The sequence below is a fragment of the Lacerta agilis genome, chromosome 11 (assembly GCF_009819535.1).
Source record: "Lacerta agilis isolate rLacAgi1 chromosome 11, rLacAgi1.pri, whole genome shotgun sequence".
Taxonomy (NCBI): Eukaryota; Metazoa; Chordata; class Lepidosauria; order Squamata; family Lacertidae; genus Lacerta; species Lacerta agilis.
Genome location: NC_046322.1, coordinates 1,631,937 through 1,775,315, shown reverse-complemented (window position 1 = coordinate 1,775,315; position 143,379 = coordinate 1,631,937). Strand labels below are relative to the sequence as shown.

The 143,379-nt window shown below is 48.6% G+C and overlaps 1 protein-coding gene across 1 annotated transcript; it reads left to right on the top strand.

Annotated features, from left to right (window-relative positions):
• Positions 1–31,961: 31,961 nt before the first annotated feature.
• Positions 31,962–123,126, top strand: LOC117055257 (ciliary neurotrophic factor receptor subunit alpha-like). The gene is made up of 4 exons (XM_033164710.1): positions 31,962–31,981; positions 35,040–35,121; positions 83,607–83,903; positions 122,972–123,126. Exons 2-4 carry the CDS (start codon positions 35,040–35,042, stop codon positions 123,124–123,126), a joined length of 534 nt encoding a protein of 177 aa, XP_033020601.1. The 5' UTR covers positions 31,962–31,981.
• Positions 123,127–143,379: the final 20,253 nt, after the last annotated feature.

Genomic DNA, 143,379 nt, shown 5'->3' with positions numbered 1-143,379 from the left:
GAATGCTGGCTTTGGTGACTTCCATCAAGTCCATGCTTGTTCCCTTTAAGCTTTTGGGATACCATATGGCATGGTTTCTCCAACTCAAGCAGAGATCCGTGTGCTCTCCCCCCTGTTCCAATAGGGATCTTCCAGGAATATTTAGGCAAGTCCACCATTCCATTAGTACACATTGCTAACGGTTAGTGACACAGAACTTTTTAAAAAAGCAAACTAATTAAAAAATATTTAAAAAATAATAATAAATTCCTTCCAGTAGCACCTTAGAGACCAACTAAGTTTGTTGTTGGTATGAGCTTTCGTGTGCATGCACACTTCTTCAGATACACACGAAAGCTCATAGCAAGAACAAACTTAGTTGGTCTCTAAGGTGCTACTGGAAGGAATTTTTTTTATTTTTTATTTTGTTTTGACTATGGCAGACCAACACGGCTACCTACCTGTAACTAAAAAGACCCTTCATCGCCTACAGACAGCCACCCAATCTTAAACAACTCCTTACCCACAATAATACAACATGGACACTGGTACCAGAGCCTGCAATAAACCCTGATGCCAATTTTGCTGCCACATAAACCCAGACAACACCATTACTGGCCCCAACAACATCAAACATACCATCTCAGGACTATTTAATTGCTCATCTTCCAACATTGTGTATGCCATCAAATGCCAACAGTGCCCTTCAGCTCTCTATATTGGACAAACAGGCCAAACCCTACGCCAAAGGATAAATGGACAGAAATCTGATATCAGGAATCACAAGACAGAGAAACCAGTAGGAGAACACTTCAATCTCCCAGGACATTCTATACAATATCTCAAAGTAGCTGTCTTAATACAAAGAAATTTCAGAAATAGACTGGAAAGAGAAGTGGCTGAATTGCAACTAATCACCAAACTTAAAACCATGGAGAAACCTGGTCTGAACAAAGACATTAGATTCTTATCTCATTATATATGACAAAGCTATCTTTAGCCATCTCACCCCTTGCCTTTTCCTGTAAGACCAATTGCAGCCGTTAACAGTTGTCAACAGGTTTTCCACACCTATCAGCTGATCACCCATTCCCACCACCCTCTGAGTAATACCCCTCCCCACTCCCTCACTATATTTAAGGATCTGGTGACTTCCGTTTCAGTGTATCTGAAGAAGTGTGCATGCACATGAAAGCTCATACCAAGAACAAACTTAGTTGGTCTCGATAAGGTGCTACTGGAAGGAATTTTTTGTTTTATTTTGTTTTTAAAAATATATATGTGTGTGAATTATCCCTAAGACTTTGCTGATATCTTATAAAGCAAAGTAGGTGACTAATAACTTGAACATCTTTTTTCCCTTTCCAAACCTGCACTTTCGTTCTCAGGGAGCTGCGGGATCCTTACTTGGAGAACAAACTCCTTGATTTATTACGGTGCATTTGGGGCCAGGCAGATTCCTCGACCTCTACGGCTGAAATGGGCCATGCTTAGGAGAAAACGGTATTCTCTGCAGATGGTAGGAAGACAGATGTGCTCGGGAGCCATCTGAGATGAGATAAACGGCGCAGCTGTAGGAGGGGACCGAGGGAGCTGGCCTGCGTTTGCACCCCCAGCCGCAGCCTCCTGGTTCCCTGACTCAACTGGGTCATTTGGGCCTTTCAGCGTTTCCAGATGCAGTTCAGATAGGGAGGAAGCATCCGGAATCTTTGGGGGCCGTTCACTCCCAGAAAGTTTCCAGACCAGCTTTGCAGATGCTTCAAAGTTGGAACGCGCTGAAAGGAATATTGTGTCTCTTTCCCTCCTCTCCCCTCGCAGGCGAGTCAAGACACACACACACACACACACACAGACAGACACACACTTTCCCCTGCAAAAGTCACACGTCAGTGACTGTGAGCGACACAAGACAGCCAATTTAGCCGCGCATGTTCAGGATGAATCCCTCGTTGCTCATGCCCAGCATGTGGTTAATTGGATCTGATATGTGCAGACTCTGTATTTTGCTGAGGTTATTAGGGGAATGTTGATCTTGCCCTTAATAAACACCAGTAAAGTCTCACCCGCTGCCCTGGGTGCATCGCTGTTTCCGAAGGACATCCCTCCCCCCTCGAACATCTCTCCAATGCGTTAGATCTGAAACAACATACTTTGTGCTCCCCACAAAATTTTGGAAGTGGCAGAAAGTTTTGAACGCCTTGGACGGTCAAAAGAAGCCAGTGTCTGTAATGAAACACAACTGTCCAGCAGATTTGGGGGCAGGAATGCAGAGCTCTGTAAGGTTCCGGGATGAAGCAGTCAATGGGACTAAGTTTTGATAAAGCAATTTAGCAGCGGATTTCACCTACTCGTTCAATTCGCTATTTGAAAGGGCTGCCATACTTCCAGAGTTTCCCAGACAGATCCGGAATTCATCCGTCACAAATAGCATCCTGGTGGAATTTCTGAAGATCGGTAGAAATGTCCGGATAAACCAGGGCATAGGGCAACCCATGTTGGAAGTGTTGATTTTGGGGGGCAAATTTCCTAAAAAATAGTTCAAAAACTTCATATATATTTTTTTGAGATTTTGCAAAAAACGCTCAACAACTTTTGTTTCTGGATTATCACTTTTTGAAATATGACAACCCTACTATTTGATTGCAGGGTCTTCTTTTTGATGTGTAGTTGGCATTTGTAGTTTGTTTGATAATGTGGTTAAGACACCTTAAATGACGGGATGGACTAGTTGACCCTCAGGGGCCCTTCCAACTCTACAATTCCATGATTCTATAACTGAAGGCTAGGCCTGGGCGATAAATCGATATATCGCCCAGGACCGGGGGGAGGGGGCAGACCGCGATGACAGCTTCACTCAGCGGTATATCACTGATGAAACTGTCACTGCTCTTGAGCCGCTCTGCCAAGAAACAAACTTGCTAGAGGCAGAGGGATGGGTATTCCCCCTTCCCAGCTGAGAGAGCCCCAACTCCTGCTTGCACGCAAGTAGGAACGGGATCGGGGCTGCTCAGCTGGGGATCGCGAAACCCACCCTTCCCGACTGAGAGAGCCATGACCCCTCCTGGCTGCCTTCACCCGGCGCCTCGGGCCAAGACAGTTTTTTTCAGCATTGCGGTACAGTCATACCTCGGGTTACGGCCGCTTCAGGTCGCACGAATTCGGGTTGTGCACCGCACCGAACCCAGAAGTAACGGAACACATTGCTTCCGGGTTTTGGCACTCGCGCGTGTGCAGAAGCACTAAATTGCACTTCGTGCATGCGCAGAAGCGCCAAATCTCAACCTGCACGTGCGCAAAAGCAGCGCTGTGGGTTGTGATCGCTGCGGGTTGCGAACGCGCCTCCTGCACGGATCATGTTCGCAACCTGAGCGTCCACTGTATATCGCCAAACCGCAATGTTTGGCTGGCGATCCACTGCAATGTTGAAAACCCAACATTGCCCAGCTCTACTGAGGGCAAAACAAAATATTAAAACAACCTTAATTGATTGCCAAGTATATTATGAATGCAGCGCACATAGCCAGATGGGTGACAATTTCCTTTTTCTTATGGGAGAATCAAGTGCAGCCTTTAGCCAGATCCTGAAAAACTTCCATTTCCAGTTCTGCAATCTTCCCTTGTAATTACTTTTTTCCTTTCCTTCTGGATCGTAGCACCTTAAAGTACTTTGTGTGGAGGCTGGAGTTTCTTGGTCAGGGCACCTGGGAAGGATGCAGCCTTCCTTTGGCTGGCTCATCTGTTTCTTTTCTGCGGGAGATAAAGCTTCGAAGCACTGCTGGAAATGCTGCAAAAACTATTACTAGGATGGCAATTCTGTTAATAATGGGTCTAGCCCACTGGGAACCTCTCTTTCCTGAGTCCCACTGGGAGGAACGAGAGATGCACCAGATATATCAGAGGGAGGCGAGGTTCTTGAGAGATCTGGCGGGTGCAGCTGTTATTAGACTCGAAAAGGAGAATCTTCTCCCTTCCTGTCTTAAAACATGGCTTTGAAAAATGATTTTTGCATTCAGAAATATAAATTATCTAAGCTTAAAATGACTTCAGGAGTGATGGCCATAAACAGATTAGTGTCAGAATTTTTAAAGACGCCGGGAAGAAATTGGTACCCGGATCACGGCATCCTATCAAATAAATAAAAAAAAAAAATCCATTATCTCCGAAACAACAAGAATTGTCAGGCTGGCACTCGCTGTGTGATGCCCTGGGTGCCTTCTGTTTATTTGTGTGTTTTCTTTCTTTCCTGTGTCTAACTTGGAATCTTGAAGCAGGAAACGAAGTGGGTAATAAATAACAACTACGGGGTTTGCAAGGCTTGTCAGAGAATTCACACCTGCATTTAGTTTGGAGATACAGCGAATCTGATAACTCAGGGTTTGTTTTTTACTCTCTTTATTTCCTTCCTTCCTTCCTTCCTCTTTCCTCTTTCTCTGTGTCGAAGCTCTTCACCAGTTTAAGAACCTGCCAAGGACAGATGGAACAGCCTTCATTTTAGCTGGCAGCCCCATTAGACCCCATAGTCTAGGAAATATCTGTAGTCACCTTGAGCCGAGGCTCTTTTAACAGATCTTTACTAAGTCAGATTTCCTGGTGGCTTGAAGTGAGGAGTTTGCCCTTGACTTTGACATTCTGGTTTTCTGTGCCATTCGCAGGAGACCCTCTTTTTTTGGGCGTGTTGGATGATTGCCTTTGCAGTTGGCAAAACTCTTGCCTCCTGGAGCCCTGGTTATGGATAGGAACTGGGAGAAAAATAATTCGTGCCGGAGCCGTTCCTCCACCACCCGCTTGCTGCTCTCTCTGCGCTGTCTGAATGCAAGCGGTATTAATCATCATCCACACAATGTACTTAGAGCAGCTTTCACACTGCTCCAAACAGCAGCAATAACAGAGTCCCACATCAAATCCATCATCGAGCGGAACAACAACTGCAGAGGCTGAGAGCAAGGCAGGAGATTGGAAGGGCCACATCCAGAGGAGTGACCATGGGGTGGGAACATGAGAAGAGCCCTGCAGGATCAGGCCCATGGCCCATCCAGTCCAGCATCCTCTTCTAAACAGATACCCGTGGGAAAGCCACAAGCAGGATTCGAGCGCAAGAGCCATCTCCCCTTCTGCAGATTCTAGAAAATGGGGTTCAGATAGATGGAGAACCTGCAGACTTCCAGATGTTGTTGTTGTTGTTGTTGTTCAGTCGTTCAGTCGTGTCCGACTCTTCGTGACCCATGGACCAGAGCACGCCAGGCACTCCTATCCTTCACTGCCTCTCGCAGTTTGGCCAAACTCATGCCAGTCGCTTCGAGAACACTGTCCAACCATCTCATCCTCTGTCGTCCCCTTCTCCTTGTGCCCTCCATCTTTCCCAACATCAGGGTCTTTTCTAGGGAGTCTTCTCTTCTCATGAGGTGGCCAAAGTATTGGAGCCTCAGCTTCAGGATCTGTCCTTCCAGTGAGCACTCAGGGCTGATTTCTTTGAGAATGGATAGGTTTGATCTTCTTGCAGTCCATGGGACTCTCAAGAGTCTCCTCCAGCACCAGAATTCAAAAGCATCAATTCTTCGGCGATCAGCCTTCTTGATGGTCCAGCTCTCACTTCCGTACATTACTACTGGGAAAACCATAGCTTTAACTATACGGACCTTTGGCAAGGTGATGTCTCTGCTTTTTAAGATGCTGTCTAGGTTTGTCATTGCTTTCCTCCCAAGAAGCAGGCGTCTTCTAATTTCGTGACTGCTGTCACCATCTGCAGTGATCATGGAGCCCAAGAAAGTAAAATCTCTCACTGCCTCCATTTCTTCCCCTTCTATTTGCCAGGAGGTGATGGGACCAGTGGCCATGATCTTAGTTTTTTTGATGTTGAGCTTCAGACCATATTTTGCGCTTTCCTCTTTCACCTTCATTAAAAGGTTCTTTAATTCCTCCTCACTTTCTGCCATCAAGGTAGTATCATCAGCATATCTTAGGTTGTTGATATTTTTTCCGGCAATCTTAATTCCGGTTTGGGATTCATCCAGCCCAGCCTTTCGCATGATGAATTCTGCATATAAGTTAAATAAGCAGGGGTTATTTCAGATGTTGCTACATGCCAACTCCCCTCAGTCAAACACACCAGTTGGTAGTTACCTGGGTCTACTCCCATTTTGATAATGGGGAGAATATTTGCCTGCCTCCAGTCTGCAGGGACCTCCCCTGTTCTCCCTGAATTCTTGACAATTATAGATATGAACCTCTCAGATTACATCCACGAGCTCCTTTAATATCCTTGGGCACAGATCGAGGAGGGACATTTAGTTCATAGGAGTCCCATGATGTGGCAACTTGAGGACGATAGCGACAGACTTTCAGCCGGTTCATGGCTGGCTGAGCCAAGGCACAGAGACCCCGGTCCCCTCCCCAGCCTGCGGAGTCCCTAGATTTCGAGGCGCGAGCTTGAGACGCATCCTCTCTCGTGTTCCCGACCTTGCCTTGAAAATGGTTGAGAGCGCGCCAGAGAGGGAGTCTATTTTTTTTATGTAGTAAATACTTTTTTTTTTTTAACAGAACTGCGGTTTTGATTTATAGGCACCTCGGTGGTGCTCCCAGGAAGACTCGTAGAGGGTTTAACTACATTTTCTCAGCATCACACCAAGCCCAATAAACCGGCGTCCATGTGCGCGGCACACATTCTCACTCCCAATATAAATCGGGTTTTACGAGAGTGGAAGGCCCCTTGGCTCGCCGGAGCAGAGCGTGTTGGTCCAAGCCCCCTGTGTAGTGGACGGACTCTCTCTCTCTCTCTCTCTCTCTCTCTTACCCGCTCTTCCTCTTCAAGTTGTCAGACTTCAGTAACGTTTACAGCTATTTAGCTATCAAACTTTATGTGCGGCTCGGAGAGAAAACGTGTCTCTTAACTACCGCAGTGTCATAAATGGCAGTCTGTTAAACCGCGCCAATTCAACAACTGTTTCGCCAAAGCCGCCAGCGCAATCGGCTGGAGAGGGCGCTGATTACTCAAGAGGAAGATTGCGTGCCAAGGGTTGGCATTCCTTTGCCAGCGCCTCTGGTCCTTTGGCGCTAATCAGTCCTGCTTGGTATTCACGTGGAGAATAAGGGGGTTCACTGCTGAAAATGGTTAGCTGCTCCACCGAGCCATGGGAAGTCCATCAAAAGTGGTTTTCAAACACTTAAAAATTTAATCCTGCAAAGGTTCCTCATATACTCGCAACTGGTAGCAAGGAGAGAGGTTGGGAAATGAAGCGTATAGCAAATGAGAGGCGACACGAGTCAGATATCTGAAGGGCTGTCCCATGGAGGATGGAGCAAGCTCATTTTCTACTGCTCTGGAAGGTAGGACTCGAACCCATGCCTTGGCAGCAAATTCCACTGTCCAACAGCTCTTACTGTCAGGAAGTTCTTCAGGAACGATGAGATGGTTGGACAGTGTTCTCGAAGCGACTGGCATGAGTTTGGCCAAACTGCGGGAGGCCGTTCCATCCTCTGTCGTCCCCTTTTCCTTGTGCCCTCCATCTTTCCCAACATCAGGGTCTTTTCCAGGGAGTCTTCTCTTCTCATGAGGTGGCCAAAGTACTGGAGCCTCAACTTCAGGATCTGTCCTTCCAGTGATCACTCAGGGCTGATTTCTTTAAGGATGGATAAGTTTGATCTTCTTGCAGTCCATGGGACTCTCAAGAGTCTCCTCCAGCACCAATTCTTCGGCGATCAGCCTTCTTTATGGTCCAGCTCTCACTTCCATACATTACTACTGGGAAAACCATAGTGTTAACTATACGGACCTTTGTCAGCAAGGTGGAAATGCAGACATCCAGTCAAACGTAAAAAGACACTATCGGGAAAAGACATTTGGGTTAACGCTCCTCGATGGCATGAGCACTGAGCCACAGGAAACTCGGGAAGATGGCTTGGATGGAAAGAAAAGGTGGTTTGATAGAGACTGGGTATGGGGAAAGTGTCTTTCTTCCCTCCTTGCTCCGACCTGCGCGCTTTAATGCAAGTCACTCTTCCAGGAAGGAGTTGCTTCTGCTAATCACCTGTCACTCGCCTCCAGCGAATCTGTCCTGCCTTTATCCTCCCAGCGGGGCTGACCAAGCTTCTCAGACATGCTCTGCATTCCGGAGATGGGCTTCTGGTCCGTGGTTAATAATTCAGCTGCGCACCAGGCTGGGCCCTGCAGGGACAGGCTTGCTTCTAAGAAGGTTTGGGGTTGGAGCTGTGAGCCAAATTTGCTGGAGTGACAATAGGCGGCTGCAGTCACTCGGAGAGGGGCGTTTGCACTACTCCATCGCTGGTAGAAGAGGTTTTTCTTAAAAAATATGAGATGGTAAGAGCCTGCTGGATGAGGCCAGTGGCCCATCTAGTCCAGCATCCTGTCCTCACAGGGGCCAAGCAGATGCCCAAATGAGAACCCCTGCTGAGTGCAAGAGCCCTCTCTCCTCCTGCAGTTTCCAGCAACTCTGATTGAGAAACATTTCTGCCTCTGACTGTGGAAGCAGAACATAGCCATCATATAGCTCTACCTCTCTTTTAAATCAGAACCAGTGAAGGCGGTGAAGGTCCTGTGTGAGTGCCTGGAGGCTGTTGGAGGATGGATGGCAGCTAACAGATTGAGGTTGAATCCTGACAAGACAGAAGTACTGTTTTTGGGGGGACAGGATGCGGGCGGGTGTGGGGGACTCCCTGGTCCTGAATGGGGTAACTGTGCCCCTGAAAGACCAGGTGCGCAGCCTGGGAGTCATTTTGGACTCACAGCTGTCCATGGAAGCACAGGTTAATTCTGTGTCCAGGGCGGCTGTCTACCAGCTCCATCTGGTACGCAGGCTGAGACCCTCCCGGCCCACAGACTGTCTTGCCAGAGTGGTGCATGCTCTGGTTATCTCCCGCATGGACTACTGCAATGCGCTCTATGTGGGGCTACCTTTGAAGGTGACCCGGAAACTGCAATTAATCCAGAATGCGGCAGCTAGACTGGTGACTGGGAGTGGCCTCCGGGACCACATAACACCGGTCCTGAGAGATCTGCATTGGCTCCCGGTACGTTTCCGAGCACAGTTCAAAGTGTTGGTGCTGACCTTTAAAGCCCTAAACGGCCTCGGTCCTGTATACCTGAAGGAGCGTCTCCACCCCCATCATTCAGCCTGAACACTGAGATCTGGTGGTTCCCTCACTGCGAGAAGCAAAGCTACAGGGAACCAGGCAGAGGGCCTTCTCGGTAGTGGCGCCCGCCCTGTGGAACGCCCTCCCATCAGGGGTCAGAGAGATCAACAACTACCTGTCATTTAGAAAATACCTGAAGGCAGCCCTGTTTAGGGAAGTTTTTAACCTGTGATATTTTAATGTATTTTAATATCTGTTGGAAGCTGCCCAGAGTGGCTGGGGGGACCGAGCCAGATGGGTGGGGTACAAATAATAAATTATTATTATTATTATTATTATTATTATTATTATTATTATTATTATTATTATCATCATCATCATGAGTCTAGCCGCTGATATCCCGCTCCTCCCTCCGTGAATTTGTCAGTGCTCTTTAAAGCCATCCAAGCTGGTGGCCATCACTGCCTCCGGTGGGAGGGAGTTCCATAGACGAAGGATGCACTGCATGAAGAAACCATTGTATCTTATGTGTGCTGGATCTGTTTGTTTGTTTTTAAATTCAGCCTTGGGTAGAATTGGTGGGAGATTCATCCCTCCAGCCATGGATGTAACAAGTCCTCAGAGTGCTTGGTAACAGACACCCAGTGGGGTTGTGAACAAGTCCTACATCCCAAGCAAGGGCAATGAGTTGAGCCTTAGGAAACACGCTGCTTCCTCCTTCAAGGAGTTGCTTCTCTTACTTTCTCACAGCATTCATCCCTAACCTGCTACCCTTTAGGTTTTCTTTTTGGTTTGCAAGCCCTGGGGAGGGAGACAGGCCAGTTCCTACTTGCCCAGAGCATCTAACCTCCACTTCCTCAGTTAGGAAAGTAGAAAGCGTCAGACCCATCAGTATGTCTAGCTCGGTGTTGCCCACATTCTCCAGGGTTTTCAAGCTGACGTCTCTCCTAGCCCTGCCAGAAGATTATAGCATTGTAGTTTTGGAAAGGAACCCAAGGGTCATCTGGTCTAACCCCTTGCAATGCAAGAATCTCAGCTCATCCATGGTTGATTTGACTTCAACTTAAAGGTAAAGGTAAAGGGACCCCTGATCATTAGGTCCAGTTGCGGATGACTCTGGGGTTGCGGCACTCATCTCACTTTACTGGTCAATAGAGCCGGCGTACAGCTTCTGGGTCATGTGGCCAGCATGACTAAGCCGCTTCTGGCAAACCAGAACAGTGCACGGAAACGCCGTTTACCTTCCCGCCGGAGCGGTACCTATTTATCTACTTGCACTTTGACGTGCTTTCGAACTGCTAGGTTGGCAGGAGCAGGGACCGAGCAACGGGAGCTCACTACAGTCGTGGGGATTCGAACCGCCGACCTTCTGATCGGCAAGCCCTAGGCTCTGTGGTTTAACCCACAGCGCCACCCACGATTTGACTTCCACTTAAACAACTCCAATGAAGGAACAAAATAGAAAATTCTTTCCAGTAGCACCTTAGAGACCAACTGAGTTTGTTCTTGGTATGAGCTTTCGTGTGCATGCATGCATGTATCTGAAGAAGTGTGCATGCACACGAAAGCTCATACCAAGAACAAACTCAGTTGGTCTCTAAGGTGCTACTGGAAAGAATTTTCTATTTGTTTCGACTATGGCAGACCAACACGGCTACCCACCTGTAACTGGAACTCCAATGAAGGAGAGTCGACAACCCCCTATCCCCGAGAGACACCGTTTCACTGCCGAACAGCCCTTACTGTCAGAAAGTTCTTCCTGATGTTGACTCCGAATCTCCATTCTTGTGACTTGAAGCCATGGGTCCGGGCCCCACCCGAAAAAACCAAGATTGTTCCCTCTTCCATGTGACATCTTGCTGTGATAGCGCATAATGGCATGCCAAGCTAATGCTCTGCTGCCAAGCCCTTCTCTCCGCGATGCCTGTTCCGCAGCTTTTCTTCTTCCCTGGGAGAGGAGTCTCCCTCTCCGTTCCAGTATTCGGAAGCTGCTTTCCGGCCGGCCGCCATCTTCGTTTCTGTGAGGAGTGTGCCGTTGCCGCGAGAGGCCGGCTTCCTCAGGAAGTCCACCGCTTCCGATCGGCATCTGTGGCAGCTCCGAGTTTTACCCTTTAGCCGCACGCCACATCCCCTTCCCTCCCCAAATGGGGGTCTTTCCTGCGAGCGGAGACGGGAACTTGAATTATTCAGAAAGGTCAGGAGGCAGCCTGCCCATGCCTGGCAGCGTGGCGGTTCTGCCGGCCTTTGTACCGCGTGGTAAACAGGGCTTGGCAGCAAAAACCAAAGCAGGCTCTAAAGCTTCAGAAAATCACAGAGAGGAGAGGTGAATAAAATCCTTCCCCATGAGGAAGGTTTGAAACACTGCATTTTTTTAAAAGGCAGCAAGCTTTGCAAACTGGTTTACATTGCAACACATCTTGATGATTGGCCGTTCCTAGTTCTGGTTTCACGACTTGCCCAGGGAGATCCTGGGCTTCCAGTTCTGGTACAGAGGCAACCTGTTGGTTTCTGTAACAATTGCCTGCCCTGTGTAGTCCTCACAACAAACTGTTGTTAGAATCATGGAGTTGGAAGGAACCCCAAGGGTGATGTCGGCCAACTGCCTGCGATGCAGGAATCACAGCTAAATATCAATGGCAAAGGGCCATCCAGCATCTGGTTAGAAAACCCCAAGGAAGGAGAAACCAGTGCCTTCTGAGGCAGTCTGCCCCACTCTTAGAATAATAGAATCATGGATTTGTAGAGTTGGAAAGGGACCCGAGGGTCATCTAGTCCCAACCCCTGCAACAGAGGAATGCACAACTACCCCATACAGGGATCACACCTGCAACCTTGGTGTTATCAGCACCACGCTCAAACTAACTGCTTAGTTGGAATCTACTTTCTTGTAACTTGAAGCCATGGTTCGAGTCCTACCCTCCAGAACAGGAGGAAAACAAGCTTGCTCCATCTTGCATGTGACAGCCCTTGAGATGTTGGAAGATGGCTCTCCCATCTCCTCTTTCCCAGGCAGAACTTTCCCAGCTCCTTCAACCGTTCCTCATCAGGATTGGTTTCCAGACCCTTGGTCATCTTTGTTGCCCTCCTCTGCACACCTTCCAGCTTGTCAATATCCTTCTTAAATTGTGCTGCCCATAACTGGAGATCGCAAACCACAATGTCGCAGAAGGTGCTGGTGCACAGAGAGTGAAGGGAACGCACAAGGCAAATCTCAGGCAGCCAGCGATGTTCAGAGGCAGGGAGCCCAAAGGAGAGGATTGTTGTGAGAGCTCCACACAATACATTTGTGGGCACGGACTGTTTCCTCCCATTCCAGGGTACTTGTAACTACGGTGACGAACCGTTCTGGCACTAGGAACTAAACTCCCGAAGAAGTGCTGGCAACCCCAGCGATGAGCAGGGCCAGATTTAGGTTTGATGAGGCCCTAAGCTACTGAAGGTAATGGGGCCCCGTTGTATGTCCAGCTGTCATTTGTCAACAACAAATTGTCACTGGTTTTTGTGTTGAATATATGCTATCTGGTCATTTATGGACCTAATAGGTATCTCAAGCCATTTGCCCATGTTGCCATGCCACCAGTCCATGCAGAATGTAGGCACCCTATATATAGAAAGGAGCAAAGCAGTGATATTCTGGAAATGTACACCCAGTTGTTTAATTCATACATAAATCCAGCACTGGCAATGGGGGCATGTGTAATGTGGCTAAGGATGCCGGGCTCACAGGACCTGCAGCTTCTCTTTGCAGGGGGCAGCCCTCCCACTTCCGACAGAAATCCCAGAAATTTGGCCGCGCTTTTGCACAGCTCAGTAAGCAAAGCTGGAAGCTTGGCGGCCAGCTCACAGCTCAGGGCTTTCCCCTAAGAACCACCCTGGGCCTGACATCCGTCATATTGTCATATTCATTCTCTCCTTGCAACGGGACTTCCTCCCCCTCCATCACCCTACTTCTGCCTCTTCTCCTCCTTGTCAGTCTTTCAACCCCCCCCCCCATTCCTTGGCTGGCGGAGGAGCACAGTTACAGTAACTCGCCGTCGTAGGTGATGCGGAGGACTTTGATGGAATATTTCCCCTCCTTTAATTTTGCAGAAGGGCATTAGCGAAAGCTTGCGCCCGGTTTTTAATGGATTGTCTGACTAATGTGGTCTGAAAGGGCCGACCCCGGGGGGAATAGATTCCTAATGGCCCTGTCAAACTCTGAAGTGAGGCAGGAAAGAGGTCAAGCAGAGAGAGGGGGGAAAGGGGCAAGGGGAGAAATCTTCAAAAGTTTATAACTTGCTCCAGAAGCGAACAAAAAAGCCCCACACACTCCAAGACCCCATCTCTCTCTCTCTCTCTTTCTCTCTTTCTCTCTCTCTCTCTCTCTTGCAGGAAGGGGGGAGGCCAGGGAGTCAGGCATGTTTTGGTTGTGAAACTGAAGCTGCCTTTTCTCTCGCTGCCGTCCCAGAGGACGGAGAGTGGGCTCAGCGCCGTTTGGAATGTGGCCCTTTGCAACCTTTCATCCGGAAGGGAGGAAGGCAGATGGGAACGGGAGGGGACAGGAAGCCAGAGGTGGTGGAATGCGCCAAACAGTCTTAGGGTGCCGAATGCTGCAGTGCATGTCAAATCCCACACTTCACCAGCGTTTTTAAGCAGAGTTTGGGGGCCCGTCTGTCAGAGATGCGATTCCTGCATTGCCGGGGGTTGGACTAGATGACCCCGGGGTCCTTTTCCTTCCAACAAGCGCTGCAGCTGACCAGTTGCTGGTCCCTGCTTTTTAGCAGAAAACCCAATTCAGAATCTGTTTCCATGCTCAACCCTTTCTCTAGCAGCCTGCATGGAGAACGTCAGACTTCGCTTATCATAAATGAAGCTTGTTAGGCTTCTGCGCAGCTCGGGTCTGTCTCCAAACATCTGCCTCCTGCCCCTCCCAGCCCATCTGCTGATCCACACAAACAAGATTTCCTCTGGTGCCTTGGAAGTAAACAGAACTCTGCTTCCTTTGGACGTTGGTGAGACCAGGAAGCAGCCAAAAGGCAGCAGGTTGGCAAATCAGCAAATGTAAAACAGATTTAATTAGGGGTGGGTGAATCTTGTCAACTTTGTTTTCTTTAAGTTTCTCATTTTTTTCCAATCTTCACAGGAGAGTTGGAAGGGATCACAGGGGTCATCTAGTCCAAACCCTCTGCAATGCAAGAATCTTCCAATGTAGGACTCGAACCCACAACCCTGAGATTAAGAGTCTTATGCTCTACTGACTGAGCTATCTGTCAGGGTTCCGTCTGCGCATCTTTGTAAAAAGTCTGCATGAACATCTGTACATATTTCTCCCAATACACCTTTTTTTATTGGATTTTACTTAATATATACACTTTTGCAGTCAGTTTCCCCCATTGTGATTCCTTTTTCTATGTTGTTTTAACTAATAACAGATATTGTTATGCACACTTTCCCCATATTTTTATATGCAATTTTGGTTGGAAGACTATGTCAGAAAATTGGAAGGGTCTTCTGCTACAAGGCAGCCTGGCCTCTAGAAAGCTCTCTCGTCTTCCTCACTTTACTGGACGTTATTACCTGGCCTGTGAACACAGCTTTCACTAAGAAAGCCCCACCTTTCCGTCTTCGTGCATTTGTTCATTTATCTCATTTATTTACGCATGGCTTCCTATAAACATCCCAAAGCAATTTAACAATGAAACAGTCTTTTATGCAGATACCAGACAGGGATTATCATTATTTAATTCAACTTAAAAGACTTGTTAAAAAAAGAATGGTTTTAAATAGGCAATAGAGCTGTGCCTGCCTGATATCTAGTGGCAGGGAGTTCCAGAGGGCAGGTGCTGCCTCTCTAAAGGCTCAATTCCTGCATCGTATGGAGCAGACTCTTGGGTATGAATCCTGGTTACATGTTTCCTAATAGCATCTGCTTGGCCTCTGTGGGAACAGGATTATGGACTAGATGGGCCTGATCCAGCAGGCTTTTCCTATTATATTAAAACACGAGGTAAGGAATGCTGAGCACAGGTCCTCCAATCTGGACTTCAGCCTATGTGAACTTGAAATCCTTTCTTTCTCTTTAGATGCATACAGTGGTACCTCGGGTTAAGTACTTAATTCGTTCTGGGGGTCCGTTCTTAACCTGAAGCGCACTTAACCTGAAGCACCACTTTAGCCAATGGGACCTCCTGCTGCCACTGCGCTGCCAGAGCACGATTTCTGTTCTTAAGCGGAGTTCTTAATCTGAAGCGTACTTAACCCGAGGTACCACTGTAATAGGGACCCAGGTGACGCTGTGGGTTAAACCACAGAGTCTAGGGCTTGCTGATCAGAAGGTCAGCGGTTCAAATCCCTGCCACGGGGTGAGCTCCCGTTGCTCGGTCCCAGCTCCTGCCCACCTAGCAGTTCGAAAGCACATCAAAGTGCAAGTAGATAAATAGGGACCGCTCCAGTGGGAAGGTAAATGGTGTTTCCGTGTGCTGCTCTGGTTCGCTAGAAGCGGCTTTGTCATGCTGGCCACATGACCCGGAAGCTGTCTGTGGACAAACACCGGCTCCCTTGGCCTATAGAGCGAGATGAGCATCACAACCCCAGAGTCGTCCGTGACTGGACCTAACAGTCAGGGGTACCTTTACCTTTACCTTTTTTACCACTGCAATGGCTTTCTAGTCTGTTTTCCCCCTGTGTAAGAAGGAAGCCTTCTCTCTGCGCACTTGCATATGTTGCTGTTATGTGGCAGTTGCCAAGGTCACCCAGGAACAGCTATGCTAGCGCTGCCATCTGCACATTCGGTTTGAGCGTCAAGGGCGCATACCTTGCTTATGCTAATCAGCTTGCGTCCCTCGTGTTAAGCCAATTCAGCGGGAGAGGAGCACAGCTCTTGCAAAGTGCCCGCCTTGAGGGAGAAGTCCGACGTGGCAAGGTTTACCTGGCTGGGGGTAGCCACCCTGCGACGATCGTGGGGAGAGATGCGCCTCTAGGTTGTCGCAGGTTTTAAATAGATAAACGGGACCTGCTGAAACAAGGCTCTGGAAACCAAGCCTGATGAGGAGCGGTGGAAGGAGTTGGGGATGTTTAGCCTGGAGAAGAGGAGGCTGAGAGGAGATAGGATGTTGTTGTTGTTTCAGTCGTTCAGTCGTGTCCGACTCTTCATGACCCCATGGACCAGAGCACGCCACGCACCCCTATCCTCCACTGCCTCCCGCAGTTTGGCCAAACTCATGCCAGTCGCTTCGAGAACACTGTCCAACCATCTCGTCCTCTGTCGTCCCCTTCTCCTTGTGCCCTCCTCTTTCCCAACATCAGGGTCTTTTCCAGGGAGTCTTCTCTTCTCATGAGGTGCCAAAGTACTGGAGCTCAACTTCAGGATCTGCCTTCCAGTGAGCACTCAGGGCTGATTTCTTTAAGGATGGATATTTTGATCTTTTGCAGTCCATGGGACTCTCAAGTGTCTCCTCCAGCACCATAATTCAAAAGCATCAATTCTTCGATGGAGATAGGATATCCATCTTCAAATCTCTCAAGGGCTGTCCCATGGAAGAAGGTAAAATGGTAAAGGACCCTGGACAGTTAAGTCCTGTCAAAAGCAACTATGGGGTTGTGGCATTCATCTTGCTTTTCAGGCCAAGGGATTTGGTTTATCCACAGACAGCTTTCCAGGTCCTGTGGCCAGCAGGACTAAACCGCTTCTGGCACAATGGGACACCATGACGGAAACCAGAGCTCACGGAAACGCCATTTACCTTCCGCCAGAGTGGTACCTATTTATCTACTTGCACTGGCATGCTTTCAAACTGCTAGGTTGGCAGGAGCTGGGACGAGCAACGGGAGCTCACTTCGTCGCAGGGATTTGAACCGCTGACCTTCTGGCCAGCAAGCCCAAGAGGCTCAGTGGTCAGAGGTCGAACTGAACCAATGAATTCAAACGGCAAGAAAGGAGATTCCGACTAACCTCAGGAAGAATTTTCTGGTGGCAGAGCTGTTCGACAGTGGGAACGGTCTCCCTTGGGAGTTGGTGGACTCTCCTTCCTTGGAGTTCTTAAGCAGGTTGGGTGGCCATCTGTCCTGGATGCTTTAGTTGAGATTCCTGCATTGCAGGGGGTTGGACTAGATGACCCTTGGGGATATCTCACCCATCTCTACAATTCTATGATTCCTTCCTTCCTTCCTTCCTTCCTTCCTTCCTTCCTTCCTTCCTTCTTCTGAATGTGTGTGTGATGGTGTTGGGGAGACAGCTGTCCTTGGAACAACCTCGACCCCAGGGAGCTGCAGCAAAACAGCTGGACAACAGCAGCAGTGCCTGCGGGAATCTCGCTGTGAGCTCTTGGCCTGTCTCATCCCATGAGCAAGAGCGAAAGTGATGGGGGAGGAGAGCATTCATGGATCAGCATGCAATTTCCACGCGGGGGAATTGGGGGTGAGGGCGGCAGGGCTCGTGAATCCCACTCACGCTACACCCCCAGAAGCAGACGAAACTCCCGGAAATGAGAGCCGACGAGATCCAGGACATGTTTAGATCATCTCGGTCCCTGGACCTAGGAGGCAGACCTCTTTCCAACCCCCTGTTTAGGAATGAACCCTTTGGGTGCCGTTGAGAAATCTTTCCAGTAGCACCTTAGAGACCAACTAAGTTTGTTATTGGTGTGAGCTTCCGTGTGCATGCACACTTCTTCAGATAGAAATCTGTTTCTGTAAAAGGGGACACAGGTGGTCTGCTGCCTGTGAAGGTGGGCAAAATCAGGACTTTTTTGTGAAAAAATCATGTCAACATTGGGCGGGATGGACTTCATGTTGGAACGTTTCTCCATGTGCCTAGTGAACTGTGTGTGCAAGTGTGCAAGCACACTATGAAAGGGGGGAAACAGGACCCTACCAGCCCCCTCAGACTTAATGGGTTAATAATTTGCCGTGGGGAGTCTCTTCTCTTCAATTGCTGAAGCTTCTGTGTAGTTTTGGGTGTTAATTATTTTCCTCCTTCCAGATTTGCCTGTTTAATTTAAATTTATCTGATTTAGGGATCCGACAATGAGTGGTCTGATGTGACAATGCCTTCAGCCTTGGCTGGGTGATTATGCCTGTCACTAAGGCAAGTGATAACCATGGAGAGTAAAGAAAAAGGGGCTCTCTCCATGATAAATTCTCATTTTTGCCTGGGGGGGGGGATGCTGTAAAAGGGAAGTGCTTTTCAGTACCCCTGAAAATATTTCTGAGGAATGAGCAGTAGTTTGGGCTCAACTCGAAAAAAGGGGGGGGGGAATCCAAGGTTGCAATAGTGGGGAAGTCTTGTTGAATTTAGTCAAGATATTTGCAAGTTAATGTGAATGAGATTGGGCTACACATCTAGCATTTTTCCGTTCTGAATTCTGTTGCATTTGAAAAGATTAAAAACCTACAAGTTCCCCCCCCCCACCCCTGGACTGAGGTCATTTCAGGAAGAAAGGTTGCAGAATTTGTGATTTATTTATTTTTTAAAGGCGGTAAGATGCAACATGACAGAAGTTTATACAGTTATGCCTGGCATGGAGAAAATGGAAAGCGAAAGGTTTTCCTTCCTCTTCAAAACACTGGAACTTGTTGACATCCAATGAAACTGCATGTTGTGAGATTCAGGGCAGAATAAAGAAAGTCTTTCTTCATGCCTAGTTAATCTATGGAACTCCCTTCCATAGGAGACACTGATGCTTCTGGATACAGTGGGACCTCCAGTTATGAACTTAATTCGTTCCGGAGGTCCGTTCTTAAGCTGAAACAGTTCTTAACCTGGGCACGCTTTCGCTAATGGTGCCTCTGCTGCCGCCACGCCACGCCACGTCTGCTCACATCCCGGGGCAAAGTTTGCAACAAGGGGTATCTACTTCCGGGTTAGCGGAGCTTGTTACCCGAAGCTTTCGTAAGGACGGCGGTATGTGAAACGGGGTTCCACTGTAACAGTTTCTGGAAACCGCAGGAGGGGAGAGGGCTCTTGTGGTTGAATCGGAGACGGAGCAAGGTGGGTGCGGTCCACCTTGGGTGTCATCCCTGAGGGGGGACATCGCTGCACTGCCCCCCCCAGGACGCTCGGCAGGCAGCGCACCCCTGGAACGCACATACCCCAGGAGCGCACACACACCGGACGCTTGGCACGGGCTCCGCACCCCTGGGATGCTCGACCCGCCCTCCTGGGACGCTCACTTGCACCTGTAGGCGCTAGCCCTGCCCCTGGGTACACGCTCCAGGTACTGCAGCAGCTAGCTCCCCATGGGCCAAATCCTGCTTACGGTTTCCCAGAAGAGGCATCTAGCTGGCCACAGGAGGCTGGACTAAGATCCAACAGAGCTCTTCTGGTGTTCTTGCGTTCCCCTGAACCATAGGAGTCAGACGTCCCCCATGGCGTCACACCAGACCACAGGGATAGAGCACCAGGAATGAGCCCACGGCATGGAGGGTTTCTCCACGAGGTGGTGGGACCTGGGAGAGCTGGGCAGAGGGTTTGCTTTCCCACCTCGGTCAGAGCAAGTAGTTCACTCTTTGACCGGAGCTGGCACCAGAGCAGAACAGGGCTCAAGCTAATTTAGTTTCTGAACTTGGGGTGGGGAACCCTCTGGAAATGCTGATTACAAATAAATAAGTGCGCCGGAGTTTCACCAGTTGCTCACCTCTGGTTGAAACAATTGCAGTAGCATTTTTATTTTGCAAAGGGAATGGTGTGTTCCAGTGCAGAAGCGTCCCTGAGGCCTTCCCCCACCTGGTGGTCTGGGATGGTATCTCCCATCTCCCCCCCCCCCCAGTGCAATAGCCATGCTGGTGGGGGTTGATGGAAGTGGTGGTGCAAAGGCGCCAGAGGGCGCCAGGTTGGGGAAGCTTTCCATGCATGCCATTGGAAGCAGTCCACCTTAGGCATGTCTTTCTCCACCCAACCCAAAATTTAGACGGGCCTTTACACTGGCCAGACTAAATATGTTACCCTCAGCTGTTCTTGAAGGTAGATACCAAAAAATCCATTGAGATCCGCTATGCCCCTGTGGATCCGGCTATGTAGAGACTGTGTCACACGTTCTCTTGTCCTGCCCCCTATATAAAGACCTGAGGGATGAGACCATCACGCCTCCTATCTGCCATCCCGGGCCGCTCTTGTGAAGCCAAATTGTTTCACTTCTAGCCGACCAGAACAGCTCGATAACAGAGAAGGTTGCCAGATTTATCGAGAGAGCAATGAGACTGAGAGCTGCTATCTGAACGACAACAGTGTAGTCATCCGGATTCCCAGCATAGGATTTATTATTATCATTATTATTATCATTTTACTATTTATGCTAAGTTCCAAGGAGCTATTGCCTTGAGTTTTAATAGGTTATAAGGTTTTATTGGTAACCATATTTGTATTTTTGTTGGTGTTTGCTTTTAGATGCTATGGCCAGTCGGCTACGTAAATAAAGTTTGAATTTTTATATAGTAGCTTTCTCCACCCAACTTGAGTCTTGCAGGGAAATGCTCCTTGGAGAGCTGTGTTGGGCTGTGGGCTGGTTGAGGTCACAGTCCATAGAAGCAGATGGTTCTGTGTCCTTGAAAAGAAACTTCCTTTCTGAATCTGAGCAAAAGGCTGTTTGCCTCCTACTCCCCACCCAGCTGCTCCTGGCCAGTTCCTTTATCTCTGTTTTTCCATTTGCCCTAAACATAACACAGTCTTGATGGCTTTGGTCGGGATTTCTTGGCTCGGGCATCTGAAGGGCAGAGCGCAGAAGGCTCGGCCCTTGTCTGTGGCTTGATGGTGACTAAATTGCCTTGTGCGCAAGCAGACAATTGCACACAGTTTCCCCGGTATCCATTCTGAAACGGAAAGCTGTAGCGAAAATCCATTGCATGCTTATTTCAGACCAACATGTTTGCGGTTTGCAAGCAAAAGCAACCCCTGCACGATTTATTGAAACGCCAGTATCCATGTCCAAACGAAACGAACGGATTAGGCAGCCTTTCCTTCCAGCTGTGCTTCCGCTCTCTGCAGAAACTACATCTCCTATCACGCTCTGCTTTGATGAGACCTCAGGCTTGCGCTGCCTGGCATGTTGCAGCGTTTGGGACTTCGTAGTTGAGGGGAAATGTGAGGAAGGCGCAACATGGCGGAAGCTTATAAAACAATGCGCCGCGTGGAGAAAGTGGATAGAGAAGGTGGTTGACTCTCCTTCCTTGGAGGGTGTTATGGCGCCAACAAGTTGGCGTGCTGTAGCGCAGCAGTCAGTCAGATAAGCCAAGGTCGAACAGTCCGGGTCAGAAGCCAGCCGAAGTCAGGTGTCAGTATGGGGTCAGGAGAAGCCGAAGTCAGAACAGTCCAAGTCAGGAACCAGCCAAGTCAGTCAGGGAAAAGCCAGGAACCAGGAACAAACCAAGGGTCAGGAACAAGCTAGGAGTCAGGAACAAGCCGAGGGTCAGGAACAAGCCGAGGACCAGGAACAAGCCAGGAGTCAGGAACAGAACGAGCAAGAGCAACCACGCACTCAGCATGTCAGTTGCAGGTGCTAGTGAAGGGAGGAGCCAGCCTTTCTTAAGTAGCTGGCCTGCAACCACGTCTCTTACGAGATGCAGCTGCCTCTAATTGTTCCCTGCGTCTCTCAGCTCTACGCTCTACAGCTGAGAAGGGAGGGGGAAGGGCTGTTTCTCTCCTCACAAGGGCCTGATTCTGGCTCGACTTCCTCCTCCTCCTGTTCTGGTCTTTCCCCCTCTCCATCTGACTCTTCCTCTTCTGAGGAGTGCCGCCACCAGTCTTCTCCAGGTATGAACTCTCCACTTCCCCAGGTTCTTCCGTGGGTGCAGCCTCACCAGGGGGGGCTTGCCACCACTCCTCCTCATCTGGCTCAACCCTGACAGAGGGTTCTTAGCAGAGTCTGGACAGCCACCGGTCAGGGATTCTGTAGCTGTGATTCCTGCATTGCAGGGGGTTGGACTAGATGACGTCAAGGGGTCCCTTCCAACTCTACAGTGCCATGTGGTTCTATGAATGTGGTGATTCAGAGCCACCTGTCATGCCCCCCAAATTAGACTGACCTTGTGCCCCAGTTGCCAATCCTCCCATCCTTTGCCTTTCTCGCCCCTGGGCTATAAAAGACTGGGCAAGATGTGGTGCTTCTCAGTCGCCTGGCTTTTTGCTCTTTGCTCCTTCAGTTGAAGAGTCCAGGATCTGGGCTTCCCCCTTGTGGGTGCAGAGTTAGGAGTGCTTTGGAGAAAAATATGCATCTTTGATGCCACCCTGGCAGCTACAAGATCCAATTTTTCTTCTTTCTTTCTTTTTTTTCTTTCTTTCTTTCTTTCTTTTTCTTTTTTCTTTCTTTCTTTCTTTTTCATAGAACGTATCCAGTGCTTCAAAACAGTTTATGAAAAAGATAAAACAATAACATTATCAATAAGAAAAATCAACAACAATAATTTAAAACTTTCCAGAAGGTGAAATAACTATAGACTAAAAACAGATTAAAACTCACAACAGCTTACAAAACACCTGGGCTGCCTTATCCAAACAGGAACGTTTTTAGCAGGTGCTGAAAACAGTACAGTCACACCTCTTCTTGCAAATGATTCATGTTGCGTTTTTGGGGGGTTTCGCCGCATGTGCAGAAGCGTTCTGCATGGTTCGCACATGCACAGAAGCGCTCTATCGCGCTTGGGGCATGCGCAAAAGCGCCGCTCTGGTTGCTGACTTTTCGGGTTGCGAACGGCACCCCGGAACAGATCGTGTCCTCAACCAGAGGTACCGCTGTACAGTGAATGTGCCTGCCTGATGCCCATCAATAGGCAGGGAGTTCCGAGGTGTAGGCACTGCCACACGCAAAGGATGGGTTATTATAAACGTGGAATGGGTATTTTGTGACGGCTGTAAAAGTCCCAGTAAGTTTCCTAGGGAGTTTTTCCTCCTCTTGCCCTTAATGTGTTAGGAGAACCAGCCAAGGCCTCCAGCATCCTTGAGCAGCCACTTATGGCATCACAAATGCAACCCTTCATCCGAGGAGGACTTTGGGGGTTGGGGTCATGCCGGCTGTCTAGGCAGGAGCTCTCCCTACCTCTTGTGGCTCGGAAGGGGAACTGCCTTCCTCCGTGTGTGCGCACTCGCAAACACCTGGTTGCAACACACACACACACACACGTTTCTTCAAAGACTTTCTGGGAAGCCTGCAATGCATCCTTGGATGTTGTGGTGGGTCTTCAGGGAGCCACAAGGAAGCACATTTATGATGATAGAGCCAAGGTGTGCCGCTGCGGCTGGGGGCAGAGGTCAGGCGAGGGCAAGAGCGCAAGGCAGGCTCTGGCTGAATTATGTCTCTCTCCCGGCTTTAATGCACGGAGCCTTATGAGCTGAGCGGTGATGCTGTCCAGATGGTGGGGGCAAGAGACACATATGGGGGGTGTTGGCGGCTGAGACTGCAAGGTACTACCGTGAGCACTGGGAGAGGAGAGGAGGGAAGCCTGGGCCGAGAGCATCTGTAGTCGACAAAAGGGAGAGTACTCTTTCCCGACCCCTCTCAAAACTCTCCCTGGCTCATCCTGTTCCAGTTGTGCTGACCTCTGGAAAAGTAGGTGGACAGGTGAACCTCCACCAACATCTGGAAGCAGGGCCGGTTTTAGGTATGATGAGGCCCTAAGCCCTAAGGGTAATGGGGCCCTTTATATGTCCAGCTGTCCTTTGTCAACAAAACAAATAAAATAAAATAAATATTCCTTCCAGTAGCACCTTAGAGACCAACTAAGTTTGTTCTTTGTCAACAACAAATTGTCACTTTTTTATGTTGAATATATGCTATATGGTCATTTATGGACCTCATAGGTATCTCAAGCCATTTGCACATACAGAATGTTGTTGTTGTTCAGTCGTTCAGTCGTGTCCGACTCTTCGTGACCCCATGGACCAGAGCACGCCAGGCATGCCTATCTTTCACTGCCTCCCACAGTTTGGCCAAACTCATGTCAGTCGCTTCGAGAACACTGTCCAACCATCTCGTCCTCGGTCGTCCCCTTCTCCTTGTGCCCTCCATCTTTCCCAACATCAGGGTCTTTTCCAGGGAGCCTTCTCTTCTCATGAGGTGGCCAAAGTACTGGAATCTCAGCTTCAGGATCTGTCCTTCTAGTGAGCACTCAGGGCTGATTTCTTTAAGAATGGATAGGTTTGATCTTCTTGCAGTCCATGGGACTCTCAAGAGTCTCCTCCAGCACCATAATTCAAAAGCATCAGTTCTTCAGTGATCAGTCTTCTTTATGGTCCAGCTCTCACTTCCATACATTACTACTGGGAAAACCATAGCTTTAACTATACGGACCTTTGTCGGCAAGGTGATGTCTCTGCTTTTTAAGATGCTGTCTAGGTTTGTCATTGCTTTTCTCCCAAGAAGCAGGCGTCTTTTAATTTCGTGACTGCTGTCACCATCTGCAGTGATCATGGAGCCCAAGAAAGTAAAATCTCTCACTACCTCCATTTCTTCCCCTTCTGATGGGGACCAGTGGCCATGATCTTAGTTTTTTTGACGTTGAGCTTCAGACCATATTTTGCACTCTCCTCTTTCAGAATGTAGGCACCCTATATATGGAAAGGAGCAAACCAGGGATATTTTAGGGAGCAGGCTAGCAGGGGGGCCCATGACTTACATCAAAGGAGCCTACACAACACAAAAACACTGTTGATGGATGTAGGTTTTTGTCAGAGAACCTTCACGCGAACCTTACAGTTTCATTTCATTTTTTTTTAAAAAAAAATCTTATATTTTGGAGATGTGCATCCAGTTTTTTTTTATTTGGGGGGGGGCCAAGAGAGTGGGGCCCTAAGCTATAGCTTGTTTAGCTTATGTGTAAATCCAACACTGTGGAAGAGTTCAGAACTAAAAAGAACTCTGTACATGCGTGGAGGGGATTCTCGAGCAAATGGTCTTGGGACTTGCAAGTCAACATTGGCGCCAGCTAATTCGAACGTCCTTCTTTTTAGCATTCATTGGCTGGAAACCACAGAAGGGCAGAGGGTTCAAATCCTGCTTGTGGGTTTACCAGAAGGGGCATCTGGTTGGCCCCGGGGAGAACAGGATGCTGGAATAGCTGGGCCTGATCCAGCAAGTTCTACTTGCGTTCTTACATTTTGTTTTAAATTGCCTGTTTTAACGGTTTAAATCCAAGGGTTAATACTTTAAGCTGCTTTCCTTTCCTTTTTAAAAACCCGTTCCTTGAGAGTGACTCTCAGAAGCTGTGCATACCCCCCCCCCAAAAAAAAAACCTGGATTCAGTTTCCAAATTTCACCCAAATGTCAGTTTGCATGGGATATTATTATTGATTTATCCATTTGGTTCACATCCCATCCTTTCTCCCAAGGGAGCCCAAGGCAGCAATATTCCCTCACCAGCTACAGTTTTATTGTTCGGGTCGGTGTAGAAAATGAATTGTATTTCTACACCACCTCTGGTGCCTTCAAGTAGCATGAGATTTTTCAGAAGAAGTATTTTCCAAGCCTGAGATCCAACACAACCTTTTTGTTGCTCCTCAGCAAGCATTGAGTAGAGGTTTTTGAAAGGGCCAGCAATTCCTCATATACCTGAAGGACTGTCAAGTGGAAGGTGGAGCAAACTTGTTTTGGTTGTTCCGGTGGATTCAAATGACAAGGACTGAGATTCTAATTAAACATTAAGAAGTACATTCTTACGTATTCCTGGAAACCGCAGAGTTGACGCAGACTTTTCTGGAAGCTTCTGGCTGTTGTGAAATTGACTAGACAGCTCAATGCAGGAACTCAGCAACTCACTGGATAACTATATACAGTATTTATTGAATGAAGCAACTAGTATCCATGAGTTACTATTTACAGACTTTACAAAATAAAAGAAACAAAACGTAAAATCTTTCCTCTCTCTGTCTCTCTCTCTCATCAACCTAACACCACACCTAACACCTAACCACAAGCTCTCAGACAGAGCACATTCTTTAGGAACTCTCTGACCAATCACAGGTCGTTGCTAAGGGTATGGAGAGAGAGCAGATCTGGGCTTTCTGCCAACTGTTAATTCCTTGAAGATAAGACAGCTGCATTTCTGCACGTAGGCAACTCTGAAATCTCGTAACAGGAATGGACTCCATTGGGAGATGGTGGGCTCTCCTTGGTTGGAGGTTTTTAAGCAGAGGCTGGAGGTCCACCTGTCTTGGATGCTTTAGCTGAGATTCCTGCATTGCAGGGGTTGGACTAGATGACCCCTGGGGTCCCTCCCACCTCCAAAGTCTATGCTTCTGTGATTGATCCCGTCACACATTTGCCTGTTTCTGTTTTACCCATTTGACACCCGCAACTTTCCCGGGCAGGGCGTTCCCAACCCCGCTTGTTTCTTTGGGGAGAGAGGTCCCGTCCTTCATCTCCTCGCCTCCTCCATCAGTTGTCCAACCTGCTTCCTGCGAGCTCTTGTTCCATGAAATAAATTAAATTGCAAAAACCGCTCATTGGTTTTATAGACCACCGTCGCGCTCCCTTCTCCGCTGCCACCCTTCATTTAGGCTTCGCCTTTTCAGTTGTCACTTGGTGGGTTTTAAACAATCAGTTATTTACTCGTTTTGTTTAGCCGGGAAACGGCACATCGGTGTGGCTCTCCCTGCCAGCTGGACAGCCTGTGGCCTTGCGGCTGCCAAGACTCTCTCTCTGCATGGTTGGCAGAGCAAAGGTCAGCTGTGTGGCCCAGGGATCCTTGCCAACTGCCCCCCCCCCCCGGACCCAAAGGTTCTTCTGCACAGCCAGACTTCCTGGAAAAACCGAGGCAGGCTCCCCAGGCGTGAAAGAGCAGCTTCCTTCCTGAATCGGAGCAATCCACGTCCTCTATTGCTCCGAGAAGAGGAACGACTTGCTATTTTTGGACGGATAGTAATCATCTCCATTTTTAAATAACCATTTAATCTCCACTTATTAAACTACTTACAGTTGCAATGTATCTCGAGAGTGTATTCCGGCTGCGTACTGAACTGAGCTGGGGGGGGGAAGTGGGGGCTGTAATCATAAGCAGTTTTCTATGAACATAGAAGAGGCTGCTGGATCAGGCCCATGGCCCATCTAGTCCAGTTTGTCTAAGCCTCTTTTAAAAACCATCTAGGTTGGTCTCCTGTCGGAGCACTGTAGTTTATGCACTGCATGGAAAAGGGATTTTTTTTTTTATCTCTCCTGAACATTCAGCTTCATTTATTACCTTCATTTGGAAGGTAATAAAACCAGCATCTCAAATTAGGTCTGTAAACAGACGGGAAGCCGGTGGAGGAGGTAAAATTATAATGGGAGTCGTGTGCTCCAGGAAACCAGCTCCCATCAACACTTCACCTGTTCCTCTTTACACCGGTTTATAAACCCAGGTCCGGAGTCCAACCCTGGGCATCTCCAGGTGTAGGGCTGCGAAAGACACTCAGCTGAGAGACTTGGGAGAGTCCACTGGCAGTCTGCATGGGCACGACTTCCTGGGCTCATCTGCAAAGCCTTTCCCAAGGCAGCCCCACGTAGCCAACACTCATCCAGATCACGTTTGGTCAGGGGCATAGCAAGGTAAATTGGTACCCAGGGGTAAAGAAAAAATTGTCAAACCCCCCCCCCCCCCAGGCATGGGAAGGTCAGGTGGTACCCCCGGTGTGGAAAATTTATTGTCAACCCCCCCATTAATCCCCCCCCCCCCGCAAAAATGGTTTTAAGTTATTTCATATTTTCTTTAAAAGGAATAATAACAAGTAATAATAATAATAAACTTTTATTTATATCCCGCCCTCCCCGGCCGAAGTCGGGCTCAGGGTGGCTAACACCAGATACATAACACTGGTGTAAAATCAAACAATAATTAAATTACCTCCTAAAAACATCTCAAAATCAAATTAAAGTCTAATTAGATGGCTTTCCACAGGGTTAGGGTTGGGAACAGTAAGTGTTCCACTGAACTGAAATTTCAGCCTTCACGACATAGGAAAACAGCCAAGTGAACAGCTATTTTGGTGGAGGAGGGTCAAGATATTAACCAATATGCATGAAATTTCATATATAGCTATATAATCCCTAGTATAGTAAGATAAGACCTTCGGAGCAGGGATTAAAAAAAAAATTGTTCCTTGATAATTGGTCACCCCCTCCATTATGGAACCCAGGGCGCACCACCCCCCCCCCCTTGCCACGCCCCTGCATTTGTTCTTGTTGAAGGTGACATGGGGAACCCCGATGCATCTCTGGCTTGCGGCAAAAAATGAGAAGCAAAATACAGAGCAAACTCTGTGTTCTTTATGTGTTTTTTAAACGATCCTGTTATTTTCTGGATTTACCTTGTTGCCAACCAGCCTCTGGCCTGTGCAAAGAGTAGCATGTAGATCATCAAAATCAGGGGTTCCCAAAGTGGGTGTTCCTACCTGTGGGGGGGAATTAGCCGGGGGGGGGCACTAAGGATGCAGCAGGGGGTTTCTGAAGGTGTAAATTACTGTGATTCTATGATTACAAAAAAAACCAGTATTTTGTCTCAGTGCAAAAATATAAACATGCATACAAACATCTTATTTAACCCAGAGCAGTGAATCGCAAAGTTCAAAGACGTACAAAATCTGAAGGATCATTATGTTGCAATCTGCATGCAGCCGTATCTTGGTTTTCAAACAGCTTAGTTCTCAAGCATTTTGGCTCCTGAACGCCGCAAACCTGGAAGTGACTGTTCCAGTTCGTGAACTATTTTTGGAAGCTGAACGTCCGACGTGGCTTCCGATTGGCTGCAGGAGCTTCCAGGAACTGACTAGAGCAGCACCCTTCGCCAACCTGGGGCCCTCCAGATGTTTTTGGACAACGACACCTTTCAGCACCAGCCAGGATATCAGTGGAATGTAGCCTGCATCCGTCCTGTTCAGAGTAGACCCTTTGAAACCCGAGAACAGGGTTAACATTGGCCTGTTAATTTCAGCGAGTGTGCTCTGCATGCCACTTAGTTTGACGCCTCCCGACATGATAAGTTTGTCATGGCTCCCAAAGTCCCACTGATTTCAATGGGAGCTGTGCAACTAATTGACAATGCGATCTGATATGTGTCTACTCGGGAGCAAGACTGTATTTAATGGTGCATGCTCCATAGAATTTCAGGCTGGTGTTTGGATCCAACCTTGTATCTTCCTTTACGTTTATAATTCTTGCTTTGCAGGGCATTCGACCCAGTAACCCTTGTGTTCCCTCCCAGCTCTGTGATTCTAAGTGCAACCTGTTGCTCAGACCATTGTCTGGATTTCCCCTTCCTTTGTGGTCTCCTTATTTGTGTGCTGCAACCGTGACGGCCGCCGTTCTCTTTCCACTTTAGCCCTGCTGTGTGTACAATTTCTCTCTCCCCTCACTGTGCCAGCGTGTCGTGACTGCGCTGAAATATCATCAGATTCTGACTTCAGAGAGATGTCAGCGGGGTGGAAATATTTCCTAGATGGATGCTCTGTAATGGATACCGGTACTCGTCTTTTCTCAGCCAGTTTCTTCTCAGGCAACTTCTGCTCTCCTTCCTCCTCTTAAAGCTGACGCTTCCCTCTCCATCCTGGTTCAGTCACAGGGGTGATCCCAGCCAGCCAGCCAGCCAGGGATCCCATAGCATATATTGGGACAGCGACAACGAGGAGCTAGTCAGATCTGTGGTTGCATGAAAAGCCATGTGCAGTTGAAGGCTGTGCAAATGGGAGGCCTTGCATTTCTCATCTGGGAATGCGAGGTATCTTTGAAAACCTGGGAATTGGCTATCAGCAGCTAGGATTTTGGTTGCACAAAAGTGGAAAACATTGAGTGGCTTAAATCTTACATTGCGGTGCAAAATACATGGGCTCTGGCAATTGCTGAAGAAGATAACCCACAATCTGTGCAGGCTTAGAGGTAAAGACCCTATGGAACACTTTTTCTCTTTCTTCCTCTGGCGATCATTTGTAGCCGAGTAAGATTGTCTTCCATAAACACGGTTTTAACAGTGAGTCCATAAGTGACTGTGGAGGCCAATTCTGGATCCACACGTCTTTCCAAAGTGGGGACATTGGTTCCTGGGTGGGAGTTGATCATGTTGTGGATTTGCCAAGCGTGCCTTCCTCTTACCACATTTCTCCATTGCGTCCTGAGTTTGAGTGTCTTCAGAGCCCATGACACCTTTGGTAAAGGCTGTTCTCCAACTGGAGCGCTCGCAGGCCAGTGTTTCCCAGTTGTTGGTGTTTATACTACAATTCTTTAGCTTTGCCTTGAGATCTTTAATCCTCTTTTGTTGACCACCAGCGTTACGCTTTCCATTCTTAAGTTCGGAATAGAGCAGTTGCTTTGGAAGACGATCATCAGGCATCCGCACAACATGACCAGTCCAATGAAGTTGATGCTGAAGAATCATTGCTTCAACAATGGTGATCTTTGCTTCTTCCAGTACACTGGTCTTAGTTCGCCTGTCTTCCCAAGCGATGTGTAAAATTTTCGGAGACACCATTGATGGAATATTTTGAGGAGTTGGACATGGTGTTTACTGTATAAGTGGTCCATGTTTCACAAGCATGCAGGATGGTTGGTAGTGCGATAGGAACACTTTTACGCAATATAGAACGATAGATTTGTAGAGGATTTAACGCAGGAATCACAATCCCTGACAGAGGGCCTTCCAACCTGGAGCCACTTAAAAACCTCCCAACAAAAGAGTCCACCCCCTTCTGCGGGAGATCGTTTCACTGTTGAACAGTCTTACTGTCCAAAAGTTCTCCCTGATGTTGAATTGGAATCTCCTTTCTTGTAACGTGAAGCCATTGGTCCTAGAAGAGGAGAAAACAACCTTGAGATGCCCTTGAGATATTTGAAGGTAGCTATCTCCCCTCAGTCTTCCTCTTCTCCAGGCCAAACATCCCCAACTCCCTCAACCGTTCCTCACAATGCTTGGTTTCCATGTCCGTCATCCTCTTGGCTGCCCTCCTCTGCACCCCTCCCAGCTTGCTGGGTCTCTCTGCCGCGCTCCAGAGCTCCCTCCCCTTGTTGCGCCAAACCAAAATGTCCACCCATCTGAAACTGGCCTTATTTGTTCCGCACCGTCTGCTCATGACTGCCTCCTGCCAGCCTGGTGCCAGCCTCTCCTTCTGCCCCCCTTCCCACCCACCCCACTGCCAGGGCTGCCATTGTTCCTTCCAGTTGGCGGATGTGGCACCCGCTTACCAAGCCGGGCATATTTTCCAGCTGGTTCGCAGTCTGCCAACGGCGCTCCATCATCGCAACCCAACGGCCGTTAACCGTAGACCTTCAGCCAACATAGGGGCTCGCTCTTCCAAATGGATGAGCGGGATTTGGGTGTCTCTGACTTCCCCAGCGGTGCCAACCCTTCCTCCTTGACTATTGTGTCCTCGCACCCTATCCTTTGTGGATTTTTATAAATGTGAAAGAGAGAGAAGAGGGATCTGGCAGGCTTCTCCTTTTTCTTGTAATTGTCTAGATGCTCCGGGCCTTTCCCAGATCCTTCAGTTGACAGGTGGCGCTTAAATCAGATTAAAGGTGCACTTTCAAGTGAGAGCGGGACTGACCCCGCAGGTAAGACTTTTTCTGAAGAGCTTGGCGGCACGGCCTGCTTTTTCTCTGGGGTTCGACGCTGACAAGCTCTCCGCAAGTGCCCTGCGGCTCAAGTCCTATTAAAGGGAGACTTGTTGGGACTCTGGGATGAGGAGAGAACACCAATGGGCTTTTTCATCCTGCCAAAGCCTTTCATCCCTGGATCTGAGGAAAAGGAAATGAGATGATGCAGAGATTGGGGGGGGGGGTGTTTTGTGTTCCCCCAATGCCCCTGGCACCAACACTTCCCCTCCATCAAACACACACACACAAACATAAACCTGCCGCACCTTTCCCTTGCTTAAGGTGTGCTTGCAGGTGAGCCGTGGTGCTTCGCTGTGGATTTGGGGCTCGAGGAAAGGTTGGGAGAGGATTTGCACGGGACGCCTTACACAGGCCAGTTCTCCCTTGGGATTGAGGTAGGCATGGCTCAACCCTTCCTCTTCGCTCTCCCCTTGACCCTCACCCTTCTCCCCACGAAAATACCCCACCATTGTTCAACCTGCTAAGATTATAGTAGCTGAAAATGGGGGGGGGAGTAGGAAGCATATGGGGATGTGTGTGCTGTGGGTTAAACCATAGAGCCTAGGGCTTGTTGATCAGAAGGTCAGCGGTTCGAATCCCCGCGATGGGGTGAGCTTCCATTGCTCAGTCCCAGCTCCTGCCCACCTAGCAGTTCGAAAGCACGTCAAAGTGCAAGTAGATAAATAGGTACCGCTCTGGCGGGAAGGTAAACGGCGTTTCCGTGCGCTGCTCTGGTTCGCCAGAAGCAGCTTTGTCATGCTGGCCACATGACCCGGAAGCTGTATGCCAGCTCCCTCGGCCAGTAAAGCGAGATGAGCACCGCAATCCCAGAGTCGTCCGCGACTGGACCTAATGGTCGGGGGTCCCTTTACCTTTAGGAAGCATATCTCTTGAATGGGTTGTGGAAAAATTGGTCCACAGCAACTGTGATGAAGCGAACTGATTGCAAAAGAATACCTATAAACCAGCCTAAAAGTTTTGTGAAAGAATTGCTAATTTTTGAAATGTTCTCCAACAACAAGATGAACGATGCTGCCCAGCCCTTGCAGCTTTTAACCTGCTGTGACAGTATAACTTTATGCTCTTTCTCTTTGGTTTGTTTTGTTTATTTATGAAATAATATTTATTTGTTTAAACAAACAAAAAACAAAACCCCAACCATCAGAGTAGAGAAAGGGACACTTTAATTTGTCCTGTGGAGTCCGAGAGGGTTTTTTTCCCCTGTCCCACCGCAGGAAAGCCCACTGAATCCCCAGTGAATCAGAACAATCCCCAATTGGGTTTTCAGTGGGTGGACATAGGTTCTGTTTCAGTGGTGAACCAGGGTTTTTCCTAGAGAAAGCGGCTGGACAGAAGAAAAACCTCTCATTCCTGTGCCTAGAAGTCACAGGAGAAATGGATTTGTGGATAATATAATAATAATAATAATTTATTATTTATACCCCGCCCATCTGGCTGGGTTTCCCCAGCCCCTGGGCGGCTTTCAAACTGAATATTAAAAACAATACAGCATCAAAATAGGAAATTCTTTCCAGTAGCACCTTAGAGACCAACTGAGTTTGTTTTGGTATGAGCTTTCGTGTGCATGCACACTTCTTCAGATACGTATCTGAAGAAGTGTGCATGCACACGAAAGCTCATACCAAGAACAAACTCAGTTGGTCTCTAAGGTGCTACTGGAAAGAATTTCCTATTTTGTTTCGACTATGGCAGACCAACACGGCTACCCACCTGTAACTGAAATACAGCATCAGTCATTCAAAACTTGCTTTTGCTACCTGCGACTGGGATAGCTCCGTCAGGGGAGTGTGAGACTCCGAATCTCAGGGTCGTGGGTTCGAGACCTGCGTTGGGGCACAAGGATTCCGGCATTGCAAGGGGTTGTGCTTGGTGACCTTTGTGGTCCCTTCTGTGATTCTGTGCTCCTTATTCTGAGGGTGCCTCTTCCATGCTATCCTGGTGGTGTCTGGGCCACTTCTCCTGCCCACTCCCTGCAATGTGTCGCCCCGGCTGGCATTGGTGCTCCCCTTAGCAGGTCTTGTTGCCTTTCCTAATGCATGCAATCATCATCATTATTTTTAATTAAATTTGTATACTGCCTTTCATCCGTGGGTCTCAGAGCGATTCTGCAATGCAGGAGTCACAGCTACAGAATGCCTCTCTGAGGGCCATCTAAACTCAGCTTATAGACACCTGGTGAAGGTAGTCCATTCTACTGCCTAACAGCTCTCACTAGCAGAAACTTCTTCCTGACGTTTTCTAGTGCAAAGCAGGAAGAGAGCACTAGGTAGGGAAAGACTGGCCTACCAAAAAGGCCAACATAATCTATGAACAATATACAGTGGTACCTTGGTTCTCAAACTTAATCCGTTCCGGAAGTCCGTTCCAAAACCAAAGCGTTCCCAAACCAAGGCGCGCTTTCCCATAGAAAGTAATGTAAAATGGATTAATCCGTTCCAGACTTTTAAAAACAACCCCTAAAACAGCAATTTAACATGAATTTTACTCTCTTAACGAGACCACTGATCCATAAATTGAAAGCGATAATCAATGTGCTGTACTATAGAATAAATAAGACAGTATTGTAGATGATGAAAAATAAAATTATTATTTTTCCCCCTTACCTGCACTGATGACAGTCATTGTTTAGATAGGGAGCTTCTGTCCATTTCCGCAGTCACACAATCCATCAAACAATAGCTGAACTACGTTCCACACAGTCGCAAAAACAAATGAACGGAAAAAGCCTCAAAAAAAAACGCAACATAAATAGCAAAAACAAAAGCGCCAAACTTAATCCATTCCGGAAGTCCTTTTGACTTCCGAAATGCTCGAAAACCAAGGCGCAGCTTCTGCTTGGAAACAATAGCCGACAGCCGCATCAGACGTTCAGATTCCGAAAAACGTTTGGAAACCAGAACACTTACTTCCAGGTTTTTGGCATCTGGGAACCAAGGTGTTTGAGAGCTAAGGTTCACCCCATATTGTAGTTATTGGCATCTTTTGGGGTCTGGGGAGAACACCACGGTTTTGTATTGGTCACACAATGCCCTGCCCTCTAATCTTGCGAAGACCAAGCGTGTATTTCCAGCTGACGCAACGTGTTGGGACATGTGGGTTGCCGAGAGGGACACGTCAAAGGGAATGCAGTCTGATGTGAGCTGCAGCTGAGGCACCTCTGTATCAATTTAAGACCTGGGAGACATGGGTTCGAATCCTGACCATGGCACTGGGCGGTGCCAAGCAGATCTCTCTCCACTGGCCTTCGCCAGCCATGTGAGAAAGAGAACAAGGGTTGAAGCTGTTTTGCCCAGTTCTTGTGATGCTGCAACCATTTGCTGGACTGCCCCTTTCTTATGTGAGCCCCTTTCTCATTGATTATTGCTTCCTTCTTCTCTTCCTCTCAAGTTTTGGCCCCACTGACCCCTTGCTGTTCTGTGTTTGCTCCTGCAGATGGCTTACCCTGTGTCGGCAGCGTGTTACGTGGTGCTAGCTGCGGTGGTGGTCGTTTATGCTCAGAGGCACAGCCAGCAGGGTAAGTAGCTGCTTCTTCTCCATCCCAACCTCAGTGGGAGATTTATGGTTATTTTATTGCTTAGTCTCAAGGCTGCTTACGCACAAATTGAAGCAGCGCAGATCAAAACACAAGTCAACTCTAATAGGATTGAAACAATATAAAAACAAATCTATTAAAACACGACCATAAAAACAGCACGGCACGATTTGAAAGCCCCTGTCTCAAAAGAAACAATCAGTTCCCAAAGGTCCCGTCAGAAGAAAACAGTCTTTGAATGCTGGTGCAAAGACAAGGAGGGAGCCAGTCTGGCTTCTTTAGGAGTCCCAAAGTTGTCGGGGAGCCACCACCAAGAAGGCCCTGTCCTCTGTCCTCACCCAGCATGCCTATGAGGGTGGCGGCACCTAGGAAAGGCCCTCTTCCAAAGATCGCAGGGCCCGGCAGATCTGTCTGGAAGAATTTGGTCCTTCAGATATTCTGGGCCTAAGCCAGAGCAAGAGATTTCTGCAGGACGAACGGCCAAGGCAGTTTCTTGTTTGCCCAGCAAAGACACTCAAAGACAGTTGACTGAATCTGAGCTTCTCTCTGGCACATGGTGAAGCATCCATGTGGCCGCTTGGCCAGGTGTCCAGCTCTTTACCCACATGGCTTGTGTAAAAAGAGTAGAAGTCAATTGCACGGTGCATTACAATGTGTTTTTTGCACCAGCCAATCACCCAGAGAGCTGTCAGCTAAAGAACAGGGTTGCTTCTGTTTAGGGATATGCCACAATTTCCGCTGCCAAGCACTTCACAGCTACTGTGGGGTCTCCGGGGCTGAAGAGGGGAACTTGCTGCAACTCTGGAGTAGCTGAAATCCCTGCGGATGGGGCCCTCCAAGGTCCATCTAGTAGAGAAGCCAAGGACATGCTCTCTCCCTGTTTCGACCAGGCAAAACCAGTTATGGGGCATTCTGGCCACCCAATAAGACATCCCTTAATATGGTTCATACTGGTCACTGCACTGATTTTACTGAGTTTTATTTGTGTATTTCTTTTTTTTTTTAATGAGTTTTTATGTTTTGTTTGTTGAAAAAAATAAAGAGACACAGGCTAGCACACTTTGTTTTGTTTCTGTTTTTGAAAGATGTCTTAGCTATGGGTGACTCGTTCCAAACAGCTTGCATATTACAATATTCCAGGAATACATACGTGCAATTCATAGTCACTGGATGTCCAGAGGGCTCTCCAAATCTGTGACTCTATATCTTTTTCTTTTTAAAAAAGGAAGCATTAGATAACTACATGGAGGATGCAGACTTTTAGCTATGACAGCCTAAAACCCAATCACTGCCTATTGGGTGTGGTTGTCGATGGGTGTGGGCAGATTTTGCCTTGGTGTCCGTGAATCTCTCCAGGGCATCTCATTTAGGGTAGGCAGAACAGAGCGTCATTCACATCCAGGACATCTCCTCTTACGATCTAATGGTGTGGTGTATGGTGTATAGGGACGCGGGTGGCGCTGTGGGTTAAACCACAGAGCCTAGGGCTTGCTGATCAGAAGGTCGTTCGAATCCCGCGACGGGGTGAGCTCCCGTTGCTCGTCCCAGCTCCTGCCCACCTAGCAGTTCGAAAGCACGTCAAAGTGCAAGTAGATAAATAAGTACCGCTTCAGTGGGAAGGTAAACGCGTTTCCGTGCGCTGCTCTGGCTCGCCAGAAGTGGCTTAGTCATGCTGGCCACATGACCCGGAAGCTGTACGCCGGCTCCTCGGCCAGTAAAGCGAGATGAGCGCCGCAACCCCAGAGTCGTCCGCGACTGGACCTAACGGTCAGGGGTCCCTTTACCTTTACCTTATGGTGGTAGCAAAAGCCCTGTAAACACATTTTCTGGTCCAAAAAGAGGGAAATCTAAGAACTATTAGGAGTTCGAATATCTTGGGATTTTGCAAATGTTTTATTGTGGTTTTATAATTTGTTGGAAGCTGGCCAGAGTGGCTGGGGCAACTCAGTCAGATGGGTGACGTATAAATATGAGAATGATGATGATGATGATGATGCAGAAGTTCTGCCCCTTTTAGAGACAGGCTGGGCTCCAACAGAACTTGCCTCGAACCGACCTTCGTGCGCTGTAGGGTTGGGTTTTCTTTGGCTTTTTTCTTTTGAGTCCCTTCTCCGTAATTGAGTCCTCCCTGGGTCTTGCATGCGCCTCTCCTCGCCTCGTGATTTCTCTATTTTTAAACGAGTAATTCTCCATTATTGATCAACACCTTGGCTGAATTAACTCACATTTAAATAATAATTATGTTTTCTCCCCAGAGAACGGAGGCAAGGAGGGAGATAAACACCCTTGGAAATGAATGAGCTTGTTCGGGCTGCATGCCGGGGTTAATATATTGATGGGTGTCCGAGCGGCTGCCATCCCGTAGCTTAGTAACCAGCAATAAGCAATTAGGCTCCGTCATTATTCAACCAGAGGGAGGGTGATTTGACTTTCTGAGCTCCCTCCCGCCCTCCCTCCCTGCTTCCAACTCTGGCGCTAATCTTTGCCAATCAGCTCTGCTGCAGTGCCCCACGGAGAGGCAGAAGCCGGGGGGCTGCAGGTGCCGTGATTGTGCTGCGGGCAGGGGGCATCTCCAAGAGCAAGCGCAATCCTCAGGATGCAAGGCAAGGGGTTCACCTGATGCCCCCCCCCCCGCCCGCCTGCCGACAGCCAGATGCGCCTCTTGCCTTCCCCTTGGCAGCAGTGCTTTCTCCTCTAAAGAAGGAAAACCCGGAGAACTCAGGCCAACTCATAGGGGCTGAGGCAGTCCCCCTCCCCACAATGTCATTTTTGAGGTAGCCAAGCCCCCTCAATATTCAGGGGCATCCGCCTCCGCTCCCTGGCTCCTTGCGACAACCCCACCTGGAGTCCTGTGTCCAGTTCTGGCGCCACAATTTAAGAAGGATGTTGACAAGCTGGAACGGTTGCAGAGGAGGGCAACCGGATGATCAAGGGTTTGGAATCCAGGCCTTATGAGGAATGGTTGCAGGAGCTGGGGATGTTTAGCCTGGGGAAGAGGAGATAGGAGAGCCATCTTCCAACATCTCAAGGGCTGTCACATGGAAGATAGAGCAAGCCTGCTTTCTGCTGCTCCAGAGGGTGAGACCTGAACCTATGCCTTCAAGTGACAAGAAAGGAGATTCTGATTAAACAGCAGAAATAACTTTCTAAGAGCTGTTTGACAGTGGAATGGACTCCCTCAGAAGATGGTGGGTTCTCCTTCCTTGGAGGTTTTTAAGCAGAGGTTGGGTGGCCATCTGAAGGAGCGTCTCCACCCCATCATTCAGCCCGGACACTGAGGTCCAGCGCCGAGGGTCTTCCGGCGGTTCCCTCACTGCAAGAAGCGAGGTTACAGGGAACCAGGCAGAGGGCCTTCTCAGTAGTGGCACCCACCCTGTGGAACGCCCTCCCATCAGATGTCAAGGAAATACACAACTGTCTGACTTTTAGAAGACATCTGAAAGCAGCCCTGTTAGCCCTGTTTGAAGTTTTATTCTGTTTTTAGTGGTCTGCTGGGAGCCACCCAGAGTGGCTGGGGAAACCCATCCAGTTGCGTGGGGTATAAATAATAAATTATTATTATTATTATTATTATTATTAGTCATGGATGTTTTAGCTGAGATTCCTACATTGCAGGGGGCTGCACTAGATAATCCTCAGGGTCCCTTCCAACTCTGCAAATCTCTGAAAATGAGACAAGAATAAGGCAGCCTCAAAAGATGTCAGCACAACCCGCTCTCCAAACGTTGGACCTTGGTAGTCCTTTACGGTCCCGTCTCTTTCTGTTTCCCTGACGTGTCTGCTGCAGAGAGCCAGCCGGCACTCAGGCCCTGCCAGGACGAGAGCTCCCTGCCTTCCCAAGCTGTCACACACACTCTGCTTGCGAGCCTCGGCCGGTACACCTGCCAGCGCGCAAACACACACCCATGTATATTTTAAAGGCAGGAAACAGCCCCCGGGCCGTTTTGTGTCTTGTGTCTCTCTAATACTGAATAATGGAATTCCCTCTTGCGTGTCTTGGCTGGCAGGCTAGAGCCAGAGCGCTGTGGGCTGCCGGACGGAATCGTCTTCCCGCTCTACGTAAAGTCGCTGAGCAGACTGGAAGAGGCACAACTGGGGCACGGGAGGCCACCTGGTGGCCTTCATTGAATGTCAGGTTATCCGGGGCAAGTGCCCAGGCTTGCTGGCCACAAAAGGCACTCCCTCTGAACCTCGTAGCTTCTGAGCCACTGAGTCACTACTTGGGCTTCTTTTAATATGAGGACACGGACAGGGTGGTTGTCTCCTGCTGTGGAGAGAAGGCATTTAATTTATGCCAGTCTCCCCCAAAGTGGTACCCTCCAGATGTTCATAGAGTCACAGAATTGTAGAGTTAGAAGGGGTGCCAAGGGTCATCCATTCCTGCCCCCTACCATGTTATGGGACCCCAGCCCCCAGCCAGCAATCCCAGGGGTCAAGAGCGGTGGGATCTGCCATCCAAGAACATCTGGAGGTCACCACATTGAGGGAGGGCTAGTGTCATTATTGTCAACAACAAGGGTTTTTCACATTTACTCGCAACATGTCATTTTGTTGTTGTTGTTGTTCAGTCATTCAGTCGTGTCCGACTCTTCGTGACCCCATGGACCAGAGCACGCCAGGCACCTTCACTGCCTCTCGCAGTTTGGCCAAGCTCATGTTAGTAGCTTCAAGAACACTGTCCAACCATCTCATCCTCTGTCGTCCCCTTCTCCTTGTGCCCTCCATCCTTCCGAACATCAGGGTCTTTTCCAGGGAGTCTTCTCTTCTCATGAGGTGGCCAAAGTACTGGAGCCTCAACTTCAGGATCTGTCCTTCCAGTGAGCACTCAGGGCTGATTTCGTTAAGGATGGATAAGTTTGATACTGTATCAAGAAGGATACTGACAAGCTGGAACGTGTCCAGAAGAAGGCAACCAAAATGGTCAAAGGCCTGTAAACAATGCCTTATGAGGAACGGCTTAGGGAGCTGGGTATGTTTAGCCTGGAAAGGGAAGGTTAAGGGGTGATATGATAGGCATGTTCAAATATATCAAAGGATGTCATATAGAGGAGGGAGAAAGGTTGTTTTCTGCTGCTCCAGAGAAGCGGACACTGAGCAATGGATTCAAACTACAAGAAAGAAGATTCCACCTAAACATTAGGAAGAACTTCCTGACAGTGAGAGCTGTGGAATTTGCTGCCAAGGAGTGTGGTGGAGTCTCCTTCTTTGGAGGTCTTTAAGCGGAGGCTTGACAGCCATCTGTCAAGAATGCTTTGATGGTGTTTCCTGCTTGGCAGGGGGTTGGACTGGATGGCCCTTGTGGTCTCTTCCAACTCTAGGATTCTATGATTCTATGATCTTCTTGCTGTCCATGGGACTCTCCAGAGTCTCCTCCAGCACCAGAATTCAAAAGCATCAATTCTTCGGCGATCAGCCTTCTTTATGGTCCAGCTCTCACTTCCATACATCGCTACTGGGAAACCATAGCTTTAACTATAGCAACATGTCATAGGACCATAGAATTGTAGAGTTGGAAAGGAACCCCGAAGAGTCATCTAGTCCAGCCACCTGCAGGAATCTCAACTAAAGCATCTATGACAGATGGCAATCCCACCTCTGTTTGAAAACCTCCAGTGGAGAATCCACCACCTTCCAAGCGAGACCGTTCCAGCTGTTACCGCCAGAAAATTCTGTGGTTTCGAACTGGTTTCGACTCCCGAAACGGCTTGAAAATCAAGGCACGGCTTCCAATTGGATGCAGGAGCTTCTTGCACTGAAGCGGAAGCTGCGTCGGACGTTTGGCTTCTGAAAAACATTTGCAAACCGGGACACTTGATTCCGGGTTTGCGGTGCTCAGGAGCCGATTTGTTTGGGCGCCAAGCCATTCGAGTACCAAGGTACCACTGTATTTCATCGGAATCTCCTTTCTTGTGTGTTGAGTCCACTGGTTTGGGTTCCTCCCCTTTGGAGCAACAGAAAACAAGCTTGCTCCATCTTCCATGTGACAGCCCTTCAGGTATTTGAAGACGGCAACTTCATGAGATGCCCAAGAGTTCTAGCATTATGAGAGAGGGAGACCTTTCTCAGTGCATATACGTTATTGTATCAATGTCTATCTTGCTTGCTTTTTCTCTAAACTATAAAGTCCCGATGGCTGCAACCTTTCCTCACGCGGAGTACTGTGCAAGGGACAAATTGGCAATTAATCCAACCGGAAACTTTCAAGGCCCCATCAATACGGGGAACCCATAAGTGATCTTCTGCCATTGCAAGGTCCATAGTCTCAGTCAAGGCTGCACCTTCTGCAAAGAACAAGTCACTTCCAGGCTGTGTCGCATCCGAACACCTTTGTGTCTCTTTGCTCTGCTTTCTGGCTTCTTAGGCAAAGCGCAGCTCCTGGGATGCCTCCGCGTCTGGGAACAAGAAAGGTGCCCCCCCCAACATCTTGCTCTGAACCTTTGCCCTCTTCCTGTCAAGACATGCAGGGTGAATTACAGTTAAACCCCAGAGGCTGACCTCGCGCTGCAGCAGGGCAAGAGGCCTGCGAAGAAATGGGGTCACGTTTCTCTGGCTGCTATTTTGGGAGTCCGCTGTTCCTTGCTGGCGCTCCCTGCGCACTCCTCTGCAACGTTGATCAAGCGGCAGGGGGGCATGGGGGATCATGGCTTCTGGGTGCCTTTTTCCTCCCTCTTGCAAGACGCAAGGGAGTCTGAGTCAGGTGCTCAGTCTGCAGGGGGAAGGGAGATGTGAGGCAGGTGTCGGAAGGCAAGCTCCGTTCTGGCCAGAAGCAGGAAATGGGTTTGCAAATCCCATTTACTGGCACCTCCCCAGCACCATTCATTCATTCATTCATTCCATTTATTTACTGCATTTCCATCCCACCTTTTTCTCCACGGAACTCAAGGTGGTCTACATGGTTCACTCCCACCTCATTTAATCCCCACAACAACCCTGTGAGGTAGGATAGGCTGAGAGGTGGTGACTGGCCCCCAAGGTTAGCCAGTCAGCTTCCTGCCAATGGAGGATTTGAAGTGAGCTTCATGGCCAAGTGGGAATTTGAACCCCGGTCTCCAAGGTCCTAGTCCAGCACCCTAACCTCTACACCACACTGTCAGTATCAACTCACCTAAGCTCTTGGCGTAAAATTTGCTTGCCGAAATTGCTTACCAGTTCAGAGTTTTAGTGGGTGAGCAAAGTGAGAATTCGAACCCTGGTCTCCAAGGTCCTAGTCCGACACCCTAACCACTTCTCCATACTGCTGTTGTGTGTTGTACAGAACTGAGTGGTTCTGGACCAGTATAGCAGGCTGACCTCATGGGTGGTGGTGGAGAGAGAGAGAAAATCAAACCGTTCCTCATTTACAGGACCAAAACCCAGAGGTTTTTTTTTTCTCTGGGCTGCTCTCCTTCGTCTGGAGGGTGGGCAGTACCCACCTCCCCTGATCGCAGGCAACGTGGGACAGATGTCCCTGCATAGCCTGTGTCTCCAAACAACCGACAGAGGGGCTATTATTATGAACAGTTATAAGGGATTATATGTACTTGGCATGCAGTTTGCTCCAAGGAGGATGGGAGAGAGGAGGGAGCCTGTTTGTTCTGCTCTGGTGATGTTGTTCTTGCTGTTTTGATCTGGAGGAGCTGACATTGCAACTCGAAACAAGTTCCCTTAGATGCAAGTTCAATTTGACTTAACTCTCTGGTTAATAGGTCTTTTATGGAGGATACATTATAGGTAACAAATTTAAATTTATTTATAATTAAATGTTTATTTGTTAAAAAATTAGATATTAATAAAAATCATATATATAGAGAGAGACAGACAGACAGACAGACAGACAGACATGGGTGGCTCTGTGAGTTAAACCACAGAGCCTAGGGCTTGCTGATCAGAAGGTCGGCAGTTCGAATCCCCGCGATGGGGTGAGCTCCCGTTGCTCGGTCCCTGCTCCTGCCCACCTAGCAGTTCGAAAGCACGTCAAAAGTGCAAGTAGATAAATAGGTACCGCTCCGGCGGGAAGGTAAATGGCGTTTCCATGCGCTGCTCTGGTTCAGCAGAAGCGGCTTAGTCATGCTGGCCACACGACCCGGAAGCTGTACGCCGGTAACGCGAGATGAGCGCCGCAACCCCAGAGTCGGACACGACTGGACCTAATGGTCAGGGGTCCCTTTACACACGCAAACACACAATTATTATATATATATATATATATATATATATATATATATATATATATATATATATATGTGTGTGTGTGTGTGTGTGTGTGTGTGTGTGTGATGTTTATTAATGTCTAAAAATGGTTATAGTATAATATCTAAAAATGGTTATAGAGGATTCTGCAAAATACAATTATTATCAGACAGGGACTGATTATGATATACATAGTCCATACAAAATTATTGATAGCTGTTGATCTATAATAAAATTAATAAACCACAGGTATGTGAATGCGTGGACTAGAACTATTTATAGCGTAGACTTAATGGCTAAGACAAGGTTACAAAACATGAACCCTGTTATACCAAGAGAAATAAATTCAAGCATTCAAAAGCCCCGACCCCCTGCATCTGCCATATTGGATTATAGGCCAAGGGGATTTTTCGCTGTCTCCCTCCTTGCATACATATTAAATAAATTCAGACCAAACAGGTGCATAATCATCCTTTTCTCTTTGGTCTGTAGGGACTCTCTGCTTATTAGTTCATAGATCTTTAATGCATCATACAGTCGTACCTCGTGTTGCGTTCGCTGCGGGTTGCGAACGGCACAGGTTACAAATGCGGCATAGCCGGAAGTGTTTTCTTCCAGGTTTTGCCATGCGCAGAAACGCTCTGCACGGTCTGCACATGCACAAAAGCGCGATATTGCACTTCTGCACATGCGCGGAATCGCCGCTCGGGATGTGGACTTTTCGGGGTACGAACGGCACCCCGGAACGGATCGTGTCCGCAACCCGAGGTACCACTGTATAGAGACAGAGAGAGAGTTTTATTTTATTTTGGTGCTTAATTGCTTTTTAAATATTGCTGTATTTGTTTTTATCAGTTTCTATTTGATCCGTACCTGCCTTGAGTCCTTGTATGGGAAAAGGTGAATATATATAATGCAGCCTGGACCAGCTGTGCTGTCTGGGGCTGATGGGAGTTGTAGTCCAAAATCTGTGCAAGGGCTGCTCTAGTAATAAACTGAGCTGGAAATTGGGATGCTCCCCTTTCATGCTCTCCTTGGTCTCCCGGAGGAAACCAGATTCTGGCCTTGGTGGGCCTTGGGTCTGGTCCCTGATGGCTGTCTTATGTCCTGGCACAGTGAGGAGCAGAGACTTGAGTACTAAGCACATGACAAGAGCCGCCTGGATAAGGCCAAAGGGAGCCCATCTGGTCCAGTGTCCTGCTCTCACAGATGGGAAACCAGTAAACAGGATTCGATCTCAAGAGCACTCTCTCCTCCTCTGGTATTCAGAAGCATTACTGCCTCCGACCGTGGAGACAGAGCAGAGCCATCGTGGCTAGCAGCCCTGGATAACTCATTCGTTTGTCTCAACCTCTTTTAAAGTCATCTAGGTTGGGGGCCTCTTGGGGAGAGAGTTCCACAGTCTAACTTCAGGGTGTGTGTGTGTGTTTTGGTGGGGGGGGGGGGCTGGCCCTTGGTCTCTGCCACCAGCTGAGCCAGACTTTGTGGTCATAACTGAAGCACAAACCCTTAAGGTCTGTTTCTTTGCTCCATCCCATCCCTTTCTCTTGCTGTGCCACCGAGAGCCGAGTCTGGGGATGAGATGCATTTGCAACAATGCCATAGAAAGGTCTGGGCATGGAATGGCACTGCCACCCTCTTGCAACCAGTACCCCAGGGAGGCTAATCGGAGCATGAGCCGAGCCGAGAGTGCCAGGCGGGAGGTGGCCTCGCACAGCCATCCCGGTGTCTGGGGCCATTGATCCTGCGATGCTGAGCACGTCGCCGGCGTTGCGCTTGCGTTTTTAGCTCAGGTGCAGAAAGTTAATTGCTCTTTTCACTTTGTTTAATGGGGATGCTGCTGTCAGAACTACTCAGGAGGAAATTACTTTGGCAGGATGGTGACATTGCAGAGGGAGGGGGCCAAGGCAGGGTGGGCGATGAACCACTCCGGGCGGGAGTGTGTGTGTGAGAGAGAAGCACAAGGGCGCCACACTGGGAATGTCAAATCCTGCCGGGCAATGGAGCAGGGAGACAGGACTTCCATCCCCTGGAAGTCCAGTGGCCTGATTTGATTTTTTGCAAGCTTTCTATTCTCTTCCTCCTCATCCTCTTTCTTCCTTGGATTCCTACCCTATCTTCTCCTCCAAGGAGTTCAAGGTGGCATGTACGTAGAATCACAGAATCATAGACTTGCAGAGTTGGAAGAGACCCCAAGGGCCATCCAGTCCAACCCCCTGCCAAGCAGGAAACACCATCAAAGCATTCCTGACAGATGACTGTCAAGCCTCCGCTTAAAGACCTCCAAAGAAGGAGACTCCACCACACTCCTTGGTAGGAAATTCCACTGTCGAACAGCTCTCACTGTCAGGAAGTTCTTCCTAATGTTTAGGTGGAATCTTCTTTCTTGTAGTTTGAATCCATTGCCCCGTGTCCGCTTCTCTGGAGCAGCAGAAAACAACCTTTCTCCCTCCTCCATATGACATCCTTTGATATATTTGAACATGGCTATCATATCACCCCTTAACCTTCTCTCTCTCCAGGCTAAACATACCCAGCTCCCTAAGCCGTTCCTCATAAGGCATCGTTTCCAGGCCTTTGACCATTTTGGTTGCCCTCCTCTGGACATGTTCCAGCTTGTCAGTATCCTTCTTGAACTGTGGTGCCCAGAACTGGACACAGTATTCCAGGTGAGGTCTGACCAGAGCGGAATACAGTGGTACTATTACCTCCCTTGAGCTAGACGCTATACTCCTATTGATGCAGCCCAGAATTGCATTGGCTTTTTTAGCTGCTGCATCACATCTCAGCTACAAGCATCCATGCCTGATGGCTATCCAACCTCTGCTTAAAAACCTCCCAAGGAAAGAGAGACCAAAACTCCCAAGGGAGACCGTTCCACTGCCGAACAGCTCCCTCAGCCTGAAAACCGAGATGAGCCCCACACTCCATAGTCACCTTTTCCTTTAAATATGTCCTGCCTGTGTGTGCCATTTTTCCACCACACAAGTGGTTTCAAAGCAGCTGACAGTCCCATTCGTTTTCTAAGGAAGAGAGAGAGAAAGAGAGAGAGATCACACCTCATCCCCCAATAAAATTGTCCAACATCTATAATGAAACAGCAGGTAAGAAGATAGCAGTGGTTATTCTCGATTAAATGAGCCACAGTAAAAGGACCTTGTGGCACTTTTAAAGACTAACAAATGTATTATGGCCTAAACTTTTATGGATGGCATTCACGATGCAGTCCGCAAAAGCTCAACGCCATCATCAATTCATTTGTTTTTAAGGTGCCTCGCAAGGCTCTTTGCCGTTTTTGCTGCCCCTCTGGAATCAGTAAACGGCTGCCGGTTTTGAGTAAGTGCCCCCAGAGGTTTTTGGCTTTTGGATGCAGCAGCGAGGAACTACCGGTATTTCTGAGCCTTCTCCCAATTCCATGGACTGGTTTTTCCCTATGCAGAACTGCAGTGTGTGACTGAGTCTGGCAGATTCCAGCCCATAATTAATTAGCATCGACCGCCCTGCGCTTAGAGCAATAAGGAGGGATCTATAGCAAAATTAGGCAGGGAGTGTGATGGAGTGCTAGTAGATTATATGTGATGGGCACGGCTCAATTCTTTGCTGGAGTTGTCTGGCGGTAGGATAGCAGGCGTGGCGAGGGGGGCCAAAGGAAGCCATTTATATACACCCCAAAGGCAGAAGGAATGATCTGGGTCCTCAAAGGAGGCAGAGGCCGTGGCGCTGTGTAGGGAGAGGGGTGGGGATGAAGGAGTGGGTGATTTGTTCCATTGTATGGTTTCTGCTGGTCCTCCGGCACCTGAGATAGCTTCTTCTTCAGTGTTTGTGAGGTCCTTGGCTTTTGACCTTCCCTGCTGTTTGTGGCTTGGCATACAAACATAAAGAACAGGAGAAGAGTCTTCTGTTGTTGTTGTTGTTCAGTCGTTCAGTCGTGTCTGACTCTTCGTGACCCCATGGACCAGAGCACGCCAGGCACGCCTATCCTTCACTGCCTCCCGCAGTTTGGCCAAACTCATGTTAGTAGCTTCGAGAACACTGTCCAACCATCTCATCCTCTGTTGTCCCCTTCTCCTTGTGCCCTCCATCTTTCCCAACATCAGGGTCTTTTCTAGGGAGTCTTCTCTTCTCATGAATGGCCAAAGTGCTGGAGCCTCAACTTCAGGATCTGTCCTTCCAGTGAGCACTCAGGGCTGATTTCTTTAAGGATGGATAAGTTTGATCTTTTTGCAATCCATGGTGAATGCTATTCTAGGCTGCATCAACAGAAGTATACAGTCCAGTTTAAGGGAAGTAATTGTTGTTCTTTAGTCGTGTCCAACTCTTCGAGACCCCACGGACCAGAGCATGCCAGCACTCCTGTCTTCCACTGCCTCCCGCAGTTTGGTCAGACTCATGTTGGTAGCCTTGAGAACACTGTCCAACCATCTCATCCTCTGTCGTCCCCTTCTCCTTGTGCCCTCCATCTTTCCCAACATCAGGGTCTTTTCTAGGGAGTCTTCTCTTCTCATGAGGTAGCCAAAGTACTGGAGCCTTAACTTCAGGATCTGTCCTTCTAGTGAGCACTCAGGGCTGATTTCTTTAAGAATAGATAGGTTTGATCTTCTTGCAGTCCATGGGACTCTCAAGAGTCTCCTCCAGCACCATAATTCAAAGAGCCTTCTTGATGAGGCCAAATGGGGTCCATCTAATCCAACATCCTGTTCCCACAGTGACCAAGCAGCTGCTTCAGTGGGGAACCCGCAAGCAGGATCCGAGCACAAGAGCCGCTCTCCCCAGCTGTGTTTTCCAGCAACTGGTATTCTGACACATCGCTGCTCCAACTGTGGGGGCAGAACAGAGCCCTCCTGGCTAGTAGCCACCCATAGCCTTCCCTTCCTCCGTGAATTTGCCACATCCAATTTTAAACCCTACTAGTTTGGTGGCCATCACTGCCTCCCAGGTGTGCCAGCTGCCAGGTGTGTCCACCAATGTCCCCAAAGTGCCAAGTTGAGGTGGAGGGCTGAGGGCAGCATGGCTTCTGTGGCCAGCTCCTTCTCCTCCTGCCACGGGGAGGGGGAGAGAAGGAGGGTCCAAGCAGCCGGGTCCCACTGGGTGCAAAATGAAAAGGATGTCTGGAGGGTACCTTGGTCATGAAGAGATTTGTGGGCAGGAGAAAGGCACGGTCCTTTCCTGGGCCGCAGGTCCCTTGCCGTCTCCACTTGGGTGTGAGGTTCCTAATGAAAGTTCACCCACCTTTTAATTGCCAGATGTTCTGCCGCCAGTCTCCTGGATTAGAGAGGCCTTCAATTTGCCGGGTTTTCTCTCCAGGCGGGGAGTTGCTCTCCGCCGTAAAGATGCAACGCTTTGGCAATGGATACGGCGGAGCACGAGAATCTTGGGACGCCTCCCGCTCTCTGCCCACGTTTCCGTTCCTTTCTCCAGGTTTTTGCAATTACGTTTTTGGCAGCTCAACGGAGATGTCCGTTTCGTTGGCGATCCACCCGTGGGATTTCAGCGTCCTCGGGAAACCAGGCTAGGATTAAGATGGCAGGCCTAATCCCGCTGCCCTGTTCACCCTGCCCTAAATCAGAATGTGGGAACGAAGACCAGATGGAGGGAAGAGCTGCACTTACCGTTTGGTGTTTCATTGGCTGGACTGTCTCAGCTATCCCCAAACTGGTGCCCACCAGGTGTTTTGGAATACAGGTTCCTTACCCCCCCCCCAAGATGTTCACAGGGCACCAATATTGTTCTTGGAGCTGAATCGACACGAGCATTTGGGCCCTGTGGTTCCTTCTGTCGAATAGTTTTGGAACATTTTTTGGTACCTCTACTAAGATCATGGCCACTGGTCCCATCACCTCCTGGCAAATAGAAGGGGAAGAATGGAGGCAGTGAGAGATTTCACTTTCTTGGGTTCCATGATCACTGCAGATGGGGACAGCAGTCACGAAATTGAAAGATGCCTGCTTCTTGGGAGAAAAGCAATGACAAACCTAGACAGCATCTTAAAAAGCAAAGACATCACCTTGCCGACAAAGGTCCGTATAGTTAAAGCTATGGTTTTCCCAGTAGTAATGTATGGAAGTGAGAGCTGGACCATCAAGAAGGCTGATCGCCGAAGAATGGATGCTTTTGAATTATGGTGCTGGAGGAGACTCTGGAGAGTCCCATGGACTGCAAGAAGATCAAAGAAGATCCATCCTTAAAGAAATCAGCCCTGAGTGCTCACTGGAAGGACAGATCCTGAAGTTGAGGCTCCAATACTTTGGCCACCTCATGAGAAGAAGACTCCCTGGAAAAAGACCCTGATATTGGGAAAGCTGGAGGGCACAAGGAGAAGGGGACGACAGAGCCAGAGATGGTTGGACAGTGTTCTCGAAGCGACTGGCATGAGTTTGGCCAAACTGCGGGAGGCAGTGGAGGATAGGGGTGCCTGGCGTGCTCTGGTCCATGGGGTCACGAAGAGTCGGACACGACTGAACGACTGAACAACAACAAAATGCTTTTTTTAAAAAAATTAAAAAGCCGGCTAGGTTGGTGGCCATTGCTGCCTCCTGTGGGAGTGAGCTGCATAGTTTGTCATTTCACAAAGCATCCATGTTCTCGGTGTGGGGACTTTTCTTTTGGCCCCTTTGGCGGAGTGAATTCAGAATGTGGTTGCTGGAGTCATTTCGGGTGTGTGTTCCATGAGGACAGCTTGGGAGAGTCATCAGAGGAGCATGTGTGTTTATTTCTGTTTCTGTTTATTGCCTTTATATCCTGCGTTTTCTCCAAGGAGCTCAAGGTGGTGTTTCTTGTTCTCCTCCTTCTTGTTTAATCCCCACAACAAAACCCGTGAGGTAGGATATGCTGAGAGGCAGTGACAGCTCAATATCTTTTTGTTGTTGTTTTAGATTAGTTTGATTATATATATATATATATATATATATATATATATATATATATATATAATGTATTATGAAAAGTTTCAAAAAGAAAATTGGGGGCGGGGGGGGAGGTAAGTCACCCCAAGTGAGTTTCATAGCCAAGTGGGGATTTGAACCCAGGTCTCCCAGCTCCATGTCTGACACTCTGACCACTACACCACACTGTCAGTATCAATTCACTTAGTCGAAATAAATAAATAAAAATTGTCCAGTAGCACCTTAGAGACCAACTAAGTTTGTTCTGGGTATAAGCTTTTGTGTTATATACCCAAACAAACTTAGTTGGTCTCTAAGCTGCTACTGGACAATTTTTTTCATTTTGACTGCGTCATACCAACACTGCTACCTACCTGAATTCACCTACTTGTTTAACATTACAGAGTTTTAATGGATGTGTCCATATTAATTCTTGGGGGTGGGACTTTTTTTTCCCCTTAGAAAAGTTGCGGGGCTGGTGCCGGCAGAATGGAGGCTAACTTTTTGAACTTGAAAAGACCCAAAGGATCTAATGTCCCATGTTCTTCTCTAACAGCGGCCTGCCAGCTGCCTCTGGGGAGCTTTTGAACAGGGCATGAAAAGTCCAGCTCCGACCTCCGTTTTGTTCCCAGCATCTAATAGTCGGGGATACACCTGCCTCAGAATATGGAGGCTCCATTTAGCTACCGTGGCAAAATAGCTCTCCATCACTCCCGCTAATAATAAACTCAGGGGTTGAGTGACAAAGCAGGGCTACCAGGGAACAAAAGAACGATCTTTGTCTTGCTTGGGGGATCCCGAGAAGCACAAGGAATCCTCGGGGGGGGGGGGAGCCTAAGCAGGTAAAGAAGCCCAAGAGAATCCAGTGAGGACTGAACATGCTCAGAGACCTTGAAACCCTGAGGTTTGTTTGCAGGAGGATGGAGCAGATAACTCTTGGGAGAGGAGGGCGTGGCTGGCTGGCAGCAGCGCATGCTGCAACATTTTGTTGCAGTTCCCACTTTGTGGATTGGATTTACTCATAGCCCATAACCCCATCAAAAGGCGTTGTGTAAACTGGCAACTCTTATGGCAATACCTTGTGGCAGTGAGTTCCATGAGTGAATTGTGCCGCAGGTTGCCATTCTCTGTTCTTGCTGCCTTGCTCCCTCGTGATCCCTCTGTTTGTGTGAATGTCGCGCTGTATTTATATAGAAATCACCACAGCTCCACAGAGTCTAGAGCAGGGGTCAGCAACTTTTTCAGACGGGGGGGGGGCGGGTCCACCATCCCTCAGACCTTGTGGTGGGCCGGACTATATTTTGAAGAAAAAAAGAAGAAGAATGAATTCCTATGCCCCACAAATAACCCAGAGATGCATTTTAAATAAAAGGACACATTCTACTCATGTAGAAACAGGCTGATTCCCGGACCGTCCGAGGGCCGGATTGAGAAGGCGATTGGGCCGCATCCGGCCCCCGGGCCTTAGTTTGGGGACCCCTGGTCTAGAGCCTTGCAAGCAAATCTGCCTTTCCCAAAACCATTTCCAATCTAACTCCCATTAAAGCTTGCCTTTTAAAATGATGGGCGTGGAGATATTTTATGACAGATAGCCAATTATTTTAAAATTTTGTCCGAATACCTGCTGTCTGGTTACCAGGTGAGCCCTGTATTATTAACTGAAGCAAGTGCATAAAGTTGAGCCGGTGCGTAGGTTGCCACGGGACTTTGCAGCGTGGCAGAACCTTTTCCCCCCCATTTTCCTTTGTTTTGCTGAACTGGAGGTTTTGTACTCCAGGAAAAGAGGGAGCTGGAGAAAGAGGGAAATTTGGGTCGGGAGCCCCTGGCTGCTTCGGGTTTCGCCAGCCGGCTCTGGAACTCTCATTTGGAACAGGAGGAGAGGAGAGGAGAAAGATGAAAAGTAAGGACGGCACATTTTAAAATTAAACAGCAGGAAGAAAAGGAGTCCAGAGGGAAGAGGGGAGCGAAATCCACTGAACAAATGGAACATTTCACTGTGGAATGGCAACTCAAGCTCCCCTCACGTGGTTGGCTGATCTGCCCTTGTCCCCTTAAAAGAAAGTAATTTTACACACACACACACACACACACACACACACACACACACACAGGGAGACACATTTTTTTTCTAATCTGTGTGTGATTTCAGATGGGAGTTTGAAGGGAGAAATTCTTGGCTTTGGTAATGGGTGGAGGGGGGTGGGTGGGTTGGAACAATAATATATATATATCTTGAAATGAGACTGCTGTGAAAAAGGTCGTTAGAAGCCGGAGAATGAAGATGAAGTAATGAATAATAATAGCGAGGCAAGAAAGCCGAGGGAACAAAACCCAGGCACAAAAGCAGAAACCATCAAGAGAGGAGCCGGTCTGGACACAAAAGTGGGGGCCTGGCAGAGAGAGAGAGAGGGGAGAGACTCCCCCCCCCGCCACCACACCGCCTCTGCTTTCGCATCAATGCAAATCTATGCGCCGCTGCATGGAAATGCACCATCAGAGACAGAGAGAGAGAAATGCCTTTTCGGAGTCCTTCGGTACAAAACATCCTTTCAAATCCAGTCGCCAAAGAGAAAAGCTGCTCTCGCAGGAGGCGAGAGAGTCGGAGATTTTTATGTTTGGTTTTGGTCCTGCAGGAAAAGGAAATGTGGGGGGGTCTTTCCAGGGTGCTTGGGGTGGGGGGGGTGGGGTTTAGACAAGCCTGATCTAGGGTCCCCTCTTAAATTATTATGGGCTCACGGTGGCAGAAATGGACCTGTGACACTCCGCCATGGCTGTCTGCCAAGGTGAGGTCTGAGAAGGCTGGGGGGGGGGGGGCGTTTCATGTGAGAGGGGGCACAGCACAAAGAAGGCAGGAATGGGTGGTGACTCCTACAGGGAGATGCAAAAAGGAGAGAATCAGGCTACCCTCGTCCAGGAATGGCCACAGTTGGCCAACCAGATAAAGCTGGTGGAAGGCACTCCTAGCTGCAGAGAACACATGGGCCTTTGGTGGACCTGGGAGAGAGCCTCTGCCAGCCCGTGTAGAGAATACTCGGCTACATGGGCCAGCAGTCTGACTCTGCATAAGGACAGCTTTTTGTGTCTTGTGTCTCAAAGGAAGGTCAAGGACCCCTGGACAGTTAAATCCAGTCAAGCTGGACTATGGAGTGCGGTGCTCATCTCACTTCAGCTGAGGAAGCTGGCGTTGGTCCGCAGACAGCTTTCTGGATCATGTGGCCCGTAGCTCAGGGATATAGCATCTGTCTTGCGTGGAGAGGGTCTCGGGGTTCAAGAGGCAATTCTGAGCTGGATGAACCAGTGTTTCTTGGCGCAGGGCTTATCCACACTGATCCTGGTCCAGGTCACAGAATCACAAAATCATAGAACTGGAGAGTTGGAAGGGACTCCAAGGGTCATCCAGTCCAACCCCCTGCAATGCGATGTCCTTATGTTCATTTGATGATGTGGTTCAGGCAGCTCAATGTTCCTCAACTGCGGCCCTCCTCTGATGACCTGGTTCTGGGGGAGAACAAGATACAGATGCCCCCCCTTGCCTCACACCACAGGAGGAGAGAGTGTTGTTCTTGTGCTCGGATCCTGCTTGCTGGTTTCCCATTTGGGCATCTGGTGGGCCACAGGATGCTTGACTAGATGGGCCATTGGCCTGATCCAGCCATCCCTTCTCATGTTCTTAAGACGGAAGCTGGTTGAGGATGAGCGAACCAGACATGGGTTTTTCCAGCTCTATGCTGGGCAGAGTCTGTGACTAAGGGAAGACTTGAACCCAGCACTTGCAGGGCCACCCAGTTTAGACCACACACACACACACACACACACACACACACACATCTTTGTCCCCTCTCCTGTTAGCGATCCAAGATTTCTCTTGCTTGTCTAGCAAGGACAGGATGTACGTTCGGTCTTTTTTTTCAACAGGCAACCTCCCCCTGTTTATGCGGGCTGGGATTAATTTCTCCTTTTAAGCAGCTCTTCAAAATAAATATTTTCTTTTCCCAGCCTACTTTCCTACTCCGAGCTTAATTGAGATGTGTGTTGTTTGCTTGTTTAAAAAAATAAAAAATAAAATAAAATAAAAAAGCTGATCTTTAGTAAGTGACAAAACACCAGATGCAAAGCCAGCAAACATCGGAGGCAGCAAATCTACTCAGGGGAGGAATTTTAAAGCAATTAAATGAACAAGGAGAAAGCAGTGCGGGGAGGGGGGTGGAACGTTAATTCTACGTCACGGTCATGATTTCACGCGCCCCAGAGCCGCCAAGCAGAGCGCTCCGCGTCCGCCAGGCAGCCATAATGTGACCCCGCACAGGCGGGAGGGTGTGTAAAACGAGAGCGGAGAATGTCGAGGCAAAATGCACCGCGGGGGCCAATCCTGGCTTGGCCGGGAAGAGTGTGTTTTGGATGGGACCCAGTAGATCTTTTACACTTTCTCTAATGCTGCGGTTCTTTATTTGAGTTCCATTTTAATGTCCTCGTAAAAAAATGATTGCATACGCAGTCCATATCATCCCTGGTGCGATGGAGTGTGTGTGTGTGTGTGTGTGTGTGTGTGTGTGTGTGTGTTGGCCAAGTGTAAGGCTGACCTCCAGGCAGGTTAAAGCGATGTCCGTGCAGAGCAAACCGTCATTCTCGTCAGGTCTCAGATGACTTAGAAGCAGAGTAGCCATATTGATGGGAGAGAGGACTCTCGGTGGCGACCAGCCACAAGGACCATGCTCGGCCTCCATGGATGGAGGTGGATATAGAATCATAGAATCCTAGAGTTGGAAGAGACCCCAAGGGCCATCCAGTCCAACCCCCGCCAAGCAGGAAACACCATCAAAGCATTCCTGACAGATGGCTGTCAAGCCTCTGCTTAAAGACCTCCAAAGAAGGAGACTCCACCACACTCCTTGGCAGCAAATTCCACTGTCCAACAGCTCAGGAAGGTCTTCCTAATGTTTTAGGTGGAATCTTCTTTCTTGTAGTTTGAATCCATTGCCCATGTCCGCTTCTCTGGAGCAGCAGAAAACAACCTTTCACCCTCCTCTATATGACATCCCTTTGATATATTTGAACATGGCTATCATATCACCCCTTAACCTTCTCTTCTCCAGGCTAAACATACCCAGCTCCCTAAGCCGTTCCTCATAAGGCATCGTTTCCAGGCCTTTGACCATTTTGGTTGCCCGCCTCTGGACACATTCCAGCTTGTCAGTATCCTTCTTGAAACTGGGGTGCCCAGAACTGGACACAGTATTCCAGGTGAGGTCTGACCAGAGCGGAATACAGTGGTACTATTACTTCCCTTGATCTAGACGCCTATACTCTTATTGATGCAGCCCAGAATTGCATTGGCTTTTTAGCTGCTGCATCACACTGTTGACTCATGTCAAGTTTATGCTTCTGAATACCCGTTTGCTGTAAACCGCAGGAAGGTGAGAGGCCACTTGTGCTCAGATCTGGTTTGGAACTTCCCTTTGGAGCATCTTGCTGGCCGCTGTGAGATAGGATGCTGGACTAGAGGGGCCATTGGCCAGATCCAGCTGCAGGCTCTCCTTATGGTCTCAGGTTCTTCAGTAGAAACAGCTGAACGCCCAGGGTGAACCCTCCTCCTCTCCATCTGACCTTGTTCTCTTCTCCAGGGCCTGGCGAAGATGCAGGATTCTCTCCTCTCACCCCCCAACATCTGCTCAAGCCCACAGGGCAAGTTAACTTGGAGATTCCAGGCAACTGGAGGCTGTCAAGAATCCCTCCGAGGGACCTGCAATCCAGGGTTTTGGAAGGATCCCTGTCAAATCGTAAAATCCCAGAGCTGGAGAGGGGACCTTGGGGACCCTCCTCTGAGTCCAGACCCCCCCTCCTACTCTCAGTGGAGGAAATCCTGTGCTCAGAGTGTCCTCATCCAAGCAGATGGCCTTGCTTGAAGACCTCCAGGAAGGGAGGGCCCACTTATCCTCTCTCAGAGATAATAATTTGTTGTTGTTCAGTCGTTCGGTCGTGTTCCGACTCTTCGTGACCCCATGGACCAGAGCACGCCAGGCACGCCTATCCTTCACTGCCTCCCGCAGAGATAATAATAATAATAATAATAATAATAATAATAATAATAATAATAATAATAATAATTTATACCCCACTCATTTGGCTGGGCTTCCCCAGCCACTCTGGGCGGCTTCCAACAAAATTTAAAATACAATAATCAATCAACATTAAAAGCTTCCCTAAACAGGGCTGCCTTCAGATGTCTTCTAAAAGACCAGGTAACTGGTTCTGGTCTTGTCGTCAAGACATGTCTCCTCCTGACTAATTGAAATCTGCCTTTTCCCCCCTCTCAATTTGGTCCTGCCGTCTCTCTCTCTTTGACGTCCAAACTCTTAACACAACTCTTAGTCCAGCATCCTGATCTCAGAGTTGCCAACCGGAGGCCCTGCCCAAAACAGGATCTGAGCACCAGAGCCCTCTCTCCCTTCTGTGATCCCAGCAATTCATGCATTGCTGCCTCTAGCTCATAGCTGTCAAGTCTCCCTTCTTTTGCGGGAAACTCCCTTATTCCAAGCCGTTTCCCGCAGCTATCCCTTATTGTTGATATCCCTTGAATTTCCCTTATTTCCGGGAAGGAGAGTTGGAGTCTGGGGACTCCTTGGGTCCCTGCATTTCTCAGCCCTGCCTGCCTGCCTGCCTGCCTCCCTCACAGGACTGTGTGTGGGGATTAAATGAGGACTAGGACCAGGGTGCTCCTTGGAGAAAAAGGTGGAATATAAATACCTAATAACAGACAGACAGACAGACAGACAGATATATAAAGAAGAAGATAAAATAGACGAATGTTCTGGCAACAGGTGCTCAGATTAAGCATTACTGCCCCTCACTGGAGGCAGAGCAGAGCCAACCTGGCCAGAAGCATCAGTGGTCCTCTCCTCCTGCATGAATTTGCCTAATCCTTTCTAAAGCCATCTAAGTTGGTGGCCATCGCTTGCTCCCTGTGGCAGGGAGTTCCAGAGGTTAACCGTGTGCTGCGTGAATAAGTGCTTTCTTTTCTCTGCCCTGATTTCTCTTTCCTGGGAGCTCTTAATTCGTAAATTAATTCGTTGCCTGGGGGGGGGATACCGCGGAGAGGACTGTCCCTGAGAACTGTCCCTGAAGAAGTGTGCATGCACACGAAAGCTCATACCAGGAACAACTCAGTTGGTCTCTAAGGTGCTACTAGAAAGAATTTTCGATTTTGTCCTGAGAACTGTAGACTGTCCCCAGGACAGGTGAGGGTGCTGATCCCTTATTTTCAAATCCAAAACTTGACAGCTATGCTCCAGCTTTAGAGGAAGAACATAGCCCTCAAGGCTACTAGCCATCAGTAGCCCTCTTGTCCATGAATGGGTCATTGCCCTGGCTGAAAAGTAAACTTGTCAACTAAAAGCAGCCAGGGTAAATCAAACCTTTTATCTTTTTTACATGGCGTGGGAACCATTTGTTTCATTTACATACCATGAAGAAGGGACATGGGTGGCGCTGTGGTCTAAAACACAGAGCCTAGGGCTTGCCGATCAGAAGGTCGGCGGTTCAAATCCCTGTGACGGGGGTGAGCTCTCATTGTTCGGTCCCTGCTCCTGTCCACCTAAACAGTTCGAAAGCACATCAAAGTGCAAGTAGATAAATAGGTACACTCCGGCGGAAAGGTAAAAGGCGTTTCCATGCGCTGCTCTGGTTCGCCAGAAGCAGCTTAGTCATGCTGGCCACATGACCCGGAAGCTGTACGCCGGCTCCCTCCGGTCAGTAACACGAGATGAGCGCCGCAACCCCAGAGTCGTCCGCGACTGGACCTAACGGCCAGGGGGTCCCTTTACCTTTACGTACCTGGGAAGACCAAATGAGAAAGCCACCTCAAACTTGTGGAAACTTATGGAGTGATCTACTAGATTAAGGTTTCAGTTTGCCACACCTCCTCTCTTTCGCAAGCCTATGCAGATACCAGGTTGTCTGTTATGATCCTCTTAGCAGAATGAACAATCTGAATCTTGGTGCCATGGTTTATCTCTGTTTTTGTTGTTGCATGTGCTGGTTTTGAGATGTGATGTATTTATTTATTTTAATTGTCTTTTAAACCATCTAGATTGGTCGCCCTCACTGTCTCCTGTGGGAGGGAGTTCCATAGTTTAATTACGCTCTGAATCTTCTAACATTCAGGACGCACACATGCACTCACTGAGCAGATCTGCAAATGTTATGATGTGTGGTTTGCTGAAAGTCGTCTTTGGGTGAACCTCGGAGAAGTCTGGTCCAACTCTCAGCATGCCTGTAGGTCCGCTTGGGGGCTGTGAGCCGGTTCTGTTTCTCTTCCTCATCTGCGAAAGCGGAATGAGCTTGACTGTTTTCATGGGGCGGATGGGAGAGCACACAAAATGACGTTTTAGTGCAGCTTTGTTCCTATGTTTGCAGGCACACATGTCTCATCAGCTTTGTTTTATTTCTTTGGCAAGATGCAGCTTGGGTTACAGCAATTTGTTCTCCAAATGGGTCGCATTTAAGAGAAAAATAAAATGCCCATAAAATCATACAAATCCCAATAAAACCCTCCTAAACGGGGCGTATTGAAATAGAGAGTCAACAATAAAATCATATCTGACCATCAAAGTTCCAGCGATACGATAGCCATCCACAAATATCTTAAGGGCTGTCCCATGGAAGAGGGAGCAAGCTGGTCTTCTCCTACTCTGGAGGGTAGGACTCGAACCAATGGCTTCAAGAAAGGAGATTCCGATTAAACACCAGGAAAAAACTTTATAAGGGGTAAGAGCCCTTTGACAGTGGAACAGACTGTCACAGAAGGTGGTGGAAGAGTAGCATGGTCATCTGCCTTTAGCTGTGATTCCTTCATTGTAGGGGGTTGGACTAGAGGACCTCTGAGGGTACCTTCCATCTCTTAAGATTCTATCATTCCACATAGTGGCAGAGGGAGGGGCAAAAAGTGCCTTTATTTTGTACTGCCAACATGTCAGGCATTGTGTGGAAGAGCTACGGCTCGGGTAGCTCTTTTGAAAAATGTATAAAGCACCAGCAAGGCCAACATTATCCTGCAGCAGAAACACCATCTTCTTCTCTTTTTTTGCAACACTTTCCTGTTTTAATTTCCCAGCTGAAGAGCTGCATTTCCCCACCCAACCCGCATCTCCCACAATGGGTTTTCAGAGAGGGTTTTCTGTTGCCCCTGGAGCAAAGCTACCCCAGGCACCCACCCACACTGCAGCATTGAGCTGAGCTGAAAAGGCTCTTTAGAGAGAGGCTTGCTAATGAAACAAGGCTTCTGGAGAGGCTTGGGGATTGGGGGGGGGGAATGATCTGCTAGAGCTGGTTTTCAATAGAGGATATGTCCTTCCTCAGGCTCAGCACAGCTAAGCCCTCTAGATCCCTTCCCAGCACAATACCTAGCAAGCTGGATCACCCCAATGGCCCAACCAGCCCAGGATCTTCTTTCCTATGGGGCGAAGCAGATTGGGAGCCCATACACAAGGCGTAGGGGGAGCATCCGTACCTCCAAAAAGGATATTGCAGATTGGTATTTTTTTTTAAAAAGACAAATATCTAGGTATATGTCTAATGACAAAGTGTATTAAATAATAATAATAATAATAATAATAATAATAATAATAATAATAATAATAATTTATTTGTACCCCACCCATCTGGCTGAGTTTTCCCAGCCACTCTGGGCGACTCCCAATCGAGTGTTAAAAACAATACAGCATTAAATATTAAGAACTTCCCTAAACAAGTCTGCCTTCAGGTGTGTTTTAAAAATAGGATAGTTGCTTATTTCCTTGACATCTGGTGGGAGGGTGTTCCACAGGGTGGGTGCCACCACCGAGAAGGCCCTCTGCCTGGTTCCCTGTAGCTTTGCTTCTCGCAGTGAGGGAACCGCCAGAAGGCCCTCTGCGCTGGATCTCAGTGTCTGGGCTGAACAATGGGGGTGGAGGCGCTCCTTCAGGTATACTGGACCAAGGCCGTTTAGGACCCTAAAGGTCAGCACCAACACTTTGAATTGTGTTCGGAAACATACTGGGAGCCAATGTAGGTCTTTCAAGACTGGTGTTATGTGGTCTTGGTGGCCGCTCCCAGGACTGGTGTTATGTGGTCTTGGTGGCCGCTCCCAGTCACCAGTCTAGCTGCCGCATTCTGAATTAATTGCAGTTTCCGGGTCACCTTCAAAGGTAGCCCCATGTAGGGCACATTGCAGTAGTCCAAGCAGGAGATAACTAGAGCATGCACTACTCTGGTGAGACAGTCTGCGGGCAGGTAGGGTCTCAGCCTGCGTACTAGATGGAGCTGATAAACAGCCGCCCTGGACACAGAATTGACCTGCGCCTCCATGGACAGCTGTGAGTCCAAAATGACTCCCAGGCTGCGCACCTGGTCCTTCAGGGGCACAGTTACCCCATTCAGGACCAGGGAATCCCCCACATCCTCCCGCCCCTTGTCCCCCCAAAACAGTACTTCTGTCTTGTCAGGATTCAACCTCAATCTGTTAGCCGCCATCCGTCCTCCAACCGCCTCCAGACACTCACACAGGATCTTCACTGCCCTCACTAATTCTGGTTTAAAAGAGAGGTAGAGCTGGTAGAACTTATCAAGACAACTACGTAAGGACATGGAATGAGATAAAGAAGACTTTAGAAACATGGAGTAGACTACACCTGTCCTTTGGGGGAGGAATTTCCACAGTAAAAATGAATGTTTTGCCGAGACTGTTTTTTTGTTTTTTCCCCCCGTTCCAGACCATTCCGGTATTAGGAGGCATGAACTGCCTTAAAGGTTGGCAAAGAGATTTATCACGGTTTAGTTGGAATGGGAAGAGACCTAGAATAAAACATAAATTGATAATTGATTGCAAAGAGAGGGGAGGTTTTGCACTACTGGACCTCCAACTATATCATGATGCAGCATGTTTATCCTGGATCCATGATTGGGTAATGTTACAAAATATGGACTTACTAGACATGGAGGGGTTTGACAGTTGTTATGGTTGGCACGCCAGTTTGGCATATGACAAGGTGAGAGTACATGTTGTTGTTGTTCAGTCGTTCAGTCGTGTCAGACTCTTCGTGACCCCATGGACCAGAGCACGCCAGGCACGCCTATCCTTCACTGCCTCTCGCAGTTTGGCCAAACTCATGCCAGTCGCTTCGAGAACACTGACGCTTTCCCTTCCTCTCACTGCAGACACAACAAGTCTTGTGGCCCCTTCCAGAACTGCATGCTTGTTGTTGACCTGTGCTGCAGTGTGTGGCCTTCTGTACCCAGGAGCGAAAGCTGTCATGTGCGCCGCTGCGGGAGGGGGTCAGCGTCGGTCACAAGCAATTTAGCAAGAGTCGGGACTGTCAGAGAAGGTTTCTCTTAGAGATGCCCACACAGTCAATACGGCAGGTCTGATTTCTGGTGTGGATGCTGTCACTCCGCTGGTGACAAAACACACCTTTGGTCCAAGTACCTTGTTATCTGAGCCACCGTTCCGGGATAATTATCCGTGGAGAGATGTGCAAACTCTTCTGCAGTCCAACAACAGACCCTCCAAGTGTCCGTATTTTCCAGGGACAGACGAAGATTTACAGAAGCCATCCGAGTTTCCGATTTGATCCCAGAATATCCCACTTTTCCTTTGTTGTTGTCGTTCAGTGGTGTCCGACTCTTCGTGACCCCATGGACCAGAGCACGCCAGGCACGCCTATCCTTCACTGCCTCTCGCAGTTTGGCCAAACTCATGCCAGTCGCTTCGAGAACCCTGTCCAACCATCTCATCCTCTGTCGTCCCCTTCTCCTTGTGCCCTCCATCTTTCCCAACATCAGGGTCTTTTCTAGGGAGTCTTCTCTTCTCATGAGGTGGCCAAAGTACTGGAGCCTCAACTTCAGGATCTGTCCTTCTAGTGAGCACTCAGGGCTGATTTCTTTGAGAATGGATAGGTTTGATCTTCTTGCAGTCCATGGGACTCTCAAGAGTCTCCTCCAGCACCATAATTCAAAAGCATCAATTCTTCGGTGATCGGCCTTCTTTATGGTCCAGCTCTCACTTCCGTACATTACTACTGGGAAAACCATAGCTTTAACTATACGGACCTTTGTCGGCAAGGTGATGTCTCTGCTTTTTAAGATGCTGTCTAGGTTTGTCATTGCTTTCCTCCCAAGAAGCAGGCGTCTTCTAATTTCGTGACTGCTGTCACCATCTGCAGTGATCATGGAACCCAAGAAAGTGAAATCTCTCACTGCCTCCATTTCTTCCCCTTCTATTTGCCAGGAGGTGATGGGACCAGTGGCCATGATCTTAGTTTTTTTGATGTTGAGCTTCAGACCATATTTTGTGCTCTCCTCTTTCACCCTCATTAAAAGGTTCTTTAACCTTTTACATAGAGTACATAGAGGTTTTTTAAACCATATGATAAGAAAATTTCTATATGAAGCATGGATGTGAGAGAAGCAACATGAGCAGAACATGGGAGCTGTGATTGCTGCCTCTGACAGTGGAAGGAAAGCAAAGCCATAGTGGACTCAGAGAGCTCTCTCCTCCTCTATGAATTTGTCTAATCCAGGCAAAAATGACCGGAAGAATCAGAAATCAGGAAGACCAAAATTTCAACAAGGAATGGGGAAATTTTATAATTCATCTTAAAAATCATTATAAACAGTTAAAGTCGTTAATAGGATTGGAATAACACTTGTAGTTTAATGGTGAATTTGGGATATAATGGAAATGTAAAAGATTTGGATTATCATAAAAGATGTGGGAGGAAATGACTAACAATAGGACCCACAAAGGGGAGGAAGTCCAGGAGATTCTTTGGAGTCTTGTTTTTATGATGTATGATGGACATGTGATTGTAAAACTTTAATTTAAAAAACCAAATAAATTTATTTTAAAAGGGGGGGGATTTGTCTAATCCAAGTTAGTGCTCATCACTTCCTCTTGTGGGAATGAGTTCCATAGTTTAACTCTGCGCTGCAGGTGCAAGTCCTGTCCTGAACGTTCAGCTTCGCAGGATGTCCACAAGGTCTAATGTCATGAGGAAGAAAAAGGAGGACCTTCTTTCCTGCCCTGAATCTTCCAACAGTCAGCTTCACAGGGTGTCAACGAGTTCTAGCGCTATAGAATCATAGAGTTGGAAGGGACCACCAATGGACATCTAGTCCAACCCCCTGCAATGCAGGAATATTGTGCCCAATATGGGGCTCAAACTCACAGCCTTGAGATTAAGAGTCTCCTGCTCTACCAGCTGAGCTATCCTAGGTCTGCTTAAAACTTCATCGGTTTTCTCTGTGCCATGCATAATTTTTTATAAACTTCTGTCGTGTCTCCTCTTCCTCGCCTTTCCTCTAAACTTAAAATTCCCAAATGTGGCAAGTTTTCTTCATTAGGGAGATGTTGCATCCCAGTGATCATTTGGGCTCCCCTTTTCTGAACCGTTTTCAAATCTACAGTATCCTTTGTGGGGCGAGGCAACCACAGCTTTGTGGCAGAGGCAGGATTCGAACCCGGAGTCTCTCGAGCCCTAGCTTGGGATACTTAACCAGTGCAGCACCCGGCTCCTCCTGCCTCTCCTGGCCTTGCATTTAAGGAGCCCGGCCTGAGCCGCAAAGACAGAGCTGTTCCTGGACGGGGTCCCCTCGCACACGGCCGCTCCCCGAAATGGACGGATTAGGTAATCCTGGGGTCGGTTTCACGGCCATTTCCTACTGGAAACCAGACCCCTCCGAGCGCCGTCCTTCACTCGCAGCCGAGGAATAATTGGACGCTGGGGTCCCTTCAACACGTCCAGAAGCCCAGCCTCTCCGGGGACGGCGTCCCGAGGAACCGGGAAGTGTTTGTGAAGAAAGGCAAAGGAGAGAGGCGGCTCTGGTCGGCTTGACGTTCCTGTGGTTTACGGCTTCCCTTGGCTGGGAAGGGGAAAGGGGCTCCCGGCCTCCCCGAAACGGGGCTCTGGAGGACGGGGGCGCGAGGCAGCTGCCTCCGTCCCGAGTCTGGATGTCCTGCACAGCGTCAAAGGCAGGCAGGCTCTGCCCCAACCTTCCTTCAACGGGGTGGAGCAGAGGGAAGGGAAGAAGGAGACAAAGGGGGGCGATTGCTGGGTTGGAAGGAGAAGGGGTTAAGCCGGTCCAACATGCACCCCCTCAGCCACAGGGATGTCAGTAGAGGCCTGCTGAGCAAGGCCAGAGGCCAAGCAGATGCCCACAAGCTGGTCTTCAAAATGGCACAGAGTGACAGTGCGTGTAGTGGTTAGAGTGCCAGACTAGGATCCAGGAGGTAAAGGTAAAGGGACCCCTGACCATTAGGTCCAGTTGTGTCCAACTCTGGGGTTGCGGCGCTCATCTCGCTTTACTGGCTGAGAGAGCCGGCGTACAGCTTCCGGGTCATGTGGCCAGCATGACTAAGCCGCTTCTGGCGAACCAGAGCAGTGCACGGAAACGCCGTTTACCTTCCCGCCAGAGCGATACCTATTTATCTACTTGCACTTTGGACGTGCTTTCGAACTGCTGGGTGGGCAGGAGCAGGGACCGAGCAACAGGAGCTTACCCCGTTATGGGGATTCGAACCGCCGACCTTCTGATCAGCAGTTTAACCCACAGCGCCACCCGCGTGAGAGCAGGGTTCAAATTCCCAACTTGGCCATCAAGCTCACTGGACTAGTTGCTCTGCCTCTCAACCTTGCCTGCCTCGCAGGGTTGTTGTGAGAATAAAATACGAGGAGGGAAACAGTGTACGCCGTCTCCTTGGGAGAAAGGTTGGGTCTCATGAAACAAAATAATGACCGTGGCTAGATGCTGTGTCTTGGTGGCAGCAGCCCTGATCCTCCCTGAGTTGGCCTGATCCCCCCAAGTTGGTGGCTGCCCCTGCCTCCTGAAATGCCCCTGAGCTGGATGCAGATCCTGGAGAGGAGACAGGATCTCTCTCCCCTCCCCCCCCCAAGAGCAACACCCTCCCCTTTCCAAGCCTTGGAGGGAGACAGCAGCTTCTCCTCCTCGCCTTTAGCAATTCATCTGGAAGAGGCATGGGCATGTTCCGTGAAAGTTAATGCAACATTTGCGGGGGATCTCCTTGACAGGAAGGGACAATTGGGCGACCAGATAAATATGCTGTTGTCACAAGAGATAAGATGCTCAAGAGCCGCCCCCACACGCCTGGCTGGCAGCAGAACGGCGGCGCCAATTAGGAGGGGAGTTTCATAACAGTTCTCCGTGCGGAGAACAACTGTATGTGTGTGTGCAAAGGGAGCCAGGGGTGGGCAGGCCAACCAGGGGAGTCTCGGAGAGTGTGAAAGATGCAATTGAGTTAAGGTGGTGCAGGGCCAGCCTACCGGCTCCCCAGGCTGCAGAGCCAAGAGCTCCTCCTGGCAGATCTGGCCATTGCCAAGGTGCTGCGTCCCTGCCAACCGCCGCTGAATTGCTTGCCAAGGATATCGTCAGAGTCCGAGGCTGCTGGGATGTCTGTGCACCCACCCCAACCTGAGCCAGGAAGCCTTTCTTCCTAATCTCAGCTGTAGGAGGGAGCTGTGGTTACGCGGGTGAGGAAGGCAAGGCACTCTGCACATGCTTAGCGGTGCTCTCTCCTCCTCCTTGTTGCAGACATTCCGAGACTGGCACTGGGAACACGAGTGGTTGCTGAAACAAGACTGCTACTCACACTGTAGTGGTCTTAATATTAGTAGAATCATAGACTCATAGAATGCTGGAGTTGGAAGGGACCACGAGGGTCATCTATTCCAACCCCCTGCGGTGCAGGATTTTTTTGCCCAATGTGGGGCTCAAACCCATGACCCTGAGATTAAGATTCTCACACTCTGCTGCCTGAGCTATCAAAAGCCTTTTAACAACTGGGAACCAATTGACCTGTGAGATTGCCTTACCCCCCATGTGCCCACCAGTCTGTTTTGATCACCACAACTGGACCTGTTACAGGTGGCATATAATATTCTTTCCCCATCTGTAAGAACTTGATATTTTTGCACCTCTGGAACTCCCTGCCGATTGAGATCAGGCAGGCACCATCATTGAACTCTTTCCAGCCTCTTTGTAAACACTTTTGTTTAGACAAGCTGACCTAGACGTTTGGAATGCTAATGCAAGTTTTAATTTTTTTTTTTTTTGGTCTACTGCTATTTGAACTTTTCCAAAGTCTTAAAATATGAGTCCCTCACCTTCCGAGGAAGTCCATAAGAACATAAGAGGAGCCCCTTTGAGTCCCAGGCAGGGGGGAAAGTGGTGTATAAATTAAATAATAATAATAATAATAATAATAATAATAATAATAATAATAATAATAATGCCATGGCTTCTTTTTCTTCTTTGGCGATACCTAGTAGCCGAGTAAGATTGTCTTCCATAAACACAGTTTTAACAATGAGTCCGTAAGTGACTGTGGAGGCCAATTCTGGATCCACACGTTCTTCCACAGTGGGGACATTGGTTTCCGGGCGGGAGTTGATCACGGTGTGGATTTGCCAAGCGTGCCTTCCTCTTAGCACGTTTCTCCCTTTGCGTCCTGAGTTCGAGTGTCTTCAAAGCCCATCACGCCTTTGGGAAAGGCTGTTCTCCAACTGGAGCGCTCGCAGGGAAGTCTTTCCCAATTGTTGGTGTCTATACCACATTTTTTAAGCTTTGCCTTGAGAGAGTCTTTAAACCTCCTTTGTTGACCACCAGCATTACGCTTTCCATTTTCAACTTCGGAATAGAGTAGTTGCTTTGGTAGACGATAATCAGGCACCCGAATCTTTGCTTCAACACTGGTGATCTTTAATGCCATGACAGAGAGAGAGTAAGAGAACTTTTCTCTATGCACTTTCCGCATTTTATAAACGCCTGCCGTGTCTCCTCTAACTCGCCTTTTCTCTAAAACTAAGAAGTCCCAAAGGCTGCAACCTTCCCCCCTAGGGAAGTCATTGCATCGCCTTCACCAGGCTATCCACCAAGACCTCAAGGTTTCATTCCTGGTCTTCCGCTGCCAGTTCAAACCCCCTGACCTTCTATGTAAAGTTAAGAGGTGTTTTTTGCCCAAACATTCATCACTTAAGCTGGTTTACAATGAACTGTTGTTGTTTTTTAACCATTTTAACTTCTCATTCACACCCTTTGGAGAGGTCCTTTTGGAGCTCTTCACAATCTCTTAAACACTGGATGTTTCTGGGATGTCTTAGCAACTCAGAACTGGGCTTGTTTCCTGATGGCCTCTGGCCATCCTAGAAGCAATCTGTGCCTCCACCAAAGAAATAAACATCCAAAAGTGGCCCCCCTGCAAAGACACATTTTATCTCACCTGAGGCTTGCTTTTTCTCCCTGCTACTTTCACATCCCCTTACAGCTGCCCCTCTTGCTGATGTAAAACGCATCATATTGGAATTGTCTGCGATATTTCCTCCGTAACGGATTTCTTCCCGTAGATTTGTGCCACTGAGGGCTTGTCCACATTAAAAATTTAGCACGGTTCAGTGATGGGCTGGAGTTGATTTAATGCCCATCTGGCCCCCAGTGTCTACACTGGAAACATCTGGTGGTAGATGTGGGCTTGGATTTCTATCAGAGAGACCCCCCCCTTGCCCTGCCCTCCTCTGTCCTAGGGACGCAGGGGGAGGAAGTGCCTGTTTTGTCTCAGCCCCACAATTTGCATTATTTTGATTTTCCCACTTGCTTTCTCTTCCTTCCCCGCCTTTGGTGGTTTTAGCTTTCACTTCATTTGCATCTGTAATATATGGGTGTGCTTGCCTTGGCCTACCTGAGAGGCCTGTTAAGAAGGTTTATAAGGTATGTAAAGCACTCTAGGGCAGGATTAAGCTGCGTGGGGAAGGGGGAAACCTTGCTGCAGGCTCTCTTCAGTTTCACTTCCTCACCAGAGCAGGGAAATGAAATGAATAAGACCTTTGCTCAGCAATCCAAATCTATTTGCCATCTATCTACCTATCCGGTTCAAGAAATAAGGTTATGTGAAATCATAGAATTGTAGGGTTGGAAGGGACCCAAGGGTCACCTAGACCAACCCCCCCCCTCAAACCCACAACCCCGAGATTCAGAGTCTCATGCTCTGCCGACTGAGCTGTCATTACTGGAGGGAGGAGAAAAATAGTTTCCCTGACATGGTCTACCTAGTTTCAAGGGTCAGATTGATTGATTGATTGATTGATTGAACTCAAGGTGATGTGCTTGTTTCTCCTCCTTATTTAATCCCCACAATAACCCTGTGAGGTGGGCTTGGCTGAGAGGCAGCTGCTGACCCAAGGTCGCCTAGTGAGCTTCATGGCCAAGTAGAAGAGTTTGGATTTGATATCCCGCTTTATCACTACCCGAAGGAGTCTCAAAGCGGCTAACCTTCTCCTTTTCCCTTCCTCCCCCACACCTCTGTGGGGTGAGTCTCGCCAGAGTGGTGCATGCTCTGCTTATCTCCCGCTTGGACTACTGCAATGTGCTCTATGTGGGGCTACCTTTGAAAGTGACTTGGAAACTGCATTTAATCCAGAATGCGGCAGCTAGACCGGGGACTGGGAGTGGCTGCCGAGACCATATAACACCAGTCCTGAGAGATCTGCATTGGCTCCCAGTATGTTTCTGAGCACAATTCAAAGTGTTGGTGCTGACCTTGAAAGCCCTGAATGGCCCCATATACCTGAAGGAGCATCTTCCCCCCCCCCCAATTGCTCAGCCCAGACACTGAGGTCCTCCTCTGAGGGTCTTCTGCAAGAAGCGAAGTTACAGGGAACCATGCAGAGGGCCTTCTCGGTAGTGGCACCTGCCCTATGGAACGCACTCCCATCAGATGTCAAAGAAATAAACAACTATCTGAGTTTTAGAAGACATCTGCAGGCAGCCCTGTTTAGGGAAGCTTTTAATATTTGTTGAATTACTGTATTTTAATATTTTGCTGGAAGCCGCCCAGACTGGCTAAGGTAACCCAGCCAGATGGACGGGGTATAAATAAATTGTTGTTGTTGTTGTTGTTGTTCGCCTCTTTCCAGAAACTCCTGCAGCCAAGCTGGTGCCAATCATCTTGGTCTGCTTTCCTTGGGACCACATCAGAGGGGTCTCATCACCTGGGCAACCCTGGACCTCCAGACACACTGCCCAGGCTTGTGCCCCAAAGAGGTCCCTCAGGTGCTGCTGGTGCTGCAAAGACAACACAGGAGGCAGCAGTCGCAAACCTTTGCAGCCGCAACCGACTCTGGGATCCTCCAGCCATTTGACTTCCTGCACAGAGACACACTCCATTGTCTCTCGAGACGGACAGATTGCAGCAGCGTAATTTTATATGGTCGGTTCTTAGCCTGTCACATGTGCAGTTCTTCTCCTGCATCCTCAGTGGTGTCTGTAGGAGAGATGCCACTTTAGCAGGGCTTCTCTCCCTCCCTGGAGGCTGAGAAACCTGCAAGGTCATTAGAGGACCTGCCCCGTGTCCCCCTCCCCTTGAAACTCATGCCCAGCCTTCTACCAAAGAAAGACAACCACCGACATGGCCACGGAGGTAAATAGAAATCGAGCTGCTGGCTGTCTCGCAGTGATTAAGTGGAAGTCCGTTAGCACTCATCTGTTATCTCTTAATTAAAGTTCCTTGCTAATTATTTTCCCCTGTCAGGAGAGCAGGGCTGCTGACTCCGGAGATTTCGGCAAACAAACGGAGGCTTTGCTCACCACCATTCTTCATTAATGAGCAAATTAAACCTGGAATGGCTCATATCTCTGGCTGCATTGACACCATTTCATCACACCTGTTTCCCCCTCTAAGAAAAAACGGGTCCTTTTAAATCAAGGCCACAGCAACAGTTGCCGTCTCCACCAGGCCCTGTCTTCTTCCTCTTCCAAAGGGTGGTTTGCAATGCTAAATAATGGACACAGAAGTCGGGAAAAAAATATGAACTGACAAACTAAAATTCCTGATTTTTGAACTTTGGATTTTATTGTTATTCATGCTTCTATACTGTATTTTATCCTGCTTTTATGTTGTATTACAATTAAGTGTTTTAAATTTGTTGTTAGCTGACCTGAGCCCGGGTTTCTGAACCAGGAAGGGCAGGGTATAAATAAAAAATATTATTCATTGCAGAGGGTTGGGCTAGATGACCCTTGGGATCCCTTCCAGCTCTACAATTCTGTGATTTTTTGATAAAAGAATGCAAGACATTCCTTTAGTGTTGCCACATTTCTTCAGGTTGAATTTCCACAAATTCAGAATCTTGCTTTGACAATTCTAATTGGAGCATAAGGACGTAAGCAGAACCTGTGCTGGATCAGGCCAGTGGCCCATCTATTCCAGCCTCCTGTTCTCAGAGTGGCCGACCAGGTACCCCAATGGGAAACCTGCAAGCAGGATCCGAGCACGAGAGAGCCCCCTCTCCTCCTGAGGTTTCCAGCAACTGAGATTCAGAAGCATGAATGTCTCTGACTAGTGTTATCAATTCTGGCAGTGTTCTCAAAACTGGAGGTGCGCTCATTGCATCGGTCACACATTCAACCCCACTTTTTGTTCAAGCCGTGGAAAAAATTCAGCGCGAGTGCTCTGTGTTTTTATGCTTTCAGCGTTAAAACCCACCCGCTTCCTGTGATTGCACCCCCATCACGAACACTTCAAATCTCACGACGCGGCACAAACAAGCCTGGTTAAACAACCCGACATAATAAGGATTCGGCATTTTTTTCTTTTGCATTCTTAAGTCTTTCGGATCCTATATGTATGGGCGACAAAGTATATGGATGCAGTTATGGATTTGTCAAATTGACCGACATTCCAAAGAACCTGTGATCCCTGCTTTTTAATACAGGGTTAATCTGGAACAAATTCCTCTGGAAGAAGCAATTATCAAGAGAGAATTATCATGAAAATGGTTGGAAGGGGAATTATCTATGTGAAACCATCGTTGGTCCAAAGATAAAAGTAAAAAGTGGCAAATTAAGTCTTCTTCTTTTTTGGATTCTGAAATGCAGGACCTCCAAAATCCAGAGCTTTAAAATCTTAGTGAAATGGTTTGGAACTCAAACATGAAACACCAAATGTTCTTTTTCTTACTGAAATCCTGCTTTTTCCTCTTTGTTCTGAAGGGATTTCAAATGCAAAAACATTTTTTGAAAAGATCTGCACAGGACAAAGAAACCGGAAAATCGGTCACTTGCTTTATTACCTGTCGCACAGCTCAGCCTTTTTTGTTTCACAAAGGTGTGTTTTTCTCTCTCCTACTGCCTGTTTCGAAAGACTGCGTTAGCAACACTGATGACAGTATTGTTCCTGTAGCATGTTCTGCATACCTTTCGCAGCTTTAGGGGGCAAAGGAAGAAAAGATGGGAGTCTGCCCCCAGAGGGTTTGCAAATCTAAAATACGGAATTGGAGAGAGAAAGAGAGAAAGCAGAAGGTCCCAGGTTCAGTCCCCACTTGGCAGCATCTCCAGGTCGGGCTGAGTGAGCCCCCCACCCAAAACCCAGGCAAGCTGCTGCCAGCCAGTGTGGGCTAAACTGGGCCAATGGTCTGGCTCAGTGACAAGTGTTTCTGTGTTCCTAGAGGAGAAAGGATGGGCGAGAGAGAAAAGGCTGCAAGGAACAAAACCAAACGCAAAACTTGAGGCTCTTGAGATGAGCTTTAAAGGCCAGACACCTGCAAGAATCACATTTCCAAGCACAACAGCAACAAATTTAAAAGCCGCGGCTCGGTTCGAAGGCCATTGAGCCTCCGAGGATTTGCTTTGTGTGTCCCTTTTGGCAATCAAATAAAAAAATGAATTCTGTGCATGCTTTTGGGTGTCTGAATAAGTGTGCATGCACACAAAAACTTATACCCAGAACAAACTTAGTTGGTCTCTAAGCTGCTACGACAAGGCTGTATATTGTCTCCCTGCTTATTTAACTTTTATGCAGAATTCATCATGCGAAAGGCTGGGCTGGATGAATCCCAAAACGGAATTAAGATTGCCGGAAAAAATATCAACAACCTCAGATATGCTGATGATACTACCTTGATGGCAGAAAGTGAGGAGGAATTAAAGAACCTTTTAATGCGGGTGAAAGAGGAAAGCGCAAAATATGGTCTGAAGCTCAACATCAAAAAAACTAAGATCATGGCCACTGGTCCCACCACCTCCTGGCAAATAGAAGGGGAAGAAATGGAGGCAGTGAGAGATTTTACTTTCTTGGGTTCCATGATCACTGCAGATGGTGACAGCAGTCACGAAATTAGAAGACGCCTGCTTCTTGGGAGAAAAGCAATGACAAACCTAGACAGCAGCTTAAAAAGCAGAGACATCACCTTGCCGACAAAGGTCCGTATAGTTCAAGCTATGGTTTTCCCAGTAGTAATGTACGGAAGTGAGAGCTGGACCATCAAGAAGGCTGATTGCCGAAGAATCGATGCTTTTGAATTATGGTGCTGGAGGAGACTCTTGAGAGTCCCATGGACTGCAAAAAGATCAAACTTATCCATTCTGAAGGAAATCAGCCCTGAGTGTTCACTGGAAAGACAGGTCCTGAAGTTGAGGCTCCAGTACTTTGGCCACCTCATGAGAAGAGAAGACTCCCTGGAAAAGACCCTGATGTTGGGAAAGATGGAGGGCACAAGGAGAAGGGGACGACAGAGGACAAGATGGTTGGACAGTGTTCTCGAAGCTACTAGCATGAGTTTGGCCAAACTGCGGGAGGCAGTGAAGGATAGGCGTGCCTGGCGTGCTCTGGTCCATGGGGTCACGAAGAGTCGGACACGACTAAACACACACACAAGGTGCTACTGGACAATTTTTTAATTTTTTTAAATTTCTACTGTGTCAGACCAACATGGCTACTCACCTGAAACTTTTGGCAACCGTAATCCGGAAGAGTGCCAGTGTTTCCTTACGAAATCAAACCTATCCATTCTCAAGGAAATCGGCCCTGGGTGCTCACTAGAATTTGGAGCAGAGACATTCTGGGTCACAGAGGTGTTGGGGACTCCTGGGGTGCAAGTGGGTGTGCCTCACTCTCCCCCCCCCCATTCTCGCTCTGTCCCCAATAGCTGCTGGGCCCGCGTCGAATGCAGGTGACGTTCGCCGCCGACAACACCTGCCAGTTAAAAGTCTGCGGTTGTGGAATCTGCAAATTCTGCCTGATCAGCCTTTAGAAGCGAGTCGAATCAAAAGCCTTTCATCTCCTGCAGGAACAGCACAAGAGAAGTGACAAAGGACATCACAGCAGACGGGATCAGAGGAATGCCTGATCAAAGAACACCTTGCCTTGGGAGATGTCTGCCACCGTCTCTTGTCATGTTAGGTTGCGTGCAGGCGTGCGTTTTGCCCACCGTTATCTCTTTTTAGGTTTGTTTGTTTTTTTAATCACAGCAAGAAAAATGATCGGCTACATACAAAACTGCAAGCCTTTTCCACAATGGGCTCCGGAAGAGAGCCGGGGATATTTTTTAATATTTTCATTGCAGTTACAGGTGGGTAGCCGTGTTGGTCTGCCATAGTCGAAACAAAATAGAAAATTCTTTCCAGTAGCACCTTAGAGACCAACTGAGTTTGTTCTTGGTATGAGCTTTCGTGTGCATGCACACTTCTTCAGATACACTGAAACGAAGCCGCCCAGAATGGCTGGGGAGACCCAGCCAGATGGGCGGGGTACAAATAAAAAAAGGGTGGTGGGAATGGGTGATCAGCAGATAGGTGTGGAAAACCTGTAGATGACTGTTAACAACTGCAATTTGGTCTTGCAGGGAAAGGCAAGGGGTGAGATGGCTAAAGATAGCTTTGTCATGTATAATGAGATAAGAATCCAATGTCTTTGTTCAGACCAGGTTTCTCCATGGTTTTAAGTTTGGTGATTAGTTGCAATTCAACCACTTCTCTTTCCAGTCTATTTCTGAAATTTCTTTGTATTAAGACAGCTACTTTGAGATCTTGTATAGAATGTCCTGGGAGATTGAAGTGTTCTCCTACTGGTTTCTCTGTCTTGTGATTCCTGATATCAGATTTATGTCCATTTATCCTTTGGCGTAGGGTTTGGCCTGTTTTCATTGCAGTTAAGATAAGCGGCAACTTGTAACGTGTTTGATCCTGGAGTTTCCAAGGGAAGGGTGCAGCCAAGGAGCACACCCGATTATTTTCTGCATCTGCAGTCTTGACTTGGACCTTCTCAGTCTGCAGGGCCTACTGAGATATTCGGGGCGATTCTTTGAATCAGCCCCTGCCACGTTTGTTCATTCCTGGTTATGCTGTGGCTGCTTTGCTGTTTCTGTAATCCAGCTGCCAGCACTCTCCAGGGCAAGAAGGGCTGCCAAGGGAGGTTCTTGGGGCTTGAAATTTGCAGGTTGCGCATGGCCCCCATGCTAGCAACACCCTGGGATGTTGTTGCTAGGAGTGACCCTGGCAGGTCACTGGATCTGCCACCTGGGCACTGGAATCAAAGTTGGATAGACATCACATTCCCCACTCTCGCCATTAGGCAATTGTAGATTTCACAAAAGGGCTGCCTGACTAGGACTTGAGCCCCTGCGCTGATTTATAACTATCTTATAACCCCATGGGAGGAGAGAATGAGGGCCAGGCACTCCTGGTCTCACCCTGAGCCAATCATGAGCTGGTTGGAAATGGTGAAAGAGCATGTGAAGAGTGTCTTTCAGCACTGCATAACCGGAGCTGGCTTCCACACATCTGGAAACAGTGAATCTAAAAATCGTAAAGTCACTAGGGAACCCCAAGGGTCATCTAGTCCAACCCCCTGCAATGCAGGAATCTCAGCTAAACATCCATGACAGTTGCGTTTCTGTAGGGAAAGGATCCTGCTTCACACAACTCAGACTTGATAGCTGCAAGACACGGTGATGGCTGTTGGCAGCTTGAAAAGAGAGCAAGGCAGGTCAACAGAGGAGGAAAACCATGGTGACGACTAATGGAGCCTCCATGATATGAGGCAGTCTATCTCTGAATACCAGATTCCGGCTTGGGGGTGGACACAGCCTTGTTGCCTTTGTTCCCCTCTTGGGGGCTTCCCAGAAGTATCTGGCTCAAGAAGCAGAGCTTTTCTTGAGCTGCCAAGGGATTGGGGGGTTTGGAGAAAACTGCCTTGAGGAGCAGTTGACTGTTCTTGACACCAGACGCTGCTTTGTCTCATAAAAGGACATGGCTCAGTGGCAGAGCAGGGGTAACTGTGCGGCCAGAAGGTCTCTGGGGCAGCATCGCCAGGCAGGGTTGGGTCACATTCTCTGCCCGAAATCCTGGAGAGCAGCTGCCGGTCGATACTGGGCTAGATGGTCTTCCGTGGTCTGTCTCGGGAGAAGGTTTTCTTCCTATTCTGCTAGGCCTTCAGGGGGGCTGGTGTCAAGTCTGAGTCCCTTCCAATTCTTGGCGTCTTGCGAGAGTTAAAATCTAACGAAGGATTCTATTGGCAAACTAGTCAGATAAGTTTCTTTGCGACCTTAGCTGGCCACGTAAATGCCCTCATCAGCATCCCCCAAAAGATGAGTCAGGTTGCAAGAGCTTCAGCTGAGAGATGGGACCCTTCAGACTGAATAAAACCACATATCCTGAAGACTGCCTTCATTCCAAGGAAATTGAACCCTGTGCTCTCTCACCACTTGGAGATGAAGGTGACGGTGCAACACTCGGCTCCTGTCCTTTCCTTGGCCTCCCTGGGGGGGATTTCCACCCCATGCCCAGAGGGGAGGGGGCTTATTTCCCTTGGCATCCTCACATCTTGTTCGTTTTGTAAGCCGCAGGGTTTGTAGCCTGCGCTTTTCATCTGCCTGTCAATCTCTTTGCACACCTGTGACTCTGTAAATACAGCATCCATTATGCATGCTGCAGCAGCGGCGGCAGAAACATGCCAGCGAGATCTAATTAGGCAGCGTGCAGATTATCTGGCGAGTCTTTGCACTCGTACCTTTAGCACCCTCCTGCTCATCCACAACGTGGGCACTTAGGAACGGCAGTTTTTGGTCATAAATTAAGGCAGGAAATTTGTGCGTGAGTGTAATGAACGGCATTCAGTGGACAGGGAAAAGTTTTGCTGCCTCTCTCCTAACACTAGAACTGATAGACATCCCGTGAAGCTGAATGTTGAAAGATTTGGGATGGATAAAAGAAGGCCGTTCTTAATGCATTGCACAGTTAAACTGTGGAACTCCCTGCCACAGGAGGCAGGGATGGTCACCAACCTAGACAGCTTTAAAAGAGGATCAGACAAATTCATGCAGAATGGCTCTGCTCTGCCTCCGAAGTTGGAGGCAGCAATGCTTCTGAGAACCTGCTGCTGGAAACCACAGGAAGGGAGAGTTGCTCTTGTGCTTGGATCCTGCCTGCATGTTTCTCTGTGGGGCATCTGGTCAGCCACTTTAATGAGAACAGGATGCTGGCCTAGATGGGCCGTTGACCTGATCCTGCAGGCTCTTCTCATTTTCTTATCTCTGTCCCTCAAGCCCAGCATGCTTTCCGCTGACTGGCAGCTTCTCTCAAGGGTCTTGGGACCAAGAGGGGTCTTTCCCAGTAACTATTCCATATTTAACTGGAAATGGGAGTGATTTGAACTCAGGACCTTCTGCATCAAAAGAAGGTCCTTGATCAGCAGAGTTGTGGTCCCTCCCCTGTTAGTTGCCTAAATTCGAAGAAATGGGTGCAAGCCATCGTTTCTCCCTTCTGCAGTCTGGTGATCTGGCAAACTTTCAAAATACACACTAAATTAACAAAACAACAACAACAACAACAACAAATTTATTATTTATATCCCGCCCATCTGGCTGGGTTTCCCCAGCCACTCTGGGCGGCTTCCAACAGAACATTAAAATGCAATAATCTATTAAACATTAGGGCTGCCTTCAGATGTCTCCTAAAAGTCTGGTAGTTGGTTTTCTCTTTGACATCTGGTGGGAGGGAGTTCCACAGGGCGGGTGCCACTACCGAAATTTGAGTGTTGACGCTGGTGAAATAGGTGGGTGCTTTAGCTGAGATTCCTACATTGCAGGGGGTTGGGCTGGATGACCCTTAGGGTCCCTCCCAACGCTACAATTCTATGGAGCACATTGCAATGATTGGCGGGTGCAGAAGGGATCCAGCCTCCCTTTCCTGCATTCCCCCTTTATCTCTGTGACGGTGCGGATGAGCCCCTGCGGTTGCCAAGGTCCTCTAGCAGGGAGTGCTGAGTTCAGGTTGAGCTGCACGTCAAGTCAAAAGCCTGTGCCTGTTTGCGCCAGTTCTCCCCTTCTGTTGCAGCCCGGTCCTTTCCTCCCATCTCCCGTCTCTTCAGAGCTCCTCTGGAGTGGAACGGCACTGAGGTTCCCCAGCTGGAGCAAAGAACCTCAAATTGGCAGCAACTCCAGCAAAGGATACAGATTTATTAGTTGTGCAGATAAACACACAGAAATCAGGGCAGAGTCAACACAGCTTTCGTCGAGAGAGAGGTCATGCCTCGCCAGTGCGGAGGAATTTGGTTGCGAGTCCCCAAAAGCACACAGAGAAGGGGTTATTCAGAGGTGATAATCTACATACCCGGACATCTGTGCAGTTTCATAGGACTGGGCGGTTGTAGGGTTGCAAGGGAGACAGTGGTTGATCTGGTCTGTTCCGAAGCAGACCGTCCAGAACCCCAAGTCCAATGACCAGGCTTTAGGTGGGTTTTTTTTTAAGTCCAATGATTGCTTTGCTTGCTTATCCAAGCAGCCTTTAAAGGGGGGAGGGGGGTTAAATGTATGTGCTCCCAGGGATCCTGGCTTAGTGAGTGTCACTTTTAGGCACAAAATCAGGAATGCGCAGAGCTGCCCTGGGAGGGAGAATTTGCACCATGCAGGGCACCGGTGCAACAGTTCCCAGACCCAGGTGGGCAGCATGGCTGTCGACTCTTCCCCTTTTTTAAAGGGAAATTCCCTTATTCCGAATAGGATTCCTTGCAAGAAAAGGGAAAAGTTGACAGCTATGATGGGCAGAACCTTTGCATGCAGGAGGCCCCAGGTTAATAGGGCTGAGGATGCCCCCCACCTCAGAGCCCTAGGGTGCTGACCATACTGAGTTAACTGGGCCAATAGTTGGGCTCCTTATGAGGCACCTTCCCATTTTTCTGTGGCTTAAACGAAAAGCTGTAGATCTGTGTTAGAACATCTGCTTTGCATGCAGAAGGTCGCTCTCCCAGTAGGGCTGGGAATGAGACCCCCCCCCCTGAAAGCTGGAGGGCCACTTCCAGTCAGCACAGGTGACACTGAGGTCCAGCGCCGAGGGCCTTCTGGCGGTTCCCTCGCTGCGAGAAGCCAAGTTACAGGGAACCAGCCTTCTCGGTAGTGGCACCCGCCCTGTGGAACGCCCTCCCATCAGATGTCAAAGAGAAAAACAACTACCAGACTTTTAGGAGACATCTGAAGGCAGCCCTGTTTAGGGAAGCTTTTAATGTTTAATAGATTATTGTATTTTAACACTCTGTTGGAAGCCGCCCAGAGTGGCTGGGGAAACCCAGCCAGATGGGCGGGGTATTAATAATAATAATAATAATAATAATAATAATAATAATAATAATAATAATAATAATAATAATAAAATAAACTAACCGGTAGTCTGACTTGGTATAAGGCAGCTCGTTCCAGTGGCTCCTGCGACTCACTTGGGAATCACTGTTTATAGTCAGGTATTGAATGAGAAAAACTCAGTTCAGATATGTCGCCCCAAGGGTGGTTGATGGATACTAGCCATAATGGCTGCCATCTGTTGTTGTTGTTGTTGTTGTTGTTGTTGTTGTTGTTGTTATACCACTCTTCATCTTGTGGTGGTTCACATAATAAAATGCAGGATAAAAACAAGTAAATAAATAAAAGAAAACAGCAAAATATTAACCCCCAATCCCTACAGACACATTGAAAAGGCTGTAGAATATTAATCAGCCCAAGGCCTGGTTGAAGAGGAACGTTTTTGCCTGGCACCTAAAATATATAATGAAGGCGCCAGGCAAGCCTCCTTGGGGAGAGCGTTCCAGAAAGAGGGAGCCACTACAGAGAAGGCCCGTTCTCCTGTTGCCACCCTCTGGACCTCTCAAGGAGGAGGCGCATGAAGAAGGGTTATGCTTCTTCCCCCACAGTTGGAGGCAGTGATGCTTCCAGTTGCAGGAAACTGCCGGCGAGGAGAGATTTCTTCTGCTCAAATCCTGCTTGTGGGTTTCCCTTGGGGGCACCTGGTTGGCCACTGTGAAGACAGGATGCTGGGCTAGATGGGCTGTTGGCCTGATCCAGCAGGCTCTGCTTATGTTCTTAAGACAAAAAAAATATATGATCGATTGCATCTTTGAACTTGTCCTGCCCCTCTTGTCAGAGCGGGAAAGCTGATCTTTCCTGGCTGGCCGGCAGCTCGAGCAGAGGAAGCCGCTCAGCTGCCCAGGGTGCTCATTTAGCTAATGTTCTCCATCAGCACCGATGGAGGTTTAATGGGGATTTATTGTCCTTCGGAGTGCATGGTAGTTTGTGCATCTATTCACCCCGCCATTCCTGCAGCGCCACAGAGGACGTTTCATCATCTCGTACGGAAGAACTCATGACAGCAGAACTAGTATGCGCAGAGTGAGGCGATGGGGTCAGCAGAGTCTCCGCTGGGACACCCTGGCTTTCAGGCAGGCTCGGGTGTGGTGTTTCCTAGCTGGTAAATATTCCCCATACTGTTTTTTCAACTCGACCAATGCTCCCTCCGAATGGACGCTTTCCCTCCCTCTCACTGCAGACACAACAAGTCTTGTGGCACCTTCCAGACCCGCATGCTTGTTGTTGACTTGTGCTGCAGTGTGTGGCCTTCTGTACCCAGGAGCGAAAGCTGTCATGTGCGCCGCTGCGGGAGGGGGTCAGCGCCGGTCACGAGCAATTTAGCAAGAGTCGGGACTGTCAGAAAAGGTTTCTCTTAGAGATGCCCACACAGTCAATCCGGCAGGTCTGATTTCTGATGTGGATGCTGTCACTCCGCTGGTGACAAAACACACCTTTGGTCCAAGTATCTTGTTATCTGAGCCACCGTTCCGGGATAATTATCCGTGGCGAGATGTGCAAACTCTTCTGCAGTCCAACAACAGAGCCTCCAAGTGTCCATATTTTCCAGGGACAGACGCAGATTTACAGAAGCCATCCGAGTTTCCGATTTGATCCCAGAATATCCCACTTTCCTTTGTTGTTGTTGTTCAGTGGTGTCCGACTCTTCGTGACCCCATGGACCAGAGCACGCCAGGCATGCCTATCCTTCACTGCCTCTCGCAGTTTGGCCAAACTCATGTCAAAGAGAACAACAACTACCAGAATTTTAGGAGACATCTGAAGGCAGTATTATTATTATTGTATTTTAATGTTTCGTTGGAAGCCGCCCAGAGTGGCTGGGGAAGCCTAGCCAGATGTTGTTGTTGTTCAGTCATTCAGTCGTGTCCGGCTCTTCGTGACCCCATGGACCAGAGCACGCCAGGCACCCCTATCCTCCACTGCCTCCCGCAGTTTGGCCAAACTCATGCCAGTCGCTTTGAGAACACTGTCCAACCATCTCATCCTCTGTCCTCTTCTCCTTGTGCCCTCCATCTTTCCCAACATCAGGGTCTTTTCTAGGGAGTCTTCTCTTCTCATGAGGTGGCCAAAGTACTGGAGCCTCAACTTCAGGATCTGTCCTTCTAGTGAGCATTCAGGGCTGATTTCCTTCAGGATGGATAGGTTTGATCTTCTTGCAGTCCATGGGACTCTCAAGAGTCTCCTCCAGCACCAGAATTCAAAAGCATCAATTCTCCGGCGATCAGCCTTCTGGATGGTCCAGCTCTCACTTCCATACATTACTACTGGGAAAACCATAGCTTTAACTATACGGACCTTTGTCGGCAAGGTGATGTCTTTGCTTTTTAAGCTGCTGTCTAGGTTTGTCATTGCTTTTCTCCCAAGAAGCAGGCGTCTTCTAATTTCGTGACTGCTGTCACCATCTGCAGTGATCATGGAACCCAAGAAAGTGAAATCTCTCACTGCCTCCATTTCTTCCCCTTCTATTTGCCTTCTATTTTCCTAAGGATGTCCCTATTTCCATCGGATAAATGTTGGAGGGTATGGAGTTATGCAACCTCCAAGCCAAGTAGTTTTGTAATTATACAACCTTTAGAACACATCTGAAGGCAGAACTTTATAGGAAGTTTCTTAATGTTTAATGTTTTGTTATGACTTTATATGTGTTGGAAGCTGCCAAGAGTGACTGGGGCAAGCACAGTTAGATGGGCAAGGGATAAATAATAAAACTTCTTGTTGAACAGGACATCTCAATTTTCACCGGAGGAATGTTGGAGGGTATGGAACCGGTGGCTTCAGAATGGGCCGGGGGGGGGTGCCATAATGTCATGGACTGGTTGGACACTGAAGAATTGGAGGGGGGCTACAAGCTGGGGAACCCCCAAGGGAAGAAGACTCAGAGCGCAGGGATTTGGGGTGGGACGACGATGAGTGGTCAGAGGAAGAAGAGGGAGAAGACTGGGAAGAGTAGGTGGTGGACGGTGGAGAGGCGAGAGTGAACTGGCAGACTCCAGAGTCAGAATCAGAATGGGATGATGCTAAGATTAGTATTTAAGGATTGAACTAGAAGATAGGTTAGGCTACAGACATGGAAAATAGATAAGATTAAGAAAGATAGAAGTTTGATAAGGAAATTAGATTAAGAATAAGATAAGGTGTTACCAATGATTTACAATGTTAAGAAATTACTAACAATGTTATACAATGAACGCAGAAGGAGAGGATGTGAGGAAGTCAGTTAACAATGTTAAGGAAGGAATAATTAAAGTTATTCTAGTTGTTTTTTGTAGTTATTGTTATTTTTTGTTGTGATTTTTGTATTTCGTATTTTTGTTAATTTTTGTTATAGTGTGTAGTGTAAGTTTTTATGTATGTGTTATATTGTTGAAAATTAAATAAAATTCTATATAAAAAAAAACAGAATCAGAATGGGATGAGGGAGCCCAAAAGACAGAGATGGGTGACAGGTGTCTCTGCTCCTGCTGTGGCAAGCTCTCCTCCCCGTTTGTCTCCCAGAACCAGGAGAGGCATGAAAAGGGAGGAGGAGAGGTTGGCTGCATGCAGGCACAGCCTCCAGTTGCTTGGAGAAAGCCCTGGAGAGGACTTAAGCAGCTGTGGGGACCTTCAGTCTAGCAACTGCTTCATGGGGGGAAGACGACCTATCAGAGATGAGTTGCTGCACATACTTTTGTGTTGAGAGTGTTTTTGCTATTCCAAGTTGCATGGCGTAATTTGCCGCTGGCTTGCTCCTGACAAGTGATCTGCAGGTGACATGTGTCCCCTTCATGCTCACTATTCCTAAAGCAAGATGCTCCGCAAAGATGCTGTGAATTACCCGAGATCATTGAGCAGAAAAAATGCACAGAAATAAAGTGGGAGGGGCTTTGTATGCCCTGAGGTTTCTCTATTTTGAATTTATTCCCTTGGCTGGACAATTTATTTGTATGTTTTTATTTCGTAAAACAATAACATCAATCAGGAAAATTAGCAGCAAGAATTTAAGACTTTTGAAAAGTTAAAGTAACAATAGGCTGAAAACATTTCAAACCCGGCATCTAAACATCTGGGTAGGCTTGTCCAAACAAAAGTGTTTCCAGCAGGCGCCGAGAAGAGTACATTGAAGGCGCCTACCTGATAACAAGTGGCAGGGAGTTCCAAAGGGTAGATGGTGCCACACGAAAAGTTAGATTTCTTACAGATGTGGAACGGGGGTGTTAGGGGGCACCTTCTTATTTGGTGATCACTTGTGACCAAGTTGTCTTCCATGAACATGGTCTTAACAGTGAGTCCGTCGGTGACTGTGGAGGCCAATTCTGGATCCACACGTCCTTCCACCGTGGGGACATTGTTTCCTGGGCGGGAGTTGATCACGGTGTGGATTAGCCAAGCGTGCCTTCCTCTTCGCATGTTTCTCCCTTGCGTCCTGAGTTCGAGTGTCTTCAAAGCCCATGACACCTTTGGTAAAGGCTGTTCTCCAACTGGAGCACTCACAGGCAAGTGTTTGCCAATTGTTGGTGTTTATACTGCATTTTTAAAGTTCGGAATAGAGTAGTTGCTTTGGAAGACGATCATCAGGCATCCGCACAACATGACCAGTCCAACGAAGTTGAGGTTGAAGAATCATTGCTTCAACACTGGTGACCTTTGCTTCTTCCAGTACACTGTTATCAGTTCGCCAGTCTTCCCAAGTGAATGTGTAAAAAAATTCGGAGACCCCGTTGATGAAATATTTTGAGGAGTTGGAAATGGCGTTTATAAGTGGTCCATGTTTCACAAGCATACAGTAGGGTTGGTAGTACAATGGCTTTGTAAACAAGCCTTTTGTTTTCCCTGTGAATGTCCCGGTCCTCAAACACTCTGATTTCTTACAGATGTGGAGCAGGCATTAGGTGGCACCTGTACTAGTGCCAGTTCTGCCGATGGAAGTGACTGAGTGGGAAAGGCAATGTGACAATGTATGAATGAACGTCTTCTCTTCTTTGAATCCCAGAGTCCCACATTCACTACGCACAGTTGGGGACGGACGTAGCGCTACAGTGTGGGTCTGTGGACAGGGACGCCGCGGTCACTTGGACGGCCAACAGTACCGACTTGGATGCATCCCATCTCAACGGCTCCCGTCTCGTCCTCCGGAACGTGGACCTCTCCCACAGCGGGCAGTACTCCTGCTACGAGGGCTCCTCATGGCATCTCAAGTACCGGGTCAACCTCAAAGTAGGAAGTGAGTACATGGCGCCGGGAAGTTCGTCCTCTTGCTCCTCTCTCTACCCCACCCCCTCTGCGTTTTGTGCTTATGAAAATGCGCCTTTGGGTTTTATTTATCCTTTTTTCATTCTTTTTGGCGTTTCCATCCTCCCTTTATCTGAAAGAATATGCTCAGGGTGGCAAATAAAATGGCAGCAGTGTTTTTAAAAAGCAAGTAACAAACCAATAGCACAAGGGACTGGGGAAATGCAGCCAGATGGGTGAAGTATTATTGTTGTTGTTGTTGTTGTTGTTGTTACAGTGGAACCTCGGCTTCTGTTACCCTTGGGTAACGTAAAGTTTGGGTTGCGAAAGCAGCAAACCTGGAAATATACTTCCGGTTTTCGCTGCTCGCGCATGCACAGAAGCACTCTGCACACGTGTGCATGCGCAGAAGTGGCACCTCCGGTTGCAGAAAATTTGGGATCCGGCTGGAGCTCCGGAACGGATCCTGTCCGCAACCGGAGGTACCCCTATATTATTATTATTAAATCAACAATCAGGGCAAGTGTTCACATAAATGCAGCGGAAGTCAGCATTGGAGAAGCTACTTTTTGAAAGCTCACTGGAAGAGGGAATTGCAAATCTGTTGTTGTTGTTGTTGTTGTTGTTCCTCCTGTAGCATATACTGAGTAACATGTGCAAACAAAACCAGGTCCGTGCCCCTGCAATCCAGATTCTACTTGGGGAGGAGGCAATGAGGGGAAAGAAAGAGCGAGAAGTCTCTCTCGTTTCCTATACAATTAATACTGGGGGGGGGGGGTTGCAGCAAGGGGGGGCACACTCTTTTTGCAGCAAGGGATGGGCAATGGAGTTTTTGCAAATCCTGGAGGAAATGAAATCGCCCATGCCATGCTCCTATGTCTTCTTTTCTACTATGCCCACGCATGGGCTCTTGAATCATTGTGTACTTGGCCAGCTGCAGAATCTGCATAATACTTTGTGTTAGTTGCAATCCTTCAGTTTCGCTCTTATTTTTCTTTCCTTTGCTGGGCAGAATAACCAGTGCTAGAGGCAGATGGATGGCTAGGTTCCCAAGTCAAAACAAAATAAAAAGTAAAAAAAAAAAATCCTTCCAGTAGCACCTTATAGACCAACTAAGTTTGTTCTTGGTATGAGCTTTCGTGTGCATGCACACTTCTTTAGATACACTGAAACAGTGTATCTGAAGTGTTTCAGTGAAGAAGTGTGCATGCACACTAGCTCATACCGAGAACAAACTTAGTTGGTCTCTAAGGTGCTACTGGAAGGATTTTTTTTATTTTGTTTTGACTATGGCAGACCAACACGGCTACCTACCTGTAACTAGGTTCCCAAGGACAAGCACAAATACATATCAAAATGTAGAAGTTAGCATGGAACCACCTGACTGATCAGATCTACATTGCAAACCTTCTGTGTGGATAAGAATTGGAGTGTATGAAATGAGACTAAAGAAGAGAGCAAAGATTCTGTTCTGCAGTGTCAGTGGGGAAGTTATGTGTCGGGGAACTCTCAAGAGTCCCCTCCAACACCATAACTGAAAAGCATCAGTTCTTTGGCGATCAGCCTTCTTTATGGTCCACCTCTCACTTCCATACATTACTACTGGGGAAAGCATAGCTTGAACTATACGGACCTTTGTCGGCAAGGTGATGTCTCTGCTTTTTAAGATGCTGTCTAGGTTTGTCATTGATTTTCTCCCAAGAAGCAGGCGTCTTCTAATTTCGTGACTGCTGTCACCACCTGCCATCTGAATATTGTGTCCCAAATCCTTTGCCCAGTGTATCATTACCGATTTGACCCGGCACTCCCCGCACTGCTGCTTTTGAGCTTGAGGCGGAGGATGGTGATGGGTGGCAGGGGGTGTGGAGAACGAGGACACTGTGCTGCGAGTGGGAATCCTGCTGGTTCCCATTCGGGTAGGGTTCATCTGCAGCCCTTCCCAAGGGTGACGGGAGACGGGCAAGCTCCATCCAAAGACTCTCAGCACCAGCTCACAGGAGGGTCTTCAGAACAGCAGCAGAACTCCTGGCGGTTGCCTTGCAATTAAAGATGCATGGAGCTAATCAGGTGAGGCGCTCTCAGGGCAATTAATTTAATTGGCAGGATTTTAATCTAACACTCTCCCGCCCCCGGTGCATGATTAACGGCACGGCACTGGTCCCTGCCCCTACGCAAAATAGCTCCAGCATCTTTTGAGAAAAAAAGTGGCTGGGGGATGCTAGGAAGCCAGGAAGTGTCTGGCCAATTGTCACCTCTGTCCAAGATGCATTTTGGTTGCTTGGCCATGTCGCACTCTGACTCAGTTCCCTATAAGTAGAATGGGAGCCTGCGTAATCGGACTGGGAGAGCAAAGGTAGCTCAGTGGCAGGACACCTGTTTGGCATACAGAATGTCCCAGGTGCTGTCCCCACCATAAGAAGATTGTGTTGGATCAGCTTGAATAAAAGATTGAATAAATAGTTGAATAATTTGAATAAAATATTTTTTTGGGGGGGACAGGTAAGCACCACCCTGTATAGTCAATCGCAAGACGGAACACATGCACCATTTGAATGGCAATGCCCATCAACTTTTTTTTGGGGGGGGGTGACGGACCCCTCAAACATTTTATGGGGGGCTGAAGGGACCTCAGCCCCTAGTAGCCATCGATAACCCTCTCCTCCTCCATGAATTTGTCTCATCCTCTTTCAAAGCCATCCGAGTTGGTGGCCCTCACTTCCTCCTGTGGCAGGGAGTTCCACAGTTTAACTATGTGCTGCGTGGAGAAGGACTTTCTTTCCTCTGCCCTGAATCTTCCAAGGTTCAGCTTCATTGAATATCCATAAGTTAAAGTGTTTGGTAGCTGATTCCTGGCTCTGCAACTCCTCCTTTGCTTGTACACAAATAATACAGAAGTTTCTCAGGTGTGGTTCTCAGTTGAGAAACAGAAGCAGGAGGGACCAAGCCACGGCAGAAAGTTTCAGGCAATCCCCGAGAAACCCTGGACCTAGGTTGCTCAGGCTATTATAAATTAATACAAGAACCTTGAATCCAGCTCAGTAGCAGGTGGGGAAACAATGCAGCTCTTTTTAACGATGGTGTCTCATGTTCTCGGCCGGAAGCGGCGCCTGCCAGCAGTCTGTTCTCTTCCAGGATGTGGGTGGCGCTAGGGTCTAGACCACTGAGCCTCTTGGGCTTGCCGATTGGAAGGTCGCTGGTTCGAATCCCCACGATGGTGCATGCTCCCATTGCTTTGTCCCAGCTCCTGCCAACCTAGCAGTTCGAAAGCATGCCAGTGCAAGTACAATTGTACCCCGTGTTACGTACGCGATCTGTTCCGCTATGAAACATGGGCGTGCTTAACACGAATGCCCCCCCAAAAGAAAAAACCCGGAAGTAGCTCGATTTGAGCGCTTCTGCGCATGCACGAAGTGCGCAGAAGCGTTCCATGCATCCGGGGGTCGCATGTGCTCCAGAAATGCTTCCGGGTTGTGGGCATTCTTAACTCAAACGCCTGCAACCCGGGGTGTGCGCAACCCCGGGTTTGACTGTAGATAAATAGGTACTGCTGTGGTGGGGAGGTAAATGGCGTTTCCATGCGCTCTGGTTTCCGTCACGGTGTCCTGTTGTGCCAGAAGCGGTTTAGTCCTGCTGGCCGCGTGATCCAGAAAGCTGTCTGTGGACAAAGCCGGTTCAGATAAGGGCAACCCAAATGATCGAGGGGGTGGTGGAGATACTCAGCGTTTGGGACTTTTTAGTTTAGAGAAATGGCGAGAAGAGGGTGACATGATGAACGTTTATAAAAATCATGTGTGGCATGGAGAAAGTGGAAAGAGACAAGTTTTTCTCCCTCTCTCATAACCAGAGCTTTTTTTCAGGAGGAATTCACTGAAACTTCGTTCCAGCACCTCTCACATTGGTGCCATTGCCATTCTATTTTTATTTTGAATATATTTATTAAATTTTATAAAATCAACAAAAACAAACAAATACAAAACCAATACAACCATACAAAGAAAAAACCTACAATGAAAACAAAAAACTTATTATTTCCACTAACTTCTATCCTTTACATTGTATCTTTACTTACTGTCATCTCCCCTTCCTGCGTTCTTTGTCAATCATCTTTAGTAATTTCTTTACATCTTAAACAATCTTATTCTACTATTAAAAATTTGGAAGAAAAGCCATTGCCATTCTAAGAGGGAGGTGTTCCTGGTAAGTTGCAGTAACACTTTTTCTAGAAAAATAGCACTGCTCATATCACTCACGGACACCCAAAATAGCTTGGGTGGTTTTAAAAGGGGATGAGACAAGTTCATGGAGGAAAGGGCTACCGTTGTTCATGTGGCACGGAGTTAAACTGTGGAACTCTCTGCCACAAGAGGCAGGAATGGCCACCAACTGCGATGACTTGAAAAGAGGTCCGGACAAATTCGTGGAGAGCTCTCGAGGGCTCCTAGCCACAATGGCTATGCTTTGCCTCCACGGTCGGATGCAGCGATGCTTCTGAATCCCAGTTGTTGGAAATTGCAGGAGGAGAGGGGGAAACAGGCAAGCGTTTGGCTACTTAAGACCTCCCTGGCGTTCCCTCTTCAGAGCCAGTCACTGCTGGAGGCCGGGGTCGTGCTGTTCCCACTTAGGCAGCGCTCTCAGAAGAAACGTTGCAATTTTGAAATGCTGGTTTCAAGTTCAGGAAACGCAGGTTTCCTCTCGATCCTGCCAGGCCCTTGCCACCGCCACCACCCCAGGTTGAAGCCCTGCCGCGAGCTCTTTGGGTGGGGGTGGGGCGGATGCAGCCATCCCGGGCCATGTGTGCGTAATTGCCTGCAGAGCAGGTGGAAGCCAGGATCAATTCCAGCGCTGGGAAAGCTGGCGTGGAGCCACCCGCTGCAGCCGTGGGGGGTGGGGTGGGGGGTGTCTCTCTATGGGCTCTCCTCTCCACTTCCAGCCTTGCCCACCCCCACCCCCCGTCAATCTGTCACTAAAGAGCTGGCAACGGGAAGGGAAAATGTGTGCGGTTTGACAGAAAATGACATGGAAAAAGCCGTGCGAATCAACAGCAAAACAAACACAGCAGAGCCAGGAGGGGGTAATGGGGGGGGGGGTTTGAGCATCAAGGGAGGAGGGGTGGAAAGGCAGATCTCTTGCTTGCTTGTGGTTTTGGCCAGGCTGTGAGCAATCCTGGGGCCTCTTTGCCTGCCAGCCTCTGATTATCAGGTGATCAGCCGTTAGTTGCTAATAAATATGGATTTCTCCCCATGCCATTGGAGCTGGTTCTTCCCCTCAGCTGGGCACCAGATGCAGCCGGGAATATGGAGGTTGCTTTCACTTTTCTCCTCCTCCCCTGAGCCAAAAGACTGTATTCCGCTTGTTTCTTTCAAGCAGTAATAGGTTGCTGGAGGAGAAGGCTCTTGATGCCCACCAGCCATGGCTATCATGTGTTCTGCTTCCTCAATAAGGGCTGCCGTGCTTCTGAATGATAGTTCCTGGAAACCCCAGGAGGGGAGAGATGCTCTAGCGCTCAGATTCTGCTTACAGGCTTCTCAGAAAAGGGTATTTGGTTGGCCGCTGTGAGCGCAGGATGCTGATGAACTCAATGGGCCATTGGCCTGATCCAGCAGGTCCTCTTCTCACAGGAGAGGATAGGGCTCTTGCACTTGGATCCTGCTCGCAGGTTTCTCATTGGCACATCTGGTTTTCTGCTACGAGAGCAGGATTCTGGACTAGATGGGCTACCCTTTGGCCTGATCCTGCAGGCTCTTTTGGTGCAGGTGCTGAGCCTCTTGTGCTATCATCTGGGGGTGCTGTGTTGCAAGGGGTGCTGGGCTCAGGAGAGGGTGGTCTGTTCCTGACCGGCAACAATGCAATGCCGTTGGCCACCACAAAATGTTGCCTCCTGCAACCCCAGAGACCCACATTCTCCTGTGTCTCAGTGGATGATGGAGAGAGAGAGAGAGATTGAGAGAGAGAGAGAGAGAGAGAGAGAGAGAGAGAGAACGGATTCACATGCAGGCACTGTGCAGGGCTGCTCCCACAGCTGATGTCCAAATTGTCTCATAGCAAAATGCAGTGCCAAGAGAGAATTGCACAGCCTTTGTGGAAGAAGGAGGCCCCGCTCCATTCATCCATCAGCCATAAACGAATTAATGCTGAGGATGTTCCAAGCAAGGGAGATGATTGCATTTATTGGAAAATTCCTTGATCAGCATTTTGGAGAAGCCTGACTTCCACCCGGGTGGCTTCTGTTACATGGAGAAGTTTGTGGCCTTCGGCAGTGGGCTTCTCGCTCAACCTCCCTTTGGGCATTTTGCCTCTTCTGTACCTTCTCAAGTCATGAGCCAGGGCTGGCCAGGAGAGAGAAATCTGGTAACTGAGCCTGGACCCCCTTGAGGTTCTGCCCGTTAGGTGGCCCTGGGACAATCGCTGACTTTCCACTTCTATCTGTAAAATGGGAGTGAGTGGTCTACCCTGCAGGGCCGTTGCGAGGACAATATTAAGATTAGATTTGCAGATTAGATGCGCCAAAGATGGGGACACATAAGAAGTTGAATTTGTGCACCTGAGCTGCAAGGATTGGTGGTAGGAATGGGAAATGAAAGCTCTTCCAAGAGCCAGGAGTGGCCTTTCCCAGACCCTGCATTACCTTTGTGGAAACATCAAACATACCATCAAACATACCATCTCAGGACTATTTAATTGCTCATCTTCTAACATTGTGTATGCAATCAAATGCCAACAGCTCTCTATATTGGACAAACAGGCCAAACCCTACGCCAAAGGATAAATGGACATAAATCTGATATCAGGAATCACAAGACAGAGAAACCAGTAGGAGAACACTTCAATCTCCCAGGACATTCTATAAAAGATCTCAAAGCAGCTGTCTTAATACAAAGAAATTTCAGAAATAGACTGGAAAGAGAAGTTGCTGGATTGCAACTAATCAGCAAACTTAAAACCATGGAGAAACCTGGTCTGAACAAAGACATTGGATTCTTATCTCATTATACATGACAAAGCTATCTTTAGCCATCTCACCCCTTGCCTTTCCCTGCAAGACTAATTGCAGCTGTTAAGAGTCATCAACAGGTTTTCCACACCTATCAGCTGATCACCCATTCCCACCACCCTTCTGAGTAATACCCCTCCCCACTCCCTCACTATATTTAAGGATTTGGTGACTTCTGTTTCAGTGTATCTGAAGAAGTGTGCATGCACACGAAAGCTCATACCAAGAACAAACTCAGTTGGTCTCTAAGGTGCTACTGGAAAGAATTTTCTATTTTGTTTCGACTTTGTGGAAAAGTTGCAGTGCTTGGGACTTTTTAGTTTAGGGGGGGGGAGAGACATGATAGATGGTTGTAAGACCATGCCTAGCGTGGAGAAAGTGGACAGAGAAAGCACTGGAAGAAGCTGGATGTTGGAAGATTCAGGACAGATTAATGAAAGCCCTTCTTCGCACTGTTAATCTGTGGAACTCACTCCTGCAGGAGGCTGGGAGGGCTGCCAACCTAAGGTGGCTTTAAAAGATTAGGCAGATTCATAGAGGAGAGCAGGGCTGGATTAACCATTAAGCAAAATAAGCACATGCTGAGGGCACCAAGGGAAGCGGGTACTGCAGAAATGTCCCGTTGCTAGATATTTAACATTAATGTTCACAGATTGCTCAGCTGAGCATTCATTTTCTCAGTTGAGGTATATTAAAAATCCCAACAGAACAACTGTGCTGCAGCAAGGCAAGCTAGATGCCTCATATCTACTTAGCATAGAAGCAGGTGTGTGGTGTCAAAATTACCGGTAGTTTGGAGGTTCTGATCAAAGGACTTTGCCATTAGAAAAAGCAGGAGAGAAAAAAATTCAAATATTAAGTGGAAGTACAGTATACAAAAATCAACATTGTTTTCCATCTTACTGTAGGTTTTGTTTCATTTCAAAAAAAATAACATTTTATTTTATGGTTTATTGTATATAATTGAATTAGATATATTTTGGGGGGCACCAAAACCTTTTAAGTGCTTAGTGCCTCGAAAGGTCTAAATTCGGCCCTGGAGGAGACAGTTGTTGATGGTTACCAGCCAGGATGGCTGCGCTCTGTCTTCACAATCGGAGGTAGCAATGCTTCTGAAACTCAGTAGCTGGAAATTGCAGGAGTGGAGACTTGCTCTTGTTCTCAAAGCCGGCTTGCTGGTTTCCCTTGGGGCATCGGGTGAGAACAGGATGCCGGGTTAGGTGGGTCGCCGGCCTGATCCAGCAGGCACGTTCTTACGATGTGCTCTGGAGCAGGTCTCAATTTCTCCTTCCTCCTCTGTTCCTTCTGGGGCTTCCCAAGAGTCCGCCTGAAGCATCGCCCGAAGAGGCTTCCTTGGCTCGCTCAGCAAAACATGATAATCGGGGGCAGCCGGTGTCACAAACAATCAAAATATCCTTCCCTCCTCCTTTGTAAACAATTTTCCGGGCCACCGCTGTTGGGGCTGAGAGACGGGGGTCGGGGTGGGAGGGAGCCGTGGGGCTACCAGAGGGCATGTAAGCCTGCGAGGAGGAGGGATGCTTCCACCCAACTCCCCTCCGGTCGCCAAAGGATTTAGAAAGCAGAAAAAACATTACGGGAAAGTCACAAGGCCAGGCCATCTCTCAGAAAATGAAGATGGAGAGAGGACAGGGTAATGGTTTGCAAATACACCGTGGGCTGCAATGAAGACCTCCCCCTGCTCCCCCTTTGCCTGTACTCCTGAAATATGAAGGCCCTCGCTTTGCCGAGGTTAGCTTTAGGTTAAGTAAGAGAATAGGTTTTCTGGCAGAGAGATTGGAGGGGGGAAATGGGAAATGTTATCCGGTGAGGGAGAATGGTCTTGCGAGACAGGAAGTTGGGAAAGATGGTCGGCGAGTTCAGAGCCCTGAGCCATCCTTCATAAGCAGCGGAGAGGAAGGATGCTGCCTTGTTATCCACACTTACCTTTCCTCCATGCTTCCCAGGCATGGTCCAACTCTCTCTCTCTCTCTCTCTCTCTCTCTCTCTCTCTCTCTCTCTCTCTCTTTCTCCATCCATCCATCCATCCCTGCCTCCCTCTTTCCTTGCAAAAACTGCAATCCACAGGAAACACTAACAGCCATTTGCTCCAATTCAGCTTTAAAGAGTGGGTTTTTTTTTTGCAAGGAAAGCTCCGGAGACAAATAGAAGGTGCTCACACATGGAATTTTAAAGCACAGAGGTTTTTAAGTAGAGGTTGGATGGCCATCTGTCATGGATGCTTTGGCTGTGGTTCCTGCGTTGCAGGGGGTTGGACTAGAGGACCCTTTGGGGTCCCCTCCAACTCTTAAGATTCTGGGAGTCTATGATTCTGTGACCTGGGCCAGGATCAGTGTGGATAAGCCCTGCGTCAGGCAACACTGGTTCATCCAGCTCAGAACTGCCTCTTGAACCTGAGACCTTCTGCACACAAGACAGATGGCCCTCTTCTTTCCATGACCCGAAAAGCTTTCTGTGGACAAACGCTGGCTCCCTCGGCCTGAAGCGAGATGAGCGCCGCACCCCATAGTCAAGTTTGACTGCATTTAGCAATCCAGGGGTCCTTGACTTTGACCTTCCTTTGAGACACAAGAACATAAATTAATTTTGTACTGTATTGTGTTTTTAATATTCAGTTGGGAGCTGCCCAGAGTGGCTGGGGAAATCCAGCCAGATGGGATATAAATAATAAATTTTATTATTATTATTATTATTATTATTATTATTATTATAAAAAGCTGTCCTTATGCCGAGTCAGACCGCTGGCCCATATAGCTGAGTGTTCTCCACACGGGCTGGCAGAGGCTCTCTCCTGGGTTCGGGCAAAGGCCCATGTGTTCCCTGCGGCCAGGAGTGCCCTCCACCAGCTTCATCGCGTTTGCCAACAGTGGCCCTTCCTGGATGAGAGTGGCCTGACTTGTTGCATTGTTAACCCTGAGGCTGGATTGCTGTAAAACGCTCTGTGTGGGGCAGCCCTTGGGTCTCGTTTGGGAGCAGCGGCTGGCACAGAATGCTGCGGCCAGATTGCGAGCGGCGGGACTCCCACTCGCACCTGGGGTCCCACTCACAAACGCTTCCTGAAAGATCCGCATCCCCTCCAGCATCGTGAGACTTTTGAGCCAGAGGTGGAAATAGCCAGGAATTGTGTCCACTAGATCTCTGCTAGAAAAATGGAAAGGAAAGAAACCCAACAGATCTTCAGATCTGCAGCCTCATTCTCTGCACTTATTTCCCTGCAGGGATCTAGTGGAATAAGACTTTGGCGAAAGTAAACTCAGTCAAAACTTCAGGTTTTAAAAAGGCATTCCTGCCTGCACATGTGCGCGGCAGATGCCCCACAGATGCCCCGACATGTAGGGCAGGAGTTGCCGCCGAGGAAGAAGGAACCCCTTGCTTAATAATAATAATAATAATAATAATAATAATAATAATAATAATAATTTATTTGTATCCCACCCATCTGGCTGGGTTTCCCCAGCCACTCTGGGCGGCTTCCAACAGATATTAGGATACAGATTAAAAACTTCCCTGAACAGGGCCATAGTAAACCCAAGGCCCCTTTTGTTTGGTTTTTTGTTTGGTTTTTTTTCCGGGGCAGCCTTCTGCTTGATGGATGATGCTGCCTTGGCCGTGCGAATGGACAGCGGCCCAGTTTTTCCTCTCCTGTGCTTGTTTATCCTTGTTAACATGACAAAACCAGCAAAATAATTAAAGGATCCAAATGGCTGTGTAAACAACTCCCCCGCAGCCTCTTCCCCCAAGAAATCTGATCGCTGCGTGGATGGCTGAGGCCCGTGTGGGGTGCAATCCTGGCTGGCTGGCAGCTTCTCAGCCTGCCAAAGGTGGTCTCTCCAGAAGGCTCTCACAGCCAGCGCTGGTGGCCAGTAGGGCAGGTGTCGCGCTCCAGATACCTGCGTAGGTAACCAGGAGCTGCCCACTGGGACAGGGAATCGGCAGTCTGCATTTGGGGCCAATCCGTGGTCTTTCCCTGGGACGGTGCCAGCTTCTCTGGCTTCCTGTCAGCTGCCATGGCTTCAGCCAGCATCACCAGGGCTCCCAGCAGCGGCAGGCTGGATCCGCATCTGTCTCCTGCCTCTGGAAGGGGCTGATGCTTCTACGGCATCCGATGATAGATCTCTAGCAAAGCTGCCCCTGGGACAATCTCACTCTAATCCTTCCCAGCCCGAGATGGTCTCCTACCAGCAGAGTTGGGGGGTTTTTTCGGTTTGTGCCAACTTTCTCAGCGTTAATTGGTTTCGCTCTGAATATAGATGAGTTTTTCCTTGTGCGGGTTTCTTCTCTTTTTATGCTGAAAGTTGCTTTGTCTCACTTTGGAGAACGGCATCTCATTAATCCGTGTACAAATAAATAATCATGGAGATGCCCAACTCAGCTTTGCATCTGCAAAGATTGCATCCTCTGGCATTGAGTTCCGTTGGATAGTTGCCTGCCTGGCAAATTTCTCGCCCCCCCCCCCAATTTCCAATAAAAGTTGCCCTTTGTTTTGGAAGAGGTAAAAGGCCACTTGCCTTTTGTGGGGGTACTGCTCCTTCTCCCTCTTCTCCCTCCTTCCCTCTCCCTTTGTCTCTTTTTCCTGTTTTTGTTTTGTGTGTGTTCAATTTCCATGTTGACCTAGTCAAGTCAATACCCATTTCCTGGGAACTGGGATGATGAAGATGGTGATTTATTGAATTTCTATACTTACCTATACCAGGGGTCCCCAAACTAAGGCCCGGGGGCCAGATGCGGCCCAATCTCCTTCTAAATCCGGCCTGCGGACGTTTCAGGAATCAGCGTGTTTTTACATGATTAGAATGTGTCCTTTTATTTAAAATGCATCTCTGGGTTATTTGTGGGGCATGGGAATTTGTTCATTTTTTGTTGTTGTTGTTTTCAAAATATAGTCCGGCCCCCCACAAGGTCTAAGGGACAGTGGACCGGCCCCCTGCTGAAAAAGCTTGCTGTCCCCTGCCCTATACCCTCAGGTTTAGGACACCTGATCGCCCAGAGATGGGCAGTCTGCTTTCTTCTAGTTGAGCATTGGGAGTTTTGTCAAGAGAAACAGTTGAAGAGGAAACCCAGCTCAGCTCCAGCACAGTTTGGCCTTCAGCAGTGAGGATGGTTTTAATGCCGTTAGTTAGGTGTTTGGAAACTCAATCTGAACTCATGCACTAAAGTGAGCCACCTGGCTTTGAGAGGTAGATTTCTCCTGCAAAGTCCAAAGATCTCAAAAGCCCACTCTGCAGCAACTCAGAGCAGGGCCTTTGTTGTGACTGCCCCTATTCTGTGGAACAGTGTTCCTCCTGAGATTTGCCCACTGTCTGTGCTTTCCAGAAACAACGGAAGACATGTTTGTTCCAAGAGCCTTTTCCAGCTGGACAAATGGGAATATCAAGCCTGCTGTTCATGGGTGTGTTCTAAGCTATTTCAGAAGGCAATTTACCGGTAATCAGTCGGCAATAATAACAGACAGACTTCGGACACTAGGAAGGGGAGGACGGCCGATGGTCTCGCTCTCAGGGGACCCCCACATTGGCTTGGCAGTGTTGTACCAGCTGGCAGCTCACAAGTCTCAGCCCAGATGATCCATGTGACTGGCAACCATGAAACCTGTTGCGGACGAGATCCACGATCTCTTGTGGTGCCTGTTGCTGCATTGGTCGCGTGCCTAGGGGACTCTTGCCACTTTGAAAGCTAGCCTGAGGGACTGTGCAAAAAGGCACAGCTGGGGTCTTCTCCGCCATGGATACAGGCTTCTGTGGCAGAAGGCAAAGGAGAAGGTTGAAGAACTGCTGTTGGTGCCATCCATCTGTCTTGAGAGACAGTGGGGTGCTCCACAGACAATCTCTGTCGGGGTTTGGGTGCTGGAGCTCCTCGTGCACGGCCTTGGATTGGTTATGCACGAGGTACCAGTTGCGGGGAAAGCGGCCAGCGTTCCGCGTGCTTTTGAACACGGTCGCCGGCCAAAGCCTCACAGTCTGAAGGATGTTGAGTAAGCCAATTGATGACTCAGATGAAGTGTGAGTTTCTAATTGCCTTCTTTAATGAACAGTTGCCTCGTGAAATAAAATATATACCCTGACTCTGAATAGACGGACCAATTTACAGAAAATTAAATTTTTTACTTTACTCCCCTTTTAACCCCCAAAGGAAGACAGACACCGGTTGTATCTTTAGTGGCTTCGGCAGAACCCGCATAGGCTCGTTCCCTAAGCTAAGTTCTCCTAAGCTTAACGTCCCTGCGCGCCCGATCTTCCGCGAGGCTAACTAAATAAACTAAAACCGAAATATCTTCCGCAATTCTAGCCCTAGGCTAAACCTAAAGAAAACCTAACTAAGGCTAAACCGAATGATCTTCCGCGATCTAACTCTAACTAAAAGAAAAAACCCATCCAACCCGTCCAGCCCGCTCCTAGCCCCTTAAACTAAACTTGACTTCAACTAAAACCCAACTAAAAGAACATAAGAAGAACGTGCGGTCTCGTGCTACTCCTCCTGCCTAAGCGGGGTGCCTCTGCCTTTTATTAGGGAACAAACGTGACATCATCAATAATGCCTTAACCAATAAAATCACTGTTGCTGCCCTCCAAAAGGGCGGGAAGCAAGTTTAACGCTCATTAACAACTTTGAACATGACCGGATCTACAAAATAAAGGCGGATTAATCTTGTAAGTGAATCACACTATTCATTCATGCTTTCACTTTCACTTTTGCGCGCAATTATACCAAAAGTAGACCTTGAAAAACCCATAAAATAACCAATTAAATATGAATCCATGGCGGATCCGTGAAACGTATTCCGACATATCATCTTTCTTTTTTTGTTTTAAATTAAATTAATTTTGTTTTAGTTATATAAAAAAAGGAAGGTTAGAGATATCATAAGCATTTATCTGACACAAACATTACCATTTGCTTCGATATAGACCTTGACATGAAAAGGCAAACGTCAACAATGCCGACAGTGTCCACATCAAAGTCTACATCAAAACTGTGATATAAACACCAGCAAAACTATCAACATCCACCCCTTTCATAGGAGGAAATACTTGTACAATAATGTAGCAATAAAGTCATGAAAATAACAAACCACTAGCCGAACATAAAAAGTGATCGATCCGATACACTGTAAACCTTCTAGGCATATATAAATGCTTCAATATGTAGTGTAATACAACAAGTCACCTCATAATCATATATACTTTCGCGTGCAGCGTAAAACAACAAATTACTCCCCAAACACAAGAGAGGACCTGATACAGGTCCAAAATTAAAAATAACGGATAACGACTGCCCAAACATAAGAGAGGTCCCGATCCGGGACCCAAAATTAAAGTATAACTAGAGCTGGGGCTACATAGCCTACCCAGACCCCTCCCCCATTTTTTTTAATTTTTATTTGGAAACTAAGGAAAATGGATAAGGAAACATAAAAGGTGTGTGGCTCTGAGGCTACAGAATCGAGGGAACTTTAGATTCTGGACTTACCACAGCGACCACAGGTAACGGGGAACTAGGGTCCGATTCCAGAGAGGGGATTTAAGGCACCTAAGTACAAGTGGTTTTCGCCACAAGAGGGGATTTAAGCTACCTATATAAAGGTGTCCCAGCCAGGATGAGGATTTAAACCATCTACGCAAGGGTTTCCAGCGAAACGAGATGGGATTTAAACCAACTACATAAGGGTCTCCCATCAACAGCAGGAAACAGAGTGAAGGGAAAAGCTGGGAACCTGGTTTACTGCCAAAAGGTAGCATATAGAGGGGGAATCTTTAAAGTAAATAGGGGTACCAAAAGGGTAGGACGCCACCAGACTTGACATATATACTTTGAACAAATCCGAGAATGACCAATTCTTTGACCAAAGGAAATATTTCAAATAAGGCATATAAGTGTTACCACATTTTGAACTACAACTTTTGCAAGCACAACGTGGAGATTTAGGATTATTGAAATAAAACATATATGTATAAATATGTCTATGACTAGAACTGCACAAAGACGATGTTTTGACCTTACATAAACATTTCCATATCATCAAAATTGTGACGCTCTAAATGGAAACCATTTCAGAAAAGTTTTCATGTAAATAAACATCCATATCATTAATTACCAAGCTATATGGAAAACACATGTAATATGCGAGGCGGATATTTCAAGAAGCATACAAAGGCAAATATGCAATTTTTACAAGTACAATATAAAGTACAAGACAGGTTTAGAACTGCAAAATGGTGTTGGAGAGGAGAATGAAGACGATGAATGAGTTGCCGGTCGTCTTCTTCTCCGACTACACACGACCATGTAGAAGAAATAGTCCTGGAACTCAGGAAAAGTTCATGGGGCTTAGGAAAGTACTGAAACATCGAGTTCTGAAGAAACAACGATACCTGTAGAAGAAAGGAGGTTAAGCAAGCAAATCAGGGTGATCTGCTAGTGAATGCAGGTATGGGAATAACTGGAACAAATCTAGGCAGCCAGGGACCAAGGGGCTGCCCAGAACTCAACTGGTGCTATTAGTTGAGCACTTTTGAAGAGTTACTGCATTTGACAGGAAGTTGAGAAGTTAGCGAATAGCTAACAACCAGAGTTAGACATCACGGCTTGCGATGAAAAGGGAGTATCGAATTTCACGCAAAGTTTGTCCAGCGTGTTTCTTGAATGAAGAAAGGAGTTGAACACACAAACAGGTGTGGGAAATAGGGGTTTTTTCCGCAGAAGTAAGGACAGTCCTCCGCTGAGAAGATTAAGCAACAAGGGGTTGTCGTTGAAGATACAGGCTGGCAAGTACCACGCAGGGTTACATGACTTGATCTTCAGGTGAAGAGTTCCTTGCGGAAGACAGTACTTCTGAGCACAAGGAGGAACTGCCTGAGGAGCCTGTAGTAGAGTTCTTGGTTGATGCAGGAAAAGATGCTTCAGAAGAATACCTGGGGAGATGCGGAGCATATTTGCAATCAGGTAGAGAGCAACAGAAAGCAGGTGAAAAGGGTTTGCGGTTTTGGTTGGAAACAGGTATGCTGCAAGAAGTGATGGCAGCAATCTGTAGGCACGGTGAGTACCATTCAAAACCAGCCAACAGAGTGCCCATGCAAAAGACAGCACGGAACATAGCAAGGAGCGTCCCATGGTTGACGATTGGATCACTGAGACAAAGGAAAGTTTCAACGGCGTGAGAGTGCTTGAAGATGCTGCTGAACAGAACTTGTAGACAGGAGAATTCACCTTACCAAGCAGTGAAACTCTCCAGGAGAACTTTGCAATAGGTTTTCTGCAAAGGACAGTTTGAAGACTATCAAGGGAACACTCTAAAGTCAATGACTGTGGAGCTTTATCCATGAGGTACTGATGGAGAGTAAAGAGTTGCATGTGATTCTGGTGTAGCAGCTCTTTGATTAGGGCCTCTGCTGCAGCGAGCTTTTCTGACGTCAGCGCCCATTGGTCGACCCATACAGGGGGTCCTTCCTTCCATGTGAGTGGAAGAGCATGTACTGGCGCTGATGCAAAGGCCCACATCAAAAATGTGTATGGACAACAGTTCTTGCTTTAGACAATAAGTCTCTACCCCAAAGGGTGATAGGCACATCCATTACAAGTGGACGGAGCTGCACCATGGAGCCTGAGTCTGACTGGAAGGTAATCGGATGCACGCTCTGGTGGGCGGGTTCGAAACCTCCGACTCCGAAGACTTCCTGGGTGACAGTCGTTGCCCACTGGTCAGGCCAATCCTTTCTGGCGATCACTGTGACATCTGCGCCTGTATCAAGAAGACCCTTGATCTTTCGTCCACCCATTTCTAAGACGAGATGAGGGCGTTCTTCTGTAATCTTGATTAGCGCCATTGCTGTCTGAGGAGGCAAAGAGTCTACAGGAGCTGTAGGCGTAGAAGTAAGCAAATAGAGTCTGGCAATTTCCAAGCCTTTTGTTAGGACACAAGGAACAGTTGAAAATCCTGGAATCAGCAACTGAGATGAATCCGTGATTCGAACTAGGCCTGCAGTCAATGTGACTGTGGCAGGGAGGCGATCCATCCTAGGCAGGATAAGGCAAATCGAGGTGTCTGGGAATGGACCACGAATGGATGTTGGCAATTGCTGAGCAAACCATGGATTTGAAAAGTAACAGTCCTCTGTTAAGAAGAGTGGTATACCTGGGACAGAAGATTCTTCTTGTTCTTCGTTGGCAGTGTTTGAAGACATCTTTTTGGCTTCGGGTTTTTTGCACTGCTGAAGTTGGCAACTCTGAAGCTGCTTGGCGTTGAGTTGGCAAACCTGAGGTTCTTCCGTTGGTAAGAGTTGCTGATGCTGTTGAACCTGCTGGCATTCAGTCAGTTGTGCATCAAACTGGCAGGATGGAACTTCTTCTTTGACACGAGGCAGTAGAAGTTGTTGTTCCTGATAGTTGTTTGGTTGTGGCGGGCTGAGCTTAAAAGCTGGAGGTGACACAAAGGTGTGGACATTGTTAACTGGAGTGATGTTTAAGCTTCCACAAGAGGGAGCTGGCTCACTCACTTGCATTCTTTGGCCACATGGAAAGTGATCATCAGCTGGGTTGCAACTTGAACACTGCTGTTTCATCAAGGGCAAATGTCCTTCAATGACAGATTGACCTTGATTTGAAGATGAATAAAGCTCAGGAGCTGCGAGATTGACCTCAGTAGGATGTCTTCTCAACGTTTAAGGCAATTCTGCGATCAGAGGCTTGACTGTGATTGCTTGCTGTGAAGCGGGGTTAACATCAGCAGGAACTGAAGGGCGGTTAGCAGAAGGTGGACTAAATGCTGTATTCTCTACTGGAACCCTTTGAATAGGTAAGGCAGATGATGAAACCTCTGGAACCTGAATGCTTGATGAGGTCACATCTTTCCTCTGGACATCTGGAGAGTAGATATCTCTCTGGATCATTCTTTTTTCCTGATGACCTGGATAAGGAGTAGCGTTGTTCACTTTTCTGGGATGATTGACCTTCATGATGTTCTTGAATTTGCACCCTATTGTTTTACCGGGGCCGGGGCGCGGCCCGCAGAACCGTTTCCCTGAACTGGAGATGAGGTAGGTGATGTATTTTGTGGATTCAAACGACAATCATTCGCCCAATGAAATCCTTTCTGACAGATGGGACATCTCTCTGGCGGCTTGGCAGAAGGCCTTGGCGTTGTTGTGCACTGCGACCGGAAATGCCCATCGCCTCCACACCCATAGCACTTCTTGACTGGCGTAGAGCTGTCTTGACGTGGCATCTGTACCGCAGCTGCCAAGAGTTGTGCTTTGTAGGAGTGGGTACCAACATTCTGGCAGACGCGTAGCATCTCAGTCAATGTGGCATCTGGACGAGCTGCAACTGCTGTTAGGGCATTCTTGCAGTCATCATTAGCATTCTCAAAGGCGAGTTGTTTTGTCAGCATGTTTCTGGCATGACGATCTTCTATCTGGCGTTCCACTGCAACAATCAGGCGATCCACGAAGTCCCCATAAGGCTCTTTTGGACCTTGCCTAACTGCAGCGAATCCTGATACTGAGCTGGCATCTGTGCGATTGGGTAATCTGCGCCAAGCTTTGACCACGATGTCTGCTATGGTGACAAGTGCAGCATCAGGTATGGCTAGCTGTTGATTGAGATTGGAGTAATGTCCCGATCCTGTGAGCATATCTTCTGTGGCGAGTGGCGTTGCACGTCTGGCTGCTACTTCTTTCCACTCTTGCAGGCACAGAAGAGCATCTGTAGGCGACAGGAAGGTGCGAGGAATCAACTTCCAATCAGATGGCAGAAGTCTACTAGTGGACAGTCCTTCAAGTAAACTTCTAGTATAAGGAGCTTGAAGTCCATTTTCGCGTATGGCTTTTCGTAGTTCACGTAGTGTTTCAAAAGGAATAGCTTGATATCTTGCAGGTTGTCCTCCATTGGCACGAATCACTGGAAAGATGTGCATTGGATCAGCACTAAAGTCTATTTGTCCCAAAGCTGCTTCCAAAGCTTGGGTTCTGCAGATGGGCTGCATTGCTGTTGGATCTGTAGGTGGCATCAGTGAGTTTAAATCTTCTTGATGCTTTCCAAATGATGAGCCACTAGATGGTGCTAAAGAGTCTTTGACATCTGGATGCCTTGAAGATGGCTGACTATGAAGACAAGATGGCTGACTTGAAGTTGGATGAAGACAAGATGGCTGACTTGAAGTTGGATGAAGACAAGATGGCTGACTTGAAGTTGGATGAAGACAAGATGGCTGACTTGAAGTTGGAGCATAAGGTTGTTGGCTCTGTACTGCAAGTCCTGGCATCTGGATCATCATTGTTTGGCTTTGCTCTTGTCTTGGAATCTGCATTGGCATTGGAGGTGCTGAAGGGTTGGTAAATTGCTGTTGAGCTGCTTGCATTGAAGCTTGGATTGCTGTTGATTGGAAATCAGCTTGCTGCAAAACTGGAGCTGCTGGCTTGAGCGCGGCCTGCAGGGCAGCAGGGTTTGCTGGCAAAAAAGCTGCTTGCTGCTGCTGCTGCTGGATCGCTGGCAAAAGCGCGGCTTGCGATGAAGGAAGCGGGACCGTTGCTTGGAGCGAGGTCCGCGGCTGCTGCTGACTTGAGATCGCTGGCTGGTAAAGGGCCTGCGATGACTGCTGAGCGACTGGCGGTGGGGCAGTCCGCGGCGGGGCTTGAAAGGCCGACGGCGTCTGCTGCACCGGCACAGGCGGCAATGAATCTGGCAATGACAAATTGGACAAGGGCGAGTGCGTGTACGACAACGGGGCCTGAACTGGCTGCTGCGAAGGGGCCGAAAATGGCACAACCGCAAGCGGCAGCACAGGGGCACTATTAAAAGCAGTATTTCCCAAATTCACTGTTCCATTAAGCAAAACATTTCTTGGAGCGATTTGTTGAAAGCAGTTTCTTACTTTGCTCCATACTAATTGTACAGGAATTCCGATTTTCGGGTTGGCCATAAATTCTAACCCGATCCTTTCCCATGAAGCTAGATCTTTCGTTCCCTCCTTAGGGACCCAAGGGCAAACTTCCCCAATAGTTTTAACTAAAAGCTCTACTTCTGATTCAGAGACAGGGTGACCATTTCTTTTCAAAAGGTACAATAAATCTTCACAAAATTTAACTTGAGCAGTTGAGAGTGAGGAGCCCATTTTTAACACTTTCCCAAAAACTTTTCCTCCCCCACCCGTAGGCTTCTACTAGGGGACACCGGTTCTACCCGTAGGCTTTAACCGAAAAACCTGGCACCCGTAGGCTTTAGCCAGAAAACCTCCGCCCCCACCCGTGGGCTTCTACTAGGGGCTACCGGCCCTACCCGTAGGCTTTGACCGAAAAACCTGGCACCCGTAGGCTTTAGCCAGAAAACCTTTCCCTCCCACCCGTAGGCTTTTTCGGGAGACACCGGCCCTACCCGTAGGCTTTGACCGAAAACCCTGGCACCCGTAGGCTTTTGCCAGACCCTGGCACCCGTAGGCTTTTGCCAGAACCCTTCCCACCCGTAGGCTTTAGGGAAGACCTTACTCTGCCCGTAGGCTTACACTAAACTCCTTGCCGCTCTACCCGGGGACCCCTTGGGGCAAAATATACGCGCGCGACTTCTATTTACACTACTTTGGGCAAGCGGTGGATTCGCGCTACTGCAACGAAATCCTGGATAAACCGGGCCGTTATACCTCACCTCTCAATGTCTGTTTCCGAGCCACTTCCGATATGTTGCCTTTAACCGGAGTCTTCGTGGAAGCGATTTTCGACTGCGCTTTGCCTCAGAGAGGGCACCACTTGTCGGGGTTTGGGTGCTGGAGCTCCTCGTGCACGGCCTTGGATTGGTTATGCACGAGGTACCAGTTGCGGGGAAAGCGGCCAGCGTTCCGCGTGCTTTTGAGCACGGTCGCCGGCCAAAGCCTCACAGTCTGAAGGATGTTGAGTAAGCCAATTGATGACTCCGATGAAGTGTGAGTTTCTAATTGCCTTCTTTAATGAACAGTTGCCTCGTGAAATAAAATATATACCCTGACTCTGAATAGACGGACCAATTTACAGAAAATTAAAATTTTTACTTTACTCCCCTTTTAACCCCCAAAGGAAGACAGACACCGGTTGTATCTTTAGTGGCTTCGGCAGAACCCGCATAGGCTCGTCCCCTAAGCTAAGTTCTCCTAAGCTTAACGTCCCTGCGCGCCCGATCTTCCGCGAGGCTAACTAAATAAACTAAAACCGAAATATCTTCCGCAATTCTAGCCCTAGGCTAAACCTAAAGAAAACCTAACTAAGGCTAAACCGAATGATCTTCCGCGATCTAACTCTAACTAAAAGAAAAAACCCATCCAACCCGTCCAGCCCGCTCCTAGCCCCTTAAACTAAACTTGACTTCAACTAAAACCCAACTAAAAGAACATAAGAAGAACGTGCGGTCTCGTGCTACTCCTCCTGCCTAAGCGGGGTGCCTCTGCCTTTTATTAGGGAACAAACGTGACATCATCAATAATGCCTTAACCAATAAAATCACTGTTGCTGCCCTCCAAAAGGGCGGGAAGCAAGTTTAACGCTCATTAACAACTTTGAACATGACCGGATCTACAAAATAAAGGCGGATTAATCTTGTAAGTGAATCACACTATTCATTCATGCTTTCACTTTCACTTTTGCGCGCAATTATACCAAAAGTAGACCTTGAAAAACCCATAAAATAACCAATTAAATATGAATCCATGGCGGATCCGTGAAACGTATTCCGACAAATCTCCATATCTTTGTGGGGGTTCTTCCAACCTCCGGATAATAACGTATGTAAAAACTGTTCAAAAAAAAACAAAACCTAAGAGAGACAGTGGACTGCTCCTCTTGGAGTGAAGCCAAACCTCTGTGTTAGCAGCACCAAAGTGACCTCCCTGGGTGCAAGCCAAGGCAGTGTGTCTGGAGGTCCTGGGCTGCCCAGAAGACAAGACCACCACGCCTAGCTTTGCTGATGTGGTCCAAAGGAAAGCAGAGTGAGATGTTTGGCACCAGATTTGTGTAGGGTTTCAAGGTAAAGGGACCCCTGACCATTAAGTCCAGTCGTGGATGACTCTGGGGTTGTGGCGCTCATCTCGCTTTGTTGGCCGAGGGAGCCGGCGTACAGCTTCCGGGTCATGTGGCCAGCATGACTAAGCCGCTTCTGGCGATCCAGAGCAGCGCACAGAAATGCCGTTTACCTTCCCGCCGGAGCGGTACCTATTTATCTAATTGCACTTTGATGTGCTTTTGAACTGCTAGGTTGGCAGGAGCAGGGACCAAGCAACAGGAGCACACTTTGTCGCGGGGATTTGAACCGCCGACCTTCTGATCGGCAAGCCCCAGGCTCTGTGGTTTAGACCACTGCGCCACCCGCGTCCCTGTGTAGGGTTTACTCCTCCGCTTTTTCTTCTCCTGGAGATATCCTGCAAGGCCGCAGAGCTTTAGGATCCTGGGGTGGGGGGAGAGACAGAGAGAGAAAGTGCATTTGTTTCATCTTCCTTTCTCCCGAGGCGGCTCCGTGCCCGTGCCCCGAGGAGGCCTGGCGCTTTTCCGCAGCGGCATCTCCTTCCCCTCCCGGAGCTGTCAGCCCGAGTCACGGAGGCGGGCGCGGGACAATTCCCAGCCGCTCTGGCTCCCGGCACTTTAATGCTGTTTAAACAATTACGCACTTGATAAATTTTGACAAGACGAGATAGAAATAGCCCAGGAGAGTGGAACCGAGTGGAAACGCTCTAAACACATGCCCTTCTTCTCTCGCCCGGCTCCCTCGGGGGATTGAGCATCGCCTGCCAAAGAAACAAGGCGGCCCTGCTCAGAGGTGGCGGGGAGGGAGAGTCATGCGGTCGGCAGGGAGAAAGGCAGCGGAGGAGGCAGGAATTAATCCCTTCCTCAGAGGGTTTACGATGTGATCCCAGCAGGGTCTGGCTGCTGCTGCTGCTGCTCATGCGCTTTTCCACCGAGGTCCATCTCTTGGTGGCTCGGCAGGAGAACGAAAAGCTGCAGCCGCCCTGGCAGGAAAGCCAGTGAACTGCGGGACCTCAACACCCCAGGGTGCCAGAGTCCTGCAGTTGGTGCAAAAAGTTGGCCTGGGTGGTTTGCCGCAAGCAACTGCCTGCAATGTGGCACATGGAGCTGCCACTGGGGGACACACACACATCAGATTATCGTCTTCCAAAGCAACTACTCTATTCCAAACTTAAAAATGGATAGCGTAATGCTGGTGGTCAACAAAAGAGGTTTAAAGAACGTCTCAAGGCAAATCTTTTTTAAAAAGTAGTATAAACACCAACAATTGGGAAACACTGGCCTGCGAGCGCTCCAGTTGGAGAACAGCCATTACCAAAGGTGTCATGGGCTCTGAAGAGTCTCGAACTCAGGGCGCAAGGGAGAAACGTGCTAAGAGGAAGGCACACTTGGCAAATCCACATCGTGATTGACTGCCGCCCAGAAACCAATGTGGAAGGATGTTACGGACTCATTTTTAAAACCGTGTTTATGGAAGACAATCTTACTCGGCTACGAGTGATCGCCAAAGAAGAAGAAGACCTAGGGGTTAGCCGGGTTGGCCCCCACCAATGACACAGGCCCACTAAGGAAGCAAAAATGCCAGCTCCCCCTTCTGGCATGGAGTGGCTAGGAGCCCACCCACCCATCTGCGCCCTCTCTGGGCAGCTGCTCTGGGTGGCTGGGCGAGACACACAGGCTCCTTTGGGTGCCAAAGAGGAAGCCACTGGCAGAGTGCGAAAGGTGACAAAAGGCAAACTTTTCCTTGCCCGGGGCACAAGGGACAGGGGTGGGCTGGGGGACAACAATAAGTCTCCTTACAAGGGAGCCTAGGCACGCCTCTCATTTCAGGGAGTTGGATTAGACAACCCTGCTCTGCAGTGATGTGCTTCTTTGAAATGCATGCAAATCTTCAGATAAAAATTTGCAAACTGATTTGGGAGCGGAGAGAACTGAACGTAATCCTGTAAAAAAAATGAGAAGCAGAAATAGGCAGATTTGTCCTTGCCTGGGACCAGGATTCCTAATGGATAATCTTCTTTCCCCCCCCCCCCATGCAAACCTAAGGAGTTGTTCACGGGAGCCAGACTCCTGTTGCATGGTTCCTGGAGTTCTGTCCATCCTAGGAAGCCGTATGGGCACCCAGTTTTGTTGAAGGTGCCGCCTTAAGGAGAAGGGACACAGAGTTTTGGCCTGGCAAATACATCTCCGAAGCTGCTCTGGGCTGAGGCTGCAAGATGTTACGAGATCTGTAGCCAAAGTGTTCCTTGAAAAGAGGACAGTAATGACTTGTTTGACCTCCATCTGCAATTGGAAACAGAAGACAGGCCCGGTGGGTGAGTGAGGGATGCGGTCTGTGAATTGATGCTCTGGATTAGGCAAAGTGGTCTAAACATCCCATATGGACACTGTTAGCTGGCTTCAAGGCAGGGCCTGTTCCTGTTTATCTTGAAAGCCTTTTGCATTTAACCAGAAAATAAACTACCTTTCATCTCTAATTTCGTGGCCTCGCTGAATTTTTCTTTCTCTCCCTTTGATGGTTTTTACATTCACACCTTTCGGGTGAGCCGGGATGAATTTCTGTAACGGAGACTAATGTGGGGTTTGCAGACAGAAGTTGCCAAATAACTCAGTCAGGTTTCTCTTCTTACTCCTTCACTGCCTTCTGTCAGGGGCGTAGCAAGGTAAATTGGTACCCGGGGGGCAAAAAATGTTTTGTCAACCCCCCCCGGGCCCGGCATGGGAAGGTCAGGTGGTACCCGGTGCGGAAAATTTCTTGTCGACCCCCCCATTGATTCCCCCCCCGGCAAAAATGGTTTTACGTTATTTCATATTTTCTTACAAAGGAATAATAACAAGTAATAATAATAATAAACTTTTAGTTATATCCCGCCCTCCCCGGCTGAAGTCGGGCTCAGGGTGGCTAACATCAGATACATAACATTGGTATAAAATCAAACAATAATTAAATTACCTCCTAAAAAGATCTCAAAATCAAATTAAAGTCTAATTAGGTGGCTTTCCACAGGGTTAGGGCTGGGAACAGTAAGTGTTCTCTGAACTGAAATTTCAGCCTTCATGACATAGGAAAACAGCTGAGTGAACAGCTATTTTGGTGGAGGAGGGTCAAGATATTAACCGATATGCGTGAAATTTCATATATAGCTATATAATCCCTAGTATAGTAAGATAAGACCTTCGGAGCAGGCATTTTCAAAAAAAAAAATGTCAATAAAAAAATTTCAAAAAAAAAATTGTTCCTTGATAATTTGTCACCCCCTCCATTATGGAACACGGGGCGGCCCGCCCCCACTTGCTACGCCCCTTCCTTCTGTTTTTATTATTCATCTTCGTCTTTTGCATTTCTCACCCACCCCTTCGCTAGGCGATCCCAGGTTGAGCTGCGGCATATAAAACACAATTAAAACAGTAAAAAAAAAAACCCACAAAAACCAGCCCAAAATCAATCATCCATACACCACACAAATAAAGGGAATACCCCAAATTTATTTCCGCATTGCAGGGGGTTTGGACAAGATGACCCTTTGTGTCCCTCCCAACTCTTCCAATTCTATGATTCTGTGAATTCTTCACTTTTCAAAGGGCAGGGTAAAGAGGTGCAAGTTAGCTCCAGTGTTTTCTTCAGAGGTGTTCCAATCTCTGAGGTCTTCCACTCACCCTCTGAGCCTTTATTCACTGGAGAGTCCAAAGATTTGAACTCGGGACCCCTCTGCCTGCAAAATATTTCCTCTTTCACTGAGCTTGTGTGAGCCTGTTTGAGAACGGGGAAGGGAAGCTTCTGGGTGTTGTGAAATGAAGTGACTCTGTTTGCATTGTGAAGGAACAGGGCAGGGTTGGGCCAGCCAGGAGTTTTGCACCAACATTGAGGCTTAATGATCAACTACTTGCTATAAAGTGAGGGCCTGTTCAGACTCCCCCCCCCCCCCGCCCACATTTCTAGGTACTTTAAAGCTTTTGTGTCCAAGCTCTTTTGTGTTGTCGCTGCTGAATCGGAGCAAACAGCAATCAGTGGAGAACATGCATTGCCATTTGTTCTGATTCAGTGTTAAGAAGTGGCTTTTCCTGGGGGAAGTGGGGAGGGAAAGAGGAGTGATTGGACACAAAACTATGAAGAGCGGAAGTGCACCTCAAAAGTGTGGGGCAAAAAGTAAGTGTGGCTGACCCCCGTGTGTTTGTGTGTGAGTGTGTGAGAGACAGAGGTGTTATTCCTCTTTAAAATAAAAAATAAAAAGTATCCCCACTCCTTTAGACTAAAAATATGCACATCGTTTCAAAATATATTACAAGCGTAGGATTCTGCATAAAATGCTTTTCCTAGCTAAAAGCAGCAATTAAATGTTTCTTAAATGCACCGCAGCATCAGGAAGGCAGATGAAAGCATCAACAGATCACACTCCCCCAGTGCTGGTCTCCACGTGGGATGCTGCACTCATCTGGGAGGCTTGATTCTCCCCTGCGGATATTCTCCTTCCATGGGTGCAGAAATGCCTTCTGCCGGGGTCTGACTGATTTCCTTCCCAAGCAGAGGAAGAGGAGTGAGAGGTGCAAAGTCGTCTGCAGGCCAGCTTTACCCGGGGGTTCAGAAATAGGCCTGCGTACTCAAATGTCTGTGGTGCTGAAAGCACATACTGATGCACCTCCGAGGTATACCTGCAGTTTCCAAAAGCAAGGATGTTTGAGATACTCCAAAGACTTCCTACTCCCCTTTTCCTTCTGCATAATTTCCCTGTTGTGGTCGCCGTGAAGGTCTGTGTTGGATGAGACCCACAATGTAGGCTTCGTATTGTTATAGGGAAAAACTGCTCCCTTTCCCTTACGGGGTATTTCAGAGCCGATACAGTCATAGCTCGGGTTGCGATCGCTGCGGGTTGTGCGTTTTCAGGTTACAGATGCACCGAGCCCGGAAGTACTGGTACAGGTTACTTCCGGGTTTCGGCGCTCGCGCATGCACAGAAACACTAAATTGCGCTTTGCGCATGCGCAGAAGCATCGAATCGTGTCATGCACGTGCGCATACGTGGCGCTGCAGGTTGCGGATGCTGCGGGTTGCGGTTGTGCCTCCCGCATGGCTCACGTTCGCAACCCGAGTGTCCACTGTACAGAGTCCTTAAGTGGCTTCGCTATCGGTAGGAGAAAATAACAGAGGCCAACCAGAGTATATTGAGAAGCAAAGCGACTAGTAAGCCTGATCTTTATTAACTGTTGCAACAGGGTCCCCACTCACCACACGCAGGAGGGAGGAGAAAACCCAGAACAATGGTGCGCAACAATGGTGCCTTATGAGGAACGGCTTAGGGAGCTGGGTATGTTTAGCCTGGAGAAGAGAAGGCTAAGGGGTGATATGATAGCCATGTTCAAATATATCAAAGGATGTCATATAGAGGAGGGTGAAAGGTTGTTTTCTGCTGCTCCAGAGAAGCGGACACGGGGCAATGGATTCAAAATACAAGAAAGAAGATTCCACCTAAACATGAGGGAGAACTTCCTGACAGTGAGAGCTGTTTGACAGTGGAATTTGCTGCCAAGGAGTGTGGTGGAGTCTCCTTCTTTGGAGGTCTTTAAGCAGAGGCTTGACAGCCATCTGTCAGGAATGCTTTGATGGTGTTTCCTGCTTGGCAGGGGGTTGGACTGGATGGCCCTTGGGGTCTCTTCCAACTATGATTCTATGATTCTATGAACCCCATATCCTCAAGAAAGCTTTGGGGCAAGGCACATAACCTCATAGGATTTGGAGAACATAGAATCATAGAATCATAGAGTTGGAAGAGACCACAAGGGCCATTTCCTGCTGGACCCATCTAGTCTGGCGTCCTGTTCTCACAGTGGCCAGTCAGATGCCCACGTAGGAAACCTGCAAGCAGGATCCGAGCCCAAGAGCAACTCTCTCCTCCTACGCTTTCCATTCAGATGCAGGGCTGCCTCCAGGGAATTTCCAAAGTTGCCTGGGAACAGCCACCCCCAGGAAGGCCCTCTTCCACATCGCCACACAGTGTGCCTGGGAGGGTGGGGGGTGGGGAACAAGGGAAGGGCTTCCCCCAAAGATCTCCAAGCCCGGCCAGCTACGTATGGGAGGAAAAGGGGTGATTGGAGTTGTACCCATCTGTGGAGCTCCTTGTTGGCTTCTCCTGTCTAAGGTGAATTGCTAGCAGCCTAAAGCCCTTTGAGGATTTCCCTCATGATCCTGCCTTTCACTAGTTGCTTAATTTTAGGATTTTTCAATTTAAGGGCAAAAAGGTAAAGGCAAAAGGCAAAGGACCCTTGGATAGTTAAGTCCACTTTTCTGCTGCTCCAGAGAAGCGGACATGGGCAATGGATTCAAACTACAAGAAAGAAGATTACACCTAAACATTAGGAAGAGCTTCCTGACAGTGAGAGCTGTTCGGCAGTGGAATTTGCTGCCAAGGAGTGTGGTGGAGTCTCCTTCTTTGGAGGTCTTTAAGCGGAGGCTTGACAGCCACCTGTCAGGAATGCTTTGATGGTGTTTCCTGCTTGGCAGGGGGTTGGACTGGATGGCCCTTGTGGTCTCTTCCAGCTCTAGGATTCTATGATTCTACGACTATGGGGTTGCAATGCTCATCTCACTTTTCAGGCCAAGGAAGCCGGCGTTTGTCCACAGACAGTTTTCCGGTCATGTGGCCAGCAGGACTAAACCACTTCTGGCACGACGGAAGCCAGAGCACACAGAAACGCCGTTTACCTTCCCACCAGAGCGGTACCTATTTATCTACTTGCGCTGGCATGCTTTTGAACTGCTAGGTTGGCAGGAGCTGGGACATAGCAACGGGAGCTCACCCCGTCACAGGGATTCGAACCGCCGACCTTCCGATCGGCAAGCCCAAGAGGCTCAGTGGTCTAGACCCCAGCGCCACCTGCACCCCTAAATAAGGTAAAGGAAGACCTTATTTGGCACCGCTTTGTATGCCTGTGTCAGCAGCCCTACCGGGTTTTCAAGCTTTCTCTTAAATGCCCTTGTTGGATATATTCTTAGAATGAAACCTTCCTGCAGTTTCCGTTCCGAGAATTTAGCCTGAGACCATTCCTCTTCTCCAAAGGCCACAGCCTTGGGGGTGCTCCTGGAAGAGAAAGACCCATTCTGTTCTGAGCAAATATGCAGCTCCTGGGAGGTTTGATTTGAGCTCCCCAGAAGTGACTGGTTGGCTTGAGAGACATGTGCCTCTGAGCATGAGCAGAGTGTCTTTCCCCTCGTTCCCCCCCTCTTTTTGAAGGATGGGCCTTCAATCCTATTCAATCCTATTTCCACCTGCCTCGTTCTCCCTTCTGCTCCAGCTCCTTTTTTTTAATCTCCTCCCCCCCCCACCTCGCCTTTCTCTGTCCTACTTCAAACTGCTCCAAGCTGCTGCAAGGAGGGAGGCAAGCTCCATGAAACTCTGAGGAGGTCCGGCTGGGGAGCTGGACAGGAGCCCAGAGGCTGTTCTGCACTCTGCACTGCTAATGCGATTAGAGGAGGGAGGCGAAAGCCCATGGGGGGGGGGAGGAGGCGCATCTGAGGCAGCCACATTTGGGGGGGTCACTTGCTGCGGGGAAAAACATCTGGCTGAGCCTGGACAGGCTGTTGGGGGGGGGGGGGTTGGAAGCAGCAAAGCCCCCTCCTGCGTTCGCTAACATTGGGGGGGGGAGCACCTGCAAGAGTTGGCTTGTGGGGGGGACGGACACAAAAGCATTTCCAGTAAGTTATTTGTCACTTCTTTGCTCTCTTGATGTTTCTCAGAAAAGCATAAAAAAGCACAATTATATTTCATACGGCCGAAAGCAAAACATAACCGTTGTGCCCACTGTAGACTTCCAAATGTGAAATAACGGCCAAAAAAACTCGCATACAAAGGATGCTGGCATGCATTTTGGGATGTGAAGCTCAGCCCCCGCACATGCACCCCCCTCCCCCCCCAAAATGCTGTCTCTCTTGGTCCACAGCCCTGCTTCCTCCCCCCCTCCCTTTCTGCCAGCAGCATCCAGCCCTCAGGCTGTTCTTTCACCTTTCCTGCAACCTTCTCTGTTCTGTTTTCTGTGGCTGGTCCTTCTCCTTCAACACTCAGAATGTTTTTGAAGCTCCCGTGGCATCTCAGCCCAAATCAGGCTTGCCAGAAATCACGGCTGGGCGAGACGGGGTCCTGCAGGCAGCAGAGGACAAGCATAGAGCAAAAAGCAAAAATGTCCGCGCAGCATGGAGATCTATTTTGCTCCAGACCCGACCAAAAGTCAGAGCTCATCGACAGTGGAATGGACGACCTTGGGAGCTGGCACAGACTCCTTCCTCGGAGAGGTTGGGTGGTCATCTGTCCAGGATGTTTAGCTGCGATTGCAGGGGGTTGGAATGGATGACCGTTGGGTGCCCTGTCCAACTCCCAAATCCTACAATCCCATGATTCTATGAGATAAGTGCTTTCCTTCTTTCCTGCCTCTCGCTCTTTCACACACAGTCCCTTTTCACTCCAGCACCTGTAGGGAGAACCTTCATTTTAACAGTTACAGGTGGGTAGCCGTGTTGGTCTGCCATAGTCGAAACAAAATAGAAAATTCTTTCCAGCAGCACCTTAGAGACCAACTGAGTTTGTTCTTGGTATGAGCTTTCGTGTGCATGCACACTTCTTCAGATACACTGAAACAGAAGTCACCAGATCCTTAAATATAGTGAGGGAGTGGGGAGGGGTATTACTCAGAGGGTGGTGGGAATGGGTGATCAGCTGATAGGTGTGGAAAACCTGTTGATGACTCTTAACGGCTGCAATTAGTCTTGCAGGGAAAGGCAAGGGGTGAGATGGCTAAAGATAGCTTTGTTAAGTATAATGAGATAAGAATCCAATGTCTTTGTTCAGACCAGGTTTCTCCATGGTTCTAAGTTTGGTGATTAGTTGCAATTCAGCCACTTCTCTTTCCAGTCTATTTCTGAAATTTCTTTGTATTAAGACAGCTACTTTAAGATCTTTTATAGAATGTCCTGGGAGATTGAAGTGTTCTCCTACTGGTTTCTCTGTCTTGTGATTCCTGATATCAGATTTATGTCCATTTATCCTTTGGTGTAGGGTTTGGCCTGTTTGTCCAATATAGAGAGCTGAAGGGCGCTGTTGCCATTTGATTGCATACACAATGTTGGAAGATGAGCAATTAAATAGTCCTGAGATGGTATGTTTGATGTTGTTGGGACCAGTAATGGTGTTGTCCGGGTTTATGTGGCAGCAAAGTTGGCATCTGGGTTTATTTTCATTTTAACAGCAACCCTCCAAATCTTTGATGCACTCTTGTTTGGGCTGCGCTGGGGGACCTGGCTCTGAGCCAGGCTGTGCAAAGAAAGAGGGGTGTTCTGAGGCTAGAAGGGGGCCGGGTGGGTTTTACATATTGATTTGAATTTACCCACCGAATTTTTGGCTGCGAGCCTCCGGCGATTATTTAATCCCGCTCTGTCAGTGCACATGGCATTTTGCAGGAGATAGCATAAGCCCAAGACAGATCCCTGCCTCCAGCTCCCAGTCTAAATTTAGATGGTTTGGGAGAGGGTGGGAGGCGACAACAGCAGGAGGTGAGAGAGGCAGGCAGGCAGGGGACCCGGGTGTGAGCAAAGGCAGTTGCCTGCATCTTGAGGCAGCCTCTGGGCTGCAGATCAGTCCCCCAGGTACAACAAAGTGGTTTTTTAAAGGAAGGCATAAGCAGGCAATAAGAATTTTCCTGCTGGATCAGGCCAGTGGCGCATCTAGTCCAGCATCCTGTCCTTGTTCATTCATTTTAGTTGTTTGTTACATTTATTTACCACCCTTTTCTTCAAAGCAGCAGGAGTTGCTCTCCTTCTCCCCATTCCATCTTCACAACAACCCTGTGAGGTAGGTTCGGTAACAAGATGATGACCAACATTAGGTCTCCCAGTGAGCTTCATGGCTGAGTGGGGGATTCGAACCCAGCTCATAGTCCAATGCACTAACCAACCAGCTGGGAAGCCTGCAGGCAGGATTTGTGTACCAGAACCCTTTGTGCTCCTGTGGTTTTCAACAGTTGGTAGTTTCAAAAGCATTGCTACCTCCAAGTATGGAGGCAGAGCAGCAGCATCCTAGCTAGAATCCATCAAAAGCCCTCTCCTCCGCGAAGTTGTCTTTACAAATTTTTGGGCAGCTGCCTCCTGTGGGAATGAGTTCCATAGTTTATCTATGTGCTGTTTGAAGAACGACTGAATTTTATTTCTTGAAGCCTCCAACATTTGGCCTCATTGGAGTCCACAACCTCCCAAGAGAGTCCGTTCCACTGTCAAACAGCTCTTACTGTCAGAAATTTTTCCCTGGTGTTCAGTTGGACTCTCCTTTCTTGTAACTTGAAGCCATGAGTTCAAGTCCTGCACTCCAGAGGAGGAGAAAACAAGCGTCTTCCCTCTTCCCTGTGACAGCCCTTGAGATATTTGATGATGGCTATCCTATGTCCTCTTCAGTCTCCTCTTCTCCAGGCTGAACATACCCAGCTCCTTCAACCGCTCCTCATAAGGCTTGGCTTCCAGACCATGACCATCACCTTCCTGCTCAGTTCTGTCTACACAGAACTGGCTCTCCAGGGTTTGGGGTGTGTGGCTCGTCCCTCATTCCTAACTGGACATGCTAGGACTTGAACTCAGGTCTGCCTGCATGCAGGGCAACTTCTCTGCCAGTGAGCCACAGCACACAACTGTGGGGCTAGGATAGGCAGGAGAAGCCGGGAGAAAGTCTCCCTATGTGCGGGTGGGCTGGAGAGAGGGAAGGGTTTCTTCTAAGCCGGGGTAGGCAACAAAAGGCCCTTGGGCTGGATGCGGCCCCATCGCCTTCTCAATCCGGCCTGCGGACAGTCCGGGAATCAGTGTGTTTTTACATGAGTAGAATGTGTCCTTTTATTTAAAATGCATCTCTGGGTTATTTGTGGGGCATAGGAATTCATTCATTCATCCCCCCCCCAAAAAAAATATATAGACATGGTCTGAGGGACGGTGGACCGGCCCACAGCAGAAAAGGGTTGCTGACCCACATGAGATGATGGGACAGTCGAGTCATTGACTGTCGTCCTGGTCGAGGAAGAAGCTGGAATCCGGCCAAAGCACCAGGAGGATGCCAGCTCCCCATTCTGCACATCCAAGGGAGTGTCCGGTGTGTGAGATTCCTTTGAGGATCTTCCGAGTGGGGTGCAAAGGGGTGTCTTGGCGGCCAGGAACATTTCGCAGTTTGCGGAGGACAGAGGTCGAGGGGGGGAGAAGCTCTTCCCCCACCGCTGAGCGTCTGTAAACAATTCCTGTTGTTGTTTTCCCCGAATGCAATTTGCTGCATCATCCTCGGGGAACCTGATTCCACTTCTTCTTAAGAAATTAGCTGTCCCAGGCTGTGTGCCAGGGGCTGGCGGACCTCCTAGCAGGGCCGATCCCCCCTCATCAGGCGACCTCCGGGGACGTTCCTGTTCTTCCACCGCAGCTCATCCCAGCCTCTCCCGTTACTGCCTGGACGGGGGTTGTTTAGCCAAAGGCGGGTTGCGATGCCGTTGGCAGATGGTGGGCAGCAGGGGGGCTGGCCGGGTTTGTCACCCCATATAACCTCTCTTCTCCCTCCCTCCCCAGCCCGTCCATTTCCCAGAAACTTGTGATGGGAAGGGTGAGCAGTAACCTAGATATTGGCTTCAGGAGAGGGGAGGGACGCAGGGGACCTTCAGTGGCTTTAGAGGTTACAGGGCAGTTGGTTGTGGGGCAGGGAGAAATAGGGCCAGGGACCCAGAGGTTGGCAGGCAGCTGGCCATATGGGAAGGTCATTGGCAGCCGACCCTCGCCATGGGGACTCTCCGCAGCATGGCAGCAATGAAGAACTGCAGAAGAGCCAGCTGGATCAGGCCAGTGGTCCATCTAGTCCAGCATCCTGTTCTCACAGTGCCCAACTGGGCAACCTAAAAGCAAGACCTAAGAGCAAGGCCCCTCTCCCATCCTATCCTGCAGAGCATAGCCATCTTGGCTAGTAGCCATCGATAGCCCTCTCCTCCTCCATGAAGTTGTCTAATCCTCTTTCAGCGCCATCCAAGTTGGTAGCCATCACTGCCTCCAGTGGGAGGGAGTTCCACAGATTAACTGTGGTGCCGTGTGAAGGACATTTCCTATATCTGTCCTGAGTTTTTCCTCCATTGCGGGGGGTTGGACTGGATGACCCTCCTGGTCCCTTTCCAACACTGCCATTCCATGATTCCAGCATGATCTGGGGTTGAGTGGGTTAGGGCAAGGAGACAGAGTGGCCAAGGCAGGTGGCCACACAGGAGGTCCTTTGCAGCCAAACCTCACCATGCAGACTTTCCTGAGCCTCGCAGCAATAGATGAGAAGGTTGGTGTGCAGGCAAAAAGGGCATTTCCAGTTCTTCAGGTGGTTGGCAAGGGAATAAAGAGCAGGGGTCAGCAAACTTTTTCAGCGGGGGGCCGGTCCACTGTCCCTCAGATCTTGTGGGGGGGCGGACTATTTGGGGGGGGGGAGATGAATGAATTCCTATGCCACACAAAGAACCCAGAGATGCATTTTAAATAAAAGGACACGTTCTACTCATGTAAAAACATGCTGATTCTCAGACCATCTGCAGGCCGGATTTAGAAGATGATTGTGCTGGATTGGCCTTTGTTTGCCTACCCATGATACAGAGGCTCCCCCTTCCTTCCTTCCTTCCTTCCTTCCTTCCTTCCTTCCTTCCTTCCTCTCTCTCTCTCTCTCTCTCTCTCTCTCTCTGGCACACACACACACACCCCTACCCCTAGCCATCCCTGCTCCTATAAGCTAAAGGCTGAAAGGGCCCCATAGCATTTCTTGAACAACATAATGCAAAAAACGATTGTAACAAAGGCAGGGGAGGCAATGATTTTGAACAGCCCCATTTGTGTTGGGGATGAACAGACCACTTCTCAATTCACACACCCACACCCACACACACACCCGCCAAGCGCAGGGTCTTCAGTCATGAGAGCATCTCGCCTGGTTGAAAGCTAACTACTTGGAAGCCCCTTTAAAGCAAACATTGCCTGCAGTCAACAGAAAGCTCAGCTGGAGAGAGAAGAGCAGAGCGGGTGAAAGGGAGGCAAAGCTATCTTTTGCAATCGACCAGGAGTTGCCTGCGGAGTTCAATGGCCAGCGTGCCCCCCCACCACCACCACCCCAGCCGCATTCCCACATGAGCTGAAAACTGCCCTCAGCTCCTGATTTCCTTGAAATTGCAATTCTAGGCAGGGGGGAAATTCATGGAGACTCGAAAGGCAAACTACAGCTGCCTTTAGCCATCGCTGATGCATTCCCCACGTCCAGATTTAAATGGATGTCAGATATTACTCGATAGCTAGCAGTTCAGTGGGGGGTGGGGGGGTGGCAGAGGAAACAAAGGGCTTCAGAGAGATCCAGGCCTTCTCATCAGTAGTGCCTTCCAGCATTGAGCGTGTGGATGGCGGCGAAGAGCCACACAACACATTTAGCTCCACCTTCCACCATGAGCAGCCCACCTCCTTCCTAGGAATGCACAGTTCTTAGGCAATTGGTATGAACGACGCTTTCTGGCATTGAAATTCACAGGAAGACAGGGGGTTTTAAAAAAACAAATAACATAAGAAGAGTTTGCTGGATCAGACCAATAGCCCATCTAGTCCAGCCTCCTAGAATCCTAGAATTGTAGAGTTGGAAGGGACCCCAAGTGTCATCTAATTCAACCCCCAGCAATGCAGGTATCTCAGCTAAGGTATCCTGTTTTCACATTAACCAAAGAGATGCCTTTGGGAAAGCCACAAGCAACTCTCCCCTCCTGTTGTTGTTGAGTCGTTTAGTCGTGTCCGACTCTTGGTGACCCCATGGACCAGAGCATGCCAGGCACTCCTGTCTTCCACTGCCTCCCTCATGCCAGTCGCTTCGAATACACTGTCCAGCCATCTCATCTTCTGTCGTCCCCTTCTCCTTGTGCCCTCCATCTTTCCCAACATCAGGGTCTTTTCCAGGGAGTCTTCTCTTCTCATGAGGCGGCCAAAGCAGAGGCATAGGAAGCCTCTTGGGTGCCCGGGGCGGCGTTGCCACGCGGAGGCACCCCCCTGGGGGCGGGGTGTCCTGATGCATGCTTTGTGACGTCACAATGCATGCATCAGCACAGCCTTCCATCCCCCCCCGGTGCTGCTACTCCAGCGGCGACCCGCCGAGTGAGCGCCGGCTCCTGGGACTTCCCCATCCATGCTGCTTTAAAGCAGCACTGACGGGGCAGCCCCACGGGCCGCCAATCGCACAGGGCAGCCCCATAGTGGCGCCGACGGGCGGACCCCGGATGGGCCGCGGGGCGGAGGGGCTTTGCTCCACGGCTTGCTCGGGGCCCGCCAGTGGGGCGGGGCTGGCCCAAGGGTCACCCCCCTCCCCTGGGACCCAGGGCGGACCACCCGCCCTCGCGACACCCTTGGGCCAAAGTCTTGGAGCCTCAGCTCCAGGATCTGGAGCTTCCCCTCCTGTAGCTTCCAACAATTGGTATTCAGAAGCACTGCTGCCTTCAACTGCGGAAGGAAAGAGCCCTTCTGGCTAGTAGCCATCGATAGCGCTCTCCCCCTCCATCAATTTGCCTAATCTTTTCTTTCTTTTTTTCTTTTTTCTTTTATTTTGAAAAAGTAATAAGAATAAATAAATAAGAATAAAAATGTGCACCCCACCATCGAGACCATTCCATTGTAACTAGCCAACCTCCCAAAATGTCAACACCTCTTGCGATGGTTTGTCCCCTTTCTGTTTTAACAGTACAGATTCTGCAAACACCCTCCATATCTCCTCAAAATCATTTCTCCTGCATATTACCCATCTTACCTTAATGGCACATGTTAATTTATCATTAATAGGTATATCCCACACCTAGAATCATAGAATTCTAGAGTTGGAAGAGAACACAAGGGCCATCCAGTCCAACCCCCTGCCAAGCAGGAAACACCATCAAAGCATTCCTGACAGATGGCTGTCAAGCCTCCGCTTAAAGACCTCCAAAGAAGGGGACTCCACCACACTCCTTGGCAGCAAATTCCACTGTCCAACAGCTCTTACTGTCAGGAAGTTCTTCCTAATGTTTAGGTGGAATCTTCTTTCTTGTAGTTTGAATCCATTGCCCCGTGTCCGCTTCTCTGGAGCAGCAGAAAACAACCTTTCTCCCTCCTCTATATGACATCCTTTGATATATTTGAACATGGCTATCATATCCCCCCTTAACCTTCTCTTCTCCAGGCTAAACATACCCAGCTCCCTAAGCCGTTCCTCATAAGGCATCGTTTCCAGGCCTTTGACCATTTTGGTTGCCCTCCTCTGGACACGTTCCAGCTTGTCAGTATCCTTCTTGAACTGTGGTGCCCAGAACTGGACACAGTATTCCAGGTGAGGTCTGACCAGAGCGGAATACAGTGGTACTATTACTTCCCTTGATCTAGACGCTATACTCCTATTGATGCAGCCCAGAATTGCATTGGCTTTTTTAGCTGCTGCATCACACTGTTGACTCATGTCAAGTTTATGGTCTACCAAGACTCCTAGATCCTTTTCACATTTACTGCTCTCACATGTACTCTTCTACTGTGTCATCTCTTCCTTGCCTTTTCTCTAAACAAAAATGTCCCAAATCGCAGCCTTTCTTCATGGGGTGTCACTCAATTCACTCGGTCAGTTTGGAAGCCATTTTTAAAGGGTACGGCTTGTAGAGGGCTTCGTTCTTCTGCCGGATTGCTCAGGGATCTCAATGTATGCTAAGATTTGTAGCCAGAATATCCTAGCAGCAGTCTTCTTCCTTCACTCGTAGCCAAGTACCTGGCAGCCGTGTTCCCACCATAGATGTGCGGATGTTGGACCCCCACTTCTGGGAAGCAAGTTGGAGGCCGGGTGGAATCCCATGTCCTGCTTCCGCTCTTGTGCAGGAGATTCTCCCACTGACTACTTCCCCTTCAAACCCAACGGAGGACCTGAGCTCCGCCATGTGGAGGAAGGACATTTTTGCCACCCAGCAGGAAAGGTGGGGCTTCACCTTGGTGCAGACGTTGGGGAGGGAGATGCAAGGGAGGGGGAACTGTCCATGTGTTGCCAACTCAGCGCTAGCTGGGGGGCGGGGAATGTTGGTTTGGGGCTGCGGAGGAAGCTAAGCGTTGCATTTAATTATGACTTGCCACTGAAGCCTTGCAAGGTCATTAATGATCTCGTTAAAAAAAAAAAGGTTCAATAAATGCTGTCTCTCAGAGGGGCTCCCTGGTCACCTGCCCAGTGCCCGACTTCACGACGGGTCAATGCGAGGGAGGGAAGAGGCGGGTGCAAATCATCCTTGCCCATTTAATCGCGTTGTTTATCAACTATATAGCATTGTTAAGTGCACTTTGCATTTCATATCCTGCTTGCCCTCGCAGGAACCCTGAAAAGTGGTTGGAAATCATATCGGCTCATGGCATCGTGGAATTGTAGAGTTGGAGGGACCCCAGAGGGTCATGTAGTCCAACCCCTTGTGATGCAGGAATCACACAGCTCAGCCGAGGCCGCTCTGTTCAGTATCCCTGATCCAAGGACCATTCTGAGTCTCAGGGCCATTGGTTTGAGCACAGGTGTGTCATGTGCTCTCCTGTCCGGCATGAGAAGCGAGGGCTAGGTCTTAGTATTAATAACAGGCTGTTGTGGACATGTCCTCATTTTATCCTTGCAACAGCCATACTGCCTTCGTCCATGGAGGCAGAGCATAGCCATTGTGGCTAGTAGCTATCGATAGCCCTCTCCTCCATAGATTTGCCCAATCTGTCACGGACCCTTTAGCTGAGATTCCGGCATTGAAGGGGGTTGGACTAGATGGCCCTTGGGTTACCCTTCCAACTCTATGATTCTGTGAGTCTATAATCCTCTTTTAAGAAATCCATGTAGGTGGTTGGCACTGCCGTTAACGTAGACTTCATAGCTGTCAACTTTCGGATTTGAAAATAAGGGATAGTCACATGGCAGTGGTGGGCGGAGCCAGAAGCAAAAGTGGGCGGAGCAGCTAGAACGCGGCATTCAAGTAAGAGCAGCCGGCGAGACGCCCTCGCGAGCCCTGGGCAGCGCTGCCCTGGCCTCACCTTGCTTCCCGGCTGGACCTTCTCCTTCTCCTTGCGGAGCTGCTCCTCTCGGTCGCCGCATATGCGCCTCTCCTCCCGGTCTATAGGTAGCGACGCAGCAGCCCCTTTGCCACCGGCGTCAGCCGCTTCCCCTCGGATCGAGAGCAGCCGCGTGGCCCTCCGTGAGCGCCCAGGGAAGCTCTCCTGGCCCCGCGTGGCACAAATGGCCGAGCGGCCAAACCCGCCGCCTTTCGCGGGATAGAAAGGCCTCCTCCGCTTAACCTAAACCTCGACGGGGCAAGCGATCTCAGGCAGCCCTTTGCCGTGGACTCCCCGCTACTACCCCAGTGGCCCAGCCTTAGTTCCAAAGGGTCAGCGCGGCTGTGCTGGGTGGGAACGCTCACAGGCCCGGCCAGCGCGCCGTGCCGTGCCCCATGGGGTGGGCGGGCAGCGCGTTGCTCGGCTTGGCACGGCAGGCCTGCAAGGAGAGGAGCGAAACAAGCTGAGCGGGGGGCACGTTTCTCGGGGCACTGCCCCAAAGCACCCCATCCACTTTCTCACACAACCCGGGAATGTATGGGCTTTTGAGTCATCCGGGACAGCAGCGGGAAACACATTTAAAAACGGGGGAATCCCAGCCAATACGGGATACTTGACAGCACTGGTAGACTTGTAGAGTTGCAAGGGACCACAGGGTCATCTAGCTCAACCCCCTGCAATCTTTTGCCCTTGGCTCTGATTGGTAGATCTTGGGTTTCTGGTAGCAAGGGCTTGACAGATCTGCAGCCCCCCCCCCCCCGGTTTCAGGCTCGCCAGCAAATTCTTCCGGTTACAGAATTGTGTGCTGCTGAGAGACCCCGGCTGAGGTCCTACTCCTCCTGCCTTGAGCACTCTCTGATAGGTCACCCCTCCCCGGCCCGGTTTCCATTCAGCGCAAACAGTGACTAACCTCGCAAGGCTGGTTGTGCAGTAGAACGCAGCAAGAAGACGTTGCGCACTTTTGCAAATTAAAAGTGTCGTATAAATGATATACAGCCATAACCGGAGCCTTTTAAAAAGTAACACATTACGGTGTGCCACAAACGGCCCAAGTGCAAGGTGTGAACATAAATTTGAGGTGGCCGTGAAAATAAAACCATCACCGTTGTTTATATGGTGGGAGTAAGAGGCGAGTTTTGTTCTCCACAGCCTTTTAATTTAGTTTTAATATCTGGCTGGTCCAGGTGTTTGGGCAGGGAGGGCTCCTGAAAGGTCAGCACGGCCCCGAGGCATTTGGGGTGATCCAATCAACATAGAACCGTAGCATCATAGAATTATAGACTTGGAAGGCCCTCCCCCAAGGATCATCTAGTGCAGGGCAAACAAGCTGAATTTTAACAAGGAGAAATGTAAAGTACTAAACTTGGGCAAAAAAAATGAAAGGCACAAATACAGGATGGGTGACACCTGGCTTGAGAGCAGTACATGTGAAAAGGATCTAGGAGTCTGGTAGACCATAAACTTGACATGAGTCAAGAGTGTGATGCAGCAGCTAAAAAAGCCAATGCAATTCTGGGCTGCATCAATAGGAGTATAGCGTCTAGATCAAGGGAAGTAATAGTACCACTGTATTCCGCTCTGGTCAGACCTCACCTGGAATACTGTGTCCAGTTCTGGGCACCACAGTTCAAGAAGGATACTGACAAGCTGGAACGTGTCCAGAGGAGGGCAACCAAAATGGTCAAAGGCCTGGAAATGATGCCTTATGAGGAACGGCTTAGGGAACTGGGTATGTTTCGCCTGGAGAAGAGAAGGTTAAGGGGTGATATGATAGCCATGTTCAAATATATAAAAGGATGTCATATAGAGGAGGGTGAAAGGTTTTTTTCGGCTGCTCCAGAAAGTGGACACGGAGCAATGGATTCAAACTACAAGAAAGAAGATTCCACCTAAACATTAGGAAGAATTTCATGACAGTGAGAGCTGTTGGACAGTGGAATTTGCTACCAAGGAGTGTAGTGGAGTCTCCTTCTTTGGAGGTCTTTAAGCGGAGGCTTGACAGCCATCTGTCAGGAATGCTTTGATGGTGTTTCCTGCTTGGCAGGGGGTTGGACTAGATGGCCCTTGGGGTCTCTTCCAACTCTATGATTCTATGATTCTAGGGCAGGAATCACAGCTAAAGGATTCTTGACAAATGGCCATGCAACCTCAGCTTAAAAACCTCCAAGGAAGGAGAGTCCACCACCTCCCATGGGAGACGGTTCCACTGTTGAATAGCTCTTACTGTCAAAAAGTTATTCCTAAGGTTCAGTCGAATGTCCTTTTTGGAATCCATTGGTTTGAGTCTTTCCCTCCAGAGCAGGAGAAAGCAGGCATGGTCTTCCAGGTGACAGCCCTTGAGATATTTGAAGATGGCTATCATACAGTGAGAGCTGGACCATAAAAAGGCTGATTGCCAAAGAATTGATGCTTTTGAATTCTGGTGCTGGAGGAGACTCTTGAGAGTTCCATGGACTGCAAGAAGATCAAACCTATCCATTCTGAAGGAAATCAGGCCTGAGTGCTCACTGGAAGGACAGATCCTGAAGCTGAGGCTCCAGTACTTTGGCCACCTCATGAGAAGAGAAGATCCCCTGATGTTGGGGAAAATGGAGGGCGCAAGGAGAAGGGGATGACAGAGGACAAGATGGTTGGATAGTGTTCTTGAAGCCACCAAGAAGCCTGGAGAAAAGAAGGTTAAGGGGTGATATGATAGCCATGTTCAAATATATAAAAGGATGTCCTATAGAGGAGGGAGAAAGGTTGTTTTCTGCTGCTCCAGAGAAGCGGACACGGGGCAATGGATTCAAACTACAAGAAAGAAGATTAGGGGGTCTCTTCCAACTCCATGATTCTATGATTCTATTCTAACATGAGTCTGACCAAACTGCGGGACGCAGTGGAAGACAGGAGTGCCTGGCGTGCTCTGGTCCATGGGGTCATGAAGAGTCAGACATGACTAAACGACTAAACAACAACAACAACTCATATCTCCTCTCAGTCTCCTCTTTTCCAGGTTAAACATACCCAGCTCTTTCAACCATTCCTCATAAGGCTTAGTTTCCAGACCCTTGATCATCTTGGTCACCCTCTTCTGCACATCTTCCAGCTTGTCAATAGGTGGGGAGACAGAGCAATGCCTTTCCCCAAGAAGAAAACTCTTGGAAATAAGCACCATCATCTGGAAACTTAAGCATCGACCCTGAGCTGCCCAACCCCAGGATTTCACAACACACAGGGCTTGTTTTCTGGAGCAGAGGGGGCTAATGGCTCCTTTGGAGGTCTGACACAGCCTCCCCAAAAAAGCACATCCTGGTCCATCAAGACCCTTTTTCTTTTGATGTGGGAGGGGAGGGAAAGATGTTCATTTCATTTATTGCTGCAATCATACCTCACCTTTTCTCCAAGGAGTTCAAAGTGTCTTATAGTGCTCCTTCTCCCCATGTTATCCTCCCAGCAACCAGTGCCAGGACAGCTCAGTTGGCTGGAATGTGGGGCTGATAACGCCAAGGTTGCAGGTTCGAGCCCTGTATGGGACTGCCGCATATCCCTGCATTGCAGAGGGTTGGACTAGATGATCCTCAGGGGTCCCTTCCAACTCTACAAATCTATGATTCCATGAGGAAGGTGAGGCTGAGATCGAGTGACTGGCCTTAGGTCACGTCCAAATGAGTTAAAGAAAGTATTTCATGCAGTTCCCAGTTGAACTATGGAACTCCCTCCCACTGGAGACAGTGATGGCCACTCACTTGGATGGCTTTGAAAGAGAATGAGACAAAGTCACAGAATTGTAGAGTTGGAAGGGACCCCAAGGGTCATCTAGTCCAACTTAATTCATGGAGGAGAGGGCTATCGATGTCTCCTAGCTCTGCCTCCGCAGTCAGAGGCAGCTTCCGAGGGGCACTTGCTGAAAACTTTTTTTCTTCTTCTTTTTTTATCTGTATTGATGAGACTGTAAATATTTTTTAATGTGTGTAAATAAAACCAATAACGATCACTTTAAAAAAAAGAAAAGAAAACCGTAGGCAGGGAGAGTGGCCATGTGCTCTAACCACTACACCACACTGCCTACCCACTTCTGGAATGCAGGCGGCTGCTTAAACACCCCTCAGAACTTCACTGCTTGACCTCTCTGCTGAAGAGAGTGGCTGAGAACAGAAAAGATTCCTCTCCGCTTGGAAAGGGGGAGGGGGAATCTCATGCCGTCTCCAAGATTTGCTTTTTGAAGAGCTGCTGCACATTGGACAGCCCCTGGTCAATTTCCTCATTAGCCAGAGATCAGGAGAGCTCCCTCTCATTACTGGGAACGGCACTTGTTATTTCCTCCCCGACTCCTTCCTTCCCATCAGGCTTTCTCCTCATTGCCTTCCTGTCTGCTGCAGACACCTTGACAATAAAAGCTGCCCTCTCTGGGTCTCTTCGCCTGTCTGCTTCCGCCAAATAAACTCAGGAGCACAAGGGACCTCATCAGTAGGCAAAGGATGGAGGAGCCTGGGAGGGGGGGCAGTATGTGGAGCACTTGTAAGAACTTCAGAAGAGCCTGCAGGATCCGGCCCATGGCCCATCTAGTCCAGCATCCCATTCTCACAGTGGCCAACCCAATGTCCTAGTGGTCTTCAGAATTGCTGCCTCCCACTGCTTCTGCCTAGAAAAGCACAAGTGAAAATCTGGTCAGTTGGCCACCTTTGGAAAACCCACCTTTCTCTACACCAGTGTGGTGTAGTGGTTAAGAATGGTAGACTCATAATCTGGTGAACCGGGTTCGCGCCTCCGCTCCTCCACATGCAGCTCTTCTTCTTCTTCTTCTTCTTCTTCTTCTTCTTCTTCTTCTTCTTCTTCTTCTTCTTCTTCTTCTTCTTCTTCTCCTCCATGTCCCTCTGGCTGAGGATGCTGATATAAGAAAAAACTGCTCCTTTTCCCCTTATGGGGTATCCAAGAGCCCAAATAGCGTCCTTATGTAGGTTCTCTATCGGTAGAAAATAACAGAGGCCAGCCAGAGAATATTGAGAAGCAAAGCAGCTAGTAAGCCTGATCTTTATTAAACTCTTGCAAGAGGGTCTCCCACTCCCCCCACGCAGGGAGGGAAGAGAGGAACCCAGAACATTGGGGTGCAAGCTCCTATATAGACTGTTGAAATTGCCCACCCTGTAGCTCAAGACCACTCCCCAAAACATCATCCGTACATCACAGAAAGAGGTGGTCTCCAGCAGAAATTTGAGTGTGTTGCTTCTCTCCTGTCTGCCAGGATACCTGATCATGCCTTATCTGATTGCCTTTTCTGGGTCGCCTGGCCATTCCTTGGAGATGGTAAATCCTTAGTTCCTGAATCTCTTACGCATATTGAGAGTGTGCTCAGCTGAACAGATACTTGCCAGACTGCATTTACAAGGAGGTGGAAGCCCCTCCAGTCCAAAGACCATTGAAAATCTTTTTCCCATTTCCTTCCTCCTTGCATAGAAATATCTGAGGTCTATTTGGGAGAGTCAAAACGGCTTCAGGATTGTTCTCCTGTACTATTTCAGACACGTGGGCTATAGACTTATGTATGTGTTTGCCTTGTACATTTATGAACATTAATTTTATATACATATAAGACCTTAGAATTGCTGTAACAATGCCCTTGGGCGTACAAAAGGGCTTCTTCCCGATTGCCATCATCGGCAAGCGATCAGATAAGAATTATAGCCGTCTCTCTCATTAATGCGGCACGTCTAATCTCTCATCCAGTTAATATCCTTCGTGCTGGGGGCACAGCCAAGGGCTAAACCCTGGGGATTAGTTCCTGGGCAGGAAGAGCAAAGGGGGCTAATTGTAACTCCGTCCCCTGCCAGGTCTCGTATGGGAAGGCTCCGCAACACAGTGGAAGAAGATTCCATTTGCTTGCGTGAGGCCTCAGATGGAATCCCCGGCCTCTCCAGTTAAAAGACCTTGGGAAATAGGGCTGAGCCTTCAGAGAGACGTCGTTGTTTGGTTGGAGCTAATTTCCCAGGACAAGGTGGAGCAAAAGGCTGGCTCCGGATAAGGCAACCGCCAATGGATCTTGGCAGGTGGAGAGTGTCTTTGGGCTCCTCCAGATTCCCCTTACCTGCTTGTGTGAGGCTTGCAGAGAGGTTAGATTACAGGCATACCTCGTGTTGCGTTCGCTGCAGGTTGCGTTTGGCGCGGGTTACGAACGCGCCAAACCCGGAAGTACCGGAACGGGTTATTTACGGGTTCGGCGGTTCGCGCATGCGCAGACGGGCAAAATGATGTCACACACATGCGCAGAAGCGCATCGTGCACATGCACAGACATGACGCTTCACGTTACGGACCTTTCAGGTTGCAAACAAGGCTCCGGAATGGATCCTGTTCGCAACCAGAGGTACCTCTGGTTAAGTACTTAATTCGTTCCGGAGGTCTGTTCTTAACCTGAAACTGTTCTTAACCTGAAGCACCACTTGAGCTAATGGGACCTCCCGCTGCCGCTGCGCCGCCAGAGCATGATTTCTGTTCTTATACTGAAGCAAAGTTCTTAACCTGAAGTGTTATTTCTGGGTTAGCGGAGTCTGTAACCTGAAGCGTCTGTAACCCGAGGTACCACTGTATATCTGTTTTTTTACTGAGCATTCATTCTGCTTTGTTTGCAGGGCGATTATATGAAAATGTGCCATTGTCCTCCATGCCTCCCAATTTGCTCGCAGGTGTTTGCAAGGCTTCCCGTTCGTCATTCGTTCATAGAGTTGGAAAAGTTTGCAGAAAGGGCAAGCAAAACGATCAAGGGGGTGGCAGGACTCCCCTATGAGGAAGGGTTGCAGCATTTGGGACTTTTTGGTTTAGAAACAGGATAGAATCCTCTAAAATGATGCGGGGTATATAGAGAGTGAATAGGGAAAAAAGTTTTCCTTCCCTTCTCGTAACACTAGAACTCATGCACATCCCATAAAGCTGAACCTTGGGAGATCCAGGACTATTCACACAGTGAGTAGTTAAACTGTGGAACCCCCTGCAGCAGGAGGCAGTGATGGCTTCAAAAGAGGACGGGACAAATTCATGGAGGAGGAGGGGGCTATCGATGGCTCCTAGCCGGAATGGTTGGAGGGAACAATGCTTCTGAATGTCAGTTGCTGGGAACCACAGGAGGGGAGAGGGCTCTTGTGTTCGAATGCTGCTTGCTGGTTTCCCACAGGCACCTGGTTTGCCACTGTGAGGGCAGGATGATGGACTAGACAGGTGACTGGCTTGATCCAGTAGGCTCTTTTTGGGACCTTGTGGTTTACCCTGTTCAGGGACAGCCCACCTGCCTTGTGGAATTTGCCATGGCATGGGATGCTTGACTTGGGCCATTGAGAGGTTCTTCAGACCTCAACGGCTGCAGGAAAAAAGAGAGGATCCTGCAATGAACTCTGGTGGCGTTTGTTGCGCATTCATCCAGATTTCTTTGTAGGGAAGTCAGAGGAAGTGTCACCCCACACTTCCCACCACGTTATCCTGTCATTTGCCTTATCTCTTTGCGGGGAAGTGGGTTTCTTGTGCAAGACTTGTGCCAAGTCAGCCTCAGCGCCGTGGTTGAAATAGGGCCTGGGAGAGACCAGGGTTCAAATCCCCCCCTTGGCCACCAGGTGAACCTAGGCCAGTCGCTGCCTCTCAGCTGAGCCTACCTCACAGGGCTGTTGTGAGGTTAAAGCAAGGATGAGGAGAATGTCACCTTGAGCTCCTTGGAGAAAAAGGTGGGATATAAACACAGCAAATAAGTGGAATTTGCTGCCAAGGAGTGTGGTGGAGTTTCCTTCTTTGGAGGTCTTTAAGCAGAGTCTTGACAGCCATCTGTCAGGAATGCTTTGATGGTGTTTCCTGCTTGGCAGGGGGTTGGACTGGATGGCCCTTCTGGTCTCTTCCAACTCTAGGATTCTATGATTCTAAGTAATAACATTAAATTAAATAACAGAGAAACGGCCTGATTTAATTCCATTCTTAGCTACCACTCCTAATGCAAACTGTCCTAATTCCTTTTCATTCTTTCTCACTTTACAATATTACGTGTTCACTCACTGCAATTCCTAAACTTCTTTGAATGCTCTGCAACACCAAATAGCAACTTGTTTTTGCTTCCTTATATTTTACTGGGTTTCTGTTGCTAAATTATTGGCCTTTATCTGCTTCCACGTCCCACGACTTCCTAACTAATTCTGTCTTGCTTGGGCTCACGTTTCTAAAGCAATATGGATTCTCTCTGCTTCTAATCTGAAACATGTGAGTTGATTTCGATCTTGCACTCCTATTCCAGCAGCGCACAGCTCTGCAATCCTGCCCTGCTGGTTGGGGAAGGGAAGCAGCACCTTCTGGCCCAATTCTGCAGACGCATCGGCCAAATTTAGCAACCTTGAGGACGTTTGGTCACAACAGAGGCTGCAGATGGGCATGTGCAGAGTGCCTTTCATTCATTCACTGCAGGTGCACGTAAGAGACAGGAGCAAACAATCATGCCAGAGGGAGCTGGTGGACTCTTCTTCACTGGAGGTTTTAAAAGAGAGGCTGGATGGTCTTGTCAGGATGTCCTACACACAAGTAGAACCTTGGCAGAGACACATGCCCGACTGGCATGTTCCCTCTCTTCTGGGCGATCGTTCGGGAGCTTCAAAAGCATTTCTCAGCCAGAACATCACAGCAACTGATGCCAGAAGACATCAGCACACTTAGGGATCCGCAGATGTTTGCGCAGTTGCATAACAGAACTCAGCAACTCAGCATTTTGGCTAATCTACTTTATTTACATATAAACACACACGGAGCACTTCAACATGGCTCCCTCCCTCTCTCTCTCTAGCGTCAGGCAGCAAAGAGAGAGAACAAAGGACAATAGTCCCACTTCAGGGAACACAGTAAGACAAACATCCTGTCTACGTCACATGCCATTCCTATGGAATCAAAACACACACCGTCATGTGACAGACAACAATCCCATGACTGCACACGGGGAATGAATCTCCCAACAGGTCTTCTATCAGGGATTCTTTAGCTGCGATTGCAAGGGGCTGGACTAGATGACCCTCAGGGGTCCCTTCCGACTCTGCAATTCTATGATTCTGTTTCTCAGTAGGCTTGACATATTTTCCCCCTGTGAAGCAGGCACTAAATACTGTGATTCGTGCATTGCAGGGGGTTGAACTAGATGACCCTTGGGATCTCTTCCAGTTCTATGACCCTATTACCATCTTTCGGGAACCTCCTTGTTTGGGCCCCAGCTAACAAGACGGGAGCGGATCACCCCTAGGCACTGCAGCCCCTCCATCCCACTAGCAGCCCCCACCTCTGGAGCGAAGGAGCCTGCCCCCCCAGAGTGCAGAGGTGCCTGCCCCTTGCAAATGCCTCCTTGTGACTATTCCACAGCTCTGGCGCAGCCCAGGAGGACAGCAAGCCCAGGCTGCGCTCTGCCTAATAACCGCCTCAAATGGCCCCTAATTGACAGATAAAAACGTTGCTAACTCTGTTTCTGGGGAGATAATAGATGGCCGGGAGCAGCCGCGGCGTATGCAAGGCAGCCCTGATCAATTATTTCGACACTGAAAATCCATAATCCGCTGACGTGCCATCAGAACAACGGCATGTTCTGGCCGCCTGTTTGTTAGAAAGTTACTTAAATCACTCGGGCAGGTTGGCGCCGCGAGCTTCCTGGGAACTGTAGTTTCTGATCAAGCTTAGCATTTACTGTATTTTTTGCTCCATAAGATGTACTTTTTTCCTCCTAAAAATGAAGGGGAAATATCTGTGCGTCTTATGGAGCAAATGGTGGTCCCTGGAGCTGAATTGCCCAGGGGCTTTGCTTTTTTCCCTTTGCAAAAAAGCTGCAAAACTTTGAGCTGATCCTCAAAAAAAAAAAAAAGCTACAAAACTTTTAGCTGTTCCTCAAAAAAACCAGGGCTTTTCCCTTTGCAAAAAAAGCTGCAAAACTTTTAGCTGATCCTCAAAAAAAGGGGGCTTTTAGAGGAAGAAAACCAGAAAAATATTTTTTTTCTTGTTTCCTCCTCTAAAAACAAGGTGTGCCCTATGGAGCGAAAAATACGGTAATTTGTGGCATTTGCCTTGCTGGGAGCCTGACTGCTGCCCTCTGGGAATCTTGCTCCCCAACCTTAGAAGCATAGGGTGTGGCTCCAGGTACCTGCTGAGGAGGGCAAGGCACTCTGCATTTGCTCAGGGGGTCCTTTAAAAGACGGAGCATGGAGGAAGGCAAGCTGGCGCTGCCGAGGATGGAAGACTAAGAGCCCTAAAGCTGTCTGGTTCCAAGCCCAGTTCACGGTGCTCACCCTGGCATTTGAAGCCCGGAATGACTTGAGCCCCAAATCCCTAACCTAGATGCCAGGCAGGATGATACAGTCTGCAGGGGCAGAGACTCTCCTTGGAGGCATAAGGGGCAATGGCTTGCGAGAGAAATAGAAAGCGCCTTCTCTGCAGTGGCCCCCAAACTGAGCCATGTGGTTTCCGTTTTTTTCAGAGAGCCGGTGTGGCGCAGTGGTTAAGAGCGGTAGACTCATAATCTGGGGAACCGGGTTCGCATCTCCTCTCCTCCACATGCAGCTGCTGGGTGACCTTGGGCTGGTCACACTTCTCTGAAGTCCCTCAGCCCCACTCACCTCACAGAGTGTTTGTTGTGGGGGAGGAAGGGAAAGGAGAATGTGAGCCACTTTGAGATTCCTTCAGGTAGTGAAAAGCAGGATATCAAATTCAAACTCTTCTTCTTCTTCTTCTTCTTCTTCTTCAGATCGTGTGGAGAGCAAATCAGAGCTGGCCCAGGGTGCCTCCTTAGTCACCAGTGTCACCGTAGATAGTTTTTTTAATAGTTTAAATTTATATATTTTTTCTTTAATTTTTTGTGACAGAAAGAGAAATAAAAACTAGGGGGGACCTACAACCACAATCATTCAAAATAATTCAAATTACAAACACAATCATTTTACTTCTATATCACATTCTCAATAATTTTTCAAATGCCACCCTCAACTTCCCTCCCCGCCCCCCAACTTCCCCTCTCCCATGTGAGATCTTAAATGGCATTTGTATTATTGTTTCTTGTTGTGTTAGCAGTTCTTTATACTTAATAGTAATATCCTTTATAATATCATCTTTTATCCTTGCGCTTCTTTCCTTCCGTGAATGTTGTTTTGGTGGTGCTGAAGTTCCACGTTGTCCTTCCACCCTGTTTCAAATTTGACACAATTCCCAGTATTGGCTGGCAAAGTGACACCGAAGCTTAAACTTTCCTTGGGAGCCTGGAGGTTTTCTCTCTCGGTATTGTTGTGTCTGCAAAAAGAGCTCCCGGGCTCAAGACTTTCTGTGCCCCCCTTCTTCAGGCATGGCAAGAGCCCATCGCACGTCCCTTGGGAATGGAGGGCAAAATGTATCACACTCATGAAATTCCCTCCCATGTCTCAGGGGCAGATAATTCTGTTCATTCATCCAGGAAGAGCGGTTGCCTCTCTGGCAATGTTTGATTTGATGCGATCTGATCCTTGTTGTCTTTTGGCCTTCCTTGATCTTTGATGACCTTCTAAACGTTGCATTTCTGTTTGATGTGGCGCATGAAATTGTGCAAATAATCAGCTGCTCGTGGGTGTTGGTTAAGTCCAGAGAATGACCTTGTGCGTGTCAGTTTCATTCCCACGCATCTCATGCTCTGTGCTGAGTGAACCACGTGGGACTGCAAAGAAGGGTGGACATGTGAAGCTGCCTTCTGGTTTGGGCCATTGGTCCTTCTTCCCTGGTCCTGAATGGTGATGACTCTCAGATGTCTCAGTTTGAGAAAAAGAGTTTGGATTTGACATCCCACTTTATCATTACCCAAAAGAGTCTCCAAGCGGCTCACATTCTCCTTTCCCTTCCTCCCCCACAACAAACACTCTGTGAGGTGAGTGGGGCTGAGAGACTTCAGAGAAGTGTGGCTAGCCCAAGGTCACCCAGCAGCTGCATGTGGAGGAGCAGGGAAGCAAACCCAGTTCACCAGATTACAAGTCCACTGCTCTTAACCACTACACCACACTGGCTCTCCAGTGGTCATAGAATCATGGAATTGTACAGTTGGAAGGGACACTGTGGATCATCTAGTCCAGGCACCCCCAAATCGGCCTTCCAGAAGTTTTGGGACTACAACTCCCATCATCCCTAGCTAACAGGACCAGTGGTCAGGGATGATGGGAGTTGTAGCCCCCAAACATCTGGAGGAACGAGTTTGGGGGTGCCTGAATTCTAGTGCAACCCCTGCAATGCAGGAATATGCAGGTGTCCCATATGGGGATCGAACCTGCAACCTTGCTGTTATCAGCTCTAACCGACTGAGCTATTCAGGCTCTCCTTCTCAGCCCTCCTGTTTAAAATGCTTCCCTAACTGGAAATGAAACCAGTCTCTCCTCCAAGGAAAGCATGTGCTCTGCCATTGGGTTACAACCGTTCCCAAAATGGTACCCCTTCCCGGGGAGAAAACACCCAGGCTTCCCTTTGAAGACCAAGGCAAGATGTGTGTGGAGCATTAAAGCCATCCATCATTTTTAAGGAAGACTTTAGTCGATGAATCTTTTGCCTTACGAGAGCCCAAGAAGAGCCCGCTAGAGCGCTGTAGCCTCCAGCGGTGAAAGTGCATTAACTTGTCGCGCATTAATCAATTAAATATATCTGCATTTTGACAAAATCTCAAGATCTGCGCCTTTCCAGGGAACTGAAGGGTGTGTGGGATGACTTACAATTGGACAAATCAAATCCTGTGATCTGTGCTTTGCGACAGGAACTGCCATTGTGGTGTGGGCCAGATGTTGCGGGGGTGCCTCTCCCATCACCACTGACCATTGGCCAGGCCGGCTGGGAAGGATGAGATTTGGAGACCCAACAACATCCAAAGGGCAATCTTAATTCCGGTTTGGGATTCATCCAGCCCAGCCTTTCGCATGATGAATTCTGCATATAAGTTAAATAAGCAGGGAGACAATATACAGCCTTGTCGTACTCCTTTCCCAATTTTGAACCAACCAGTTGTTCCATATCCAGTTCTAACTGTAGCTTCATTTCCCACATAGAGATTTCTCAGGAGACGGATGAGGTGATCAGGCACTCCCATTTCTTTAAGAACTTGCCATAGTTTGCTGTGGTCGACACAGTCAAATGCTTTTGCATAGTCAATGAAGCAGAAGTAGATGTTTTTCTGGAACTCTCTAGCTTTCTCCATAATCCAGCGCATGTTTGCAATTTGGTCTCTGGTTCCTCTGCCCCTTCGAAATCCAGCTTGCACTTCTGGGAGTTCTCGGTCCACATACTGCTTAAGCCTGCCTTGTAGAATTTTAAGCATAGACGCCCCCCCCCCCCACAAGTATGAATCTGGATCAGAACCTGAGCTTCCACAAGGTGGTTGAGACCCAGGATGGTGATTTATTTATACCCGGCCCATCTGGGCTTCCAAGTTCCTTTCTTCCACCAGAGTGAATGGCAGGCCACTGTGAGCCCTAAAGACTTCAGAAGGTCAGGAGGTTGCGATCAATGGCTACTAGCCGTTTTGGCCACGCTCTGCCTCTCACAGCAATGCTTCTGAATACCAGCTGCTGGAAACCACAGGAGGAGGGAGTTCTGCTTTTGTGCTCGGATCCTGCTTACGGGTTTCCTACGGGCATCTGACTGGCCGCTGTGAGAAGAGGATGCTGGACTAGATGGGCCCCTGGCCTAATCCAGCACAGGCTCTTCTTCTGCACTAGAACTTGTGCATCATCCAGTGAAGCTGAATGATGGAATATTCGGGACGAGTTAAAGAAAGTCTTTCATGCAGTTCCCAGTTGAACTATGGAACTCCCTCCCACTGGAGGCAGTGATGGCCACTCACTTGGATGGCTTTGAAAGAGAATGAGCAAAGTATTTGAAGTGAAATCAGTGGAAATAATAGGCGATAGCTATATAATGTTAGGCTGAAGTAGTATATTAGAAGGGAAGATTGAAGGTTTAGAAATAACATAAGATAGAAATATAAGATGTTAAGATTAATGTGATAGGATTAAGGAATAGTGATAGAGATAAGATGAGTTAAGGTTAAGATGAAGAATTTTGATGAATGTTTATTAAAATAGTTAGGAAGTTACTAAAGTAAATTAGAAATGTACGCAGAAGAGGGAATGGGGGAAGTCCCCTAAATAAGATTAGAAATGAGGTTATAAGAAGTAGATTGATAGGTTTTTTGTGTTTTATTTGATTGTTTTTGTGTAATGTGTTTTTTGATGGTTTTTTTTATTTTATATTGTTTAAAATTGTTTTATCTATGTTTTTATGTTGTTTGTATGGAAAACCTAATAAAATTCTTATAAAAAAAATGAAAGAGAATGAGAAAAAGTCACAGAATTGTAGAGTTGGAAGGGACCCCAAGGGTCATCTGGTCCAATTTAATTCATAGAGGAGAGGGCTATCGATGTCTCCTAGCTCTGCCTCCGCAGTCAGAGGCAGCTTCCGAGGAGCACTTGCTGAAAACCGTAGGCAGGGAGAGTGGCCACGTGCTCGGATCCTGCCTGCAGGTTTCCCACGGGGGCATCTGGTTGGCTGCTGTGAGAACAGGATGCTGGACTGTAGCCCCGCCCCCCTTTGGTCTGATCCTGCAGGCTCTTCCTGTGTTCTTAGGAGCAGCAAATGACCCTCTGCGTTTTCACAGGAAAGGCAAAAGTCCTCGCCAATGACTTCCTGCCTGATCAAAACTGAACAGAGCAGGCTCTCCATTTAATGTTTGAGATACTCCCGTGCAGTTTGCCTGAATTTGCCGACACTTTACAGGGAAACACAGATGGTTTGGAATCAACAGAGGCTGCCAGGCGGACGGATGCCAGCGGCTGGCTCTGCCAGATTCAGACCAGCCCAGGCAGCGGAGGTAACACTTCCTGGCAGGTGGTAGCCCATTTCCCCCCTCCACCTGCCAGGTGGCTTCTCTGAGGACACAGACAGGAGCTGCTAATTCATCAGGGGCAGGTGCAAAGCAGAGGAAGCTGACACCTGGTTCGTCCCTTGCTGGGCATACCTGGCACAGCCTCATCCTGTGAGTTTGCTTCAGACCTAATACTTCCAAAGGCATCAGATTACCGTCAGCTTCAATAGTGAAGGGTGACTGTTTACCCAGGGAAACAAGCTGTGTTTTCTTCCACTGCAACAAAAAACCTGACAGCTTCTCCCCTGACCTTGTTCCAAGCGTCACTCATTTGTCAACAGACGCTCTGCATATTTGCTTCTTCAGAAAACCGGAGCAAGCGGGGGGGGGGGGAGTGTTTTCTTTGAGGGCTTCTCCAGAACATCATTTTGTGTGAGTGCCTGGAGGCGGTTGGAGGATGGATGGTGGCTAAGAGATTGAGGTCGAATCCTGACAAGACAGAAGTACTGTTTTGGGGGGACAGGGGGCGGGCAGGTGTGGGGGACTCCCTGGTCCTGAATGGGGTAACTGTGCCCCTGAAGGACCAGGTGCGCAGCCTGGGAGTCATTTTGGACTCACAGCTGTCCATGGAGGTGCAGGTCCATTCTGTGTCCAGGCAGCTGTCTACCAGCTCCATCTGGTACGCAGGCTGAGACCCTACCTGCCCGCAGACTGTCTTGCCAGAGTGGTGCATGCTCTGGTTATCTCCCGCTTGGACTACTGCAATGCGCTCTACGTGGGGCTACCTTTGAAGGTGACCCGGAAACTGCAATTAATCCAGAATGCGGCAGCTAGACTGGTGACTAGGAGTGGCCGCTGGGACCATATATCACCGGTATTGAAAGACCTACATTGGCTCCCAGTACGTTTCCGAGCACAATTCAAAGTGTTGGTGTTGACCTTTAAAGCCCTAAACGGCCTTGGTCCTGTATACCTGAAGGAGCGTCTCCACCCCCATCGTTCAGCCCAGACACTGAGATCCAGCGCCGAGGGCCTTCTGGCGGTTCCGTCACTGCGAGAAGCAAAGCTATAGGGAACCAGGCAGAAGAAGAAGAAGAAGAAGAGTTTGGATTTGATATCCCGCTTTTCACTACCCTAAGGAGTCTCAAAGCGGCTAACATTCTCCTTTCCCTTCCTCCCCCACAACAAACACTCTGTGAGGTGAGTGGGGCTGAGAGACTTCAGAGAAGTGTGACTAGCCCAAGGTCACCCAGCAGCTGCATGTGGAGGAGCGGAGACGCGAACCCGGTTCCCCAGATTACGAGTCTACCGCTCTTAACCACTACACCACACTGGCTCTCGGTAGTGGCGCCCGCCCTGTGGAACGCCCTCCCATCACAGGTCAAGGAAATAAACAACTACCTGACATTCAGAAAATACCTGAAGGCAGCCCTGTTTAGGGAAGTTTTTAAACTGTGATATTTTAAATTTATTTTAATATTTGGTGGAAGCTGCCCAGAGTGGCTGGGGAGACCCAGCCAATGGGCGGGGTACAAATATATTATTATTATTATTATTATTATTATTATTATTATTATTATTATTATTATTATTATTATTATTTTAGGGGAACTGGGTCCATAGGAGAGTTCTCTTCCAATTTTTTATTATTATTATTTTGATGGGAGGTTGGATTAGTTCCCCCCTCTCCTCAGTATCCACAGGGAGCTCTGGCATCCACAGAGAGCATTGATCAGGGAGTCCATATCTTGTGCCAACAACGGAGGGTGGGAGGCATCTGACCTGGCCAGGGACTTTGGGTTTGGAATGCAATTGACCAGTTTGCACCAAGGAAAAAATCCATGTGAAATTTCAAAAGCTTTCCAGGTTTCCCCAAGATCCAGAAATCTTGAATTTAGGAGCTGTTACTCAAGCTGCCTCGTACCTTCCAGACTTGATGGAAGGTCTGTGCCACAGGCCATCTTTTGCCAACCAGCTGTTTTGGACTCTCTCGCATCCACCCCTGCCAGCAAAGCAGACCTTGACCATCCCCCCTTTCCTAAATGCTTCTGCCTTGACATAACCATGGCCTGAGCAATAGCTCTCCTTGGGTCTCTTGCTCATCGCAGTCAGTTGTCTCCCTGAGCTCATTTGTTCCTGTCCTACAGATGACTCTGAAAGACCACAGAGCAGAGCTGCAGTCTCCCAAGGCCTAAGCAGTAGGTAGGTAGGTAGGTAGGTGATAGATAGAGTGCTTTTTTCTGGGGGACACACAGGGGTACACATACTCCCAAACATTTTGGGAATCTAAGTTTGGCCTCATTGAAAGGCAGTATTTCAGTATGAGTAGGAAAATGAGAGTACCCCTAAAAAAAGCACTGGAGAGGGAGAGATGATAGATAGATAGAAAGATAGATAGATGATAGATAGATAGATAGATAGATAGATAGATAGATAGGTGATAGATAGATAGATAGATAGATAGATAGGTGATAGATAGATAGATAGATAGATAGATAGATAGATAGATGATAGATAGATAAATAGATAGATAGATAGGAGATGATAGATAGATAGATTAGATTAGATAGATAGGAGATAGATAGGTGATAGATAGATGATAGATAGATAAATAGATAGATAGATAGGAGATGATAGATAGATAGATAGGAGATAGATAGATTAGATAGATAGGAGATAGATAGATAGATAGATAGATAGATAGATAGATAGGAGATGATAGATAGATAGATAGATAGATAGATAGATAGATAGATAGATATTTCCAATTAAAATGTTCCATGTATATTTAAAGAGCAACAAAGTACGACCACCTGTCATGGATGCTTTAGTTGCGATTTCTGCATCACAGGGGGTTGGATTAGATGAGTGTTGGTGGTCCCTTCCAACTCCACAATTCTATGAATCTATGTGTCTGTGACTTGTGTCCCATCTGCACCATACGTTTAAAAATCATAATCATAATCATAATTTTTTATTTATACCCCGCCCTTCCTGGCAGAAACGTGCTCAGGACAGCTAACACCAATAAAATTACAATAAAACGTAAAATAAAAAGAAAAGCAATTAATTAAAATACGGGTTAAAATGCAGCCTCACTTTAGTAGTAGCCCATAAATCAAAACTATAAGGGGAGGGAAACATAAGGTCAGACTGAGTCCAAACCAAAGGCCAGGCGGAACAGCCCCGTCTTGCAGGCCCTGCGGAAAGATGTCAAATCCTGCAGGGCCCTAGTCTCTTGTGCCAGACTGTTCCACCAAGTCGGGGCCAGTGCTGAAAAGGCCCTGGCCCTAGTTGAGACCAATCTAACCTCCTTGAGGCTCGGGACCTGCAAAGTGTTGTTATTTGTGGACCTTCAGGTCCTACACGGGACATACCAGGAGATGCGGTCCCATAGGTACGAGGGTCCTAGGCTGCATAGGGCTTTAAAGGTCAAAACCTGCTCCTTAAACCTGACCCTGTACTCCACCGGGAGCCAGTGCAACTGCTAAAGCACCGGATGAATGTGGTCCCGCGGCAAGGACCCCGTAAGGAGCCTCGCTGCAGCATTCTGCACCCGCTGGAGTTTCTGGGTCAGCTTCAAGGGCAGCCCCGTGTAGAGCGAGTTACAATAATCAAGCCTGGAGGTGACTGTCGCTTGGCCAGATCCGGGCGAGACAGATAAGGGACCAACTGCTTGTTATGGCCGAGGTGGAAAAATGCCGCCTTTGCTGCGGCTGCAACCTGCACCTCCATGGAAAGGGAGGCATTAAAGGTTAAAGAACTATAATGGCACTACTTTAAACTGGCATTCCTTCCCCTAGAGAAACCTGGGAACTGTAGGTTTTTTTTTTATAAAAGGTGCTTGGAGTTGTTAGGCGACACAGAGCTACAATTCCTAGAGTGGTTTAATGGTCCGCCCCCTTTCCCAGGTGCCAAAGTCCACCTGGCCCAGCAACCAGTTCCCAGCAGGGGCCAACTGGATGGGCACAAGGGGGGCGTGAAGGCAGGCACACCCTCGTTTTGCTGTTACTACCGCTGGTCTTTACAGGTAGACTGCCACTGAACCATGAAGCCCCAGGAAGTCTTCATGGCTAAGAGAAGCTGATGTTTGAGACTCTTCGGTCAGCCTATAGGGATTGTCCCAGATGACTCTCTCGTGAAGGGACTGGGGAAAGAGACCTCCGACTGCGGTCTTCTGCTTGCATTATGTATTGGGGATTGCCCCCCCCCCTGCTCAGTGTCTTTGCTTGCGGGGATATATTGTTGGAGTTCCTTTTAATAGAACGTACGTGATATGGAACAGGAGAGACCACTCTGGCTGCGGCCGACACATTATAAATCTCGGGGAAAACATGCGAGGAGAGAAGCAGGGGGGCGTCTGAGGAAGGGACCCCTCTCCCAGAGAACCAAAAAAAAAGAAAGCTGCAGAGGAAATGAAGACGGCAAGTGGGGAATCCGGGTCTTTGCAGCTCAGCAGGATCCAACCCGTGGCTTTTTATTTTATTAATTTGTTTTTTTAAAAAAATTGCTTTTTGAAAAAGGAAAGCTGGGAAGTGTTTCTTGCGAGGAATGGCTGTGGGGCGTCTTGCGCAGCGGCCGTAAAAAGCAGATAGGAAAAAGGGGGCTGGGGTGTGTGGGGCGGAGGGGGGCGTCGCTGAGAGGCTGCGGAAGTCACGTCCAGTCGTAAATCGAGGAGAGGGGATCCGTCCCCTCGAACAGACCCCCAAACATCTGCTCGGGATGCAGGGAAACGAGAGGAAACGTGTTTGCGTGTGATGGGAGTGGGGTTCGAGGTGGATGGTGACCCGTCAGCCAGGATGAGCCAACCCACCGGACCGCACCCTGCGCATCTGAAGCGCTGAGAAGGAAATGTGCATTTGTCCAGCTTTGCTGGGTGTCCCCTGTCTCTCTGGGCAAAGGGCGCGGAACAGGTACCCCAAAGACTCAGATGGGGAGAAACTTGCTTTAAATAAATAAATAGGCCAGATCGCATCTCAGTCTTTACCTATGGACCCAAACATGGCCCCTTTTTATCCTTATTTGATGGTTCAGAAATGGAGGTTTCTAATAAAGAGCTACTGTACTTTGGTTCCTGTTTGCAGCAGCCAGCCTCATTGCAGCCAAACGCAGGAGACATGCAATACTTTTGTTCGCTCCAGACCATGGGTAGGCAAACTAAAGCCCAGAGTCCGGATCCGGCCCAATCCCCTTCTAAATCCGGCCCGTGGACGGTCCGGGAATCAGCATGTTTTTACATGAGTAGAATGTGTAAAAATGCATTTTATTTAAAATGCATCTCTGGGTTATTTGTGGGGCATAGGAATTCATTCATTATTATTTTCCCCCAAAATATAGTCCGGCCCCCCACCATGTCTGAGGGACAGGGGACCGGCCCCCTGCTGGAATAGTTTGCTGACTCCTGCTGAAGACCATTGCTCTGGTGGAAAAAGTTAGCGAGAGACACCCGAATGCTACACCATCCAAAAATGAAGGGCACCTTTTCTAAAAACCTGGGCATCCATTTGATGAAGGCAATTAAGTAACATGGTTGGCGGCAACCCTCTTCTTGTGAATTCCTTTGGGAAAAGGTTCTTGGATAATTTGCTTGCGAAGGGCCATTGTCTGGGACTGCAGGGCTGCCTGATTCCTTCCTCTCTCCTCT

What these genes read in the sequence shown, in the direction of transcription:
- LOC117055257 (XM_033164710.1), top strand. Translation starts at nt 35,040, where the DNA reads ATGGCTTACCCTGTGTCGGCAGCGTGTTACGTGGTGCTAGCTGCGGTG. An exon ending in TCAGAGGCACAGCCAGCAGG is followed by an intron (nt 35,122 to 83,606) that starts GTAAGTAGCTGC and finishes TTTGAATCCCAG; the next exon opens with AGTCCCACATTCACTACGCA. An exon ending in CCCCACCCCCTCTGCGTTTT is followed by an intron (nt 83,904 to 122,971) that starts GTGCTTATGAAA and finishes CCCGGTCTATAG; the next exon opens with GTAGCGACGCAGCAGCCCCT.